The sequence below is a fragment of the Cryptomeria japonica genome, chromosome 10, assembly GCF_030272615.1.
Source record: "Cryptomeria japonica chromosome 10, Sugi_1.0, whole genome shotgun sequence".
Lineage (NCBI taxonomy): Eukaryota > Viridiplantae > Streptophyta > Pinopsida > Cupressales > Cupressaceae > Cryptomeria > Cryptomeria japonica.
The window spans coordinates 768,072,027-768,216,205 of NC_081414.1; the positions used below are offsets into that span (position 1 = coordinate 768,072,027).

Below are 144,179 nucleotides of genomic sequence, written 5' to 3' on the forward strand. Positions count from 1 at the left end.
TTTGGTTCCTCATGATTTAGGGTAGCAAGTTCTTCAGATTAATATTTTTTATATAGTTGATTGGGATAATTAATTGATAGGAATATCGAACTTGTTTAGTGAATCCCATTTTATAGAGGTAGTAGACACTTTTGATGATAGCCACATCAATGTTGTTGTCACCATATTGATATATTTGAATCATGTTCTACTTCAATCTTCACATAAATAATTTAAGTAGCTTTTGATGATCTCATTATTCTTTTGGATCTTGTGCATCACTTATAGACTTACATTCTTCTCAAATAGGAAAATTTTGTGCACCTATCAAAAAAACTATTTCTTCCATGAGGAAGAAATGTTATTTAGCATTCATGGATCATATTTAGCATTCAATGCCAAGCATCTACCAATACTACAAAAGGAATATTGAGGGGAGGTTGCATAGTTTCTCTTCTCATCTCAATTTTGGGAGGGAGTGTTTCTTTGCATGGAGGTTTTTCCTTTTGGGTAAGTGCGTGGAAATAGGGGACCAAAAGGCCGTATTAAGATTTCTATTTTTGAAATTAGATAATACTGATCTTGGATGAGAAATTGAAGATAGTTGTGCTCCAAATTTTAAGCTACAACAAGAACAAGAGTTGCAGTGCTCTAAATCTACTTTCTAAAATACTCTCTCTTTCAATGTGGAGATTAAGGGGTTCAAATAAGGGGCCACACAAAAGATCCTATTTTTATCAAAAAACATAACACAGTGTCTAGTGTGGTCCCCATAAAATGTTAACTTTTTTCCAGTATTTCAAAAACCATTTAATTAAAAAAGTTAACTAACATTGTGTAGTTTATGCCTGATGTTTTTGCTAATTTTTAATGAAATATACAACTTTTTACTAATTTTTAAAGTGGACACATCCTAAATAAACCAAAAATCTGATTGTTCAGACACCTAATTTTTATGGAAACTAATTTAAAATAAATTAAAAACCTATGTATAAAATAGACTCTAGTTTTTAAAAATGCAATTTATTTGAAATATGATGAACGAGTAAAAAATGAAGCCAAAAATACTATATGTAGGTTGTTGAAAAAAATCGAGACACGAATAAATGGCATTAAAGATCAAAACCTTAACATAATCAAAACATGAAAAAATAATGGTTAGAAAGCTAAGAGAGATCTTAATGTGATGCAGGAGCATCCCCAATTCACAACAATCTTGCACCAACCAAAAACATTTTCTTTTCTGTTTTGTTTTTTGTTTGCAGTTTCAGTTTTTCCTTTTTGTGTGTCCCAATTTTGGCTCACCAGATCCTGTGGAGTTGGATTCTACTTGAAGACTTGATCATCTTTCTGGCTTTCAAACCGCATCTCTTTTGGATCACTTTCCGGCAAGATATCGCTACCGGTTTTCATGACAATTTCTTGTTACCGGTTCCTTTGTTACCGGTTGCCTGAGACCTATTCTGGTGATCTATCGAAACCCATTTCGAAGCTTGTGGAGCCTTGAATTTTGATCTCAATGTTTCTTGGCGTGCGTTCGACCTTCTACGTTTCACCCCTTTGGATTTTTCAGAGGAATCTCTTGGTAGAGGCCGACCTTGTTCATTTTGCACGTTAGGTCGTGTTCTTCGGGTTTTGATCCCTTTTGGGTTTTGATCCCTTTTGGGCCGACTAGATCCTTTGGATCAATATATATATATTTGTGATCAATTAGAGAACTAAGAAGTATTAGATAGATAAGTTGTGCCTAGAAGATAGATCTTTCATTTCAAGGTCCCAGTGTGACCTATTCTACTAGGCCTGTGTGTCGGTATGTTGTAACCCGGTTGTTACCGGTTGGATATAATCAAATTTCATGCAATAAAACTATCTGTTCTGCATTGCCTCCATCATATATGTGTGTTTACTCTTGCTGACCAGTTGGGACTGATCTCCTTGAGGTCCCTCCTTGCCAATGACTGCTTCAAGTGGTATCAAAGCGAAGTTTTGTTCCGGAGGTTGCGTGTCCTGAATTTTTGTGTTAGGGTGGCGGATTGCAGATCCGACCTACAACTACAGAGGACTAGCATGGACCAATGGTGCGAAGAGGAATTAGGAATGGTGTAGTGTGTGGGAATGTAGGCCCTATTGTAATGGAGATGTTGTGAGGAATAGCAACTTGGTTAGAAGCCATGGAGACAACCCAGAGAAGAGGTTGACATATCGAGTATGTGGGCGAAGCTGAAGGAGAAGAAGCCCCGACAAAATAAGTGAACCTACCGGCAGTTGATCTGGAGGAGGAAAGGTTTTTAAGGGTTTTGACTAGGGCAAACACTAAACCTCATTTTACCCCACCAGAATATGATGGGAAGTTAGATTCGGATGAATTGATGGATTGGATCTCGAAGATGGAAAAGTATTTTGATTTTGAAAAACACTACAGAAGAGAGGAAGGTGAAATATGTATGTATCTGGTTGAAAGGTCATGCATCTCTTTGGTGGGAGAACTTGCAAGTTGATAGGAAAAGAAGAGGTAAAGAAAAGATTAAGACATGGGATAGGATGATTGCTAAGTTAAAATCAAATTTTATCCCGGTGAATTATCAAGTAGATTTCTTCTGAAAGTTGTAGAATTTGAGACAGAAGGAATCTAGTGTGAAGGAGTACACCAAAGCATTTTACAAGTTGAACGTCACATCTGGACATGTTGATGATGAAGTTGAACAAATCGCAAGATATTTGAACGGATTGTGGATGTCTATACAAGATGAACTTAGTATGATCAAATTGGAGAGTGTTGAAGAGGCTTACCAGTATGCAATAAAGGCTGAAGAGAAATTGAACAAAAGGCATGAGCAGAGACAGAGAGGTAGAGGTGGAAGGTTTATCGGAGGAAGATTTCAAGGAGGAAGAGGATATACTGGAGGAAGAGGAACCAGTACAAATTAGAACAAGGACAAGGAAGTGAGCAAGGAAGGTAATTCATACTGGAAGGATGATAGAAATTTCTACCGGAGGAGAGAACTGGATGGTTACCAGAATTAGAACTTTGGAAGACAAGAAAAAAGGACATTCAGAGCAATCTGCTCTAAATATGGAGGAGAAGGACACCGTGCATTTAAATGTAAGAAGACAGAGGCTACTGGAAGAGCAACAGTGGTGGAAGAAAACCCCATAAAATCAGACAAGAGAATTGTTGATGATGAGAAGAGATTTGTTTTATGCCAAAGGAGATGAAGAACCCTTCCAAAGGAAGAACCTATTCAAGACTAGATGTAAGGCATCCTGTAAGTGTTGTAAAGTTGTTATTGATAGTGGTAGTTCAGATAATCTTGTTTCAGAAGAGATGGTGAATAAGTTGAAATTGGAGAGATTAAACACCCTAAGCCTTATCAAATAGCATGGATTCAAGATGAACATAAGTTGTTAGTAAGTGAACAACGTTTAGTAAATTGAAAATTGGGAATTATCATGATGAAGTTTTGTGTGATATTATGCCTATGGATATTTGTCATCTTTTGTTGGGAAGACCTTGGTAGTTTGATAGATAGGCAATACATGATGGGAGGAAGAATGCATACACTATTGTGGCCAATGGGATGAAGCAAACCTTGTTGCCTTTGGAGGAACCTTTGAAGAATGAAATCTGTACAAATACCATAATTTGTCTAGTAGATGGAAGGAAGTTCATGGATGGACTAAGACATGAGAATGTGTGTTTTGCCTTAATTCCTAAGAAGACTGAGAAACCAGAACCAGAAGGAGAACACTCGACAGAGATAAGAGATTTGTTGACAGAGTATGAGGACATCATTTCAAATAATGTACCTAATGGATTGCCACCTATTAGAAGTATTAGTCATTGCATGGAGCTGGTTCCCATAGCTAGTTTGCCTAACAAAGTTGCACACCGGTTGACACTTGCAGAGAATGAAGAACTAAATAGACAAGTGCGAGAGCTATTGGAGAAAGGTTTGATCAGGGAAAGTCTGAGTCCTTGTGCAATACCAACAGTATTAGCACCTAAGAACAATGGAGAATGGAGGATGTGTACCGATTCAAGAGCAATAAACAAGATCACAATGAAATATTGATTTCCTTTGCCTAGGATGGATGACATAATGTATTGCTTGAGTGGAGAGAAATACTTTACAAAGATAGATTTGAAGATTGGATATCATCATATCAAGATCAGAGAAGGTGATGAGTGGAAGACAACATTTAAGACAAATGAAGGACTATATGAATCGTTGGTTATGCCTTTTGGATTGACTAATTCGTAGAGTACTTTCATGAGGCTGATGAATGAGGTATTGAAGAAATTCTTGGGTAAGTTTGTTATTGTGTATTTGGATGACATTCAGATTTTCAATAGAACAAAAGAGGAGCATTTGTTGCAGTTAAAACAATTTTTACAGAGGTTGAGATAAGAGAAGTTGTTGATCAATATCAAGAAGTGCACTTTCATGAAGGATGAGTTAGTTTATTTGTGTTTTGTGATATCTGAGGATGGTTTGAAGATGGACCCTGAGAAAGTGAAATCCATTGTTGAGTGGCCTACACCAGAAAGCATTGGAGAGGTAAGATCATTTCATGGATTGGCTAGTTTTTACCAAAAATTAATCTGAAATTTCAGTTTAGTTTGTAACCCTATGACTGAGACCATGAGGGGAGATAGGGAGGAATTCAAGTGGACCACCAGAGCAAACAAAAGTTTTAAATTGTTGAAATAGAAAGTGACTGAGCAGCCTGTGTTGGCTTTACGGAATTTCAATAGGGTATTTCAAGTGGATTGTGATGCAAGTGGAACAACAATAGGAGCAATTTTAAGTCAAGAAGGGAGATCAATAACATATTTCAGTGAGAAATTGAATGATGTCCGGAAGAGATATTCAATGTATAATCACGAATTTTATGTCATCGTTCAAGCCTTGAATAAATGGAGACATTACTTGTTTCCTGAGGAGTTTGTGTTGTATACAGATCATCAAGCTTTGTAGTATTTGAACAACCAGAGTAAGTTGAATCAGAGACATATGAGATGGGTAGAGTTCTTGCAAAGTTACACCTTTGTGTTGAAGCATAGAAGTGGGAAATCTAATAAAGTTGTTGATGCATTGAGCACGAGAAGGAATTTGCTAACAAAGATGAGAGTGACAGTATTAGAATTTGAAGATTTGAAGACCTTGTATGATGAAGACCCAAATTTTGCAGAACCTTGGAATTCATGTAGAGAACCGGTTATGGTTGATAGGAGCAAATGGTTGGATGATTTCATTCAGGATGGGATGTTATTCAAGGGAGTTCAGTTATGCATACCTAAGAGTTCCATGAGAAAGAACATAATCAAAGAGAAACATAGTGGAGGTTTAGCTCGACATTTTGGCATTGATAAAATAGTTGCATTGGTAAGTGAGCAGTACTTTTGGCCCCTGGTTCATAAGGATGTTAAGAGACATGTACAGAGTTCTAGAGTTTGTCAAGTTGCCAAAGGTAGTAGTCAGAATGTAGGATTGTATAAACCTTTGACAGTGCCAGTAAGACCTTGGGAGGATATAAGAATGGATTTTGTACTTGGATTACCTAAGACATTGAGAGGGAATGATTCTATATTTGTGGTAGTGGATAGATTTTCAAAGATGGCTCATTTCATACCTTGTAAGAAGACATCAGATGCATTGCATGTAGCAGACCTATTTTTCAAGGAAGTGGTAAGATTGCATGGATTACCTAAGAGCATAGTTTCAAACAAAGACACTAAGTTTGTTGGCTATTTTTTGAGAACACTTTGGAGGAAGATGAAGACAGATTTGAATTTTAGTTCTACTTTTCATCCACAGACTGATGGACAGATAGAAGTAGTTAACCGGAGTTTGGGAAACCTGTTGAGATTTTTAGTGGGAGATAAAACCGGAAGTTGGGATTTGATCCTTGCACAAGCAAATTTTGCCTATAATAATTCAGTGAATAGAAGTACCATAAAAATACCTTATGAGATTGTTCCCGGAGTGCATCCTAGAGGAATAGTAGAATTGAGAGACTTTAGTAATGAAGACCGAAAGATTTCAGAAGTAGAATAATTTGCAGATCACATGGCAACATTGCATATTCAAGTTAGACAATATTTGGAAGACATGAATAGCAAATATAAGGAGAAGGCAGATTAGAAGAGGAGACATAAGGAATTTGAAGTTGGCAATGAAGTGATGGTATATTTAAGAAAAGAGAGATTCTCAGTTGGAACTTATAATAAGTTGAAGATGAAGAAGTTTGGACCCTATAAAATCTTGAGGAAGTTCAGTTCTGGAAATGCATATGAAATAGAGCTACTGGATAATCTAAGTATTACACCTATATTCAACATTACAGATCTTCATGAGTACCACGACCCAAAATTCAATGAGGAAAGTGTTTTAGGCCTTGTGAGACAATTACCTCGAAAGGAAATAGATCAGATTGAAGAGATTTTCGATAGCAGGATTGGGCGTAGTACCCGAAACAGTTAGTACAAAGAATATCTTGTGAAGTAGAAGAGCAGACCAGTTGAAGACTCATCTTGGATTTCTTAGGAAAAGGTAGACCGTCTTGGTTTCCCTCTGACCCCAGTAAAGTGAGAGGCTCACTTTTTCATTAACCCCGAATGTCTGATGCAGGAGCATCCCTGGTTTACAACAATCTTGCATCAACCAAAAACATTTTCTTTTATGTTTTGTTTTATGTTTGCAGTTTCAATTTTTCCTTTCTATGTGTCCCAGTTTTGCCTCACTCGATCCTAGTTGGATTCTACTTGAAGACTTGATCATATTTATGGCTTTCAAACCGCATCTCTTTTGGATCACTTTCCGACAACATATTGCTACCGGTTTTTATGACAGTTTCTTGTTACCGATTGTCTGAGACCTATTCTGGTGATCTATCGGAACTCATTCTGAATCTTGCAGACCCTTGAATTTTGATCTCGATGTTTCTTGACATGTGGCTGACCTTCTACATTTCACCCCTTTGTATTTTTCAGAGGAATCTCTTGGCGGGGGCCAACCTTGTTCATTTTGCACGTTAGGTCTTGTTCTTCAAGTTTTGATCCCTTTTGGGCTGACTGGATCCTTTGGATCGATATATATACTTGTAATCATGCTTTAGAATGTAATCAATCAAAGAACTAAGAAGTATCAGATAGATAGACTATTCCTAGAAGATAGATCTTTTGTTTCAAGGTCCCAGTGTGACCTATTCTACTAGGCTTGTGTGTTGGTATGTTGTAACTCAGTTATTACCGGTTGGATGTAATCAAATTTCATGCAATAAAACTATCTGTTATGCATTGCCTCCATCATATCTGTGTGTTTCTGTTGTGTTTACTCTTGTTGACTAGTTGGGATTGATCTCCTTGAGGTCCCTCCTCGTCGATGACTGCTTCATAATGTTATTGTGGTATTTTTTAATCCACATTAAGTGATGTGCAAGCTTGATGGACAACATGCTCAACATTGTGTCCCTTTTCTAAAATCTATAAAAAATACAAATATGGTCATTGAAATGTTAGTCCAACCATTTGACTTTGATGCCGAAGGAAAATCCAACCTTAAGGTTGGAAATTCCCAAAACAAGGAATAATGTGAGTGCATTATAACACACTCACATTCCTATGGAGAAAAATGTTCAGCCCACACTCCCTTCCTTTCTCTTTATATAAACCTAAGTGCATCATAAATCACTCATGTTTGTGTCAGAGAAAATCTCTCTCTCTCTCTCTCTCTCTCTCTCTCTCTCTCTCTCTCTCTCTCTCTCTCTCTCTCTCTCTCTCTCTCTCTCTCTCTCTCTCTCACACACACACACACACACACACACACACACACACACACACACACACACACACAAAATTGAGGTTTTAGAGACTACATTAAAAAATTTAGGTTTTAATATTATATTATTACAGTCAATTTTTAGGGTTTAGGGTGTAAGACTAAGATTTTTAATTTTAGGGTTTTTTTTACGATTGATGATGGAGGGCTAAGCATTGAGTGTTTATGGATTAAATTTTATTTTTTTGATTTTAGTAATATTATTAATATTTTTTTTTAATTTTATGGTTGATGACATATGGTTGAGCATTGAGGGTTTAGTGATAAATTTTAATTATTCAAACTTTAGTGTTAAATTATTGTGTCAATTTTTAGGGTTTAGTGTATGGGGTTTATGGTTTTTGATTGATAAGAGAGGGTTAAGTGTTGAGGGTTTATGCATTAAATTTAATATTTTAGGTTTTAGTGTTTTTGTTATTACATGCAAACTTGGAATAAAACTTATTCACATCAATCCATATTAAGGAAATAACAAATAGGCTTAACTACAAACCCTTGGAAGAGCTGGGCACAATGGTTGGTTGTTTTCCTATTGAGAATGGATGCAATTGGATAATATAGAATGATTGTTAGAAATTAAGATCTTAGGATACTAATCATTATAAACAAGTTCATAAAATAAATGAAATGAGAATCATACATGCATAAATGTACACATTACACAAGGTATACATGGGGAAAACCCTTTCGGGTAAAAAACCCCATAAAGCATCATTTAATTAAAACACTTACAAATATAGTCTATCATAAAATAGACATGAACCTGGGGACACTCCTCCAATACTTCCATATGGCCAATAATACCTCATATGCATAGTGATACAACTCACCATAAAGCTCAAAATTCTCACACCTCTCAAATGAGAGAGAACCTCCTTAAATATAGGAGGAAGGGTGGCTTCACTAGTCACACCTTTTCAATAACCCCCACTCATAAATAATTAATAATCTAATAATTATTAGATTATAATTATTTCAAATGGGATATGCTTATAAAGCATATAATATATAAGGTTTTATAACCTTATATTAGAACATTATATATAAATGTTATAAGGGTGTGATCCCTAATAACATTATGTTCTAACACTCCCCCTTAATGTTAATACGGGATCACATGTCAATTTCTATAAAAGAAAAAAAAAGGAAGTACCCCAGTAATGTAGGTCTTCTTTGACAGTGATAAATAGGGACACAAATATATGCCAACATGAAGATCATGCATTCCAGACTACATGAAAGTCATCTTGTCATAATTTATAATCCTAGTGTTTTAAAAATGATGCTATGAGGTCTTAAAAAAATTATATTGGAGCAGCAGTCTCCTCAAATTAGCCTCTCCCTAGGTTCATTACATAGTGCCCGTTGGACTTAATACAATGCTTTTACAAGTGGAAGATTTACAAGGAGAAGAACTTACAAATGCCCGTAGGACTTAAAAAATAAAGGATTTAGCCACTAGGTGGTGCCATTGACATGCACACTCCCCCTCAATGGCATCACCTAAGGCCAAGCATTATTTGAATTTGGAGCATATAATACCTAAAGGTCTTATGCCTATTAGGTCTTAAATCTAGGATTTAGCCACTAGGTGGTGTCATGTACACTCCCCCTTAATGGCATCACCTCAAAGCCAATCACTGCATAGAGGATTTCAAAGTGATGGCTAAAATTATAATATATATTATGTGCCCATGATTTTCAAAGTGTCTTTATTATAGAATGATTTCACTTGAGTGAGGTGCCCATGATCTTCAAGGTGCCTTTTATTATAGAATTCTTTCACTTGAGTGAGGTGCCCATGATCTTCAATGTTCATTTTGATCTTTAGAAATGATATTCTCTAGAAAGAGTAAAGTAACTTCAAGTAATATGGTACTTTCATATGTATCCAAATGAAACTCTTCCATAAATCTTCAAGGCCATATTGATTCTTTAAGAGCTACATTCATATTTTGTCCATTTGATTCAAAGACACATAGAAGATAGTCTTCTTATTAAAGTATTGCACCATCCATGTAATAGCACTTGCACCATATGTTTTGAAGGCATAATCTCGCCATAGAAGAAACAATATAGTTAGTAACATAGTAATCAACTTCATTTTTGGTGCAAAGAAAGAACATAATATTATTTTTTTGTCATTTGCCAAAGATCATATAATATTCCTTATAAATATAAAATATAGTCCAATGATTGGTAGAAAGGAGATCAACATATATTTTCATGAGAATAGGAATGAATAATTTGTTGTCTTGTTTAAAATACAAAAATAGACATGCTACTACATATAGTAATGATCCATAAAAAATTAGGCAATGGGTGAGCTATCCTTTCTAGGTTTGCTCCCCAAACACTTTATAACGGTGATAGCCACCCATTATAATGATCAATATAGTGTGTTTTATTTATTATAGTATGATTTAAAAAATGGATCAAATACAAAATAGAATAACAAATCTCTTTGATCTCCAAAAAAGGATGCTAGTGAGAAATTTATCAATTTGAATTTACTTATGCATATTAACTAGCTTGTACATTTCATAAAAAAATATTATAAGACGTCTTTAATAAGGAAATTGTGATGTATCAACACTTATAATGGATGATCTAGGAAAGTACAACTCTACACCACCTCTTATAACATTCTTAAGGAATGTATTACACATCACCCCTTTGAATAATATTGTAAACATTCATTCCAAAAAATGTGTTTGATGACAAAAAATAATCTTACATTAATCATAGACTCTGTGATTTTCTTACATTGACAACTTTTAATGATAAGATTATTTACATATATGTAAAATATACAACTAAAATATATTTGACATTTAAGATATAATGTGACACATAAAATCTTAACATTGTAGTATAACATGGTGGAGAGTAAGAGAACCAAATTTAGTGTGGGATTGGAACCTTACCCAAGTCACCAAAAGTTTCTATATGAACACTTTCTTGGATTTTCATAACATTAGAAATTCAAATATGTGGTTGGAATGTTCAAAATGACACACCCTACCAATGAATGTTTTCCAAAAGATCATAAAAATGTGTTTGCATTGACAAAGGAAGGAAGATTAAGAAACCAGAGGAATGATCCACATGCTCTTATCAATTATTCTATGGTCAAGAGAGTCGCACTTGACATGAAGAAAATACCACTCAAACAAAAGAAGCTATTAAGAACATGTGGAAGTACATGAATTCCTCACTGGTATTGATAAGCATCTCTCTCACATTTTCTGGCAGCGAACTTTGATCACGTGTTCAGCTAAGTATGATATTGGTTTTATTTTCTTTATCGACTATCTCTGTGGTTTCAGGAGCACTAGTTTAAATGATATATTATGGAGGAGCACTGAATCTGATCAGGCATTTCTTAAGATATTGAAATTTACTGTGGTTTGGTATGAGTTCTCTATATATATCTGCACACTATTTATTGATGAGGTATTGTTGTTTACGACTGTTGACATAGCAGTGTGAATATTATTAGTATCTGCTCATTACTGATTAATGATATGCTGTTGATTATGTTTGATTATTGTGTAGAACATATGTATAATACTGGATTCTTAATGTATACTGATCGATTATTAAAGTTAGCTATGGTAGTGGAAATGAGGGGTCACTCACAAGAGGGGTATAGGGACGGGTTACTCTTCGACGTATGCCACCTGACCATAAAAGCCAATGTTCCTTCCTCTCACAGTCTCCATATATAAGTTATTGAATTTCTTTTCACTTTAGCCAACCTTAGAGCCATTACCTAATACTGTGTATAGTTGGCTTTTTTGAAAGCAGAGATTAGATTGTACATATGGGCTATTGGTGTCAACTATGAAGTCTTATATTGCTCATCTTACTTACCTGTTGGAGTGCTTTTTTATGTCACTCAGCATGCAGATTTTGCCACCTTTCAGCATGTTTGAATAATACCCTGTTTTCAAAAATTGCCCTGCCAGCAGTTGCAAGGAACTACACTACAGCGCAGTCCTTGTTTTCTTGTAGCCGAGAATTCTGTTACATTTCCCTGTTACCATTCTGTTTCAGGGTGGCCGTGAGGGATTAATGAAAGTCTATGTTGTCTTGGAGGTATTAAAATTGCTTGCGTTCCTTGTTTATGCTTCTGCAGCTTGCATGTATGTCGACTAGGGTACATTAACCTTTTTATTTTAGTCAAAATGGTCGATATTCCACTCATAACATTGTAGTCAAAATGGTCAATATTCCACTCATTTATAGCTAAAGATAAAACTAATGAAAGCAAATGAGGAAAGGTCATGACTTTAAGATAGTTTACCTTATATTTACAATTGAGCTCTTCGACTTTTATAAGACATCATAAGATGTTTTTGTTGAAGTGTGGGGCTCGGGATCTTCTAATGGTAGACAACGATTAAATCTAGAGACGATGGTAAAAAACATTAAGTCACAAGTCATAGCTATACTGAAGAAAAAAAAACATAGTGAATAGAGTTTGATATTGTGATGAAATAAAATATGTAATCATTGAAAGACAATAATCATATTATTACTTATATATTTATAATAAATATTTTTATATATTTTTAATTAAGTCTTGTGATTGTTTTTACATAAGTTGTTTTGTAATAAGTCTTTTGATGGTCACAAGATTATATTTATTTTATATATCCAAAAAACTAATTATACATGAAAAAAAAGATCAATTTAAGGATAAGGCATATAGATGTTCTATAATATATTTAAATTGGGACAATGATCTATTGATATGGGCATATAATCTATTTTTATCACCTAATAATCAAACAGTTGTAAATCATAATCAAATATTTTAGAGAAAAACAAAAGGTAAATTTTTTATAGGATATCACCAAATATATTGCACAAATGGTATTTTGCAAGAGCGTGGAGTAGTTTCCCTTTAAGTTCAACATATCTTCTAGTATAACCTGTCAAAATAATTAGTATAGCCTAATAGGCTCTGATACCATGTTAGGCTATACTAATTATCTTAGGATACTAATCATTATAAACAAGTTCATAAAATAAGTGAAATGAGAATCATACATGCATAAATGTAGACATTACACAAGGTATACATGGGGAAAACCCTTTCGGGTAAAAAACCCCATAAAGCATCATTTAATTAAAACACTTACAAATATAGTCTATCATAAAATAGACATGAATCTGGGGACACTCTTCCAATACTTCCACATGGCCAATAATACCTCATATGCATAGTGATACAACTCACCATAAAGCTCCAAATTCTCACACCTCTCAAATGAGAGAGAACCTCCTTAAATATAGGAGGAAGGGTGGCTTCACTAGTCACACCTTTTCAATAACTCCCACTCATAAATAATTAATAATCTAATAATTATTAGATTATAATTATTTCAAATGGGATATGCTTATAAAGCATATAATATATAAAGTTTTATAACCTTATGTTACAACATTATATATAAATGTTATAAGGGTGTGATCCCTAATAACATTATGTTCTAACAATGATAAAATGAAAGAAATATGGTTAATGATATAAAATTGAGAGTAACTAGCATAAATAGTAAGCTATAGAAAAAATATGTAGACTCTAAGTACAAATCTAGAAACGGGGATCAGGAAGGAACTTGTGTTCACAATTTGAGCTCAAAAGTATTGGACTATGTCAGTAGGCATCATTGTCTTCTAGGTGTTTGATGTAGATATTAGAAACAAATTTGGGATCAAGACATCGCTCTAAGTATCTCCCTAAAATTTCCTCAGAAAAGTGTCAGATAATGACAACAGTTGTCATTGTCCAAGGTTTTATGATTCTTCAAAATTTGTTTCTCTTTGTCTCACTCCACAATTTCTAAATTTGTAATCCGTCTCTGCTAAATTTGAAACAAGCACACACAAGGGAGGAAAAATGGTATTGGTTTGATGGGGGTTTGTGTAGGTTAAACCTTGGGCTTGGAATTATCCCTATGATGAAGAATTGATAGAAAATATAGCTTACCCTTGAAGGGAAGATGCTATATTTTAAATGGAATGTTGAATTGAAATGTTATACCTTCATTCATGAATCTACCTTGCCTTGAAGTCTTCATGAAAGTTTGATGTTGCTAGGTTGGAACTCGTGCATGTCTTCACATAAATTTGATCATGAATGCCATCTTGAATGATTGAAAATACGAATACTTGACCCCTCCTTCACTAAATTAATGATGCTTGATTGCTTGCTCACTTGAATTGGAAACTTGTAGAGGGAAGTTTCAAATGAGAAGATAAAACTTTATTTTATACTCAACTTCGCAAAACATGTTGAAATTACAAAGAAGGCCGACATCGGGTATCTGTTCCTACTCAACTTTTTTGACCGTTGTAGGGTACAAATTTGGGGCCCTTTTTCCTAGACTATGGTTCCTACCACCCTAGTCTAGGAGGATAGTCCTTTTGGATTGGGAAAAGGTCAAGAAGTAGGGACCATAGATTTGACACTTGTTTGAGTAGAACCAAGCATAATCAAGCAAAGAAGGCAAAAACACTAAAGTGAGACACAAATAAGCATGAAATTGTATGAGGATGCATTTTATGACACTGCAAGTTATATTATTGATGCCATATTTTAGGGTTTTGTTAGGTCCCGGAGACAACTGAGAGGGGAGGGGGGGGGGGGGTGGGGAGCGCGGGCTGAAACAGTTGTCAAATAAATTCAAACCAAAAACAACTTAACCAACCTTAATGCTTAATACCGGTAAATCAAACTTTATGTCAGTACATAGTTTATCAGTTAATTACATTACCGGTAAAGATTAATGCATGAAATAGAAAGACAATAACATCCACAACACATAACACCAATATTTGTATGTGGAAACCTTGTAAGGGGAAAAACCACGGTGGGAAACCTTACCCACAATTAGATGATACTACTACAGATAGTATATGTATACATATGGGGTTTGCACATGCAAAAAGGCCAAGCGCGTAGAGCTCACTGCTCAAACACAAATAGGATTCACACTGACTACAATTGGATGGTTAAATCCAATAATGATGTACTACTCAAAATTGCATCCTCATATGTTGGATTCAGTACCGGTGTAGTTCTAATTGCCTTCACAAAAACCTTGTTTCACCTTCAAATGATGTCTGCGTGTATAGCTCTTCTTATTCTCGTATATACTTTCTTATAATTCTTTTTCCCAATCGCATATCGATCTTACAAATAAGATCTTACATATATACCATAACCTAAGACCAATTTTAGTAGGTCGGCTCTAAAAGATATTACAATAAAATAATTACAAGTAAATCAATAACCGACGCAATATCCGATTCAACATGTCGGCTTAATGCATTTACAATAACAACAAAATCATCTCCAAAGCGTGTCGTGCTGATCTAGAATAGATAAGCTTGTCGGTGCATAACCTGGACCTATTTGCAGATAACAACAAATATGCAAATATGAATATACCAATGAGAAATTCTCCAAGACAAAGTGTCCAAACAATGTCTTTGACATAAGCAGATGTTTTCCATGTCATTCCAAGTGCCGGTGAACATTGTCAATTCTCCAAAGTGTCGGAGTTGATAAGTGTTGATAGGTGTTGACATTAATGACAAAACCATACCAAAATACCAACAGGTTTAGCATATAAGGTTTAGGTTCCAAGGTTTAGGGTTTAATTTAAAGGGTTTCTAGGATTGATCATTGAGTGTTTAGGGGTTAAATTTATTTTTTTAGGTTTTAGTGTCAAATTATTAATGTTGGTTTTCGGGTTTAACACATAGGGTTTAGGGTTGAGCATTGAGGTTTTAAGGATTAAATTGAAATTTATAGGTTTAAAGTGTTACATTATTAATTTTAGATTTTGGTGTTTAATGTATAGGGTTTAGGTATGATGTTTAGGTTTTAAGGTTTATAAATGATGATGGAGGGTTGAGCTTGAAGGTTTAGGGATTAAATTGCAATTTTAGTGATATTGTTAGTGTCATGTTTTAGGGTTTAACATATAGGGTTTAGGGTTTGGGGTTTACAATTGATGATGGTAGATTGAGCATTGACGATTTTGGGATTGAATTTAATTGTTTAGGTTTTAGTGTTATATTTTTTTAGGTTTTAGTGTTATATTAAGAATGTCATTTTTTAGGGTTTAGTAAATAATGTTAGGGCATAGGGTTTAGGGTTTATGATTGATGATGGAGAGTTTAGGGTTTACGATTGATGATCAATTCACCAACCATAGAGATTGGAATATGCTTTTAGTTTTCCCCATAAGTGTAATTGAGTGGATGGAATGTTACCTAGCTTCTTATTGTTCATGATTGAGGTAATAGAAATAAATAATTGGTAATAGATCTCACACTTATCAATAGTGGAAAATACATATTTTAGAAAGGCATGAGGTGTAATTAGTGTCCTCCTCTATTATTATTATGGTATGTCTTTGATACCATAATAATAGTATCAATTCACTAGCTTCTTCTCTTTCAATTCTTGGGATTATTATCTATCTTCTAATAAACAACAAGATAAAAATAGTCACTTATAGCACTAAACTCATGTTTATGCCTATCATGATCAAATTTCTTAAAAATCACATGGACTACAATTTTGGAACTTGGTCTCCAATTTGTGAATAGAAATAAAATATCATGATTAAAATTATAGCATCTATGAGATATTACATGGAAAAATAATACGTTTAGATCACAAGGATCCAACAAAACCCATAATCCATAAATTGATTCATATTACCATTTTATAAAATCTCTCTACATCTATATGCATTCTCTTAATATTTGACTCTAACTCATTTCCCTACACTCCTCTATGAGCAACATGTTAGGATTCCTAAAGATACTGAGAGGGGGGGGGGGGAGTGAATCAGTATCTTGCCAGTTAATGGATTTTCTTGACTTATTAAATGAATTGCATCTCAAAATAGTATATCGGTAAACAAGAATTAATGCAGTAAATAAGAACAACAACCACAACATAGAAAGCACACCATAACACAATATTTTTAATTAGGAAACCCGATGTGGGAAAAACCTCGGTGGGATTTGTGACCCATAATATTCTCTTACTAGCCAATAAGTGAATATTATTGTTACAATAGGGGCCTGCACATGCAGGAAGGCCAACTGCCTAAAGCTCACTGCTTAAATACAAAAGAGAAGTCTCATTGACTAACAAAAGTGGATTATGAAAATCCAATGTCATGTACTGCTTCGGATCAGCATCTGCTATGCTAGGTTCAGTATCGGTTTAAGCTCATACAACTTCCAAAACCTTATTCCAAACTCTGCCTTAATATTCGCATCTTAGTTCTGCAATAATCTAACCATATCCGCATATCCTAAATGATTTACAAGAGCTCATACTTATATGACTCATATTACAACTTGCCTTGCTGGCTTACAAAAAGATTTTACAATTAAATACAAAATACAATAAATAAAATCTTGTCGGCTAGGATGTCGGTGAACATCTTTTCTGTTGTCGGTGCCAGTGTCTGTCGGTGCCATAGGATTGTAAGGTTGCCATCAATGACAATACCTTCAATCACCTACAATTTCTCATTGTAGTGTGCATTTGCCAACAATCTCCCCCTTTGGCATTGATCGCAATACTCATGAGAAAAAGCCAAAATGTGTATCCAAAAATGTCTTACCAAAACTGTCGAAACTGTGTGCTCCCCCTGAGCTGGTGATCTCTCTGGTGATCTCTTCTATCATATCTTTTTTCTCATCCTTATTCCTTTTTCTCATCTACTACTCCCCCTTTGGCATCAATGACAAAGGTTGTCATTAAATGTCAATTGAGTGTAGTCCTTGTCATGATCCTTGTAACCGGTTGGTTACAATCTGATATAACTCTGCTAAAGCAACATTCAGACTGTTGTAGAATCTCTCATTGTCTTTCAGTGCTACTTCAGTCCTCTGAATTGTATCGGTGAGAAAGTGCATTTTCTCTTCTGATGTCTTAAGTCCTGGAACAAGAGCCTCAGAAATCTCTTTTCTCAAAGAGATGAGGATATCCAGTTTAGGACTTAGTATGCACTTCAGTTCTTTTGCCTTAAACCTTAATCTTTCTTTATCTTTTTCAAGTTTTTCTATTTTCTCTTCAAATCCGGTAATTACCTATTCTACTACCGATATTGAATCTAATGAACCTATCAAGTTGTCAGCAATATCATTGATTTCCTTTTGAGCTATGCAGATTTCTTTGTCTATATTCTCTGTCAAAATGTTAGTTTTGCATGTGTCTCTATACAATTTCTTGAAGTCCAAAATTGTCTTGCCTAATACCGATAATAAGGTATCCATATGTTTCTTATTTTTCTTGACTATCTCCTCAAAAAAAATTTCTTTCTCTTTGTTCATTTTCTCTTTGAATGTCTCCTCGTTGATTTGATCAATTGTTAGTAGGTTGTCGGTTATATAATTAGACAATGTGTCTAATTGACTCAACGAGTCTTCATTCTCTATATTGCACTTAGGTGCTATCATCTTCAAAATTGGTAATGTATCATCAATAGCCTTATAAGGTAGTGCATTACACTCTGTTATTTTCTTGATTGAATCTAGCAATACCTCTGTCACATTAGTGGTCTAAATTCAAACATAGAGGTTCTAGATGATTGTCCAACTACCTTTACAATTTGTAATCCGTCGGTGGTAGTAATAGCTTTGTTTTCCTCTTTCTTCGGAGGGTCAGTTTGTGTCTCCATTTCCAGTACCAAAGGTTTAGGTTTTTCTGTTGTAGTCGGTGGCACTGTTCTTGAATGTACCTGTGAATCTTGTTTCTTTGTGTGTGTCTCGGTCGGTTTCTCTGTGCTCTCTACTGATGGTTTCTCTGATTGTGCCTTTGATGATTTTACAGTGGTATCCACTGCCAGTTTTTCTGTTTGCACCTCAAAAACTTCTACAGTCGGTATCTCAACAGATTTTTCATTGCTGTCAGTTGTCGGTTGCTCAGTAGATACTTCAGTATGTGTACCAGTGATATCTACAATTCCTATATCCGGGAAATCATTTGCCTGTTCAGTTTGGTGCTCAGTCCCAATCTCAAGGTTTCCAACTGTATCCTCAATATTTGTGTCAACTGCTGTGTCTTCTACCGGTGGCTCAGTTGCCACATCCCTTTTCTCAGTTGATTCCTTATCAACCACAATGTTCACTTCATGTGTGTCTATATTGATTGTGTACAACACCTCTGAATCAGGATTTGTATCCTCATGTGTTGTCTCCATACTCTCTATTGCTGGTGGAGTATCAGAAGGAGGTGGGGGTAAGTTATCTGCCACCTTTATGCTTGGAGGTCCACCTACCTTACCTTTCTCTTTATCCTTGTCCTTTTCTTTTTGATAGACTTTAAAAGTCTTTGGTCTCTTAACCTTTTCCTGTTTCTCTTTTTCAACAAAGAATATATCCCACTTGTTTGTAGTTTCTTCTGATATTTCATTTACTCTGCCTACCATTAGTGCTACATGTCGGTGACCGGTTGAGAATACTGTCCGATTAGCCTCACTAGTTAGCTCATCAATCTCTTGAGTTGATTTCATTGGGTGAACTACAAGTAATTTTTCTATTTTGATCTTTTTATCTAATTCCACAATTGCTACCCTTCTAGCTTCTAATCTTCTGTATAAGTCATTTGGTATATCATCAACAACTTCCATCAAAAATTTCTTATAAATATCAAGATGTAAAATAACACTATTTTCTATACTTTCCTTTCATCATCTGATAGTGTGTTATACAACTTGTTGATGTTAGCCAATTTCCCATCTTCAATTATTTCACTCAGAAGTTTGTCAAGTGGAGGAACAACTTGTTTTTGTTTCTTATTCTTAGGTGTCAACTTCCTTGTCGGAGGCCTAACCACCTATTGTTTCTATCTTGTTCTTTTTGTTTCTATCTTGTTCTTTTTGGTGTAGGAGCAGGTGCCGATGAAGGTTTTCTTTTCCTGACTACCCTTTTAAACTTTCCTAGTATTTCACTGTCAGAGGAGGTAGCAACCGGTGAAAGATGTGTTTCTTGTTGTAGTTCTTATAAGTCACTCTCCTTGATACCAGTTTTATTTAATACATCCTCTTTAATTGCTTATGCCTGCCTTGTTCCTTTGCTAACTATCTGCTCAATTTTCTTTATTCTCTTCTAGGATTGAATTTTGCTTTCTATTGTTTCAGCACTACCAAATATTTCTTCAGTTGGTTCTTTAGGTGCTTCTAAGAGGGCTTTTGCATAAGTTTCAATTATATTGACATCTGCCTCATATCCAATTTCAGTAACCTAGATAGTCCTTCAGACCACTGCCTCCATCAAGATCTCATCTTTCTTTATTACAAAGCATATCTCCTTTTGATATTTGTCAACAATAGCTTGAGATAGCCTTGACCTAGTTTTCATTCTAGCCTTTAATGCCTGAAAGTATTCATTTATGTTATTTTATCTGTTATCTCCCATGTTGTTTAGAATGTCCAGTAGTTGTTTTCCTACAGGGATGTCAAAGCCAAAATCCTTTCTTCCAATACTAGGAACTTGCTTGGTTATGTACAACATTAAACATACAAGTCGGTTGCCAAATCTGAAAGTTCCTTTCTTGTCTCCTTTGATTTTCTTCAGATTATCTATCAATTCATCCTTCAACCATTCACATATGTCAATAATTACATTGTTATTTACCAAGTCATAGGCACTTTTGATACACAAGCTAGAAACAAAGTTTAATCTATTGGCATTAGTAGCTTTGTATCCAAGTATCATGGTTATGAACCTTACATTGATATCCTTTATGTCATTTACTCTCAAGGATCTCTTATCAAATGTTGCATCGGTTAGGGTCATTACAGTGTCATTAGAAACCTTTTTCCCTTTCTCAGGTCTACTATTGATGGAAGGTAAGCCTGTTACTGCCCTAACTACTTCTTTGGTTATCTTGTGAATTGAATCCAACCAAAAGAACTCTCCATGAACTTTGCTTAATACTATCCTTATAACATCCTTGGGAAAATCAAGGATACTTAGAATTTCCACAAAACCTAGGGTTTCAACTATCTTGTATTTCGGTTTAACATTTCCATTATCATCACATATAATAGTCATAAACATGTTCTTAATTTCATCATCTCCTAGTTCTTCTATATGACAATGTATGTAGATTCTAGGATCCTCAGCATAAGCAACTCCATTGGGTATTTTTGAGAATGCTCCTAGGGTATCATCTTTCTTCTCAATTTCAGGAATAATTTTAAATACTGGCCTAGGGCACTTAACAACTTCAACTACAGTAGGGTTTGCAATGAATTCAGGTGCATAGGAGGAAGCTAGTTATAAATACCTTATTCTGCCTTTAGGTAAGAGTGCTTGAATGATTTGCTTCACTTCTTGCTATGGATGCCTTCATTCGGGATTTTTGCACTCTAAGGAAGTTTGAATGCTCAGTGAATGAAAAGAGAGCCAAAACACTTGCTTTATAATGTCAATTCCTTCAACTACCACATTTAATGCTTGTCGGTTAAGTGAAAACTTAACTCATCTGTCGGTAAAGAAGTATTTCAACTTCTCACCATCAACCGAGGGTAAATAAGCATGTTTTGCATTAGTTGCCATACCCCCAAGGGATTATTTCTCAGTTAGATGAAGAATCTCCTACCGGTGGAGTGATACTTTGTTCTACCGGTGAAGGAATAGCTTCACTAACATTCATATCTGACTTTTTGATCCATTGTTTTGAAAATTCTTGCTTTACTTCTTCAACCTTTTCTTTTCCTTTCAAAATGGGTCCTTTGTTATTTGTCAGTGATATGTCCAATCTTGTTACAAGCATAACAAGTCACATTATTTTTTTGAATAGCATTTCCATATCCTATGCCAGTATGTGTTTTGCATTGATTAGATAAGTGTCCAAATCTTCCACAAGCATAGCATCTTACATTCATTCTGCAATTTTCGGAATTGTGTCCAACTTTGTTGCATTTAGAACATTGACTGGTGGGTGCATTGGTGTTCTGGTAGTTTTTTGATCTACACTGATTTGTTTTGTGACCATACTTGTTACAGTTAAAGCATTTTCCATTAAATTTATAAGCAATAGGTTGTCATACCGGTTTGTTGTGATCATGTTTGTTTGCAATGTCAGAGCTTTCACCAACTTCAAAGCCAAGTCCATTAGTATTTCCATTAGGTTTCTAATTTTTCAACATGTCATCAAGTTCTTCTGAACTTTTCTTGAATTTCTCCTTGTGTTGATTTGCAATAGCCAACTCATTTTCCAAGAAATCCTTCTGTCTCATGAGTTCAGTTTTATTACGTTCCAAGTGAATCATATCTGTTTTTAACATATCATTCTCATGACTGAGTCTTATATTTTCATTTGCAACATCATTGATTCTTCTAGCCAGATCATCTTCATTCTTCTTTCTGTTTTCAATGCCTTTACAAAATCTCATGGTCATGTCTTGCATCTCATTTCTCAAAGACATATTCTCTTGTTTCAGTTTGCTTACCAGATCATTAAGAGTCTCTTTTTCATCATCATCACTCTGTATCTTCTCATGAATTTCTCTTCTTTTGTTCTGAGCAATAGTGAGATTTTCTTGAAGTCCTTGAATGATTTCCTATGCAGCCTTCAGATCATCTTCAAGTTTTATATTCTTCAATTTTTCTGCATCATAATCTGCAAGAGATGTTTCCAATTGCTTTCTCAGATTATCCATCTGTACCGATAGAATCTTCCTCAAGCTGTTAGGCTTTTGAAAATAGTGGATCAGGCTCTGATACCAATTGTTAGGATTCCCAAAGATACTGAGAGGGGGGGCTGAATTAGTATCTTGTCATTTAATGGATTTTCTTGACTTATTAAATGAATTGCATCTCAAAATAGTATACCGATAAACAAGAATTAATGCAGTAAATAAGAACAACAACCACAACATAGAAAGCACACCATAACACAATATTTTTAGCGAGGAAACCCGGTGTGGGAAAAAGCTCGATGGGATTTGTGACCCACAATATTCGCTTACTGGCCAATAAGTGAATATTACTGTTACAATAGGGGTCTGCACATGCAGGAAGGCCAACTGCCTAAAGCTCATTGCTTAAATACAAAAGAGAAGTCTCACTGACTTACAAAAGTGGATTATGGAAATCCAATGTCATGTACTGCTTTGGATCAGCATCTGTTATGCCAGGTTCAGTACCGGTTTAAGCTCATACAACTTCCAAAACCTTATTCCAAACTCTGCCTTAATATTCGCATATTAGTTTTGCAATAATCTAACCATATCCACATATCCTAAATGATTTACAAGAGCTCATACTTATGAGTCATATTACAACTTGTTGTCGGCTTACAAAAAGATTTTACAATTAAATACAAAATACAATAAATAAAATCTTGTCGGCTAGGATGTCGGTGAACATCTTTGTCGTTGTCGGTGTCAGTGTCTGTGCCTGTGTCGATGTCTGTCGGTTCCATAGGATTGTAAGGTTGTCATCAATGACAATACCTTCAATCACCTACAATTTCTCATTGGAGTGTGCATTTGCCAACACAACAACTATCACTCATACATGCCTAGTGTCTCTTGCTATTGTCTCTTATAGTTTGAAGATTAATTGCCTCATCTTCACATGACAATGTTGAAGTCCATCACAACATGCCTTTGACAATACATATCATATACAATATGTGAAAGACAGGTAATTGGAAAACTATAATGATCATTTTTTTATGATACTCCTCTACCTAAAAATAGCAAGTTTATTCATAATTGATGCACAACTTCTTGACCACACACACACATCATTTGACGTATGATAGTACCAATAAACTTATAATAGTCCTAAAAAACCTATGATGGTCCTAAGACACTTATAAAATCCTTAAGAGACTTATGACAATCCTAATAAACTCGTGACAATCATAATATACCTATGACAATTATAAGAGACCTATAGTAGTCCTCTTAAATTCATTTTTCTCATTGCTTGTGCCCTACTAACATCACCTCTCTATGTATTGGGTTGGATCACCTCTCTATGTGTTGGGTTGGAAACCCCTAAGAAACAAAATATCTTTAGTTTTATAATCATTTAGTTACTTTAATCATTGGTTATTATTATTGTCCTAGGGCTATTATAAGTGTTTTGACATGTGACAATCTTAGTATATGTGATTTCAATAATTCTCAAAAAGTGTCAAAAATAGTTTCAAAAACCATAACCATATCTTATTGACATATCTTTAACAAGTATTCCTGGGAAACTTATTAATCATTAGTTTAAAAACATTCTCAATAATATCAATTAAAAGCTTACGCTTTCAACACAAAATAATACTTGTTAGTTATGAAGAACCTTGGCCTAAGAACATTGTATGTTTCAATTGAAAAATCTATTGTTAATAATTTATTCGTCATCTGAATAAGATATCATCATGATAATATCTCTACCATTAAACATCAACATCAACATTACTAGTATCAATGAATACTTTTAAAATATTAATTCTCTCCAATGTATCTTCCATGTATCTAAGTATGAATCCACACATCTCATGCCATAATTCACATATGCACTCCTTAGAAAGACTCCATATTAAGACAACCCACTCACCTAGTCAACTTTACCCACTAAACATGTGTTTTCTTATATAGACTCAAGCTCACACAAATACAATCAAGTGGTAACATAAAAACATGTGTCTTACAAACAATAAGAACACAAAACCATTGACCCTTCAAACTTTTTGATTCAAGCATTGGATACTTTTCCCCAATTAATTATTCTACATGTCCCACAAATAAGAAAAAACTAATCCAATTTTAGATAAAACTTTACAACTAACCCCACATAATTACATAGTGTGCCTAATCACATCTCCTAGATGCATCATAACAAAATGAATATTTAATATACCACACTATGATATTTCATGTTTATGCAAGATGTATAACACCTAATCCCAATATGAATAACATGCATTAACATGTTTTGTAGCTAGGTGATTCACATATAACCACAATATCAAAGATTACATGTACATCTATGTACTTTGTTGTTAGGTGATCTTGATGAAGACAATCAAGACCAAGTATAATATTCTCTTAGGCACACAAACTACTAATGTTAGGAAAGCATGTCAAAAGTGTGTAAATAGAAGATAAGAATATATGACCCACCTTAAAGTAATTGCATAAATAAAATATATGCAAGTAGTTAATGAATATGAAGGGAATATTAACAAAACCAAGGACAATCATACATAAAAGAGTATTGTAAGGTTGATGATTTTACACCCAGAATAGGCAAAACAAAGAGATGTTAATCACCAAAAGGATAGTAAAGCTAAAATCATGTCCATGTAATTACATAAATTAAAGTTCAATATTGTAGGTATAAGCAAGAGTGTGTAGACATTTTTACCAAACTTCTCACAAAGGGCAATTTTGAATGACTAATAAAAAGTTTGTCCATCATGGACACAATAGTAGTATCTTTGGAGCTCTCACAGTCTTCTTCAAAAGACACATATATGATTAACCTCTAGAATGGTCAAGCTCTAGAAGAACTTGTGAAACATGGAAGAGATCTAAACAAATCCAAATGGACAATTTTAGCTCCAAAAGTACAAAATGAGGTTGAAATGAATCAAGATTATTAGAGATGTTGAATTTTATTGTAATAATGAACTACTTGTCATTATTAATATAAAACCCATAAAAAATATTAGGATCTATTATTCCCTCCCTTCTAACACTAGTTGCAAGAACTATTGTTGGTTAGTTGTGATGTAAATAGAATTTAATGTAACCGAGAACTAATGGGAGAGGTCAATAAGGATAGAAAACAAAATTATGTTTTTGTATCTGCAATTGTTTAGGAAAAAAAGAGAGAAATTGCAACATCAAAGAGATTTTCGGGTAGAAAGAACAATGAATTGTAGCAACGTAGTTTGTGAAGAACGAAGAATAAATGAGTGAGAATTGTTGAAAACTACAAAAAGGGGCACGAAATTGAAGGCTCCAAACTATGAACAAAATGAAAAAGCAAAGACTCAAAATTTTGTTTTTAGTCATTTTTGGAAAATTAGGAAGTCATACCCACCTATATGCATCAAATTTTGCATTTATTATATATGATTCTATGTTGAATATGTTGAGTTAAATATGTTATGTTTAGGTTAAAAGAAATCCACCCTTTGATAATTTTCTTAAGAACTAATTAACCAATATGGAGGATTTATTCGTGTATATAATAAGCTTCTAAAATATACTAGAGGAAGGGTACAAGTAGCCCAAATAACTAACTTTGTGCACTCTAAGCTTCTAAATAGTAAATCAAATTTTGACGGTTTCTTGGTTGTCTTCATATGCAACTTAAGTGCTTATAGCTATTGTTTTGACTTTTGGGTAGTTACGACAAATGTTGTGGGATTTCTTATGCACGCAAAGGTAGAAAAATAGCAATTTTGAGTTGACATTCCATACATATTCCCTTTTGCCCCATTTAATGTTCGCTTTAACCACCACAAAATTTGCACAATTGATCCAATACCTATGCACAAATGCCTATGTACTATTGGTATCGATAAAGTTGCAAAATTAGTCTAATTACTAACATTTTTTTAGCTATTGGATATACCAATGGGCGGTTGTTGACCATAGGTTTTTAATTAGTGAAATCCAATGAACAATAATTGGGAACATGGGCAATAATTGGGCCCCTTCCCCTAGTCATTAGGTGAATTTAAACCATTTACTTCTCTTAATTTTCACAAGTAAATAATCATTAAGTTATGCAACAACCAAGCTTGTCTCAAGTGACCAAGAAACTTTTAGCATACTTATTCACCTGTCATGTCTATTTAACTTTATCATGAGCATATCATATATAATGGAAGCATGAGTGGTACATTAGCGTAGTAAGGCAAGTTGCAACCAAGCCTATTATTAAAAGAGAGATGCACATACAATAATGGTGATTTGTAACCATTTGAAACTGTAAGATGAAAATTTTGGTTTTGTTTATTCTACATCAAATTCTTTACCATTATAAATGGTTTTAAAGTCTTTAGAGAACCATCATTTTAAAAATGATCTTACTTACGTAGCATGCATCACAATTAAAAAATGCAAAAAAAATCTTGATCTTGATCTTGTCACCTTCACAAACAATCTTAACAATAATTACAAATAGAGAATGCATACTAGCCATAAAGTCTAAAATAGGATCTAAACCAACCACCAATAGATGATATCTATAAATAAATGACAATTTTTAAAACAAAGCTAAACATCAACGGGAATGCCCTTCAACAATGTTGAATATTATTAACAATAGAGTTCAAATTGCATCTTAGTTACATTTGATAAGACTAGATAATTACTCTTGATCTTCCAAAGATCGCTTTCGAGCTTTTAGATCGAGTTCAAGGTTATCTGGTAATGGATGGCTTCTTCCTCGACGAAAAAAAACAGCCAAAGCCTTCATTTTTTTACATAAATCAAATACCTGCAAAAGAAAACACCATATGAACAATCATAGATTATAATGGGTTTATTAATTAGAGATAATGAACGGGAATGGATTATTTTAATAGTAATTTTTATGGTTGATTATAGTGATATGCCATTTTGATTGCTTTTTATTATAAAATGAATGTATACATATCAATTGTCAATTGAAATAAGCACACTAAAACATTTTGAAGCTCGGAAATATTACTTCTATTATAAGGTTGCTCATCACAATTTGATGCCTAAGGTAGAAAGTAGTACATGAAACTTAATTAAGATATGTTTTTAATAAAAATTAGAAGTCCAAATGTGATTTTAAATCTCTTAACAAAAGCAACTATGGAAGATTACCTTCTTATTAGAATAACAACAATACAATTACATATTTTAGTTGGATGACCCCCAAAACAAGCTCAAAAGAACAAGGAAAAAAAAGGAATTGGAATGAGGAAACAAGAACAATTAGAAACTACAAACCTTGCAACTCTTCATTAGGAGAGCCCAAAGTTACATTAAGGATGTGTTGCAATTGGGCAAGCATACTAGATGCTATGATTTACAAATATTATAATATGCATAGTTTTGAACGTACATAAAATGTGTATAAACAATCATTGTATTCATGTCATATTATATAAAAGCAAATGAGTTTCACATCATAGACCCAACTAAAATTGTCATGGGTGGAGCACCTTGTTGTGGCCATAGGAACACTTAGAGGTGAGGGTTGCACTTATGGCAATGCATCGACCAAATCCAAACCCCATATTCCACCACAGAGGCACCTTCAAATATGGTTGACTATAACTATGTTAAGGAACCAAGCCCATCCTAGTGTCTTCAACGAGCTATACCCCAAATGTACCCTAACATCTTGAACTCTATAATTCTAGGGATAAGGGCTGTAAGCAAGCAACAACACTCGAAGTTTTATAGATGGGAACTTATATAACTCTATAACAAAGACGATCTCGATCAATCCAAACATTTATCCTCAAGTAAAAAGGCAAGCAAAGACCAAAAGCAATCAAGCTAGATAATTTAGTTGCCTTGCAATTGATGTAAACCCAATATCTACTTGGTGTTGTAGGTTCAAGAATCCCCTACCCTAAATCAAGGATGTGCCATTCATCTTCTCACAATATTGAATATTTGTATGTAGGTTCAAATGTTGGACTCAAATGTTGAATATGAGATAATCTCTCTTTCCCAGTATGCAATAATGTGATTTTGAAGGATGAAAAGAATCTTGCGATAGCTAACTTTCTAGCTAATCATAGAATCAATCAAAATCCTTTAACTACTCTCCATAGTCATTTTTCTGCATCTTAGAATGGAATTGAACATCATCTAAGTTTCTATTTTTTTTCTCTATTTTTATCCTGATATCAAGTGAGTGTTATATTTTATCTAAGATAGGTGTGTTAGTATGGTTTTTGTTTGGTTTATTCCCATCTAAAGATGGCATTAGAGTCGGATGTTATGTAAATTGTGAGACTTTTTGGCTACATGAAAGTGAATTCCCAAGCCTCATACAATGTCCCTTTGTACTATAATGCTAAGCTATGCAAATATAAATTTGGAGTACCTAGAGGAGATTTTGTTTTAATATAGCATGTGTAAGCAACTATGAGAGGCCAAGTGAGGCTTTTTTGTATGGAATCAATGTGGAGGCCTTTTGGTAGGGTGGTTGTGCGATTGTGGCAAAATGGGGTTTTAATATGCTTTATGGCACTTTCAGACTGGATGTCACAAGAAATCTTTCTATTTAGAGACTCAATGTGCCATGGTGTGATCTTATATAGACATCTAGAACAATTTATTTTTCCCCTAGTGCTGCTAAGATTTTTTATGTATATTCTTGGTGAGATTGATTTGGATGCTCAAGGGCCTCCTTGGTTGAAGGCAGCGATAAACAAGGATTTCATGTAGAAACTAGCTATTTGTGTTCTTGAGTGATTTAGGGTTTGGTTGCTCTAGTTGGTGCTCCCAAACTTTTACGAGGCCCCTCTCGTATGGGAAAAATTTTCCACGCCTTGTACCATGTCCCATTCTATTAATGCTAAGTTATGCGAATGTAAGTTGGGAGTATGAAAGGAGATTTTGTTTTAATGTGGCATGTGTGAGGCCAAATGAGGCTTGACAGTGGTTTTAACTTTCAAGTTCTTATGTCTTATAGTAGGGTGGTTGTGTAGTTATGGCTACATGCGGTTCTATATGCTTTTTGGCACTTTGTGATTGCACATAACAAGAAAGCTTTGATATTTAAAGACCCAAGGCAATGGCATAGTCTCATTTAGACATCTAGAATAAATATTTGTTAAAGTATCTTCTTGATGAGACTAGTAAGGAATCTCAAGGGCCTCCTAGGTATAAGGAATGGTAAAGAAGGATTTCATGGAGGAGCTAGCTTGTTATGTTCCCAAGGTGTTTGTTAGAGTTTGGTTGCTCTAGTTGGTGCTCCCAAACTCTTATGATGCCCTTCCTCCATCCAAAACAATGCTAATGGTAAAAGGAGATGGTGTAAAGATAGTTGCAAATAGAAGCTATTGGTGTACGGGCTACATGTAGCAACTGAATTTCTAAATATTGCAAAGTGAGTTACAAGTGTTAACAGTGTTAGGAAGACATTGGCAAGGTAAATATTGGGTCTTTAGCATGGGGTATGCCTCTATACCCTAGATACCACAAGCACCCAAGTGATAAAATAGAGGAGACAACAAAATGGGGACAAGTAGACGTCTCTAGAATTGGTTAATGGAGGTGATTTAAATTGCCTATCTATTTGTGCTGCTTTTGCTTATTGTTGTTGGCTATGATGTTTAATCAAGTGTTTGGTTGGTGATGGGTTCCTCTTTGCTTACATTCCATGTGTTCAGCACCCTTAGTCAACACAAGATTAGGTGACTATTTTTTTGTATTTTTTCTCAGTTGCATGCTAATGGTAATAAGGTGCTATACACTATTGCATGGTGATGGCATCTATGGCATCTTTTGTAATATGATTTGACAATAGGCTTTTTGGCCATTATAATAGTGTACTTGCTTATTTTCAAGGTGGGTCCCCCAATAGAATCCCCAACAACTTAATCTAAAAAAATAGAAAAGTTAAGTAGTTAGAAATAAAAGACAATTTTACTTATGTTTTTATTACTTCAGATTGCACAAGGTACAACAGCAGAGGATACACAAGTTAAATCAGCTATCTAGTGTATCATTATGTAAGTAAACCTTTTTTATTAAATTAAACCCTAAACGAACATTTAAAACCCTACAATATCATTTATATTTTTAGAAACCCTGAGAATGACATTTACAAATTTAAATTTTAAATAAATTGAAAATAAAAGTTATATGATTCATTCATTGACATTTTCATTTTGTTTGATTGAATATTACAATGATAAATACATTAGAGTTGAGCTGTTACTTGATGAATGACAACTGACAAAGAAGAACAAAGTGGACTGTTCCTCTTCCTCTAGCTAAAGGCCGAAGCTTAATTGCAAATAGCAAATTGTTAAATGCTGATTGTGATTTCAATTTAGGGCGGACTATCATATTTATATGTTTTTTTTGGGAGGGGGCTACTTACAAATTAGGGTCAGGGTGGCAGCATTAGTTTTCTTATAATTTGTTTAAGTGTTTGGTATGGTCAGGAGGCCCCCAACCTTCCCCTCAAAATGGCCCAGGGATGCCTAGGTGTACCCTAGCCATCTCAGGGATGGCAAGGAGCCCCCTTGCCTCCAATTGTAGGATGGGAAATCCCACGTTGTAGGCAGAATTAAACGGTTGAAGGAGCAACATTTTGTTCCCATCCCCAAAATGACCTTCGCCAAAATATTGCAGTTCCCCAACTAATAGTATACAGTGTTGAACAACGTGTTCTACATTAGATTTCAGCTATTATAGTCGATATCTATTGACTTGAGGATGTTGTATTTTTTAATTCGCCTCCATTGGTCACTAATATATAGGACAACAATTTCTTCTATGGCCTCTTACAGTCATATCGTTTCTCATCTCGTTATGCTCACTATTAGACTATGATCTTATATAATATATAGGGTAATGTGTATTTGAAAAATAGTCTGCTCCACAATCAAGCAGTTTTCGACAAAGAAGATGTCTGCAATTCTTGTAACGTTATATGCTGGTACAATTCTAGTTTTGCTTAATTTAAAAATGTTCCAATAGTTCCAACCAATAGAATGTAATTTTAATTCATGATATTAGGCTTTGGCAGTCATTCTGTAGTGATTGCCTGTTCTCTACTGAAGTCTCTCTTACACACTAATGAACTGCAACCCTAGATGGATATAGGATTCAAGATACTGTACAGCAAATTTCATATGCATTGTACAAGACTAGGACATGCTTCAAGAAGGTACAACTATGCATTTGAAAAGATGATAAGGCGGCATGGGAAAAGGAAAAAAAGCTATAATAGAAATTACAGTCTCTGTGGCATGAAGGCCTTCCACAGATAACAGTAGCAAAACTACTATGGTATCTCTAAGCTGGAAAGAAACAAGAAAGAAAAAAATAGAACTCACATTAATTTGCACATATGACCAAAATAGATTAGTCCCTGCTATGCATTTAATAATAAAGTATGCAAAGGGTTGTAAGTAGTCAGTTTATGGCTACCTTAACTCCTAATTATGTCATATTATCATTATTATATTGTTATTTAGTTATTTAGGTCAGCCTAGGGCCTATATAGTCATATCTAAGTCAGCCTGGGTCATATCCTAAGCATAAGTAGGCTATATATAGGAGGCTGTGAGTCTTATTTCATCACCAGATTGTGAATTGTGTCCTCATTGAAGATATTTGGAGGTTTGCACCCTCAGTGGCTTGTTAGTCTCAGTTTTTATAAAGTATTTGCAGCATATTTCAAATTACCTTCCTCACTTGTGCAAGTTATTTCATAACAAAGAGCATGATCTTGGCACCATGAAGATGAATCATTTTTTACAATTTTGGAGGTTATTTTAAAAATTGCCTATCTTTCAAATTTGGGCAAATTCTTTTCTGGTTTTTGGAGGTATTTTAAGAACATATTGAAGCAACTTCAGTCCGAATTTCAGAGGAATTGGAGCAGAATTGAGTGATTTATTGCACAAATAGGGTTTCTGCCAGAAAAATTTGGAAAGCATATATCTCCAAAGATCTGAGCGAATTTCTTCCTGATTTTTTAACGGTTTTTTGAGAGGTCATTGAAAATTCAACAGTAAAAAAATTAGAGAATTTGGAGCAGAAATAAGTGACTTGTTGCAAAATCAAGGTTTCCAATAATTTCACTCTCAAGACAGCAAATCTGCTAATTTTGTGGACATTTCTCTTAGTGTCATTTTGGTCCTAGCAAGTTACACTAAAAGTTTAAGTCATTTAGATTTCAATTGTGTGTTTTTTGCAAATTTATTATTTTCTAACATGATGGGGCCTTCTACAAGAGGCAAAAGAAAATTTGCCACACCGGGAAAATCTCCTGATAAGGATGAGGAAATAATTGAGGATACTATTCCCAATGAGGAAATCAGCAAGGTTAAGGAAGAAGTTTCATCAGTGAAGACGGAGTTGAAGGGGGGTATTTATCAGCTGCAAGGAGATATATTGGAGATATGGAACATGTTGAGTACTTATATAAATGGATCAAGAAAGGATGTCTCAAGCAACCAAGGTGAATCTTCAAGGTCAGCTAATCTTGATCCAAATTCTAATATTCATTTGGGATCTAGAAACTGGATACCAAAGGTGGATATGCACAAGTTTGATGGCAAGGATCTCCACTAACATGGATACACCAAATGGAGAATATTTTTGATGTACATCAAATACCAAGTGGACAAAATTTGATTGCGGTGTCCCTATATCTAGAGCTAGAGCAATTCATTTGGTATCAATGGCTATGTACTCAACAACAACAAAATGGGTCTCACTGTATCATGGTCAATTTTTATAGAGGAGCTACAATCATAGTATAGCAATAGTGTCATCAACAACTTCTTAAGCCAGTTAGCTAAACTTCAACAAACAAGATTTGTCAAGGATTACATTCGACAATTCCAAAATCTATCTATGAGAGTGGATACAATTACAGAGGAGACTTGAATGACTTATTTTTAGGTGGTCTCAAGGATCACATTCAACATGAGGTATGCATGTGATGAATAATGATGAACAGTAAATACCCAACAGATACTGAGAGGGGGGGTGAATCAGTATGGACAAAAACTTCTTCAACAACTTAAACTGCAAAGACTGCACTAACTGGTAAACAATATCACCAATCTAAATCAAGGCACTACCGGTAAAACACAGTATGACTGTAAAAGATATAAACCGGTAACATCTAGATCTTCTCAAAACCTAATGTCTCATCTCAACTTCACCCATATGCTTAAGCAAGTAATACATCAGAAATACAATGACCATTGGATCAGCTTGCATTACCACTTAACAGAAAACACTAAAACATCACATGAAAAAGCATCACACATAACACACTGATTTTTCACGTGGAAGCCCAACTGGGAAAAACCACGGTGGGGATGAATACCCACAAGTTCTTGAACTCTTCTGAAGTTCGCTCTGTTAGGAGCCTAGTCCGGTTAAAGACTTTACAACTGGTTCTGTTAGGAACCGATCCTGCTAGGGATCACCCAGTTAAGGGATGGCTAAATACCTGGTTAGAGGTTAAAACCTTGTTAAAGGTTACCTTGTAAGAGGATTTGAAGAACTCAATGATTTTGAGTCACCCTGTTAAAGGATTTACAAAAAGCCTGTTAAAGCTACCCGGTAAAGGGATTTTCCATCTGCTGAAATGGTTAGAAGTCATCAGGCAATAAACTAATCTGATAACAGCACTTAATGCCAAGGTAGATCCACTTCAGTTCCTTTACATCTGCAATCACACTCTGCAAATCTCTACTTACTCCTTAGGTCTGGCAAGAATCACCTCACATACATTCATTTGCCAACAACTTCAAAATAAAAATCATCATTGACCTTATAGACAACAATTAGGTCGGTGGCCAAAACCTAAAACCCTAAGCATCTAGGTTAACAATACAGTCGGTCCAATCTTGGCCGTTTAAACACATTACATAGGGTAAAACAATCTTGAACAAATCTCAAGACGCTCTCCATCGTCCGTTCTTCACCTCTTTTGGAAGCTGATAACCCATCACGCACTCTCCGCCGTTTACAAAGATTTTGCACATTCCCGAGGTAGATAGAATCAATCTTCTTCATACAAGATCCTCAAGGAGACCCTTCACACGCACAAGGTTGACGTGGCAATGCGATCTAATCTTCATTTCAATGCTAACTCATCACAGGATGTCGTCGGTCGAATCACACAGACTTGGAATGCATCAATCGGAAACCCTAAAGCTGAGACTACCAACCGGTAGTCATATCAAATGAAACCCCGATACAAACTTTGCATATACCGGTTCACACTCCAACATACCGGTTCACTTTTTGCATATATCGGTTCATACCATCATACCGGTTCACTTTTTGCATATACCAGTTCATACCATCATACCGGTTCACTTGCCGGTTTGCTTACTTCAATATACTGGTTCATACTTCAGCATATTGACATCAATGACAACATACAATCCCATCATGTCATCAAACTCTGCACATATGCCAACAGCATGTTTAATCCTAACCATACAAATGTGTCTTTTATCTTAGCATTCAAGGTAGAGGAAAAATATTTGATTTCTAGAAGGCAAGGGGTTGATAGGATAAGAGAAAAAGGATTTTGAACACCACAACAAATTGAGGAGAAGAGAGCAAAAGGTTTATGTTTTAATTGTGATAGCAAATATAGTCGAGAACATAAATGCAATGAAAATAAGTTCTATATTAAAAATCCAAGTGAGGAAGAAGAGGAACCAATATTAGAAGGTGACAACGCGGTAGATGAGGAATCACAAGATTCTCAACCAATTATTTCTTATCATGTGCTTGCTGGTCTTACCGCCCCACAAACTCTCAAAGTAGTGGGTTTCTTGAAGGAGCGAGTAACAATGTTGATAGACTCAAGTAGTACTCATAACTTCATCAACAAAAAGTAGGCTACACATTTAAATTGTTTTATATATCCAGCTCAAAGTTTCATGTCTTGATTGTTGATGAAGGTAATTTAAACTGTTTAGGGAAATGCCATAACATTAAATTATCCATGGGAGATTATTATCGTGATTGCCCAATGTTTGCTATTTCCATGGGGGCAACAAATATTGTTTTAGGAGTACAGTGGCTTACCACCTTGGGAACAATTGAGATGAACTTCCAAGAACTATTCATGAGATTTCAATCAAAAGGAAGGATAGTGGAGCTAAGAAGGTTGAATGCAAAATCCCCACAGATGGTAAGTGCTCATCAAATGCAAATGTTGCTTAAGAAAGAAGCTAATGGATTTGTGGCCCAATTATTTTCTTTGGAAGCCTATCAATCGAATGCACCTACCCATCCAAATTTACAAGTAATTATAGATTGTCACTCAGCAGTTTTTGGAGAGATCCCTAACAGGAATCATGATCATGCCATACTACTAGTGCAAGGAACCCAAGCACCCAACATCAAGCCTTACATGTACCCATATATACAAAAAAATGAGATTGAAAATATTGTTCAAAAGATGCTAGAAGCACGAATTATCAAGCATAGCCAGAGTGCTTACTACTCACCAATGGTAATGATGTATAAGAAGAATCAAACATGATGCATGTACCTAGACTATAGAGTGCTCAACAAGTACACCATCAAAGATAAGTTTTCTATTCCAATCATTCATGATTTATTAGATGAATTGAATGGAGCTATGTTTTTTACAAAGTTAGATCTTAGATTGGGTTATCACCAAATTTGAATTAAGGAAGAAGATATTACCAAGACAACATTTAGGACTCATGAGAATCATTATGAGTTTTTAGTGATGCCTTTTGGTCTTACTAATGCACCATCTACATTTCAAAGTTTGACTCCATCTTAAAGAAATTTTTGAGGAAGTTTGTATTAGTGTTCTTTGATGATATATTAATTTATAGCAAGACATGGGAGGAATATGTTGCAAGATTGGTCAGAATGAGTTGTTGATGTGTTGTCATTGATGTCAACATGCTTTGGTTGCCATTAGTGACTGGTTGGTATAGTTGATATTGAGTTTCTGTGCAGTTGTGCTGAGAGAATTGCTCTGCATATCTTCTATATTGTATATTTATTCATGCGATTTGGATATGTTGTCAAGCAGTGTTTAGAGATGCTAGATTCGAGATTTGGTGCTTCGGATTGCTATGCTAAGGAAGTTGCGTTCACTAGCGTGTGACAGTGTTTGACAATATTTTTGTGTGAAATGCATGCTCTGTATTTCTCTGCTTTATGGTTTCTGGTGTTGTGGTTTTGGAGATAAGTTGATAATGTCCTTAAGCTTCATTCTATTTAGTTGGCACGAGTTCATGGGCTTCGGAAGCATGGTTTCAAAGTTCAATGGTGTTTACTCTAGGTTTGGCCGACCTCAAACGTTTCCACTTGACATTATTGCTCTGATGATTACGAATCATTGTATAATGTGTTCGATGTTCATTTTGGTCTCTGTTAAGATGTGTCGTGGTCCACTTTACATTCTTTTCCATCGCAGGAATGTTTAGTGCCGACCTAATTTGAATTGTGTTCGGTTAAGATGCTTAGTCGACCTTGGGAGATTTTGCATGTGAGGATGATATAAATAAAGGATAATTTGTTGAGGATGACGTGTGGTGAGAGTGTGGGAATGTGAAAAGGAAGGGAAGTGAGTTGTGGCATATATGCATGCGATGAAGGTGTATGAAAGAGGATCAATCTCCCTGATTGTTTGAGTTGGTGATAAGTATTGTTTGAGATGGTGAAAAGTGTTGTGCAGTGTGGACTTTCATGTGTTAGCTACTGAAAGTAGTGAACCGAAGGTATCTACAGTTCTTACGGTTGCACAGGTATATCAGTGTTGGATTATTTCTCTTTTATTCTTCTTCATCTAGGCAGTGAGCCCTCCGACAGTGAGCCTTTCTTTCTTTCTTTCTTCCAAGCAGTGAGCCCTTTAGCAGTGAGCCTTTCTTTGTAAAAATCACCTTAACCGGTGTCACCCTAACAGGTGTTCATATATTGAGAATAGCATTCACCGTGGTTTTTCCCTTAACAAGGTTTTCTACATAAAATCTAGTGAATCATTGTGTATGATGTGTTCTGCTTTTCATGCACATATTTTTCTATGGATTAAGTGATAAAGTTAAGTTACTATGGATCTGATTTAAGGAAAGGTTTTAGAATTGTTTGTACAACTTATTCACCCTGCCCCCCTCTCAGTTGTCTTGTGCATAAGAACATTCGACAGAACATTTATATCATATCGATATAGCACTAGAAGTTCTTCAAGATCACCAGCTCTATGCTAATCCTTTCAAGTGTGCTTTTGGTCTCAAAGAAGTAGAGTACTTGGGACACATAGTTTCACATGAAGGAGTAAAGGTGGACCCTAACAAAACTGGGGCTCTTGTGGAATGGCCTTTTCCCAAAATTATTAAGAAATTGAGGGGTTCACTAGGGTTGACTAGATGTTATAGAAGATTTGTGAAGAACTCTGGTTGTCTAGTAGCAACACTCATAACTCTATTGAAGAAGGATTATTTTCAAAGGAACGAGTTAGGTAATGTGGCATTTGAGAGATTCAAGGAGGCTATGTGCACTACTCTAGTTCTTGCTACTCTAAACTTCACCAAGGATTTTATTGTGGAATGTGATGCTTCAAGTAATGGTATTGGAGCAATCCTCATGCAAGAAGGTCAACCCATTGCTTTTGAGAGCCATTAATTAAAGGGTAAGAATCAACTCAAACCTATTTATGAGAACAAAATGTTAGCCAATCTTCATGTAGTAAAACAATGGAGGCCATATCTAATGGGAAGGCACTTCAAAATTAAGACAGATCATGATAGCCTAAAATATTTTTTGGAACAGGGATTCTCTTCTAAAGAGCAACAAAAATGGGTCATTAAGATGTGGGGTATGACTTTGAGATTGTATACAAAAAAGGAAAGGAAAACATTGTGGCAGATGCATTACCTAAGAAGGATGAAAACGATGAAGCATTATTGTGTGCCATTTCAATATTGCAAGCAGATTGGGTAGCAGAAGCTAATGCAAAGTGCAAAAATGATGTCGCTACAAGTAATCTCATTCAACAATTACAAAGTGATCTAAGTAGTTCAGATAAGTTTTGTTGGAAGAGAGATGCTTTGTGGTATAAAGAGTGATTATACCTATGCAAGAATTCCACTTTGAAATAAAAGACCCTCACAAAACTTCATGAGTCTTCGATAGGTGGTCATTCACGATTTTTGAAAACATTATCGAGTCAAGCAAGATTTCTTTTGGGAAGGACTAAAAGGGGATGTTATGAAATTTGTGGCTGAATGTTTAGTTTGTCAAAGTAATAAAGGGGAGACAATTAAGACATAGGGTCTCTTGCAGCCCTTAGTTATTCCTAGCCAAGATTTGGTAAGAAGTCTCCATGGATTTTTCTACAGGTCTTTCAAGATCTAAAGGTAAGAATGTCATCATGACTGTGACTAAATATGCCCATTTTATTGCATTATCACATCTTTTACATGAGCATAGTGGAAAAAGCATTTCTAGAGAATATACAAAAGCTGCATGGTACACCTAAGGTTATTGTTAGTGACCATGATCTTATCTTTACTAGTAACTTTTGGACAGATTTATTCTCATATTTGGGAACTCAATTGGCTCATAGTTCTTCATAACATCCTCAATTTAATGGGCAAGTTGTTAATAAGTACTTGGAAGGGTATCTACGTTGTTTCACTTCAAATAAAGCAATCTCGATAGATAGACAAGCTACCACTAGCAAAATGATGGTATAACACTTCCATAGCTCATAAAAAATGTCTCCCTTTATATAGCTCATGAAAAATGTCTCCCTTTATGGCACTATATGGATATCATCCTCCTTCCATTACATCATCATTGAGGGCGTCACCAAGAGTTCAAGCTATGGATGACCAAATGCTTCATCAGCAACAAGTACTTTCAGGACTCAAGGAGAATTTGGCCATGGCACAAAATCAAATGAAGCAACAAGTGGACCAACATTGTAGTGAAAGAAGTTTTGAAGTTGAAGACTGGGTATTCTCGAGATTGCAACCTTATAAGAAAATATTATTGAAGCAACAAACAAAGAATAATAAGTTGCCACCAAAATATTATGGCCCATACCAGATCATGCAAAAAACAGAGGTAGTATTGTCTATAAGCTCGAGTTGCCGCCAACAACCAAGACTGTCATGTCCCCTTTTCAAAATTTTCTAAAAATAGTAACTCAGCAGTCCTGAAATAGCAAATCAGGAGCAATGAACAGTTTTGGAAATATTAATAAATTTGGTGATTTGGTTGATATTAAAATATTATCTAAACACCAAATACATTTAATATTAATTATATTTCAAATGTTGGCTTGGGATTCTCTTTTAGCTTGTATTTGCCATTTAGTGGTTATGATAAGCCAGAACAAGTGGCACAGTGCTTTTGGAGTGAAAGAAATCAGTGGACACTTGGCAACGGGAGTTTCATGCACTACATGCAAGGGAATATCTTCCCTTGGTCGTATTTTAGATTCCAACTTGAAAATTGAAGGGTTTTGCAATAAAACAAGTTTTTGGCTTAATTTTGGAGCATTCACTTTGTTATTTTCAGGAAGCTTTTGCTTTCTCTTCAGAGGCTGATAAACCTGTGAAGACCAGTCTTCAGGGCTGATAACCCATGGAGATTTGAGGCTCAAGGGCAGTGGTTTCGGGGGTCCCCAAGAGAAGTTACATATTGCCAGTGTGCTGAAAGATTTTAGATTTCCTTGTTTTTCCTAATAGTTTGTAGGAAGTTTTCAGCAGTTTGGGTGCTTCCAGTTTCAGTTTTGTTTCAGATTGTTGTAGCTGATAATAACAACATTTTTTGCTGTATGTTGCTGTTGTAAACCATTTCAGACCTGATATTTCATCAATACTTAAGATTTTGTGTGTTGGGTGAAGAATATTGAAAAACAGTGTGGTTCTGCAGTGCCTGTTGGCACCCTGTTTGGAGTTTTCTTGTAATCTGAGTTGCAGGAGTTCACTTTCAGATATGAGGCCGTGGGATTTCTATTAATTTACTTTATTTTTCATTAATGCATACATCAAAATCATATAGGGTAAGTTTGGAAGGGTTTCAATGAGTTTCAACACATTTCAGGCTTATTGGGTGTGATAGATTTGACAATTTTGTATGCAGATTTGTACTGAAAATAAAGAATGATAAATCTATGATTCAAAGCAGATTTTGGCCATACATTTGGGGTTATTTTATGATCATTTACATGCATTTTCAATTTGGTGAAGTTTCAAGTTAATTTACGAACCAGATTGTTGAATCGGGTGCATAGTTTGTAAGATTTCCTAATAAATCTTTGTGGGTATTTCAATTTAATTTGAAAGAATCTTATCAAAGGGTTTTATAATGATGAATTAATTTCATTTTCTGTCCCCTTATGAAATTTGATTAATTTATCAAATGTATTTAACTTGGGACATTACAAAGACACGTCCAATTTTTCACGTTTCCAGTTTGAAGAAAGTAATTGCGCATAACATCCCTAGACAAACAATATTATCAGAGCTTAATGAAGAAGGAATGTAATGTCCACTTTTTAAATGCCCTAGCTTTTGCCCTAAAATCCTACTAGGGTTGGGAACATTAACTCAATCATATGATATCACTAATTCATTGATGGAATTCAACCATACGAGAGTTAGGATAAGGGGCATATTAGGGTGCCTTAAACGATCCTCTACCCTAGGCCCAAGAGCCGATATACCATCCCTCTTGGCCATCATGTGGCCCCTTGCCATCCATATGAGGGGGTGTACCTAGTGAGGAATCCTATAACCGTTCCTCTCTTCTTGTCACCCTTATCCTCCTCTCTATGATTGGAGTTCCTTAATCCAATGGTCAACCATGGTACAGCTTTAGGGAAACTACAATAGAGTCTCCAGAACGTCCTTCCCTTCTAAGCCCAAGGGCAGGGCACTCCTTGCACCCCTTGGCCTCATGGGACTATCCGTCACCACCATTAGGTGGCATGCTTAGAAGAGGACCTCATAACTGTTTCCCCTCCTTGTATCCCTTATTATCCCTACCATGATTGATTGCAGCATTTAAACAAACATATAAATAATTACACATTATTGCCTATATTCTATATATAAGAGATCACATAATAATACCATATTCCTAGATTGCATAAACATTATTCATAAGCAAGTAATTATAAATATAATCAATCATGCTGTCTACCATAAGAATTAATACTTCATACCAAATCACAATTAGAATATTACACCTTTGTATGCCTGAATCTGGCTATCTATGTCATCTGATCCTCTTCAATCTCTTCTAATTTTAGTATATAAAATCAGAGTCTGCTCTTTGACCTGATGCTTAATTTCAGATTAAATGCTTACTCCATTCCATTCATTTTATTGATAAATCTTTATTTCTTGTCCATCCACCAGTAAGCATATGTATAGTATTTATTTATATATTTCTCCTTTGTCCTGATCAGATCGTTATTTTCTGATTTCTTATTTTATTTATTTCAATTCCTGTTTTTTTTGTTTTTTTCCTATTTCCTTCTTATGCACTCAACAAATGACTTGTATCTCCTATTTAAATCTTTATAGGAAAGGGTCACAACCCCTCATCCAAACATTTGCCCTTAATAACTTCAATCGCTAGTATGGAACTAGCGTCACTTTTTTTTCCTTAATTATTATCTCCATAGACTTATATGTTAATGATGCTATCTCAAATGATATCCTTATTTGTTAATTTAGGCAGATTATCATTGTCTAATGCTGGGGAAACAATCTCTGATGCCAGAAGTTTTTCTGACACCAGCAGTCTTTGTCTTTTGTGAAGTGTGATTCATATTCCTTGTGTAAAATATGCAAGTCCCATGGGTGATTGGATTAAGTCCTTAATCTCAAAGAGAGGACATGACAAGGAAGAATCATATTGGAACCAAAGTTCATTCTCCAAACATGTACAAAGAAGCTAAGGACTAGAACACTCAATGAATATCCCATTCAATGGAAGAATCTACCAGTTGAAGATGCCACATGGCAAGATGAAGAGTTCATTCAAAAAAAACCCACACTCGGTTAGCATTGAGGACAATGCTTCTTTGAAGAGGGGGAGTGTTAATGTAATAGTGTCGGTCGTCTCCTTCATAGCCGACATAGTCAACTAAATTGTCTAAGTGGCCTATCGACCTTAGACAATTTAGCTATATCGACTTGCCTTTATTATTAATTATCCCACCATCCTTGATAATAAAATCGGGAAGCATAAGACGTGTTAATATATATATAATAAATCATCACTTATGAAAAGGTATGCCGCTAAAAGGAAAAGCCAACCTTCTTGAGGAGTCGTGATGGTTGGAGGAACCTGTGTTTGGGTATATGTAAGGCATTGATATTATTCATCCAAAAACACACTAAGCATATCGTGTATTCCCTAGCAGATCAAGTTATCTTCTACAGAAGTCCGATTCATTCTTCTGCAGTTCGTATTCATTGAATCTGGCAGGTTAAAGAGCATTCATCCTACAGCAAGAAGAATCAGGTCCAACATACATTCAGCAGATCGAGTTTATAACTGAATTATACAGTTCGATTATTATATTACCTTGTGTGGTATATTGTTGTGTGCATAAAGCTTCAAGCAGTGAAGCCATTCTTTGTAAATCATATTCAGACCTGATTAAATATAACTGAGAATTTTGTGGCTGGGTTTTTCACCTTCATAAGGAAGATTTTCCCAGGGTAACTTGGAGTTGGTGTTCATACTGTTCATTTGTGGTGAATTTGGTTTCTGCTATAATCTGATCACTTAAATTTAACAGGGGGCATGCATGCCCCCTTAGTCCTAGCATATACATAGAGTTATGAGTAGTCAGCTTGTGGCTACCTTAACTCCTAATTAAATCATATTAGGGCCTATAGAGTCATATCTAAGTCGTCTTGGGTGATATCCTAGCATAACTGGAGTATATATAGGAGGTAGTGAGTTTATTTCATCATCAGATTGTGCATCGTGTTCTCATTTGAGATATTTGGAGGTTTTTCCCCTTGACATGGCTTGTTATTCTTAGCTATCATAAAGTATTTGCAACATATTTCATATTATCTTCCTCATTTGTGCAAGTTATTTCGTAACAGTCTGACTCAAACTAAATACCAGTTATACAGCAAATGGGAGAAAAAAGAGGCTCCAAAAAGCAAATGCTTAAAGCTAAAGATAGAACATTCAATATGAGGAGCTAAACCTAAAGCAGTTAAAAGTTAAAACCCTACATGTAGGAGCCAAGAAAAACAAAAAATATCTTTGAGATAAGAGGAACCCTCAATAAAACATGGAATTAAAGACGATCAAATCAGAGCACCCAAGTCAAGGACCAACACTGTCACATGTGTGTAGCAAGGCTTGGACCAGAAGAACCATTAACAATATCATCTATAATCTCAAAAGGGCCAACATAAGATCCAAGAATGCTCGTTAGGGAATGCCCTAGGTTGAGAGAGCTTAATTAGATGATCCAAAGAGAGTCCAACTACTCCCTTTAGAACCTCTCCAAACATTTTGGTTAGTGAACCTGTGGTGGTATAGAAAATAATAGTAAAGAAATTTTCCACAGAGAACCTGTGGTTGTATAGAAAATATTAGTAATGTGCATTTTCCATAGAGAACTAGGTTGTAAACAAGGGGAAGGCCCTTGATGCCTAAGCAGAATAGATCCATTTACCTGGAATGAGATTGAGAGTGTGCTGGAAAGATCATGTAGTAATGAAGAAGCAATCTGTTTCACCTATCTATGCTCATCTTTGTGTGATGCTTAGCCTCTCAAATTCCAATGGTTTGTTGGAACTTGGAAGGAGGCAATCAACTGTCAACCTGATAACTCTAGGGGTTTGTAAGGGTCTAGAATAATTTCACCTGTCATATATGCTAGGCCATAGAACCTAGACATGAGGGAAAAAAAAAAGAGTCATCATCATTAGAGAAAACATAAAAAACCCAATTACTCCCTTTAGAACCTCTCCTAAAATATAGGCCAATGAACTTATGGTGGCATAGAAAACACTACTAATGTGCACTTACCATAGTGACCTAGGTCATGGCAAGACTGTTCATGCCAAAGGAAAGTAGATCCCCTTTGTCTACAATTAGGCTGATGATAGTGGGACGCTTGTAGTGAAGATTTGAATAACCAATCTTGCTCATCTGTGTGCGAATCACTACATGAAACGGGTACTTGCCCTCTCAATTTCCAATCTTGGGCTGGAAGCAAGAGTCAACCTAACAGCTCTAGGCAATCTTTGTAAGGATCTAGAGTAATTTTACAACTTATTTATATCATATATATGCTAGGCCATAGAATAAAGACACGAGGGAGAAAATACAATGCTTTGTGAAAGTCATCATTCTTGGCAAAAACATCTAAGAGGACATCTTCTACACGTGATAGGGTTTATATAATTATTGCTCTTTTAGAAATTTGCAATACATATCCTACATTAGGTAGACAGCACAATAAAAGAAGGTGCACATTAGTGATACCAAATCCAGGTTCAAATCTGGTTTAGTCTGGATTTTTTGGACTGCACAGATTTGTCTGGTTCAGTTCAACCAACTTTTCATTGAAAAAAAAAATTAAAAAATCCAATTTTAGGTAGTAAACCCTAAAAAATCTAATAAAAACCACAAAGGCCAAACAATAATTGTGGACATTGGACGAAGATATTTAAGTCTTCCAGTTGTTAAACTGCTTTTGAAATTTTTCCATCACTGTTTACATCTTTGAGCCGCTGTAGAAGTCAATGTGGTTGTAGCAACTTCTGTAGACATCTTCTGTTGTAGTCACTGTTATTAAAGTTTGAAACTCTGTATCATTTATAAATATCTATATATCTTATTATTTTCAGAAGTTTGCTCATAAATTATTATTATTTTTCATATGCTCTATTACAATAACATTCCAAATCAGATTTTTCCAAACCATTTTGAAGATTCTAGATTTCCAAATTTTATTAACCTGGTAGTTATGGTCACAAAACTTTAGCGCCAAAAATGGATAGATGAAAGAGTTACCAAAAAGGATAGACTTGTCCCTAGGTTGTCGATTGACATGGTTTCTGAGGAAGATAATCCTTTTCTCAGATTAAGGAAAAGGATAGACTTGTCTCTAGGATGTAGGGTTACATAAGATATTTTTTTTCTTGATAAAACCTTTATATAAAAATTGGCACTTAATCACCATTCTTTTGAGCTCTTCTTTTACCGTGAAAAGTGTGAAAAAAATTACCAGTTGGATTTCTTAAGAAAAGGTCATATACCACATGTATTATACTATCAATTCAGAACTTTATAAAAATTACAGTAATTATGTTGGACAACTATTTATTGTACATTGCAGTCAATAGATAATACCTTTGTATTTTTCTACCTTGGATATGATAGTCCATCATGTGATTTTATTGTGATATATGTTATTTGATTATTCTCTGTATTCTAATGAGTACATAATATAGGGCATTACAATTAAGTAATTCAATCTTTTAGATAGAGTTTTCTAAAACAGACTTGGAAGAAATATTTTGCAAATGAAAAGAAAACACACCGATGATGCATCAAGCTGAGCAACACCAGCACAGCCTTGTCCATGGTGACCCTCCAATAAGTTGCAGTACTTTGCTGCATCTTCTTCATCTTCAAATACCTGCCTCCATAGAGCTATATAAGTGAGAAAAAAAAATAAAGCAAATATACTCAAACAACCATTTTGTTCTATCTCATGATACTGAGTTGGGTTTGGACTTATATTTAAAAAAATAAATTATTAAAAGATCATGCATACCAATGACAGAAAGTTTCCTTTCGATGCATATTTAAGAATAAAATTAAAAAATTACATATTTAGAGCTCAGCCATTTGTCCACCAGTTGCAACCATGATCAGGATAAGAAACACAACATAGGAAACTAAATGAAAATATATAAGGGCAGCCAATTCTGAGACTATATGTACACTTCATATCAAAGTCGCCTGAAAGAGAGTACAATGTATGGGTAATCCATTCATGATTAATCTTAGATGTCATTCATAATTAAAAAGTTATGATTTCAACCTAGCGTGGCAAAGATATGCATTCTAAAAAAAGGCCAGATATGTCAATATACATAAATAAGGAAGAAAACAAAAACCTAACTGAAATTCCCATGGCTGCAAGTATGCCATACCCCTGCCTGAGATTAGGCCTACATAAACGCCAATCACAGCATTAAAATAATAAAACCTGAGCAATTGAGTGAGTAATAGGAAGGATGGACTCAAAATAAGAAATAATAAAGAAAATTGTGTGTGCCTGTTAAAGGGCCAACCAGAGCAAAATAGGAAGGGCCAAATCAAAATAAGATTAAATTAAGAAAATTGTATGGCTATTAAAGGGCCAACCAAGAGCAAGAATTTAAAAAATTATCTATTAATTAGTCTCCCAAAACAGTGATCATAAAGGGGCACAATGAAGAGCAGCGTCTAAAAGATAAGGGCAACAATGGTAAACAATGTGTCTTTTCAAAACTAAAGGACATGACCTTTACCACCGTGGAAGATATAAAAAAGAAGGAATACAAATTAAAGCAGACAGATTACAGCAGACAAAAATATATATAACAGACAAAAATATATTATTACAGCAGACATAAATATATTATTACAGCAGACATGAATATATTATTGAGCAGATTTGAAAAAAGAGAATATGCAGATATGAAGGAATTTTGAACAGGAATAGAAGTCAGGTTCTGATCAAATGAAAAGAAGCTTTGATCTTGTTGACGTGTTTTTTATGACAGCGTCCAACACAGAATAAAGTTGCCCAACGGTCACTTCACTCTCTCTTGATCAAAGTACGATTGCATGCTGATATTGCAGGAAGATCAGACAATCGACTTCCTTTATGCTACGGATGTGACTCAGTTGGCTGATGTGATTGCTGGTAATCCAAGGGGGCTTACGTATGTCGAAGAAATTTATGCAAGCTCAAGGATTTTTTCCACGGATGATTTGCAATAAAGCTCCAAGTTTTAGATTTTTCGGATTTTGAAATATGCAGAAAGTAAATAGGAATAGGGCAGAGGGAAACTAAACTAAAGGTAATCTAATCCTAGGAACAAGAAGACGGGATAACTTGTCCAAAATCCAACCATGCTTCGCTTTGCCAGCAAAGCACAACTACACGAAGGCGGTGCAATCTTCAAAGGGTGTGTTAAAGATGTTCAAATCATCAAAAGAAACCATCAAATCGAACAATCTCTTCTGATAATCGAAGTTTAACATACACATATAACGGGGGGCTCAGACTAACTTTGCACAGTATGCAACAATCAGCTGCACACCAAAAGTATGAGCACGAATTTGGCAACAAGCGATCCTATCAAATCCAGTTCGTCTAATAGCATGAAAACAAATCTAATCTATGAAAAGAACGAGACCATGCGAGCTCCAAAACAACACAAGAACACACCAACAATTGAACAATGTATCAAGTGTTTGCTTCAAAAACTCTTAGCAACAATCTCTAACGATAGTCTCTCCCCTTACAAATGAGGGGGTCACCCCTTATATAGGCCTCAAGCCATATGATTACATGCAAAACCCTAATTAGGGTTTGCCCTAAAGATTCCCCACTCAAGGTGCAACAAGGTGGGAATCTGCATTAAATAACCCATTACGCCCATTTACAATAAATTTAAAAGAGCCTAAAATAGCGCCCATTAGCACATTAAATGCACCCCATGATGATGATCATGCCCATAATATAACTGATGTCGTCATAAATGTCTATCACTCTCCAAGCGACGGCGACATGCAAGAAGAATCCGTCATAAAACCATAATGAGAGGACGACATGCAAGAAGATTCCCTATCCTGTGCTGCCATGCGTTGACCGGTCCCACGCCTAGTCAATGTTCCTTCAGCCATAAATACGCCATCACTATTCAGTCAAAAGACTTTCCTCCAAAAATGGACGAACATTATCTCGTTCATTAATGGCGTATGCAATGAACCTACCGACAACGGCCTCTAGTTCTTCAATGGAGACACTTGGCACATTTTCGATGTTGAATTCCATCAAGGCAATCTCCTCTTTCGCTTCTGGAAAAGAAACTTTCCCAATCTACCATGGCTTCCTATGTTTTCTTCATCATACCAGAGAATGAAGAAAGATTTGCAAAGTGTTCCTTAGGAAACGAACCAACGAAGAAGAAATCATGCAACTGGGATTTCAAGGAGTTCACCGTTATTCCTTCGTCGCTGAGTTTCCTTGAAAATAAGGCTTCCATGGCACTGAGGATTTCTTCTTGTATCCCTTTGATAGACTCCTTCAAGGTGACAGAATCAATGCTGAATTTATCAAGGGTGTTCTTTCCTGAACAGATGGTGTAGAACCATCGGGGAAAGTCATAGGCTTCATTCCCTTGGATCACTTTCCCATCCACCAATGTTTGCCTTGGAGTCTTCGTCGGAGCCCTGAGTCGGGAAATGGTTAAGTCTTGGTAGACATCAACATCTTCCCACAGTCCTTCCGCCATTTCCAATCTACTTAGGAGGGCCACGAACCTCGAATGGAGCTGAGCTAGATCTTCTACAAATTTTCCTGCCTCAACATAAACATCTTCTACCCATTCCCGGGAATTTTGTGCCATTGCTGTAATAAGTTTTGCATCATCAACTACTTCCTTGGGAAGGAAGGGAGGGGGAGTGGATGAAAGACCTGCTTCCCTGAGGGGTTTTTTGAAACTCCTGACGTATTCGCATAGAAATCTATTTTCCTCCCTCAGCCGCTTACATTTTGCCTTTGACTTCAGCAATTTCTCCTTCGTGGCTAAGGAGGAATCGTCGAAATCTCCCATTACTTGACCGGTGGAAGCATGGCCAAGATCAACCTGTTTGATGACGTAATCCTCCTGTCTAATCTCACTCCTATCCTTATCCACTGTAGGTTCAACAATGTGCAAGGTCCGGGCTCCAGATTCTTCCCTGACTACCTTGGAAAACTTCCAGGGGGCCTTTCTTTCCGGTGGTCGATCCATCCTCTTCAATAATTCTTCTAATTCCTGAGTAGGATTGGTCCCTCTTTCTGCTTCATTTCCCAATCTGCCTACTAACCAATCTAGCGCGGGGATGGAATGGCTGTAATCTTCTCCATGCTCCCGTTCTTGAGATTCCTCTTCCATTTCACCAAGGATAGTCTCTACGAAACTATCCTGGCGAACTTCTTCCTAGTGCGAGGAACTTTCTTGCCTCTGATTTCTTGGTTGATGACGGCCCTGTGAAGCATTGATGCTAAGTGTATCAGGTGCTGGAACGTTCCCTGGAAGTGGGCCTGCGGGATGTGGGAACATCTCTACTTCTTGCACGCTCGAGGAGCTAACTAGTGAATGCTCCCTTCCTATCCTCGTTCTCTTTTGTGGAGGTCCCTCTTGCTGGGCTTCCTGTTGAACCTCGTGCAGGATTTCCTGTTGGATATCCTTCATCTTTGTTACCCTTGGCCTCTTTGGGGCATTTTTTCCTTTGTCCATCCGGGCCTCTCTTCCTGCCTGACCCTGTGAAGAGCCTTTCGTTGCCTCACTGTGGGAATCCAAATTTCCCATCAGCTGGTATGTCAAATGGACATGGTTTTCCACCAACTTTCTTGTCTGCCTGTCACTCCAGTGCTTAGTGAATTTTAGCACTGGTCTAGCTAAAATGTTCAAATCATCTACCTCAGGCTCTAACCAATCTGGCAATAGGATAGGTTGATCCTTTATCCTCTCAAATTCGGGTTGCATCAAATCTAAGTCTTCCTTCACCTGGTCTGGTACCTAATGAATCTCACTTATTCTGATGGTGTTGAGGGGCAGTCTGGAGTGCATTCTTCTCCGGACCTCAAAGTCATCCTCGACATCTGCCCAGTAATCCTCCAAGTGAAATCTATGTATGAATTTGACACCGGCAACCTTCCTAATCTAGCTGTAAAGATCATATTGGGCCCTTGAAGTGTAAAATGGTAGGCGATAGAACGCCAATTTGCCTGCTGCACTTTCAGCGGCCTCCAAACCTAGGCATATCTCCATGAAATCCCCCAAGACAATTGGAAATTCAATAGATTGCTTCTTCTTCTTCTGCAGCTGATCGTAGGCAGTCAACTGCCTCATGAGCTCGAGCAATATAAGCTTATCTAACGGATATCTGGGCAATTTGTAAGACTGGAAGGAGAAGCCCTGCGTCCTAATGTAGGTGAACTTGGGGAACTGCAGGAACGCAGCGCCATACTTCTGGACCAAAGCACTTGCTTGTGGAGACAACCTCATGTGCAACTTATTTTGCATAGGTTGTGTCAGGTACATAGTGAAGGTGTCATTCGCCAACCTGTAAGAATTCACATTGTGGAGATGCAACTGAGGATAACATTCATGCACCTTCAACTGAGCTGGCCCGCAGCCCATGATTCCTCTTGCTGGCAGCCCATCGAATCCTCCCCTTCGTGCAAGCATATAGAATAGGTAGGAACTCATGAAAAAGGACTGAGACCTTTTCTCCTGCAAGTTCTTCAATTGTTCATGCAAGTAGTGGCTGATCAATCTAACCCAGTTGATCAATATATTTGAATTCATGATCTCGCCTATGTAGAAAAACATCCAAGGCTCGAAGTTCACCGAGTGTGAGCATCCCATTACTCTGCTCAGCATCTTTATCATGTCCACATATTCCTGCTTGAACTCGAAGATTGTGAGAGTTTTGGGCATCTCAAAAGCGTGCACTCTAGGCTTCAGCAACCACTGCTTGTTGATCAAATCAGCACATCTGGCGGGGCCTGCTTCATAGACTGCTTGAGCTCCGCTGCTGGTCCTGTACGTCATGGAATAATGTGAAGGGATTCCGAAGGCTTCACCAATTGCCTCTGGAGTCAATGTTGCCAGTAACTTGCCGTCTGGCGTTGAGATTGTTTTCCGATCCAGATTTTAATGTGCTGCACATTCCAAGACCAGATCTGGGCATTGAATGGCGGGAGGAAATCCAGCTGCTGCAACTATTCCACTTCTCACAATTTTGACAGCTGTCGGGGATAGATTGTGCCCTGCAGTTCCGAACATTCTTATCTTGAATGCAGCCCAGTTGAACGTGCCAAGGTTGGTATCGCTGATTTCTTCCCATCTTGAATTCAACCGAGAATGGGGGAGAAAACCCTTCATCTCTGCTTTGATCAACGCTTGCCTGGAGATAGTAGCTGCCTTGCTAGGTTCTGCCATCTTGGGAATATTTCGAAATGATGAAAATAGAGACTAAGCATGAATATTCTTGGCTTCTTCGCTCCTTTCCTGAATCTTGCACGTGAAAAATGAAATGTCTTTCCCAACTTATATAGAATTCCCAAGAGGCATCAAATTAGTAATTGCATTTATGGCGTGTCATACTTTCCTCAATTACTATGACATGCAAGGCAGTTTCCCATGCGTGTGAGTTCAAATTTAGAATCTTCCTTAAATGCTCCCAGTCGTGTGTCATACTTGGAAGAGTCCTCCTGCCAACTCGTTGATTTCATTCTTTCCAATTTTGGAGGGAGATCGCAAGATCTTTCTCGGGATTTGCTCGATTCCACTCCAACTTGTCATCTCCTGTCGTCGAAGGAACTTTCCTGGCTTTTCTCCATATCCCTATTTTTTTAGGGATCTTCCTAAATTTTAGGAGTTAGGTTCATTGGATGGGGAATTTCGTCCCGATTCTGAATCTATAAAAATTTCTATATTTGGTTGGGATTTGATGTCTAAAAATAGCATAACTGAAAATTCGCCCGAGGGGAATTCTGCTTTTTACTCCTCGACTCCTTGGATTTCGTGCCTTAGGCAAAATTTCAAATTTTTTGCTTGAGTGAAATTTTACTACGCCAAGGAATCATGGATTTTCCTTCTGTGAATGGCTTTCTCAATTCAGTGCCCCAGCCCAGACCTAGGCACATTTTCAACATATCCATGGACACATGGATTTTTCCTCTTGTGAATGCATTCTTCAATTCAGCGCCCCAGCCCAGACTTGGGCGCATTTTGGCCATGTCCATGGACACATGGAATTTTCCTCTTGTGAATGCATTCTTCAATTCAACGCCCCAACCCAGACTTGGGCGCATTTTGGCCATGTCCATGGACACGTGGAATTTTCCTTCTGTAAATGGCTTCATGAATTTAGCGCCCCAGCCCAAACCTGGGCGCATTTTGGCCATGTCCATGGACTAGTGGATTTTCCCACTTGTGAATGGCTTCCACACTTCGAATATTTTGACCTCCTGTGCTTTTGGAGTGTTTTCCTGAGCTTTCCATTTTAGGCATGGATTTCCTTCACTTGACCCATTTCTGGCTACCTTTGTCTACTATCTCACTTTCCGGAATTAGAAATGCCTGTGAATGCCTGATCCTTGTCGCCTTGGCTGACTGACCCTGCCTGTAATAACTTTCCAAAAATAGAAACTTTCCAGGTGTCAGCATTAGATCCCCGAACAGGGTGCAATAATGACTTAGTATAAATAGAAACTTACTAAAAATAGAAAATACTAAAAACAATAAGTTTGATTTTTGGCAAAATGGCGACATTCCGGGACCAGAAAAAATCCCTAAAAAATAGGGACTTTCTAAAAATAGAAAGTTGTTCCATTTAGGCTCAAATTTTGCTGGGAGGTCCCCTGAAGGGTCCCGACTCCAGTCGTATGCTTAGTTTTCCCAAAACCCTAACAGGAACCCCTAAAATCTAGGACAAAAGGCAAAACCCTAGAAAAAGGACAAAACAGGACTTAGACTTCACAAAACTCGCTCGACAGAGAAGCAAACTAACACTAATTGACCCCCGAACACCTGCAACGCGGAGAGATTTGAAGAGATGGCTACCAAACACACACAAAAACCAAGACCAAACGACCGAAAGGGCGTAAAAGCTAGGGGGGGTCCCTATCTGGGATGGGGTGATGTGTGATTAGGTCACAACAGATCTGAACTTGGATATTAAGCCAAACAATAGCAGAATCTGGTTTGGTGAAAGTAGCCTGGAATAAATTAGGTTATGAGTGGGCCTCGAATCAGATCAACATCTGCACTTATAAGACAAAGACAGAAGTCAGCATTCAACAAGGGAATCGCATCTGAAAAGGTCTACTAGATTTACAACAGCAGACTGGAATTAGATAATCTGCAAATAAGCTTGTATTCTACAAGTATTGTGGTATGCAATGGGATAATAGATTTGATACTTAACTCATATATTTGTATATGTGATAATATGAAATGTTATTCTTAATTATTAAATTACTTATAACCCGACAAGCAATCATGTAGAGGCGAAGGACATACAAGAAGGGAGAGCAGATACGAGACCCCTCTTCTAAGTAGGCCACCCAATGATGGATGACTGACGTGTCTGCCACATGTGGGCCAAGGGGGTATAAAGTTCGCTTTTGGGCTTACATAGGAAGATTATTGTGGTTTCCTCTGCAACCTCTAAGATGGTTGATTGTTGAAGTCACAATCATAGGTGGGTGAATAAGGTGACACGAATAGGGACAACAAAGACAAGCACCCACACTAGGTAAGCCATCCCATGGTGGATGACTGACGTGTCTAACACCTATGGGCCAAGGGGGTATTAAGTCTGCTCTTGGGTTTAGTGTGAGGGTTGGGCACCCTATCGTACTCCCTCATTCAACCCCTATTATGGTTGAAAAGTAAAAATGAATATTGATATTACTTGATTTATCTAATGGATTAAGATGATAACTAATATGTGTGTGTGTGTGTGTGTACTTATGTGTTTGATCCCTATCACTTGTAGAAATAATTGGTCTTATGAATTAAACATCCAATGATGTCTAATATGATTGCAGGACCTAAACCAAGATTTATCTTGCTTAAAGCATTTTAATTGGTAAAGTTATAACTCTAACTATTTTACATTCCTTATTTTAATGGAACTTGTGATTTTAGGGCAATATTTAGGGCAATCTCAAAAGGGGACATTATAGAGTATATGCAACGAAAATTATTCTGCACAAACCATACATAAAATGAGCAAATGAATTAACTTATGCAAGCATTGTGGCAGAACAAATGGCATCCAAGGAGCCGAGATTTCGAATTTCTCTATGAGGAACATTTGTGCACCTATAATAAACACTATGGGCAAATGTATAATAATATTTATCCACAATTTCATAGTGAGTCATCAATCTTAGTTTCTCACAATTCTTTCCCACCAAAATGAACTTCATAAACTCTTAGGCATGTCACAAAACAAGCAAAGCATTATTTAAGGGTTGCCAAAAGGAGATGAAGAAGTTGTACAAGAAGAATGGAGAGACTGGCAGGAAAAAGAAAGGAAAAATAAGTTCAGAAAGGTCAATTTTTTTTGGATTTTCAAATTTTCAATTTCACCTTCAATATGATGTTAACCATCCTTCAATTCACTCCAAACAAGTTTAGCATGCTAAGGAAAATGAAAGATGCCAACTGCTGATTGGCACAATCTGATAGATTTGTTTAAATAAAATTCTTTGATACCACTGAAAGATGCCGATTAGGAGATGACTCGATTCTGATTTGTTTGTTTCAGTATTAATCTTTGACTAGTGTATTAATGCTTTGAGGTTTTGAAGGAGTTTTGTGTTTTTGTAGTTTTTTGAGGTATATACTTTGGGATTTGGCAATGCAAAATGAATAAAAATTGCAATAGATAAAATAATTGACTGAAAATGAATCTCAGACTTCTGATTTTATTTATCACCAATGAACAAATGGAAATAAATGATTAGTTTTCAACAATCAAAGCCAATAATGGCCTACCAGGCATCCAAGCGCTAGGATTGAAGGAGAATTATTGGCCTGAATAGGTAGAAAGAATGATAGAAGCCCTTCCAACTGCAACTAATAACTTGTTGTGACCATTTCACACATCGCCCCATTAAAATGGGGACCCCCTCTTTTTGCTCGTTTTGCTCGTCCTTCTCTCTGTTCTTTTTAGGGTTTTGGTTTAGTGTCAGTCGTCTGGACTAGGGTCAAGCCTTAGGGTTTCCGTTTTAGTGTTTTCAGGCCAAAGTCCAGTCCATTTTGAGAGCTATTGAGCATCCTCGCGTAGATGCAATTTTGAAATAAGGTGAATCTGTCAGCGGTCAAGAAAGTTGGTCTAGGTTCAGTCGGAATTTTGAGTGCAAGTCCAAATTTTGCCTAAGTGTTGATGATGGAATTATGGGATTTTGTCTGATTGAATGATTTTGACCAAATTTTGGAAATTTTAATAAATTGATTCCGGGCATTGGAAAAGTCTTATTTTTGCCTTGTCAAGTGGTTAAAGCCTTAAAATCATGATATTTTGGCCTAGGGAAGCAAGTTCGCTCCTGTCCCTCAGCCAGGGACCAGGGCGAAAGTAATATTTTATGCATCCTGGTTATTAATTTGTTTTATTTGTCTTGTGCAGGGTCGCAAGGAGATTGCGGTCGAACGTAAATTGAAAGCTTTGAAGAATTTGAGATTCGAAAATGGCAAATTTTTAGAGTTTGAGGTCAAATCGCTCCTGTCCCTCAGTCAGGGACCAAGGCGAAATATCTTGCCTGGGCCATTTTGACCTCATTTTGATCAAACTAAAGCGTTAAGGACGTGATGGAAGATGGAATAAACGTGATGGAACGCCAGGACTTAGTCATTTGCAACAAAAAGATGAACATTTGCCCTCAAGGACAAAAATCGCTCCTGTCCCTCACTGAAGGACCGGAGCTTGTTTCTCAAAATTTTACTATCCTTGCAGGATCAAGACGATTTTTGGATTGGAAGAGATAAAGGGAGGCATGTTCTTTCCATTGAATATAATTTGAAGAAATTCGCAAACATAGAAATGTGCCAGGAACAAAAATCGCTCCTGTCCCTCACTGAAGGACCGGAGCTTAAAATCCAAAATTGCCTTGTCCTTGAAAGATTTGAATGATTTCGCAATTTGAGAAGAACAAGCGAGGTACATTTTATTAGTTGAATATAACTTGAAAGTGCCATCATAAGGGAAATTGACCATAGAAGCAAAATCGCTCCTGTCCCTCAGCCAGGGACCAGGGCGAATTTTAATGGTAGCTCCCGTCCCTCTCCCAGGGACCAGAGCGATTTTCCTTATAAGACAAATTTTGGGCGAAGATCAAGTGAATGTTAAGATTGAGGCAAGCAAAGGAGGCGTAACGGACCCATTGAAGATAATTTGAAGATTGCAAAACGCCAAGTGAAGCCCATGTTGTCCTAGGCGCTCCTGTCCCCCAGCCAGGGACCAGAGCGATTTCTTCCTAGGGAGAATTTCTAACCAAGTTGAAATGAATTCCATGCCAAAGATGAATGAAAGGGAGCATGACAAGTCTATTGAAGATATTTTTAAACATTGGCAAAGTGTGATTGAGCTTACAAATGAAAGTTCACTCCTGTCCCTCAGCCAGGGACCAGGGCGAAATCAAGGATATCTAATGTTTCCTTCAAGTTTAAGTCACTCCAAGTCAAGGCACAAGGAGGCAATGATGTTTGGAACGCCTCGACGAAGAATGAAGTTGCAAAGACCGCCAAAAGTGATGGAAATGCCCAAATTCGCTCCTGTCCCTCTCCTAGGGACCAGAGCGAAATCTCTAAGTATGCTTAAATTTTGAAGGCCACGTTCATTTCAAGTGTTCAAGAAGGAATAAAGGACGTCATTTTATGCCTTGAAGACAAATTGATATCAATATGATGGAGGATTTGCACTATAGACCAAAATTCGCTCCTATCCTTCAGTCAAGGACCAGGGCGATATTCACTAAATTGGCCATTTCTTTCAAAAAACCATGTCAAGGCAAGGACGCACAAGGTCACACAGGGTCGAAAATGTCTTTGAGAGAATGATAAGCAAGGAAGTTAACGTCAAAAAGTGATCAACTGAGCAAAGAAGCAATATCGCTCCTGTCCTTCAGTCAAGGACCAGGGCGATATTCACAAAATCAATCATTTTCTTCCAAAGATCACATCAAAGCAAAGTTATACAAGGTTGAAAATGTCATTTGAAAGGTGATAAACAAGAAGTGAAGGTTGAAAGATCACAAATTTGAGCTAGAAACCTAAGTTCGCCCCTGTCCCTCAGTCAGGGACCAGAGCGAAAATGATGTAAGGGGCATTCGTCTACAAAATTGAATCGATCAAGCACTAGATTCCTAATGAAATTGCTAGTTTCAACATAAGAGAAGTGGTTTTGAACGTAAAAGGCAAGAAAATCAAGAGCAAAATGTTAAATCGCTCCTGTCCCTCAGTTAAAGACCAGAGCGATATGGTTTGTACCCTTACCTCTCTCATGTTTTGGCGCCAATGAAATTTTGAATTATATTAAATGCTAAAAATCGATAAAATTTGAAATATCCAATTAAAATTAGCATTTAAAAATTGCGTAAAACATTTAATTAATTATTTTTGCCTTTAAAAAAATCGAATTAATTAATTACAAAGGTATTTTTAATTAATTATTAATTTTAAATAAAAAATAAATTTGGGCGCTTGGGTTTTATTTTCTATATTTTAACAAAAGTCGGCCTTAATTTTTATTTAAAATTTTGTTTTTAATTGCCTTATTTTCCAAAGTCGGCCTAGAGGTAATTGTAGAGGTGAGCGCCTATAAAGGAGGGGTGAGTTATTGCATTTTAAAACATCATTCAATCATCCTTTGCATGCGATTTGGAGAAGACAAAGAAGAAGTGCGAATTTCATTGAAGGAAGGTGCGAAATTTCCATTCAAAGGGAGTGCGAGTTTGGTTCAAGTGGAGCGAACTTGCCATCATCACGTTGAAGACCCCTAAGGTTGGCAAAGTTACTAAGGAAGGCGTTCGCTTGAGGAAGATCACGTTGATACTTCAAACTTCAATTTTTGCCTAGGCGAATTGCCTTATTTTGCATTTTTAAAGTTAGCTCTCAAGTAAGGTATGGCGATGATCCTTTGTCTTAATTTTGAGTTTTGATCGTCATAGTCTTGAATTTTGAATTTTGAAATTTTGAAATTTCAGTAGCTCGATCGTATTTAGGAAATGATAACTCAAAGACTTATCATGAAGTTTCCTAAATTTAATTTCTAATCTATAGTTATACATTGCAAAATCTATTACTTATTATGAAATGTTGTGTAGGTGTTACGATGGCGACCTCGAAGGCGGGAGCATCCACCAGTTGTCCAGCTCTTATGAAGGAAGATCAAAAGAACGAAGAATTGGAGACCAAGATCGTGTCTAAGTGGAGCAACATTGGAGATACCAACTTGGGCAACTTCAGTACGAAGAAGTTTCGAGAAGTCCCTTACATTGCCAAGCCATCCCCTGTCGCCAGGAGGATAATTGAAAGTGGCATCATTAAGGTGGCCGGCTTCCCTCCAGCAGTCTAGTGCCATGAGTTGATGATCGAGTGTGCTCGTCATTATGATCCACAATCCAGAACGATCGTGTCCAAGGAGGGAAACACTTTAGCCTATCTTTCAAAGGAGGCTATAAGTGAGGCTTTCCATCTTCCAGAGCACAGAGATATGGTCTATAAAAGCATAGAAGGAGCCAGGTCCATATACGAAGATGATCCTGATGCTTGCCTAAGCATCATCAACAAGAATTGGCTACTTAAGAGTCGTCCTCGCCTGAGCAAGATCCCGAACACACCACATAGGATCGATTTCCAGGAGGAGTACAGAGATTTGATAACAATGCTCAACCGAGTCACAGGAGCTCCTCAAGCCTTCTATTTTGAGAAGTGGATGTTCTACTTCATCCAAGTGATAGTTCAAGGAAAAGTAACAATTCATTGGGCTAGAATGATTAGCCATTGCTTGGACGTACAGTTAAGGAGACTCAAGGCTACCAAGTCCTTCCACATGAGTTCATACGTCATATATACCTTGATCAGGAGCTTTGAGTATGCAGGACTACCTCATAGAGGAGTGATTGGAAGAGGACCCGGCGAGGTCAGAGTTTGTGATTCCTATGTTCACTTGCATCATCCGCCAAGAAGTAACTACAAGTTAGTTAATGATACCTTCACGATGAACATCACAAGGACGTTGCAAGGAGGGATTCACAATAGACTATCTCAGGATGCACAAGAGCTAGTAAAGAGGTACGGTGCTTGGTTTATCCAATTCCCGAAATTTACTTATATTAGAGTTCATGGATGTCCTTCACCTCCATACATGTTGCCGAGATATCCGACAAACAGAATTGTGTTACTTGAGGTAACTAGACAGTTGGCAGCTTATGCGAAGGCATTCAGACACAGACATCGGAATGGAGTTCCTATACCTATCATATTAGGCAATTCAGTTGAGGTATGTCCTAATGCTCTAGCCATGGATGACGCAGAGAAGGAGTTAGCTTTGTATTCATTTTCATTCTTTGCCTTGAGAGAAAGCTTTGATCCATATGGGTATATAGAGGAGACCGTCGGTAGAAGATATAAGCATGAGTTTCAGATAGAAGATTTTATGATGAATCTTTTAGATGATCTTGAAGTGAAACGAAAGATGCATTCTAGATTGCCTTTGGATTTCATCAGGAAATGCAAGATTTACAAAGTGGCCGACCAAGCTCAGGACAGTGGCAGACATCTCCAATCATCCTATGATCGAGAAAGCAAAACAATGAGGTTAGATTGGAATGAGCCCGAGGTTGTGGATCTAGATGCTTTGATGGCTCCAGTTTTGTCTTGTACTCGCAGATGGGTTGATGTACAGCATCAGAAGTTGAGAGAATAGGGCATAGCTATGACTTTCACCTTGGAGGAGAAATCAGCTGAAGGTGGAGCAAGTGTAAGCTAAGGCAATCCTAATCCTAGAAATGCAAGCAAAGGCAACCTTCGAAGCGCAAGTGAAGGCAATCTCCATCCAAGAGGCTCGAAGAGGAAAGAGAGACCTGAGAAAAGAGAATCTTCCAAGAAGAAGTAGGAGGCCAACCGAGATCGTTCATCCGGCACATCTTCTCGACAAGAGAAGAGGACATTTGAGTTAGAGGAGTCTATGGAATCAATGGTACAGAACGATAAAGAAGGACAGGCACCTCGAGGGTCACCAGGTGGATCTCTCCAAGATAATGAGTTGCATGAAGATAGGGAAGATAACGAAGTAACATCTCCTCCCAGAGAAGAAGAAATATTGCCTAAGGAGATACAAGTTAAAGAAACAAGATCTGCCATCCCAAATTGGTTAAAGGAAAGATTAACGAAGGTAATTGTGATCGAGGACGAGGACAATGTGATTGATTTGGAGAGCCTTGTTGGACATTCCCAGGAAGTGACAGAGAAGAGGAAGGCTACTAAGATGTCCAAGATGATTAGAGATGAGACTGGATCCAGGAAATTGCAGATAGCTACACCGGCCGTGGACAAGTATGAAGGTGAGATCCTTGCAGAGGAATATGATGTAGAGACATTTGAGCTTGGTCCACTCACAGCCGAGCAGACACTAGATGATGCCATCGATTCATTTGAGGCATTGAAAGACAAGCTTAGGGAAGAAATGGAGAAAAATAGAAAGCTTGAGAGAGAGGCCGGTGCATGGAGAACGTATTTCAGCCATCTCAATCAGCCTTTGGGACGTCAGGATCCAACAAGATCACCCGTATAGGCACTTCCCCTTCAATCAATTGGTGAGGCAAAGAGAGTCAGGAGTTTGGTCCAGCTTATGAGCTCATGGATCGACAAATCTCATACAGTTGCCATGGAATTTGCAACAAGGATGATGCAGACCATTCATAGGGCTATCCAGGTTCTTGAGATCATCCACAACTTGATGATAACGGTAGCCGCCTTTGCTCATACTAAAGATGTTATCATTCCTGTCTTACAAGTAATCAGACAAACATCAAGGAAGGTCCTAGCATAGGAAAAGATAATGGATGGAGGACCTCATAGTTTGCTTCAGTGGTCAACCTTACTCCAGATGAAGGAAGTTCTCTTCGAGGACATCAATACTAGATGCAGTCATGTTGAGGAGGTTATCCACCCGATCCAGGACAGAGTGTTTGAGGTACTACGTACCATTCTTGGCAGGAGGATCAAGGTTGAGACAGATGTGGATTTGCAGGAATTGGAGGATAGAGTCAAGGTCATCTTTTGCAAGGATGCTAATGTTATCACAGATGAGCAACGGGACCAGATGTTTGCTACCATGCTCCTGATTGAGAAGACTAAAGAACTTGAACCTGGATGGGACGCTGCTCTTTTCAAGGCATTTGATCAGGTCATCCACTTAGAAGAAAGAATGAGGAATCTTCCCGAGATTCCAATTGTTGAGATTGAAGGAATCGTATCAAGATTCATTGCATATGCTAAAAAGGAGCATTGGAAAGGGAATAAGATTCTAGATGAGAGGTTGTTATAGATGACATGGCACCTTAATTGTCATTGGTCTATGTCTCCTAGATTTTTGTGCCAAATTTAATATTTGGCTATGCATTTAATATTGTTCAGTAAAAAGGGGGCTATTTGTAATAAACCCTAATTAGGGTTTAGGTGTCATAATCCTGGCCATTGATCTTCTTTCGATCTGGACCATTCATTGTAATTGAGGATGCTATTTATACCCTCACTTCTTTCATTTTATTATTATTGATGTATTAGAGAATTAGAGAGATTAGAGATTAGCAAGTTAATAGAAGCAAGTTACTTTTGTAGCAAGATTGAATTTGAAGAAGGAATTTCAAACAATTGTTGTACATGATGGCTTTGAGATCAATAAAATATTGAAGTTATGGTGTTTTATTGCAATTCTCGTGGTTATCTTCATGGTTGTTCATTTTCTTGAATCATTCTCAATCAAAGTAGTGTATTAATTTGAAGGACAAAGTGTTGGACTTGATCTTTGGTAGGATTCACTTTCCAAACCACTAGCTTCTTGCTGATTGTAGGAACGCCTTGCGTGGTCAACTGGAGATACTTGAATCATTTAAACCTTCAATCGTTGTTGTATCTTGGATATGTGCCTTCGTGGTAGTGTCCTTGATCTTTGATGTATTGAAAAATCATTTGTTACCTTAGAAGATTGCATCAATTTCAATTGAGTTGTTATTTTATGGCAATATTGAAGTTGGTAGAATCTTGCCGAGTCTCGTTCACATTGAGTCATTCTTAGGGTTAGATTAGACTAGATCTCTTGCAAACCCTACTCTTTTGATATTTTTTGAGAGCTTGTTTAGTTTAGGAAATTCTTCGGAAACGTAAGGCCCCTTGATGACACAGCAATCACAACGACCACTGGTGCTTATCCACACCTAGAGACCCTACTAAAAAGAACATTGGAGTCACCCTAACTGATCCTTCTTGCGATACCTTCAGCAGTTAGAGACTTTACTCAAGAGGGGATAAGATGCCTTTGGGTATTTTATTCTGTGTATGATTGTGTACAAAATACACGTCAACATAACTCCAATGAGCTTTTATTCACCTCCAAGATAATTACCAAAAACAAATTTATGAAGAAATCTCAGGTTCAATGCAATTTCTAGAATCTTGCCAGGCAGGATCTCCAGGAATGACCAGTTTTCTTCACTGTTTTGCTGACATAGCTCCAGAATGATGTAATATCACCAAACAAACCTTTGATATCTTCTTATTAACTGATGAGAATAATTTTTGAACAAATAACCAGCTGCAAACCCCTCTATTTATTTTTATTGAAACCCCATGCAAGCTGAAATGATACAGCTAGCTGGGAACTATATGGCTGGCTGCAAAATGGCACAATTTTTAATGAAATGTCTCTTGTTCCTGCTCAAATCTGAAAATCAGACCCTAATGATGCTGTATTACTCCAATTAGCTCTTGAATTTGGTTCTAATAACCTGATAAGAGCTTCCTTTGCTGAACATTTCATCCTAACACCTTGGAATGGAGGTTTTCATCCCAAAACCTGCTCCAAAACTCTATCAAACTCGTTGCAAACCTGTAGAAGATAATATTCTCTCAAAAAATAAACAACTCAATGCCAAAATGATTGTCAAATTCACTTTTTATTTCAGCTCTAACCCTAATTTCGAATTAGGGTTTCATCTCCCCATTTATTAATAAAATAACTTTATTTTATTTATGCCTCCTTATGAAAAACGAACCACAAGGGGCCTCCATCATTATTTTAATTTGGCCCCCTCATTATTATAATAATATTTGCTAAAATGCCTAGGTAAGAGGGCCAATGAATTATTATAACTTATTTCCCCATAAAGTGATTATAATATCATTTTATTAAATCCAAACTTAAGAAATATTAAAATATAATATTTCCTTATTTATTAATAAAATGAGATCCGGGGCTTAGATTGGAACTCCGATCGAAGTGTTATGATCACTGTTGACGATTGAACCCCTGCAAGCTGACTGGCAGTTCCTCCTAAAAAATAGGAACCTCGCTCAAACTGCTAGAAACAGTCCGAGAGGCTCCTGCTTAGCTCCGTGGTCCCCCGAGTGGTCGACCTATTAACTGCCAATTCTCCCTAAAAAATAGGAGACCTCCCTAAAAAGTAGGAACTGTTGTCTAAGCGTCTGAATCAGCTCACAAAGCCCCCTGCAAGGCTCCATGACTCCTGAATGGGTTCCCTCTTCACTCCACTGGCCTACAGAAACTGGATGATAGGCCAATCCCTGCTCAACTACCTGTCACCTAGGAAGGGGACATTACAAAAAATTTCTCCCTAGGCAATGGATTTGGAGGTATGAAGGAAGGTTGCTTACTTCTACGATCTAACCTGAGGAAATCCACATGCTTGCTTGGCTGCCCATCTGTTGGTGTCTGTTTTATCATCTACCAAACATTAGAATAGGATACCCGAAGGTATTCTATCCTCTCTTGAAAAATCACTATTGATTCCAAGGTCTATATATGCGAACAAGCGACTTCAGTGAAATAGCTTCTTGGGTAGTGTATGCTGAAAATATCAAGGGGGACTTACGTTAACAAGTATCTTTTGAACTGCTGGACTTATAGATGGATTTAGCAACTTTAGGCTCTCTTTTTTTTTTTAGATTTTCCGGGTTTTAGACTTTCAAAAAGGGAAAAAGGGATAGGGTTTAGGAAAGCTAATCTAATCCTATGAACTCCAGAGACAGTATCAATTGGGTGCTCTCGAGAAACCAAACTTTGCTTCACCACACCAAGGACAACTACACAAAGCCGGTGCAATCTTCAATGGGTTGTGTTTATGATCGAGATGTTGGGATGCATAGAGGATGGGCTCAGACTAACTTTGCACAGTGAAATGGAAATCATCCATTCACCAAAAGTATGAGCGGAGATACACCATCAATTAACACTTATCAAATCCTTCATTCAACGCTAATAACATGAAAGCAAATCTAGATTAATTTTAACTAAGTGTTGAGGAAATTGAAACCATGCAAATCATTCAAACAATAGAGATTACAAAGCCTTAAGAGAAAGCGCACATGCAATATATTATTCGAAAATGACCTTCACGCAACAATATGTCAAAAACCTCACACTCTCCAAATGAGAGGAGGTAACCTTATATAGTTTTCAAAAAAAAATGAACGGCCGAGATCAAACAGTGATCAAGGGCCCAGATTGAAAGCTACAAACCCTAATTAGGGTTTCCTGAAACTCTATTAGTTTGAAAGAATGAGAAAGTGACATGTGGCACAATTGCTATTCTCACTGAGGTGAGCGTCTAGTTTCCCCTTTCGTAGATTCGATGTACCTGGAAATGATAAGCTTGACCTCCTACATAGTGACACTTGGCAAGCTGCTAATCTGGAAGTCGATGATGTCCACATCTGTTGGCATTTTGCATATAGATTGCATTAATGATATGTTGTCATTGATGTCAATTGAACCGGTAATGGTATTCATGTTATTGCTGATATTGTTGTTTCTGATATTGGCTAGTAACCGATAAGAAGAGCTTTGTGGAAGATGTTGTAAACCGGTATGTAAAGTTTGTGAGTTGAACCGGTGAACCGATGTAAAGGGTTAAACCTTTCTATGCAATATAACCGGTAAACCCTATCAGTTGTTAAACCCTAACCAATCAAGTTTGTTGGTTTATTATCTGATAAGCGGTAATGATGGAGACACGTGTGATCATTGTATGAGGATAAGTTCAAATTGTTTTGGCGCATTTGTTTATTGTCTAAGGAAGGAGCAAAGTGGATTGCATCTAATGCACAGCGCGTGATGAGTTACAAAGTCCGATGAAGCGGTGATCATGGAGCGGTTGGAATTTTCTTGAAGAATGTGAAGAGATTGTCATGATTTCTAACGGTCAAGATTGTACCGACTTGTTTGTAATCTCGATGATGAGAATTAGGTTTTTGTTGTGTTACCAACCTAATTGATTTGTATTTAAGATCGATGAAGTTGTTTGTAAAGGTTGTTGGCAAGATTGATAGAAACCTGTTGAGTGTGTTGTTGCCTAACCAGTGAATGGAACTGCACTTTGAGTGAAGGCAGATTGAAGCTTAGAAGGATCTGATCAAGCAAATGTAGTGCTACTCAGACAAATCAAGAAAACCTGTTTTTTTCTATTAATTACAGCAGAAGTGAAATCCCTTAACCGGGTAAGCTCTAACAAGCTTGGTTACTCATTAAATCCTCTAACAAGGTGGTCCATTAGCTTGGATTCTTAAATCCTCCAGTGAGGTTACTCCTAACAGGGTATTGTGCTTTTCATCAATGCATATTTGTAAATCCCTTAACCGGGTGATTCCTAACCAGATTTAGTTCTTAATGGGACTTATTGTAAAGCTTTAATAGGCTTGGCTCCTAATAGGGCGAACTTCAGAAGAGTTCAGATAGCTATCCTTGTGAGTCTCATCTCACCATGGTTTTTACCTATTTGGGTTTTCCACGTATAAACATTTGTGTCAAGTGATGAATGCTTTTGTGGTTATGATCTTATTTGTTGATTTGATTAACTCCTGATAAGGCATGATAAGTAGAAGCATTGAAAGATGAATATGTTGAGTTATGAATAAGCATTGTTGATGTTTACAAGATTGAAGTTGTTTACTGTTAAGTTGTCATAACAGTTAAACCGGTTGATGTCAAGTATTCTTATGAATATTGATCTTGACTGAGATATGTTTACTTTGTGTGACTGAGTTTGAGTTTGGGAACTTTGTATCAGTTTTTCAATATACTGATTCACCCCCCCTCTCAGTATTCTACCGGATACTTATTCTTTCATCATACCATCAACTACTTGGGCAAGAAAGTTCTCATCGATGAAGAGAAAATTTGCAATCCTTGAAAGATCGCCCTTGTCAATCATCCCCGAGTCTTTGAAGAAGCTCGACTGAATCCTGGCTCTCAGGTTCTTTGCCTACAAATGCTTCTCCCTTATACTCTCTTTCTTCCAGATCTCTAACGCTACATGAAACAACTTGCTCAAAATTTCCCTGACACTCTCCTCTGTCTCAAAGCACTTAGTCTCGGATTTCTTCAAAACTTCAATCTAGGTGACCAAAGCATAATACCAGGTGTTAAAGTCATACATATCCCCAACCTGTATGACACCTGCATCCACCAAACTTCTCTTCGACAAGCCTCAGATAACCTTCAGATGTGGAAGTATTTCATCTTGAATTTCCTCCACATCTTCCCAATTTGCAGCTAGGTCCTGGATACAGCTGACCAACGAAGAAGCTGACTCATGTGCTGATACTAAATTTTCCACAAGTATATCAGCACGTGCTGAAGCATCTAAAATCCACTCCTTGGCCTGTGTGAATGTGCCCTTCATATCCTCGTAATCCTTCATTGACTCTTGTTGAAGAGGCTATGGAGGGGTGACTGGTACCTCATGGTTGAGTGGCTTGGTAAGATGGAGAACGTACTTCCTCCATTGTTGGTTTTCTTCCTCAACCTTCTTTCTCTTCTCTCTCTCCTGAGCTATACTCGCCTCGAGGGCATTACAAGAGTCGTCAAAGTACTGGACTTCTTGGACCTGGGTGGGCTTACCCAATTCTATAGTCATGATCTTATAATCCTTCGAGTCAATATTGTCCCGAGTTTTTCCTTCCTTTGGCACAACTATCTGAACTGTCATGAATCCTCCACTATCCCTCTGAATCAAAGAGAACTTTCCGACTGGCTTGGGTGGCTTGACTATGACTGGCTCATTCACCTTCTCTAGAAATGTTGTTGTGATCTTTTCAGAATGGGCTTCCTTAGGGACCTTAGCCATTATCCTTTCCCTCAGCCAATCGGGAATGGTCGACTGCTCTACGGTATTCTGATCAAACCCATCATCTATCCCTCTTGGTCTAGTAGCTATACCATCCAAGAAGACTACTGGAGATGCAGGCATTTCATAATCTATAGCTGCATTTAAAATTTGCTCTCTGTCCGGACTTTGGACAACTACTTTCATTATTTCCTCAATTGAAGGAGAAGGCACTCTCACTTCATTATTTACCATATATATGTCCATCTCCTGCTCCTCAACTGCATTCTGATCAGGCACGGCAGATGCGGCACTCAGGATGGAATGACCTTCACGGGACTCCCATCTCTCCCCTACAATTTTCTTTCTTATGGCCTTTCTAGAGCTTCCAACTAACTCCTTCCTCTTCTGGGACCCAACACTCTCTGGATTTCGAGCATTGCCTGTAGAGATACAAGGGTTGGAGGACAGAGAGTCATCTACTCCCATCAAGTCGTAGGTCAGGGCCACACCTTTAGACTTCAATGGTTTCATCCTTTCAGAGGTCTACCATTTAGAATATTCTACCACCGACCTCATGAGGCCTATCAAATCTGATTTTTCTCCCTATGACCAATCTATCAAGGCTAGTGGTCCATTCTTCATCTTTTCAAAGCCTAGCTGTTGAAGCTCAAGGCTGTCTTCTACTTGGTCAACAACTTTAAACACCTCTGTTGCGCTTACCATGCTCACCAAATCTTTTCCTGATCTCGAAACTATCAGCTGCATTAGCCCAATAATCTTCTAAATCAGCTCTGTGCTCAAATGTCATCCCTTCGATCCTTTTTATTTTGTGGAACGGATCAAAATTCTTCCTCGCCTTGTACTGATAAAAGGGGTATCAAACCAGCTCCTTCTCAACAATGGCAGCGGCTTGTGATGACGGACACATTTCCAGTCCATTCCCAATCATGAGAGAGGAGGTTCCTGCCGCCTTCTTCTTATCTCTTTGAATTGCCATATATCCCTCCAATTGCCTCACAACCTCGAGTAGCACAACTCAATTGGTAGGGTAAGTTGGAAGCTTATAGGGAGATCCGGTAAACCCTTGAATTCTAATGTAAGTGAACTTCGGGTATTGGATATACCAATATCCGAATCTACCGATGAAGTCCATAGACTCTTGAGAGAGTCTCTAATGTAGTCCACCTTGCAACGTCTGTGTGATGTGCATGAGAAATGTGTCATTCACCCTCTTGAAATGGAACTTTTCTTCTATGTGAAGCTGGGGATAACAGTAATAAACTGGAAACTGATTTTCTTTGTTTCCCATTTCCCCTCTACAGGTGAGGCCTCTATATCTGTAGGTTCTAGCCAGGGAATAGAACAAGTACGAGCTCATGAAGAAGGTCCTATTTGCTTCTAGATTCTTTAGCTGGCTATCCAAGTTGTCACTTATCATTCAAGCCCAGTCTATCATCTTCACTCCTTTCATTACTTCATTTATAAAATAATACATCCAGGGTTCAAATGGAGCACCTTGAGGATTCCCCATTATCCTATTCAGCAGGATGATCATATCTCCAATATCTTCCTTGAAGTATGCTCTCACCAAGCTCTTCCTTTGTAGTTTGGAGGCACCTTTCCTTGGCTTGTCTAGCCGAGAATGATTGACGATGGCGTCATACTCTTCCAAGTGGTCCTGATGCATGCGATCAGCTTCATCCTTGGTCACGTACACAACATTATGATACTCCGGAATTCTGAAGGCTTCCCTGATGGCCTCATCGCTGATGTTTGCCAATACTCTCCCATCTAGCACGACAATATCCCTATTGGCAGGGTTGTAATGCCTAGCACATTCAGCTACTAACTCGGTGCATTGCATGGTAGGGAGAAAACCAGCAGCATGCACGATGCCACTCTTCATCATCTTTCACGATGTCATGGTAGGCACAAGGTTGTCCAAACCAAACATCCGTTTCTTGAACTCCCTCAGATTGATGTGCCCGAGCTTAGTGTCACTAACATTCTTCCATTTCGAAGTCATCCTTGACTCGGGAGGAGCAGCTTTGTCCACTTGAAATTTCATCGTGCTTAAAATTTGCAAGTAAAAATGAAGCTTGAGTTAGAAATTGGTTCGCGAATTGAAGAAAATAGAGGCTGTGAATGGCTAAGTGTTTGGAGACTTTATTTTATTTTCATACTTAGCCAAAAAAATGGATTTTCACATGTAAACTCTTCAATCCTAGGGATAATTATGATTGCAATCCGACACCAAGTGTTATAACTTCAAAACTCTCCTTTTACTTAGCCAATAAAATGATTTTCCTTTACTAAAAATTCGAATAGATCCACTAAAATCACTTTCAATGGCTTTGGAAAACTCAGAAAATGCAACCAATCTGCATTGTAAATTCAACTTCACCTTCGAATGAGTTGGAATAAGGCTAGAAGTTTCTCAGAAAACTGGGAAAAATTAACAACTCTGCCTTATACCAGCTGATTCCACCTTAAAATCTGCGAATTCTTTGATAAGAAGCTCGCCCAACTGCAAGCAATATCAAGATTTTCTCCAAATAAACTTCAATATGCATGTATACTTCTTAATGTTTCCCTTAGCTTGCTAAGGAAATTCAAACTTCTTGATGTAAGAATGAAGGAACCAAGGATGCATTTGTAATGAAGTTGATTTCATAATTAGAAACACATAAAAACCATCCAACTCATGTTTCTAAATTCAACTTAAATCTTGGGAAAGTTTCTCATCCAATTTTGAGTTGTGTTGTCATCTCTTTTAGTTCGGAAATCTTCTACTTGTGCAAGTTTCTAAATTGTATTTAGTCCATAAATTCGAACTAGGCTTATAAATTAGCATCTTCCAAAAAGTTTCTAATTTGGAACTCAGTCTGAAAATCATCTTGATCTGCAAATATCTTTTCTAATTTCAATTTCGAGTTTCCATTTTGATTTCCCAACTCGTTGATCTTTGAAAATCTCTTTTTCAACTTTCTAAATTGATTAGAAGTTCGAATTTTAGGAAGATTTGATGCCATCACTTAGCTTCTTGTTGACTTTGTTTGACTTCCAAGAGTAGGGCAGAGTTTTAAGTGTTCAACTTCATGCTTGGGCGGACTTTTGGGGGCTCTCTTCATGTTTGCTTGCCTTCAACTTCATGCTTGGGCGGACTTTTGGAGGCTCTCCATCTTCACTATCAAGTTTGGGCGGACTTTGGAGTTCTTTCAAGACATGGCGGAGTTTTAGAAGACCTTTAGAAGACCTCCTCAAGGCGGACTTTAGAGCTCTTAAGACATGGCGGAGTTTGAAGGTATCACCTTGGAGGCGGACTTTTGATGCATCTCCTAGTGTGGACTTTCAAGTGACCTCAACACATGGCGGACTTTTGACTACCTCTACAAGGCAGACTTTAGGCACTCTCCATGATAGGGCGGAGTTTGAGTATATCACCAAGGGGGGCAGAGTTTTCACTACCTTCTCAACGCATAGGGCGGAGTTTTGAAGCCTTCCAAGGCGGACTTTCTCAAGGCATGGCGGACTTTAGGCACTCCCCATGAGGGCGGAGTTTGAAGCTATCACCAAGGGCGGACTTTCTCCACTCCACAACGCATGCCGGACTTTGGAATGACCTTAACACATGGCGGACTTTTGACTAACTCTACAAGGCGGACTTTTGATGCCTTCATCCCATCATGCCGGAGTTTTATGACCTCTCCATTCCATCATGGCAGACTTTTGAGACCTCTCCATTGTTAGCATCTTGGGTGGAGTTTCTATCACCTGCCATAACACTCAACATCATCCATTAGCCAGACTTAGAAAAATTTTGGAATATTTCAAAATTTCACAATTTAACCAAATTTAACCAGATTAACTTGAAATTTGAAATCCATACTCAGGGAAACCATCTAAAGCATCATGACGCCTGAAATGTAGGAAACTAGCTTTTTAGGTCAAAACTTGGAAATTTTGGATCACAGTCGAAGCAGGTCAGTGGTATCAGTGCAAACCCCAGGTCCTCACTCTGAAAAAGCAAAAAGCAGGCATCCCTAAAAAATAGGGAAAACTTTCTAAAAATAGCCATACCCCGACTAAAAATGCCAAAAACGAAACTTACTAAAAAATAGGAAAAAGCAAAAAAAACTTTCTAAAAATAGAAAGTTGTTCAAATTCGTCCAAATCAATTGCGATCTTCGTCCTTTGGCCTTTCTAGGCACTCTGACGATATCCGGACTCTGGTATTACTTGGTTTGCAAAAACTAACTTTCAAACTCTAAGACTTGAACTGTTCAAAACTGAGCAAGGCTTGGCAAAACTGAAGCGGAAGGCCACGGGACACTAACAAAACCCTAGAAAGCAGGAAAAGAGAGAGTCCCCATTTGCAATGGGGCGATGTGTGAAAAAGGTCACAACACCATCACACTTAAGACTCATTTTGTTGTGATCTAAAGGTCGCATTGTGAAGCATCATCCAATGATCACCTTGACCTCAATCTATCACCTGGCATGCACCTATCACTTGAGCACCTAGAGTTGAGAAGAGCTCAAACTAATCTGGAGGAAGACCTGACTGTTGCTACACTACATGACTTGATCACTTCCAGACAGTCAAGGCATTGCATCTCTCACTAGCAAGAGGTTAATAACTAAAGAAACTATTGTCAAGCTATCCGACTAAACTAAGACAACCATGCTACCAAGCAAAAAGTGGGGGTCCACATTTGCAATGGGCGATGTGTGAAAACGTCACAACATTTTCTAGCGCCACCTCGAATAAATGTTCCTGAACATTTCAAAGATATCGAACTAGTCCATACTTAGAACCTTTGGAAAATTCAACCCAATATATCCAGAAACTAGGAAGTATACTAAAAAGGGAACAAGAATTCTTGAACTAGATCAAGGCACTTAGTCTTTGATTACCCATGTGTGTGCAAATGTATTCATTCTGACTCACAAGAACATTGTAATCCTTTGAATCCACTGTGACTAGCTACGTGAATTTTCCAAACTTCATAGGCATCCTAGATATAGCGTTGCTGCTAGCAAGTGTCCATAGCCCAGTTGAGGTTATCGTTGTAGTATCACGGAGATTGCTCTACTTTAGGCAATTTTTCTTTTTATACCTATAGAGATGATTGCACACCCATAGCCAAGTATTTTGATATTTCTTTATTCATTAATTTTTTCTCTTTTCCTTTTGATTTTTCTTTTCTTTCTCATTTTTATTTCTTTCGATACTACCTTTCTTTTCACATATTTTCCACACTTGGCACGTAAGCAATGAAGCTCGTTGGGTTTGAGAATTACAGTGGCGCTGAAGCAGGATTTAAGATTTTTCACTAGTCATGGCTTCACCTAAGAAACCACAATGACTTATAGAGCAAATGATTAAGTGTGTAAAATATAGTAATCGAAAGATGTCAGTATCAAGACGCAATAAGTGATTCCCTTCCGAGTCAAGTACAAACCCTAACCAAATGATGAAGTTGGAGAGGAACAACCTTGGATTCTAAAGCACTTCATAAATAGATATCTAAGAAATGGACAGAACATGAAATCTAAATTGTGTCGATGTATGCCGAATCAATACAAATGCCTTTCCCACAAACAAAGGCTCCCACTTAGGACACCTAATTTAAGAAAACCAACTAACCAAATCAAACTAAGCTAAGAAAGCTATGCTAAAGCAGGCCAACTAAACTACTTGAGCCGCCCAAGAATCTTGAGTCAACTAACTCAAGGCAACCTAACAACCTAGCCCAACAAAACGACTAAACAAAAGGAAAACCTACTCTAGACCATATACAAGACTCTAGAACGAACAAGACTCAAAAAATCGACATATATACATGACCTCGCATGATTTCTCAAAATGTGCAATAGGAGCATCGCGAAAGTGACGATGCAAAGTTTTGCAAATTCATCCTTGAATTCGGAGAGGCGGGCTCTCACAATGTAATTCTCATATCCAATCAGTTTCTCACGCAAGATGATCAATTGTGGCAACTCATTAGGTCCATGTTCAATCCAAATGCAAGTTGCTTTCCCAAAATCTCCATAATCAAATTCATAACAACTTTCAAAGCTAGGATTAAGGAAAGAGACAACCTAACACTGTTCGTGCTCAAATAGAAACTCTTGCTCGCCATCTACCAATAGCTTCAAGAGGTCGCCATTGGTGATGTATCATTCCACTTGCACCTTTGACATTCCAAATCTCACTCACTGGTTCTTAGCGCAACCTCAAATTGCTCTTCACCATCATGCATAAACCATGCATCCTTATGAAACTCCACAAGCATATCTTCGAAAATGAGAGTCTCCTTAAGTGATTGATCTTCAAGAATTTCCTCTGGTGGTTGCTCAAATGCTAACATTGATGGTAGAACCACCTCAAAGTGCCCTTTGCTCTCTAGCTCCCATTAGTTCACCTTCAAGGAAGCTTGATAATTCTTCATTTGACTCTTCTTCTTGTAGTAAGGATGAACACTCACCAAAGATGATTTCCTTTTGAATAGGTGGTAAATGCTTGCTATCCTATTCTTGAGATGGTTAAGCATCGAGTGATAGTGAGTCATGATGACCCTCCAAGTCACTTATGCTTTCTGCTACATTTTCTTTCTCAATCTCTTGATGATCTTCACAAGTGTCCATGGTTTGTAGAACTTCATGTCTTGATGTCTCCACACATTGATTATCCCATGCCACCATCTTGCTAAGTCTAACATCTTCCACTGTTTCCTCAACTTCCTCGAAGACAAGGTTACCCTCAACTATAACGTCTTGATTACTTGGCCCATTCATACTATCTTCTTGCAACTCATTCAGCAATGCTTTAGGAGGTCGAAGTTGATGGTGAATCATGCCTCTTGCAACAATTCACATGTATTGGAACAATGTCTGCAGTGACTCCTCCTAGACTTCCCCCATGAGATCCTTCAGCACTCCTTCGAATAGAATTGTCGTGATGATGTCTTTCAACGCCCCTTCGAATTGTTCTTCATACTTGGGCTCATTTGTGATAACTCGTAGTTCTCCATTCAACATCTCTATATGATGGTCTTCCTCTAGGATGATGCTCGGTACTTCTTGTAATTCATTCTCAAGAATCACCCTTTGTAGCTTGAACGAGTATTCATCAAGGAATTCCTCTTCTTGCAACGAACTTTCCTCCGTGAGAGCTGAATCAACACTTTGATCATCACTTGTCACTATTTCTCTAGATCGAACATTTTCTACCTTACTACATCCTATCTTTGGGGCAAGGTATGCAAATTTGTTCTCCACAATAACAGATTGACTGTCAAGCTTGATTGTACAACCTTTGTTGCCTGATGATGCTGCAAGATATGTGCTCCAAGATTTATCCACAATACACTCGTCCTTGGATAAGATTGGCATTTGGCTTGATTGATAGTTACTTTGCATAATAAGCAAGTGAATTCGGAGGGGGGTGCATTATGAATCCTGCACCACAATGGTAGCAATGTGATTTCTAGGCATATGTCACCTCCAAGACCAAGCTGACTTTCGATCATCCCCATGAAATCTTGAAAAAGGATTTGTTGTGACATTTTCACACATCGCCCCATTTCAAATGTGGACACCCACTTTTTCGCTTTCGAAGTTAGATGTCTTAGCTTAGTCATTGGTAGTTTTAGTCTTTTGCTATTATCCTTTTGCTTGAGGAAGTGCAGTGTCTCAAATTGCCAGTAAATGATCTAGTCATATTTCCTTCTTTGGGTTGAAGTGAAGATAGTGTGGCTCTCAAGGCTTAGGAGATGAGCGATTTGGGATGATCATTTCATTTGATTATAAACGTCACATGCCTCCAAAACCAGACATAAAATTGAGTATAAGCATGGAGGACTGTCAAAGAAAGTTCAAGGATGCTTGAGATGAGGATAGTTACAGCATAGGCAAGCAGGATGAGGGTGTGTTGATGACAAAGGGCCCTAAGATTGATGAAGTGTCTCTATCAGTGAAATTGCATAAGTGAGGTCACAATCAGTGACCCCCTAAAAGTTCGACCTACTTCATCCTCCAATCAATGCCCCCTCAAAAGTCTGAACTCTTCCCGTCAGTACCCCCTCAAAAGTCTGACCTCATTCAGTCAGTGGGGCGTCCAAAGTCTGATCTTTTTCTTGCTCAGTCAGTGACCCCCTGAAAGTCCAATCTAGATGAGGAACCCCTTTTGCTTAGCAAGATAGACATTTCTAAGGGTAATGCTTGATGTTTGATAAAATTGAGGTAATTGAGCAAGCATAGCTAACTCCGACCTGCCACTGTCAATGCACCTCTAAATGTCCGATCTACTTTTGATGATTGTCAATGCTTGGTGAAAAATCCGAACTGTCAGTGTTAGTGCCCCCTTGAAAGCTCGAACTCCTCAAGGAGTCACTTCAAATCCATGCCTTGGGAAGGTAGTGAGTAGTAGCAGGTCCAGACCTGAAACCAACAAAAATTAAGACATGTATCAGACCTAAAGTCAATAAAAATCATACCAAAAAGTGGAGTCTCAGACTGAAAATATGACAAATCGGATTTTAGAACATCAGTGGATCAAACCTTGAAATGTGAAAATCAAAGATTAAACAAAGGGAATTCATTTCTGATTTAAAGATCAAAGTTGTTCTCTTCTATATCTTGATCAAGGTGTGTTTGCTTTTCAGATTTTGGAAGCAAAGAAAAAGAAACTTCATCAGGAGATAGGGACGTGCCAGAGATCACCTCACAACATTAGGGAGATTTAAGTATCCAAGATAAGGTTGCTTCATTACATCAAATTTGCCAGGGTGTGGGGGACTCACACATCAACAACAACATGCTCAAAGCAAAGACAAGGAATGTCGTAACCTTGCTAGAGGGAGGCATCATAACCTCATCCCGTGCATATGCAATGACTAACACGCTCAAGAGTGCTGTTGAATGAAAGGAGGTGTTCCAAGTTCAAGGAAGCACAAGATTCAGCATGAGAGTGCATGTGCTAAAAGAAGAAAATTTTCACAATCTTGAATTTCCTCCAGAAATCCAAGAATCTTTGCTAGTACATCAGGGAGATAGTTCCAGAAGAGTTAATCAAAGTTAGAAAGATCGATCCCCAAGGATAATGCAATTTGGGAGTATCTCCCCATCATCCCATTCTTCATTGCAAGTGCTTGATAATGTTGAGTATCAAGAGATATGCCTCAATCACCTATGACTTGTGATGAGTTACAAGGTGTACAACTAGCCGAGGTGGCACCTAGTCATCACCTATTCAATCATATCATTTCAAGATAAGGCATCTAAGTTCGATGCACCTAACTCATCCATCAATAAGGATAACTACCACATGTGGGCACAGAGTTCGATGCACCTACCCTCACCATCTATTGGTAGAAAATTCAAAGGAGGACATGTGTCCCACTCAATGTAATTTTGTCAATGGTCAAGCATTAAATGCTTTGTAATGGGTGTAACAAACCCTAATTAGGGTTTTTGTCTTTCAATCTCAGCCATTGATGTGGATTTGATCCTGGCCCTTCATTGTAATAAGAGCACTATATAAGGCTCCACTTCTTCATTTGTAAAGGTTAATAGTTCAGAAGTAGTGAATAATCAATTAGTTAGATAGCAGCTAGAGTAGAGTAGGAGAAAAGGAGATTGTTGTCAAGACATTGTTGTAAGAAGCATGTTAATTTCATTGAAGATATGGTGAACTTCATATGTTGATTCAACAATTTGCATGGTATCTACTTCTCATTTATTTTCATGTTGGTTAGATGGATGAAAGATCTTTGCTGAAGATTAATGGTGGAACTCCTATGTTCATACTACTAGTATTTCATTGATTGTGAAGTATCTTGCATAGTCAATTGAACTTATTTATCTAAGCTTAACTTCAATTACTACTTCTTCATTGATATGCATTGCTTTGATGGTATTTATGTCTGTAAACTTTGTGGAGTTGTTGCTTAGCATGAAAAAAAAAGCTTAGTTGAATTTCACCAAACATTGTCCATCGCTCTTACATTCTAGGATTAGATTAGCTTTCTAAACCCTTTATCCCCTTTTATCTTTTTTTAAGTCAAGACAGTTTCCACAGTCCAGCAACATTCAAGCATTCAAGAATCAATGTAAGTCCACCTTGTGATTCCAACAATATCACATTACACAATGAGTCTATCCAAGAGCACCTCAAGACCTGACATTCGAAACCTTGGAGTCATCATTTGATCACACAGTTTAGCACTTGGGAGGATTTTGTTCCAGAAAGGATAGAATACTTAGTATTTTATTTTGTGTTGCATAGTGCATAAAAACACGACAAGATCATTACTCTCTGAGACACTAAAATTGCCTGATTCCACCTTTGGCTTGGGGACATCCCAAAAGAAAATTTTCCCCTGTACTCCCGATTCCATCCTTGACAAGAATGTCAAGCAATGCATTTCATCGTGCTCAGTTGTCTCATGAATCCTGCACTGTCCTGGTACTGCAAATTCTGACAAGTTGTGTGGGTGTAGCTACGCATTTAAAGTCCACCAAAGTTGAAAGATATCAATTTGTTGATCATCATGGCAATGTTGTTGCCCTTCCAATTGAGAAATCTTTTCTTTTGAATTTTCTGGTTTTTTAATTTTTGAGGGTTTTCAAATTTTTCGATTTTTTGGATTTTCAACTTTTTCACTTTTTTGGATTTTTTGGAATAAGAGAGATCTAGCAAATCTCAAATTTGCCTTGAAAGCTCATTTTGGTTCTAGCTGCTCAAGATTTAAACATCGAATGTCTTCTTTCTTTTTCAAGTCCAATTGATAGTCCAACGATTACCTTCCTCTTGTGATAACTCTGTCGAGCGTTGAGGATGACTCTCCATTATCTTCCACTGAATTCACCTATTCAAAAGTTTGCATTCATGCCCTCCTTCTAGCGCAGATTCAGTTGATATGTTTTTTATGCACTTCATACAAAGAATAAAATACCAAGGTACCTTATCCTCTCTTGAACAAAATCCTCTCAAATGCTAAACTTCGTAATCATACGAGGTGACTCCAAGGTTCCAAATGTCAGGTCTTGACGTGTGGATAAGCTCAATGGTTTGATGTGATATTGCTGGAATCACAATGGGGGCTTACATTATAGATGAACTCTTGCTTGAATGCTGCTAGAACGTGGAAATTTACTTGAGTTGAAAAAAAAGATAAAAGGATTGAGGGTTTAGAAAGGTCTAATCTACTCCTAAGATCAATGATAATAATTGATCGTGCCTGGATGGACACATTTCTTCAACGGAGCTTTGCTTCACCATGTTACCAACAACTACACAAGGCCGATACAATCTTCCAAGGGAAAAAAAAGGTTTTCATATCATGAATTATTCATCCAAATACCCAATACACTAACAAAACTTGAATAAACATATCCACAACTGAACTTAGCACATTTTGAGGTTCAAGCTAACTATGCATTGCAATTAAAAATCATCCAACCACAAAATTATCAATGTCCACACATTATTGCATCACAATCAAAGAACTTCATCTAACATGAGAATCCAACAAGAAATCATGCAATTATGTAGAAGAAACAACACACATTCCACCATTTCTTTACTGAAAAAGTCATTTACATAGCTCGGCAACAATTTCTGTCTTCTCCTCCTACTCTACTATACTTGCTATCTGCTTCTGCTTGCTATCTAATGTCTATTGATCAACTACAATGAATGGCCAGGATCAAATCCACATCAATGGCCAAGAATCAAGATTGAAAGATAGAAACCCTAATTAGGGTTTGGTTGATGTGTTTTTCATGCACATGCGAACACAGAATAAAATACCAAGGTATCTTATCCTCTCTTGAACAAAGTTATTCGAATGCTGAAGATTTGCCTAAGGATCAATCGAAATAACTCCAAGGTTCTTGTATGTAGGGTCTCTACGTGTGGATAAGCTCTTGGGGTTTGATGTGATTATGCTGGAATCACAAGGAGACTTACGTTTGTATGCCTGAATGCTTGATTTGCCGGAACTCAAGTCCTATCTACTCATCGGGATAATAAAGAAATAGCAAAAGGTGTAGGGTTTAGAGAATCTAATCTAAGACCTAGAATGTAAGAAGGTAGATGAACGACTAGGTGGAGTCCTACCAGGTTGGGTCTCACCATCAGGTTGAACAATCTGACACCAACTCAGTGCAATCTTCTAAGGGACGCTTCAAATATGTTCAAATCGTTACACCATCAAACACTAATCACCATTCAAGTTAATGCATGAACGATAGACGCATAACAATTCGAGATTAAGCTCATTCAATGTCAGTTGACCACACAAGGCGCACTTACAATCAATAAGAGGCTAGTGGTTTGGACTAGGCGGATTCCACGCGAGTGCATTCAGTAACTTCATTCATTCAATCTAATAATTTACCATCTAAAATGAAGATTCAACAAGAAACCATGCATATTGCAAAGAAACAACACACTTCACCATAACTTCAATGAAATGGAGTTCATTTACAATCAAGGCAACAATTTCTTGCCTTCTCTTCCTACTCTACTCTAATCGCTATTCTATTAACTATTCTAGCTACTAACTCTTGACTAACTATTAACCTTTACAAATGAAGAGCCAGAGCTTTATATAGAGAGCTCTTTACATTTCGATGGCTCTAATTGATTTACAATCAATGGCTAGGATTACAAGATGAAAACCCTAATTAGGGTTTGTTACAACAAACTCCTCTAGCCAATGATAAAATTACATTCAATGCATGAGGAAACCGAGGTAGGTACATCGGAGTTTGTGTCTCCGTGCATAAGTGTGGTTTACTAAATCTGGACCCTCTGATGTGGAGTCTTTTGATTGGAGGAATAGTGATTGGGATGCCACCTTGTCTAGTACTTGCTCTATGATGACCTTGGTCGATCCTCCTTTGTCCTTGATGTGCTTGAGGAACGATGTGGAGTCTTCTGATTGGAGGAATAGTGACTGGGATGCCACCTTGTTTGGTACTTGCTTTGTGATGACCTTGGTTGATCCTCCTTCATCCTTGATGTGCTTGAGGAACGATGTACCTTTCCTTGGCTCTCCTATGTTTGATGAGACTTCTTCTTGATTTTGCATAGTGATGGTAGGAGGTCATAGTCAAGTCACTCCTTCTCTGGTAGCATTTCTCTCTTTGAAGTGTTTGTAGGATCCTTCTTCTGATATCTTGTGATCTCTTAATGTGATAGAATGAAGATCTTGAGGTTTACTTGTTCTATTGCCTGCAATTCCTTGAACACTTGAAGTCCTTCAACTTAGAAGCACTTTGAGTCTTCTTCCATATCCTTGATGATGATGAGGTTTGAAGAGGTCGCCCCTGTCCTTGCCTAATCTCTTTCCAACTTGGTCTTGTAGATCTACAAAACAAACAAAAGATGGTGTCAAGCACATACGATATATTCATCCTAACATGGTATTTCTCACTTCAAACCATCAATAAGAAGGCACTAGGATCAATTTCGCTCTGGACCCTCTAGAAGGACAGGACCTATAATGGAAATTTCTGCTCTGGACCCTTTGGAAGGACAGGACCTATAATGGAAATTTTCGCTCAGGACCCTTTGGAAGGACAGGACCTATAATGAAATTCACTCTGGCCCCTTTGGAAGGACAGGACCTATAATGAAATTCGCTCTGGACCCTTTGAGAGGTACAGGAGCGAACCAAGCAATTTCACTTAATTCCCTAATCATAACTCATTCTTCAAGGCATTAGACTCCATAATTGTGCTCTTTCTAGGTATAGACAAGCCGTTTGCTCCCAAAAATTGCTTAGGAAGGGGGTCGTTCAAGTGCTAAGGCAAGGTAGAAGGTCCATTGAAGAAGTTCGCTTTGGACCCTTTGGAAGGGTCAAGGGCGAATTTCTTCCTTTAGGTTCAATTCTTCCTTCTTCTTACTTCAATTTGCATTGATCTTCACCTTTCAATCCCTCTCTCATGAAGACATCATTTATTTGACCCCCAGGAAGGCCTAGAAGAAATCTCGCTTGGGTATCTTTGGAAGGTACATGTCCTCAAGAGGAATTCGCCCTAGACACTTTGGAAGGGTCAAGAGCGATTTTTTGCATTTTTGCACAAATTCTTCACACTTTGTGACCACAACTCACTCAGATGCATGTCCAAGGATGCCTCTAAGTTCAATCAACCTCAATCAATGCTAGGCTTGATGTAAATTGGGAGCAAAAGGAGGTTTCAAGAGAATTAGCTTTGGACCCTTTGGAAGGGTCAGGAACGAAATTCTTCCTTTGATGCCATTCATCTTCCATTCGTCATTACTTTGCCTTGAATTTAACTTTTCCAACCCTCCTCTTATCATGATTATGTCAACTCGCCTCTATCTTAGCTTAAAACAAGATCTTTTTAGTGCATTAGGTGAAATAGGGAGTCCTTCTAAGGATTTTGCTCTGGACCCTTTGGAAGGGTCAGGAGCTTAGGTGAAATTCGCTCCTGTCCCTTTCGAAATTCATATTTTCACATCATTGCTCATGAATTTTAATAAGTTCAAACCTTTTAAGAGAGCTTAAGCAGAGACTCCTTCAAATTTTTCTTGTAAGATGCATGTCTCACCTTGATTTGCTCCAGACCCTCAGCAAGGTACCCAAGCTAAGAGAAATTCGCTCTGGACCCTTTGAGAGGGTCAGGAGTGAAATTCTCAAGTTTGCATAAATTCTTTGCTTTTTTATCACTCAATTCACTTTGAAGGCGTGGATAGATCAACCTTCCCTCAATCATACCATGGGGACAAGTTTTATGATGCAAATTAGGAGCAAGAAGGGAGATTTAAGGAAATTCGCTCCTGTCTCTTTGAAAGGTACATGAGCGAATTTAGCTCTAGGGCTCAAATTCTTGAATATACCTCAAGTCTCCAAGTTCAAGCTTCATGTCCTTGCTCTTCTATTTTGTTTAGAACAAAATCCTTTCAATGCTTTGGGCGAAAAAAGGGGTCTTTGAAGAATTTCGCTCCTGTACCCCTGGAAGGGTCAGGAGCGAATTTGAGGTTCTAGCTCAAATTCTTCACTCTCTCTCAAATTTTCAAGTCTAAGTGTGTCCCAATTCACTTACAAAAATGAATTCAAGCTAATTTCTTTCCAATTCTTGCCTTAAAGTGAAGGTTTTGTCCAGAATAGGAGTCAAAAGGGAGTCTTGGAAGATTTCGCCCCTGTCCCTTTGGAAGGGTCAGGAGCGAATTTGACAATCTAGCTCAAATTCTCCACCTTTGCTCAAACTTTCAAGTCTAGACTTGATCATTAGGCGTTTTCTAAGTGCAAAATAGGTCAATTTTATACCAATCAATGCCTAGAGTACAAGAACTTCATCATCTATTGACTTGACCAACTCAAACCTTCAAAGGGAAAATCCTTGACAACACTTACTCACATATCTTCATTCACTTCCTTGACTAAATGACATAGGTCTTAAAGGCAAGGCCACCCTTGGATTTTCACTTAAACTCATGGCAAGGTACAAAGATTCCCTTACCATCAATCAAGACTTAACCCCAGAAACAAGTCCCCAAGCCTAACCAAGAGGAAGCTTTCAACAGAGACCCTGACCTAGACCACCTACTGACCCACTTCAATTCAAGCAGACCCTGCTATCCTAATGATCCCTCTGGCAACTCCCTAATGCAAAGATTAATAGCCAAGAACCTAAAAGACTAAGCCAAGAAAACCAACCCTAGAAAGCAAAAAGTAGGGGTCCCCATTTGCAATGGGGCGATGTGTGAATACGTCACAACAAGTTTGTTACACCCATTGCATAACATTTAATTCTTGACCAATGTTAAAATTACATTTTATGGGACACATGTCCTTCCTTGAATGTCAACCAATGAGAGAAGAGGTTAGATACTTCGAACTTTGTGCCCCCACATATGGTAGTTATCCTCCTTGTTGGATGAAACAAGTGCATTGAATCTGGATGCCTTAAATTGGAATGATGTGATTGGGTTGAAAATGACTAGGTGCCACCTCAACTTGCTCCTTGTAACTCATCACAAGTGTTTGTGATGGGGCAATATCTCTTGATACTCAATATTTCCAAGCGTCATGATGATGATCATATTGCTCAAGTCAACCTTCTAACCTTGATTAACTCTTTTGAAACTATCTCCTTGATCACATTTGCATCTTCTTTCTCGTGTGGAAACTCCTTCCTTATGATGTCTAGAACTTGTTCTTGCATTGCTCTCCATTTTGAATCTCCTATCTTAGATTACCTCTCGCTTGACAAGTATTCTTTGATTTCCGAAGGAAATTCAAGATAGTCATATGTTCCTTTCTTGATGTTGATCTCTACACTTGCCTTGTAGTACCTTTCCTTTGATGCCTCCTCCCTGTAATGATTCCTTCATGTTGTGAAATCCCTTGTTGCTCATCATCCATGTGATTGAGTTCTTCTCTCCATCATTCCACGTGCTTGCTTCTTGCATCAGACCTTGATGTTGCTTGTAGCTAGCTGTCATGTCCCCTCCTTGATCGTTATATATATATATCTTAATAAAGTAATTATTATTATTAGTTAAAAGAATAATTACCAGCAAATTATTTATTATTTATTATTTATTTATTTATTTATTAAATTAATAATATTATAAACATAATTTACATATTATGTTTATTACTAATATTATTATTTATTATTTTATTATTATTATTATTTACTATTTACATGAAACATAATTTATTATTTATTTATTAGTAATATTAAATTAATAATATTATCGATCACAATTGAAAGCAATGCTTTGTAAATGACAGAGATTAAGACATTAAATGTATTAAGACAACGATCAACTTCAAGGGAGGTGGAGGAGAATACACGGGGAATGGGTAACTTATCCTTTCATATATTCAGATCGGGCAAGCTCTGCTGAGCGCTTTTGCCTTCAGTCTATTCAGGTTGCTCTGTAGAGGATATTAAGGAGCAGCATAGCTCTCTGTTTTGCAGCCAATACCATCACATAGAAACCGAGTAATCTCAGGACCAACAGTCGATAAGGAACATCGTTTAGCCAACAATGATTAAGAATTATAAACCTATGCATGCCGATTAAAGATTAACTAATCGACTGATTAAGTCGATGTCCTGATTAAATATGAAGTGATTAGAAGATAAAGACTAGGCAAATATAAATTCAACCCAATAAGTTGATTAATCAATGTTCAGCCTCAGCTATTAATAATCGAATGGCAATACTTGTCCCTCCAATTTCACCATCCCAATCGATAAATAGATCAATCGTCATTATACGATATCCAGTCCATAATGGCTAATAAGTATAAACCATGAAGAGACACGATTTTGACTAGGGGATAGTAATTGTAATAATTAAGATACCAATTGTAAGAGGTATAAGGGTAGCGATTAAGTGTGGCCACAGTTGTTATGAAAGATGTCGATCCAGAAGAGATATGACTCATCAATCCCAAAGGTTGCCATCCGTCCAATTTGGGAGATATAAGAGTTAGATCAAAAAAATCATTCAAAGGAGACCTTTTGGGGGATATATATGATGGGACAGACATCGATCAGATCAGAACTATTAAGTTACAGGCAGTAACATCCTTGTTCTTGGGGGTATGCATGGGAACATGCTTAATAGGTAAGCATAATATATAGAGTCTGATAATGTTTTATGCAGAATTTAATGGTAAAATTCATATAAACTACATTATGTATGACAGCCACTCTTAATTCCATCTACAGTGGCAGACCAGATCTGATGCATGTCAGATATGTCTGTCCTTACAGTTATTAAATAACACTGGGTGAACCTTCCTGCTGCAAATCGATCACATCCAAGGCATCTGAGCAAGCATCAAAAATGCTTTCCCAATCCCGCATCAACTTTTGAAAGTTATTGATGTGAATCATGAGAGAAACCAATTCATCTAGTTGATTCTTCCTTATAGATTCCAACTGCTTGAGTAAATAAACTTCCATCTTTTCTTTCAACTCTTCCAAGTTCAAATTGCTGGAAGCGTGGACATATTGTCCCAATAATTCTTCAATAGATGTAAGGATCTTGGATTGTATATCTTGAATGGATTCTTCCATCTCAATGCATTCTTGCTTTGCATGATCATATACTGACTTCCGCATGGCCAAAGAACAATACCAACCATGGAAATCATAACATTGCCTTCCTGAACAACTCTCCTAGATCAATGTGGACATAGGAATTCGCTTCAACACCTTAAGACAAGGAACAGTCTTCTCCTACACTTGTTGGAAATCTTTCAAAACTCCTTCCAAGTACTACATCCTAAATATGAGCATTGTTGTCTTATCAAATGCTTGGACAAACTGAGCTAGGAAATCATCCGCTTGCTTCAAAACATCTTCTATCCATCTTCCAACCTGTTGTGACGTGTTCACACATCGCCCCATTGCAAATGGGGACCCCTGCTTTTTGCTTTCTAGGGTTTGTTTTTCTGAGTTTCTAGGGTTTTGTCTGTTAGCCATTGCTTTTCGAGTGTCGCCAGGGGGATCACTAGGATGGCAGGCTCTGCTTGAGCCGAGGTGAGTCTTTGGGGCCCTAGAATTAGGGTTTCTTTGAAAGTCTTCCTTAGGGCTTGGTTTTGCTCTTGTTGCTAATTGTGTCTTGCTTGGTGAGTGAGTATCATTCTTGAAGGTCTGAGTTAGGTCGAGTTGGTGAGTGATGAAGTCTGGAATGTCATCCTGATCTTCAAATGCCCTGAAATTTGGCTAAGTCTGGAATGTCTTGATCCTGAAATTTGACTAAGTCTGGAAAACTGAAGAATCCTCCAAAAACTAGATTTTGCAATATAACTCTTGGAGGTCCGAAACCACTCTCAAACATCCTGACAGTATATATGGAATATAACTTAAAGTATAATCTTTCTTCTTTCTTATACTTAAATGTTATATTCCATAAAATGATCCTGACAGAGAGACCAAAATGTCAAATTTCGCTCCTGACCCTTCCAAAGGGTCCAGAGTGAAATTCTTGAAAACGCTCATTTTTCTTTTAGCAAGAGTCAAGACCAAGGTGGAGATGCATGAGGAAGGATCTATGTTTGCCTCCCAAAGAGGATGAGAGTTGGAAAAGTCAAGGATCAAACCCAAAAGGTGAATTTCGCTCCTGACCCTTCCAAAGGGTCCAGAGCGAAAATCTTTGTAGCTCTCATTTCCTTTCTAATTTTGACTAAGTGTTGGTCTCTAAGGCACGTTGGAAGATAAATTAGTATGTTTTTGCCTTGAGATGGAGTTGGATGGTTTTGAAGATCAAGATTTTAGCCTAAAAGAGAATTTCGCTCCTGACCCTTCCAAAGGGTCCAGAGCGAAATTCATTATATACTTCATTTTCTCCCTTGTTTTAGCTTGAAACCTTGCTCCTTTGATGAAGAATGATCTATATTTGCCTCCAGGAGAAAATTGAAGTTTGAAAAATGAACAATCAAGCCCAAATTGTGATTTTCGCTCCTGACCCTTCCAAAGGGTCCAAAGCAAAAATCCTCCTAAGGCTCATTTCCTCCCTAGTTTGACCAAATTTTGATTTGCAAGGCATCTTGAAGGGAAGAGTGGACATGTTTGGACTTTGGAAATGTTTGAAAGCCTTGAAAAAATGAAGGATTCTAGCCAAGGGAAATTTCGCTCCTGACCCTTCCAAAGGGTCCAAAGCGAAATTCATCATCAACTTCATTTGCTACCTTGTTTGAGCTTGAAACCTTGTCCCTTAGGTGGAAAATGAACTAAGTTTGCTTCTTGAGATGGTTTGAAGTTGGAGAAGTGAGTGATCAAGCCTAGAATGAGATTTTCGCTCCTGACCCTTCCAAAGGGTTCAGAGCGAAATTCCTTGCAAGCCTATTCTTTTGACCTTGTTTTGGCTTAAGACCTTATCCCTTGGGTGAAGAATGATGTCTAGTTGTCTTCTAGAGTGGATTGGAGTTGAAGAAATGGAGAATCAAGCCTAGAATGAGATTTTTGCTCCTGACCCTTCCAAAGGGTCCAGAGCAAAAATCTTAAAATCACCTTATTTTCCTTACAAAATCAAGTCAACTTTGAGTCTTTATAGTTTGGATGAGTGTGAGGAGAGGTGTTCTTGCCCTGTTGAAGTTGATTGAGGTCAAATGATGAAGGAGATAGCTCAAACCAAGGATTTCGCTCCTGACCCTTCCAAAGGGTCCAAAGCAAAATTCCTAGAAACACCTTTTTTTTTTTTCCATTGGAGGAGGTCAAGTCCTTGATTTTTTATGGCATGGATGGAAGTGGGATAGCATGTCCTTGCCTCTTGAGGTGATTTTGAGTTGGAGAAGTGAAGAATCAAGCCCAAATCATGATTTTTGCTCCTGACCCTTCCAAAGGGTCCAGAGCGAAAATCCTCCTAGACCTCATTTCCTTCCCTATTTGACCAAATTGTGATGTCCAAAGCATGTTGAAAGGGAAAATGGACATGATCTTTCCTTTGAGAGTGTTTGATAGCATTGAGGAATGAGGGTTTTAGCCAAGAAAGGAATTTTCGCTCCTGACCCTTCCAAAGGGTCCAGGGCGAAATTCCTTACAAGCATATATTTTTAACCTTGTTTGAGCTTAAAACCTTGTTCCTAGGTCGAAGAGAGATGAAATTTCACCTTGCAAAGAAGATTGGCATTGAAAGAATGATGATTTTGGGCTAGAAAAGGAAAATCGCTCCTGACCCTTCCAAAGGGTCCAGAGCGAAATTGTGCAAAACCTATCTTTTCCCTCAAATTTATGCCAAGTCTAGTGTGGGTCAAGATTAGAGGTGTCCTTAGGCATGTCCTTGAATGGTCAATAATTATCAAGTTTGAAGGAATTAAGCCAAATGCTGAAAATCGCTCTTGAACCTCCCAAAGGGTCCAGGGCAAAAATTCTTCAACCACCTATTTCCCCTTGCAAAATCATGTCAAACTTGGGTTGGATGTGAGAGGAGAAGTGTTTTCTAGCCTTTTGAGGTGAATTCAACTTGAAATAATGGAGGAATAAGCCTAAATTAAGAAATTCGCTCCTGACCCTTCCAAAGGGTCCAGAGTGAATTTTCTCTAAATCATCTTTTTTCCCAATTTTGTGCCAAGCCAAGTGCTGACTAGGGCGAGTTTTGATGGAAGAGGTCCTCAGGAATGACTTTGACTTAGCAATGATTATCAAATTTGAAGGAATTGAGCCAAAAAGTGATTTTCGCTCCTGACCCTTCCAAAGGGTCCAGAGCGAAAATCTTAAAACCACCTATTTTTCTTGCAAGTCTAGTCAAACGTTAGGTTTTCATGGCTTGGATGGGTGCGAGGAGACATGTTCTTGCCTTTTGAAGTTAATTGGTGTTGAAAAATGATGGAAATTAGCCCAAACCAAGGATTTCGCTCCTGACCCTTCCAAAGGGTCCAGAGCGAAAATCTTAGGATCACCTACTTTCTTTGCAAGACAAGTCAAAATTTTGATTTTTATGGCCTAGTTAGGAGTGAGGCAATGTGTCCTTAGTCTTGGAGGTGAATTCAAGTTAAAATGATGGAGGAATGAGCCTAAAACAAGATTTTTGCTCCTGACCCTTCCAAAGGGTCTAGAGAGAAAATCCTAAAAACCATCATTTTCTCCAAAATTTGTGCCAAGCCAAGCCTAGACCTAGGTAAGATAAGCCCTTAAGATTGCCCTTGAATGGATTTTGGCCACCAAAAATGTAGATTTTGAGCTAAGACGAGGATTTCGCTCCTGACCCTTCCAAAGGGTCCAGAGCGAAATCCTAGAGAGAACCTGTCCCTGGCCATGATTTTGAGCGAATTTTCCCTTTTAGGCCTTCCGGGGATCAAGTAAATGTTGTCAAGTTGAGAGATAGATCCAATTGAGGGATTCAAGGGGAGACAAAGTGAGAAGAAAGGAATTGAGTGAGGGAAGACAAGCTAGGAATGAATTTCGCTCCTGACCCTTCCAAAGGGTCCAAAGCGAAATTCTTCAAATCAACTATTTTTTCCCTTGTATGAGGCCAAGACTTTGATTCTTAGGACGTGGTTGAGGATGGCAAGATGTTATTTAGCCTTGCAAGATAGATTGGAGTGAAGAAGATGAAGGATCAAGCTTAAAACTTGAATTTCGCTCCTGACCCTTCCAAAGGGTCCAGGGCGAAATTCATAAAATGTCCTTTTCCTTCAAGATTGAGCTAAGCCAAGACGGTGATCAAGGCAAATTGGACCTAAAGATGGCCATATGCAAGTGTTTCATTAGGTTTTGAGTCCAAGAGATAAGGATTTTGAGCTAAAGAGTGGATTTCACTCCTGACCCTTCCAAAGGGTCCAGAGCGAAATTCCCAAAATCACCTAGTTTGCCCATGAGGAAGGTCAAGTTGTGGATTCCTAGCCTTTGGTGAGGAGAAGGATAGCGTATGCTTGCCTTGGAAGGCATTTTGGAGTAGAGACATGGTGGAATTTGTTCAAAAATGCAATATTCGCTCTTGACCCTTCTAGAGGGTCCAGGGCGAAATTCTTATAGTGCCTGTCCCTGGAAAGAATCTTGAACTAACTTCATTTTAATATCTTTTGTTGATGATTTAAGGTGTGAAATACTATGTTGAAATGAATTTATTATGTCCTTAATCATCTTTTGATTTGTTTTTGCAGATGAAAGAAGATCAAGCCAAGACAAGGACGACCTTCTCCAGTCCAGCATCAACAAGGACGGCCTTCTCCGGTCCAGCATCATCAGGGAGGACCTCTTCCAGTCCAGCATTTCAAGGAAAGGTACACCATCCATCCTGCACATCAAAGACAAAGGAGGTTAAAGCAAGGGTTCGTTGAAGAGGCAGACAATTTCAGAAGAGTTAATTAAAGTTAGCTTCTCAGCATCATCAAATTGAATATCTACCAAGATGCAAGTGTCAGACAAGGTGGCATCCCAATCATCACTCTTCTAGTCGGATTGGTCCACCTCAACGTGTCCAGATTCAATGTACCTGACTCATCAAAGATGGCACAAATTTCGATGTACCTACCTGTTGACGTGTATTTTCTACACAATCATACACAGAATAAAATACCAATAGGTATCTTATCCTCTCTTGAGAAAATAGTCTCTAACTGCTGAAGATCTGCAAAAAGGATCAGTTAGATGGACTCCAAGGTTCTTTTAGTGGGGTCTCCACGTGTGGACAAGCTTTTTTAGTGGTATGATGTGATTTGCTGTTTCCTCCAAGGCGTCTTACGGATTCCAAAGGCTCGAAGATTTTACTAATCTAAAAGGAACTTTCAAAAAAAAGGCAAAAGGACAGGGTTTAAGGAAGTCTAATCTAGCCTAACCCTATGAATGACTTAGCATGAATGAGATTTGGCAAGACTCAACCAACTTCAATTTTGCCATAAGATAACAACTCAATTGAAATTAGTGCGATCTTCTAAGGTAATAACGGTGTTCAATGCATCAAAGACCAAGGACACTACTATGAAGGTACATATCCTAGATACGAAAATGCTTGAAGGTTAAGGACGCAAAGTGTTTTCCAGTCGACCACGCAAGGCGTTCCTACAATCAGCAAGAAGCTAGTGGTTTGGATTACGAATCCTACCAAATATCAAATCTCACACTTAGTCTTTCAAATTAACAAACTACTTTGATTGAGCGTGATTCAAGTACATCCAACAACCATGAAGATAACTTAAGAAATTTGCAACAAAACACCATAACTTCAATATTTTATTGATTTCCAAGTCATCATATACAACAATTGCTTGAATTTCTCTCTTCAAGACTCAATCCTGCTACAAAATAAAAATTGCTTCTAACTCTAATCTCTCTATTACATCAACTATTATCTCTTACACTATTCACTATTAACTATTTGAAATGAAAAAATGGGGGTATAAATAGCATCCCCAGTTACAATGAAAGGTCCAGATTGAAAATAAATCAATGGACAAGATCATGACACCTAAACCCTAATTAGGGTTTGTTACAAATGACCTCCTTTTTACTGAACAATATTAAATACATAGCCAAATATTAAATTTGGCACAAAAATCTAGGAGGTATCAACCAATGAGAAATAAGATGTCATGTCATCTGTAACAACCTTTCATCTAGAATCTTATTCCCTTTCCAACTCTCTTTCTTAGCATATGCAATGAATTTTGTCACGATTCCTTCGATTTCTGTGTTTGGAATCTCGGGAAGATTCTTGATACTCTCTTCTAAGTGGATAACCTGATCAAATGCATCTAGAAGAGCTGTGTCCCAAGTAGGTTCAAGTTCCTTTGTTCTATCAATCAGGAGCATGGTGGCATACATCTGATCATACTGCTCATCTGTAACATCTGCGTCCTTGCGAAAGATGATCTTGATTCTATCCTCAAATTCTTGTAAATCCACATCTGTCTCGACCTCGATCCTTCTGCCAAGAATGGTACGAAGTACCTCAAATACTCTGTCCTGGATCGGATTGATCACCTCCTCAACTTGACCACATCTAACACTGATGTCCTCGAAGAGAACACTCTTTATATGGAGTAAGGTTGACCACTGAAACAAACTGTGAGAATCACCTTCTAAGATCCTCTCTTGTGCTAAAATTCTTCTGGATGTGTGTCTTATAACTTTCAAGACAGGGATGACAACGTCCTTGGTATGGGCAAACGCAGCTACTGTTGCCATCAATCTGTGGATTATCTCAAGAACTTGGATAGCCTGATGGGTGATCTTCGACATCCTTGTAACAAACTCAATGGCCACCGTGTGAGATCTATCCATCCAACTACATGTACGCTGGACCAGGTTCCTGAATCTTTCTGCTTCATTGATCGATTGAAGGGGCAATGCCTGTAATGGTGATCTAACTGGATCCTGACGTCCCAAAGGTTCATTGATGTGACTGAAATATGTCCTCCATGCACCGACCTCTCTCTCAAGCTTTCTATTCTTTTCTACTTCTTCTCTAAGCTTGTCCTTCAATGCCTCAAATGTGTCGGTGGCATCATCTAAAGTCTGCTCTGCTGTGGATGGTCCTAACTCAATAGTCTGTATATGATAGTCTTCTGCTAGGATCTCACCCTCATATTTGTCTGCTGCTGGTGTAGCTATCTGCAGTTTTCTAGATCCAGTCTCATCTCGAATCATCTTGGACATCTTTGTAGCCTTCTTCTTCTCTGTTGTCATATGTGAACGTCCCACGAGGCTCTCTAAATCAATTGCACTGTCCTCGTCCTCAATTACGATCACCTTGGTTAATCTTTCCTTCAACCAATCTGGGATATTCGATCTTGTCTCTTGAACTTGAATTTCTTTATGTACTATTTCTTCTTGTCTGGGAGGAGATGTTACTTCGTTATCTTCTTCTAAATCATAGTCTTGGAGAGATCCATCGGATGAAACATGCTGTGCCTGTCCTTCCTCCTGTCTATCATTCTGTACCATCGATTCCATGGACTCTTCCACTCGAACTGTTCTATCCTCTGGTCTGGAAGAAGTACCTGGTGTTTGATCTTTGTTGGCACCTTGCTTTTTCTTGGAAGACTCTTTCTTTTCTGATCTTTCCTTTCTCTTCGAACCTCTCGAATGGAGATTGCCCTCACTGGCACATCGAAGGTTACCTTCACCTGAATTCCTAGGATTAGGATTGCCTTCACTAACACTGGCTCCACCTTCGGCTGGTTTCTCTTCCAAAGTAAAAGACATAGCTATGCCCTGTTCTCTCAACTTCTGATGCTGAACGTCTACCCATCTGCGAGTACAAGACAAGACTGGTGCCATCAAATCATCTAAATCCACGGCCTCGGGCTCATTCCAATTCAAACTAATTGTTTTACTTTCTCTATCATATGAAGATTGGATGTGCCTGCCGTTGTCCTGAGCTTGGTCGGCTACTCTGTAAATCTTGCATTTCCTGATGAAATCCAAAGGCAATCTAGAATGTATCTTTCGTTTCACTTCGAGATCATCTAGGAGATTCATCATAAAATCTTCAATTTGGTACTCATGTCTAAATCTTCTACCGACCGTCTCCTCTAAATGTCCAAGTGGATCAAAACTATTCCTCCAAGCAAAAGATGAAAAAGGATACAAGGCTAACTCCTTCTCTGCGTCATCCATGGCTGAGACATTGGGACATACCTCAACTGAATTACCCAAAATGATAGGTACCTGAACTCCATTCTGATGTCTGTGTCTGAATGCCTTCACATATGCTGCCAACTGCCTTGTTACTTCAAGTAACACAATTCTGTCTGTCGGGTACCTCGGCAACATGTATGGAGGTAAAGGACATCCATGCACTCTAATGTAAGTGAACTTGGGAAACTGAATGAACCAAGCACCGTACCTCTTGATGAATTCCTGGGCATCCTTAGATAATCTGTTGTGAATCCCTCCTTGCAACGTCCTTGTGATGTTCATCGTGAAAGTATCATTGACTAACTTGTAGTTCTTCCCTGGTGGATGATGCAAGTAGGTATAGGATTCACAAGCTCTGACCTCGCCGGGTCCTCTTCCAATCACTCCTCTGTGAGGTAGTCCTGCGTACTCAACGCTCCTGATTAAGGCATAGATGACGTATGAACTCATGTGGAAGGACTTAGTAGCCCTGAGTCTTCTCAACTGTACGTCTAAGCAATGGCTAATTATCCTAGCCCAATGTATCGTACCCTTTCCTTGAACAATCACCTGGATGAAGTAAAACATCCATTTCTCAAAATAGAAGGCATGAGGTGCTCCTGTAACTCTGTTGAGCATGGTAATCAAATCTCTGTACTCCTCTTGGAAATCAATCCTGTGTGGTGTGTTCGGTACTTTGCTCAGACGGGGACGACTCTTGAGTAGCCAGTTCTTGTTGATTATGCTTAGGCAAGCATCTGGATCATCATCGTACACTGATCTGGCTCCTTCAATGCTCTTATATATCATGTCCCTGTGCTCTGGAAGATGGAAGGCTTCACTTATGGCTTCCTCTGAAAGGTACGCCAAAGTGTTTCCCTCATTGGACACAATTGTCCTGGACTGTGGATTGTAATGACGGGCACACTCGATCATCAACTCGTGGCACTGAATAGCTGGAGGAAAACCGGCCGCCTTAATGATACCACTCTCTATTATTCTCCGGGCGACAGGTGATGGCTTGCCGATGTAAGGGACCTCCCGGAACTTCTTCGTGCTAAAGTTCCCCAAGTTTGTATCTCCAATGTTGCTCCACTTGGACACGATCTTGGTCTCCACTTCTTCAGTCTTCTGATCTTCTTTCATGAGAGCCGAGCGGCTGGTTGATGCTCCCGCCTTTGGGGTCGCCATACCTACACAACATTTCATTATAAGAAATAGATTTTGCAATAAATAGTGCAAATAAGAGAGACAAATTTTTAGGAAACCTCATGATAAGTCTCTAGAGTTATCATTTCCTAAAAATACAACGATTGAGCCAAGAGATTCAAAATTTCAAAATTTCAAAATCTGAAACATGACGATGAATGAATAAAGCAATAATAATTAAATCGCCATACCTCGATAGAGAGCTAACTCTAGAATGCAAAAACAAAATTAGGCAAAATTGAGGTATAAAGTAATCTTCGATATGATCCCCTCAAAATTGACTTCGCCACCTCTGGAGAGAACGTGATCTTCAATTATTGCCTTGGACGTGGTCTCAAATGGATCTTCAAGTTCGCACTTTGGCGTGGTCTTCAAATTCGCACCACCTTTGGTCTTCAACGCAATTCGCACTCCACACAAGATGATATTAGCGCCACCTTTGGTTTGAAATCGCACCACCTTTTGATAACTAAGCGCGCCACCCTTGGATGAATGAAACTCGCACCACCTTTGAACACACTTCGCACTATATTCGCCTCTTCTCAATTCGCATGAAGAAAGGTAAAATAATGATGTAGAAATGATAGTTTTTACCCCCCTTTATATAGCGCTCACATCACAATTCACCCTCAAGGCCGACTTGATAAAAATAAAACCATTTTTTAAATGATTTGCAATAAAATAACAAGGCCGACTTGCCTAATTGAGCGCTCAAATCGATTTTTATATTAATTAAATAATTAATTATTAATGCCTTGCGTTTTTTAGATAAAAATTTCGATTTTTAATAAAGGCAAAAAATAATTAATAAAAGATAACGCCATATTAAATGCTAAATAAATAAGATTTTCAAATTTTAAATCGATTTAGCATTTAAGGAAAATTTGAATTGTTTAATTTGGCGCCAAAAATATGAAAATAAAGGGACGTACCTCATCGCTCTGGTCCCTTGGAGAGGGACAGGAGCGATCCATAATTTTGGTCTTGATTTTGCATTTTTCACGTTCAACTCCTTCATCTCCATGTTGAAAATCGATCAACTTGATGGTCCTTCCAATTTGATCGCCTTGTGTGCGCATATGGGTGTCTTTTAAGTGCATATCACCCTGGTCCTTGTCCAAAGGACAGGAGCGATCCATCAACTTTGTCATGACTCTTGCAATTTTTACGTCCAAGGTCCTCATCTCCACGTTGATTTTGCGATGTTTGTTGGGTCCTTCAAGCTTGAATTTCTTTCTTGTGCGAACAAGTGCATCTCATGACCATTATCGCCCTGGTCCCTTGGAGAGGGACAGGAGCGATCCTAAGGTTTTTGCTTGAAATTCTCCATTTTGATACGATCCTTTCCTTGTATCATCTTCCAAATGCCATTTAAAACCTTGTGCGTCCTTGTCTTAACGTGATTTTCAAAGAATACCATGTGTTTTGCCCAACATCGCCCTTGTCCCTTGGAGAGGGACAGGAGCGATCTCCATGTCTTCACGTTCATCTTGTATCTTTGACCTTCGAACTTCCATTGTAAGGCGAATAATATCATTGCTTGTCCATTCCACGCACGTCCCACTTGCTTTTGCAAGGTACCTTTGATGTTATAAGGATCATCACCCTTGTCCCTTGGAGAGGGACAGGAGCGATCCATGTTTTCTCTCCATTTTGAGCTCAAGTTGGTAACGTTTAACCTTGGTTCATTGTTTATTGCCTTTGAAATAACGTCCTTTACCTCGTCCATCCTCGCCTTGCCTTGACTTTGAAGGAGTATTAGTGTTTTTGATGAAATCGCTTTGGTCCTTGTCCAAAGGACAGGAGCGATATGGACTCCTTAGCTTGATTGATAATGTTTGGACGTTCAAAACTCTTGCATGTCATCCTCAAAAGACGTCTTGAACCCTTTACAACCTTGTGAAGCCTTGACTCAACGTAATTCTTGCATGAATTGATCAATATACTCAATATCGCTCTAGTCCCTTCCTGAGGGACAGGAGCGAAATTCATCATTGTGAGCTTGTTCTTGTTTATTTCAACTTACAATTATCTTCAACGTGTGTAATGACGTCCTTTCGATCCTTGGGGTCGCTTGATATTTGCTTGTCTCTTGAAATCTATGCCTTAATGGAAATATCGCTCTGGTCCCTTCCCATGGGACAAGAGCGATCCTGGGTCTTAGAGTGCAAATTCCTTCAATGCGACGACCTTGATGCTTGTGTTCGATTGAAAATGCCTTGAAACGTCCCTCGCCACCTTGTCTTGACTTGTGTCGACCTTGAACTTTGGAGGAACGACCTTGAACTTGCGTAGGAAGTATCATCACCATTGTATCGCCCTGGTCCCTTGGAGAGGGACAGGAGCGATCCTCCCCTTGTGGCCTTCATCTCACTTTGCCAGGTTCCAAGTTTATATTCAACGGACTCGTCCTTCTTCACTCTATTCGTTCATGCCTTGACATTGTTTGTAACTTTGCAAAAAAAAAAAAAGCAATTATATCAAAAATCGCTCTGGTCCCTTCCTGAGGGACAGGAGCGAACTAGGCATTTAACACCGTTATGGACGTCCCAAAAATCTCCAATTTATATTCAACGCATTTATCTCATGTTTTCCCTTGTTTTTGAACGTAAACTTGCCTTGACCCTTGTCTGGATTTTGCAAAATGAAGGAAATCGCTCTGGTCCCTGGGAGAGGGACGAGAGCCACAAGGTACCTCGCCCCGGTCCCTTGGAGAGGGACAGGAGCGATTTGGTCAATATAGGTCATTCTCCTTCGTTTTTGCATCTCAAATTATATTCATTTGGCAAAGTATCTTCCTTCGGACCCTTTCAAATTGTTAAATTTTCAAAATCTTGCAAGGACAAGGCGAAATTTGAATTGTAGCTCCGGTCCTTCACTGAGGGACAGGAGCGATTTTCCCCCTGGAGGCATTTCTGTGCTCATAAAAATCTTCAATTTATATTCAATGGAAAGATCTTGCCGTTCTCCATCACTTCCAACTTGAAATTTGTCTGGACTCTGCAGGGATGATGAGATATTTGAAAATGAGCTCCCGTCCTTCACTGAGGGACAGGAGCGATTTTGCTCCTACAGGCCAAAATAACATGATTTTTCACATTTTAACACTTCACGAGGCGAAAACCAATCAATTCCAATGCCCAGGATCAAAAATCAAAAAAGTCAAAATTTGGTCAAAATATTCAATTGGACAAAAATTCACATTGACATCCAACACTTAGACAAATTTAAGCTCTGCATTAACATTCCAATTGAGAATTAGACCATTTTGGCGAATTTATTGCATTCAAAATTTGCATTCTAGAAAAGAAACTCAAAAGCTCTCAAAAACGACTGGATTTTGGCTTGAAAAGGCAAAATTTAAAACCCTAAGGCTTGGCCCTAAATCCAGACAACTAACTAACTAACAAAACCCTAAAAACGAAAGCGAAAACGAGCGAGAAACAAGCAAAAAGAGGGGGTCCCCATTTGCGATGGGGCAATGTGTGAAATGGTCACAACACTACCCCAGTTATCCATTGGTCGAATATACCAAAGAAGACATGTGTCCAAATAATGCAATTATTTCATTGGTCAGAATTGAGTTGGTTGTAACAAACCCTAATTAGGGTTTTCATTGTAAAATCTCGGCCATTGATCTAAAATTGATCTGAGCCATTGAATTGTATTGAGAGCGCTATATAAGCCCTGGCTCCTCATTTGTAAAGGCTAATAGTTAGTCATTAATAGCTAGAAGGTTAATAGTTAGTTCATAGAGGTTAGAATAGCTAATGATTAATAGCAAATAGAATAGCAGTTAGAGTAAAATAGGAAGAGAAGGCAAAGATTGTTGCCAAGATGTTGTTGTAAAAGACTTGTAAACCTCATTGAAGAAATGGTGAAATCTATGGGTCGATTCAACAATTTGCATGGTCTCTATACTTCTCAGATTTGATTTCATGTTATTAGATGAGTGGAAGAAATGTGTTTGATTGATGGTGAAATTTGTATATCCATACTACTAGCAGTTTGTTGATTGCAGACTTGCCTTGTGTAGTCAACTGGAATCATCCAGCTTGAGCTTAACTTCAATTGTCGCTTCTTCGTTGACATGCATCAACCTGATGGTGTCTATGCCTATAGTGATGATCTGAACATCATAAAGCTTTCCTCCGAAGATCGCACTAACCTTGTGGAAATGGTCCTGGGATGTCAAAACAAGACTTAGTTAGAATTTCATCAAAGGTCATTCATTGCTCTTACATTCTTACTGTCAAAATTAGATCCTTTCCTCGCCCTCTTCCTTTTTTCTTTTTTTCAAAATCTAGGCTAGTGAAATCTTGTGTTCCAGCAATATTCAAAGCAAATCAGACATTTAGTCATCAAGTGTAAGTCCCCTTGTGATTCTAGCAAAATCACATCATACCACAAAGAGCTTATCCACGAGTAGAGAACCTACATACAAGAACCTTGGAGTTGCCTCGACTGATCCTTCGGCGAGATCTTCAGCAGTCAGGAAACTTTGCTCAAGAGAGGATAAGGTACCTTTAGGTATTTATTCTGTGTTCGCATGTGCATGAAAAACACATCAACACAACCTCCTGATATGTATTCCCCATTGCCTCATGATCAAAGGGGGATCCATGAGCAATAGCAATGGGTGAGACAAAGGAAGGGTCCTCACACCTTATCCCTTCAATATACTCCTTGAGTCTCCTATTCTCACTCTCAAGCATCTCTTTCTTCTCAATAGTCTTGTCAAAACATGCCTCAATTGCCTTGACCATATCAGCAAGCTCCTGAAATTCTTGTTTCTTCATAGTAGGCCCAAGGTCAATTGTGGTAACTTGATAATCCACAAGAGTGACCACATCTCTAGTCTTGTCACATGTCAGGACAGCCACTTGTGCAATACATGCTCCTATATCATCTCTAGTAATCCTAGCGAACATCTTCGCTTTCTTCTGCTCCTTTCCTTGCCAACCCTGGCTAGGAAGTCATCAATATCTTATGTGGGCTACGCCTCTATCACTTTCTTCTTCTCCATGCTACTCAGCAACCAATCGAGAATGGTAGAAAATTCCATCCCATCTTCGAGGTGTAGATCTTGATCAAGTCCTCTCAAGTCTGAAATAACATCATCATTTCTTTCCTTATCCTTAGTTAAATCCACCACATTGTTGCCCAAATTGACCTCAAGCTAAAATGTGGGAGATCCTGGTTGTTCTTCATCATCTTCATGTGGTGTCGATTGTGCTGTAGCATGTAAATATGGGTCATTCTCCAGTAGGATTTCCGTATCGAAACCCCATTCAAACTCATTGTCTTTCTTTGTCATATCATTCTCCTTCACAGATGAGGAACTCATGGTAGATTGAGGAGTGTTAGACTTATGTTTTTTGTGCCTCGACTCTTGGCTAACAATCTCCTTGCCTTTCACTTGTGATCCTCCAAGCATACCTTTCCTTCTTTTAGGAGCCTGACTCTCCTCATCATTGTGCGTTCTAACATTGCTTATTGTCCTTTCATCATCATGGAGAGAGGACTCCTCATTTCTCATCTTGTCATAGGTAAAGGTGACCTTTAGTTTTCTCAACTCAATAATGTACTTGTCTACCCATTCCCTAGAGTGATCATTCACATCTCTCATCAAAATATTCAAATCTACCAACTCAGGTTGCGACCAACTAGGCAACGTGATAGGCTTGTCTTTCTCATTTGCATACTGTGTATGGATGTGATCCCCATCATCTTGCACCTAATCTGGAATAGAGAAGAAGTTACACTTCCCTATGAAGTTCACTAACATACGAGACCACATCTTCCTTCTAACTGCAAATTCGTCCATGAGATTAGCCCAATCATCTTCGATGTCAATCTTATGTATAAACTTCCCTCCCTTAATTGTCACAATTCTTTGAAATGGATCAAATAGATCCCTGCCTCTATAGATTCCAAGATGATAGAATTCCAATTCCTCATTAATTGTCTCTATTGCGGATGCGATGTGGCATACCTCCTTCATCTTCCCAAGCGAGATAGGAAAAGTTATCCCTATTATGTGCTTCGCCTTTTGGATGAAATTATACTCTAAAAGTTGTCTCACTACCTCAAGTAAAACCATCTTGTTTGTCGGATACCTAGGAAGCTTGTATGGTTCTGAAGTGAATCCTTGAATCCTTAGGTACATGAAGGTAGGAAACTGGATATACCATGACCGGCACTTCTCAATAAGTGTCATTGCCTCTTTAAACAACCGTTTATGTATTCCACCTTACAGCAACCTTGTGATGTACATGGTGAAGACGTTATTCACCTTTTTGTAATGTTCAATTTCATGTAGGTGGAGTTGCGGCTAACACTCAAACTCTGTATTGCCCTGGCCCATTCCCAACTATGCCCTTGCATATCAATCCTTTGTACATAATATGTCTGGCAAGCATGTAGACTAGGTAGGAGGTCATATTGAATGCCCTTGTTTTCTCCAAACCTCTCAACTGGATGTCAAGGTTGTCACTTATAATCTTCACCCAGTTGATCATTGTTCCTCCCTCTATCCCTTCAATAAAATAGTGCATCCATGTCTCAAATAGTACCCCTTGTGGTGCTCCCATGACTCGGTTGAGTAGAAATATCAAATCATTGTACTCCTTGAAGTTAAAATATAGGGATCTCTTGGGTAACCTGGAGTGGTGATACCTCGTCTCAAGAACCCACTCATTGTTGATAACTGTCATACATGACTCTGATCTTCTTTCAAATTTTGCTTGCGTTTCCTCCTTGGTTCTCTCTTGCATGTTTGTACACCTGAAGATTTTGAATACTTCCCCAGTTGACTCCCCAACCAAGTATGCAAGCACTATCCCCTTCGGCGATTTGATCATTCTGGTTTGTGGATCATAATGCTTCGCACACTCAACTACAAGCTCACTACACTAAATGGATGGTGGAAAACCAGCTGCATGGTAGATTCCACTCTTCATGATATCAGCCACCAAAATGGATGGAAGATGATTCTTCATTCCAAACATTCTTCATCTCATCCTCTTCATGTCCAGGTACTCCATGTTGGTATCTCTGAACTTCTTCCATCGGGATGTTGTCTGTGACTCCAGATAGTAGCCTTCTTGTACAACATTCAATTGATTCTTCCTCACCGATATCCCCGCTTTAGACATGGCACCTGATTTTCAGACTTAGAACAAGTCACCGATATCCCCGCTTTAGACATGGCACCTGATTTTCAGACTTAGAACAAGTCTGATCACAACTGCAAATCTGAAGACACCTTGCTATACTCAGAAAATTGGGGTATTTTAATTTCAAAATGTAGTTTTAGCTCTGATTTTCTGAGTACACAGTCTGAAAACACTCTGAAAAATGCAACATTAATGGCTGGAAACACTCTTAACCATGGCGCAACTTCAATGTGCGCTACAATTTTCCCCAATCAGCTGGAAGTGAACACGCCTAGGCATAAATAATGACTGGGAACAGTCAATAGATCAGCGAACAAATGGCTGAGAACAAGTAAATACGAATCAATGGGGATGGAAATGTTGTCTCAGATCTGAAAATGGAGTTTGGACCAGCAATGGCGCCACAAATGATGTCACAATCTCTTCCAATAATGGCGCCACAAGTGACTTAGGCAAAATCACACCCCAATCAGCAATAGCGCACCCCTTCAATGCTCACAAATCCCCTCAATGGTGACGCAATCAGCCCCTAGGGCAAAATCACAGCCTCCACAACAATGGCGCCACTCCAAACTCAGCCCCTTTCAGCCCCCAAACTGTCAAATCAATCATAATATAATAATATATAAGTGCTGGAATGGGTCTTTTATTCATGTTTTCACCTTGTAAATCCACCACATAGCCAATGTGGGATAAAACTTGCCTTTTTACCAACCTGGTGGAAAATCGACTTGCATTGGGATTCAACACTTAGCATTAAATTTCACCTTCTTAGCATTTTGTTTGATCATTAAATATTTGTAGTAAGGTAAAATCGATGCCATTGGGGACACATTTGTCATTAAAATTTCACTTGAATCCAACCTTTAGCCACTTGGGGAAAATCGCACCCCATCTGGACACATAATCTTAACTTAAATTCACCCCCACTTGCAGATTTTGACCTTGAGGGGAAAATCAACCCTCATCTAGACAAATTATTTTCATCATTTAATTCATTTCCATCCCCAAATCCCACTCCAAGGGAAAATCGATGGCCATCTGGACAAACAAATTTGATCATTTTCAAGTAAAAACACTCCATAGTGGAAAAACGTCCTTCATCTGGACTCACAATCTCACTAAAACTTATAAAATTTCATCAAAATACCTTCCACGGTGTTGTGACGTTTTCACACATCACCCCATTGCAAATGGAGAACCCCTACTTTTTAGGCCTTTCTGGTCTTTTGGCTTTGTTCTTGGGTCTTGTCGCAACAGTCTCGTCAGCCTCTCTCTCAATTTGCGAGTGTTTGGGGGTCATATTGGTCAAGTCTGCTTTTCGTTTGGGTGAATTTGATAAAGTCTAGGACTCGTTTTGTTAATTTTAGGGTGTCTACCTTCAATCCTAGATTTTAGGGGTTTCTTTTAGGGTTTTGGAAAAACTAAACTTAGAACTGGAATCAAGACCCTTCAAGAAACCTCCCAGTAAAATTTGAGTGAATCCTGAGCACCTACTATTTTTAGTAAGTTTCACTACCTCCCAGATTGGTCTAATTTTGTCAAAAATCAAACTTACTATTTTTAGTAATTTCTATATTTACTAAGTTTCTATTTTTATTAAGTGCTTTCCTGACCTATTTTGCCCAAACCCTAACATTTTGAAACACTTACTATTTGGGAAAACCTATTTTGGCAGGTTAATCCCTGAAGATGCTGAAGACTGAACGTTCCTGAAGATCATTTCTAAATCCGGAAGAGTCAGAAGGCAGACAAGTTGGATCAAAAAGTGGTTAAGTGCTGAAAGCCCATTCCTGAAATGGAAAGCTCAAGAAATTTGTCTAAGTTTGGGAAATCACCCCAAATTCTTATATGGTGGCCTAATCCGGAAGAAGCTCAAAATCCATCCAACTCTGGAAGAGGCATGACATGGTAAATTCCTTACCTTCAGCAAAATTACTCCCAAACACTCAGCTGGGTGCCAAAATGGAAGTCTCATGGAGGATTCACAATTTAGTGGAATTCCTCCTCCATGGCAAAATACCACCCAAACACTCAGTTGGGCACCAAAATGGAGGGGTCATGGAGGATTCAGCATTCGACAAAATTCCTCCTCCACAGAGAATTCCGCCCAAATCCTCAGTTGGGCACCAAAATAGAGGTCTCATGGAGAATTCACAATTTGATAAATTCCTCCTACAATGCAAAATAGCGCCCAAGGTGAAAGGAAGGCACCAAAACAAGAAGGTGATGGAAGATTAAAAAAAGTGAATTCCTCCTTCATCAAGTTTAGCGCCCAAGCCATGATCAAAGTGCCAAAATCGAGGGGCCATGGAGGATTCAGCATTTGACAAAATTCCTCCTCCACAGCAAAAATCTGCCCAAGACATCTGCATGGTGCCAAAGTAAGGTCAATGTGGAAAATGGACAATATTGTGAATTCCATGACAAGGTCAAAAATCCGCCCAAGAAGGTCATAGGGCGGCAGAATGAGGTGACCTTGGGATTCATTGAAATGCATTGAATCCTTGGCAAGCACAAAATTCTGCCATACTCCTCAGTTGGGCGCCAAAATGGAAGTCTCATGGAGGACTCACAATTCAGTGGAATTCCTCTTCCCCAGCAAAATTCCGCCCTAAGACATTGAAGGGCGCATGGAAAAATGTTGAAGTTAAGAATTCCTTGCCTTAGGGAGAATTGCGCCTAAGGAAGGTACCAGGGCACCAAAACTTGATGGTCATGGAAAGCTTCAAAATCACAAAATTCCTTACCAGTGCGGAATCATTGCCCAAGTCCAAAGGCAGGTGCCTAAGTCCAGGGATCAAGGATGAATGCTTCAAGATGAGATTTACTTCATCAAGGTCAAAATTCCATGCCCAATCAGCAAGTTGAAGAGAAATTTTTTGAGGCATGGAAATAATGAAATTCCTTCACCAAGCTGGATTCCACGTTCAAGTCAAAGAATGAAGAGAAATTGTCCAAGGCATGAAAATCCAAGGGTCAAGGAAGAATGAAAAGCATAAATCCCCTCGAGAAATTTTTCGAAATTTCCAATTTTAGACACCAAATCTTATTAGAATCCCAAATTTTTTGCAGATTTGGACTCGTGGGATAATTCTCTCTCTCTTGGACTCGTGTCCTAAATTTTAGGAAATTTCCTAAAAAATAGGAGATGTGAAAATTGGTTGAAAAGCACCCTGCAAACATGATGAATTCAAAGAGCACAAAAATTCCTTCCTCAAGGAAGAATTGCACCCAAGAAGAAGAAATTCCAGGAAAGGTGAAAATTTGGCTAAGTGTCGGAAATTCCTTCCTTCAGGACAGAATTCTAGGAAAAGTGAAAAATTGACTAAGTAATTGAAATTTCTTCCTTTAGGACATAATTCTTGGAAATCATGAAAATTGGCTGAGGCATGAAGAATTTCCTTCCTCAAGGTAAGGAACAAATTTCTTTTCAAAGGAGAATTCCTTCACAACATGAATTCCATGTAGGGATGAATTGAAGGTGGAAAAACAATTTCTTGGCAAGGAAGGAATCAAGGATGAATTGAACAAGACCCAGGAAAAGTTTTTAAAAATCCATTCTCGAGCATCAAATCACATCCAAATTTCAAAAAAATTATAGATTTGGATTCGTAGGAGAATTTTCTCTCTCCTGGACCGTGAAACCCTAATTTGGAAATTTTCCTAAAAAAAATAGGAGATGGTGAAAAGTGATGGAAAACCTTCTCCGAACAAGGAAAGTTGAAGAGACTTCAAGAAAATTCTTCCTAAATCAAATTTTCTCTCTCCAACAATTCTAGATGTGCAGGAGAGGATATACGACAACGAGGTCCACTTGCATGGCGAGGATCTATTGAACGCATGGCAATATGGTGGCGCATTCACTGCCAGAATATTTGACCAAATGGCGACCCAGTCATTGCATGTTGAATTTATGGCAAATTCTTTTTGCATGCAGCTGCCGCATGTGGAAATGATGGAGCATTTATGACATAATGGGGTGATTTTTGCATTGATGAATATTCAACGCATGTTGGGCGAATTTGAAAGAGGTGGTGCATTTAATACACAATGGATGCTATTTTGGGTACTTTTGAATTAATTGTATATGGGCATGATGGGTTATTAATTGGAGATTCCCACCTTGTTGCATCTTGAGTGGAGAATCTTTTAGGGAAAACCCTAATTAGGGTTTGCATGTAATCATGGCCTGAGGCCTATATAAAGGTGTGACCCCCCTCATTTGTAAAGGGAGGGAGCTTTGTATGAAATTGTTGCAATAAGTTTTGAGCTAATAACAGTGAAACATTGTTCTCTGATGGTGTCCACTTAAGTTATTTTTTTAAAGCTTGCATGGTTTCACCTTCCTCACTTAGAGTAGAAGTAGTATAGTGCTTTGATTTCAATGGAGAATGTAATGGTGTTTGATGAATTTCCATGGTTCATACTTTTTGCATCTTGCTGATTGTAAGTTAGCCTGAACCCCCTAAATTTGTGCTAAGTTCGATTGTAGATGGTCGTTTGGATTGCGTCGTTTTTGGGTATTCAAATGTACTTTCTTGATTTGAAAATCCTCTAGCATCCCCAAACAATTGCACCAATTCTTGCGGAGTTTTAGTTGATCTTGGCAGAGCAGAGCTTGGTTTATTTGGAATTTGTCCACCAAAGCATTAACTGTTGATATCACTACCCTTAGGAGTAAATTGAGATCCTTCTAAAACCTTTTCCCCTTTATTTCCAGTTCATTTCAGTCTGTTTGAAGCAAAAGCATCATAGAATTGCTATATTTGATGATGAAGTTCCACGCCACAACAAAGAAGTGAAAGAACGATGCAAACGTAAGGCCCCTTGGATTACCAGCAATCACATCAGCCAACTAAGTCACATCTGTAGCATAAAGGAACCTTGGAGTCGATTGTTTGAACTTTCTGCAATCTTAGCATGCAATCATACTTTGATCAAGAGAGAGTGAAGTGACCATTGGTAACTGTTATCACAAAAGCTTGCACCCTTGCTGAGCTATCAACTCAGCAACCTTGTGAAACATGGAAACAACCCCGAAGTGTGGGACCTTGCGCAAGGGGGTTGAATCTCCGGAGAAGGTCGGCTTCCTTCTCTGTCTAGGTGCACATGTTGAACCAACTCAACACTTCAAAGCTAATTCCTAAGCCTACCCTAACAACTTGCAGGGGAAAAGAGAAGAGAGAAATTGCTTGAAACAAGGGAGGTGATGCACCAAGAAGAGATAGTTCCTCTCCCTACCTAAATGACACAAGTAATTAACTTAAACACCCTGAAGATGCACAACTTTCAGTTATATGAGTAACCCCAATGCATAGATGAAGGTTAGAATCCACTAAATGCCAAGAGGGGAGAAGGATTCCCACAAGTCACACTCAGAAAACCAGTTAACACAGCATACATGAAGAGAAAGAGCCACAACATGCACCTATGATGAAGGTAAGAAAGCATACACAACATACATAGGTTGAAAGAAGGCAAGAATAGTGTTCTTCAATTAATCATAAGGTCAAACACCAATCTTACAGTTGCAGAAATGCAAGGATTACAAGTCTTCAAGAGAAGAGGAGAGCATGAGAAAACTCCAGGCAGCAAGGAGAGAACCCTTTACAATGAGGCTTAACAGCCTTATATAGAAAAAATGGTTACAAGAGTGATCATGACCCCTAAATGTCAGTCTGGAAGTGCAGGGAAGTGCATGCACTTGACTTGTACATGCAAGCAACCTAGCCATACCCACAAAGGGAAACCTTGAGAAGGTGGATTGACCAACCTTCCAAAGTCAGGCAAGACAGTCATGACACAAGTCACCAAGCATGGCCCCGTACCTCTCTTGATGGAAATTCTGCCAAAAACATTAAATGCACCCCTGTGGCTCCACAAAAAAGGGCATAAGTCACCAAAACTGTCGGAGAATTTAAAGCCTTGAGTGTCGATCACGCCGTCCAGAAGTGTTGTAAGCCAGAAGCAAGTTTGGAAGACTTCGAAGACCGGACTCTCGAAGTGAGGAATACAAGGGAAGGAGCAAGGAACTTCAGAACCTCGAGGTTCCGGAGCTCCGGGATAGGAGAAAGGAGGGCTAGGAAAGGAACTCCGGAACCTCGCGGTTCCGGAGTTCCGAGATAGAGAGGGAAAGCGCTAGGAAAGGAACTTCGGAACCTCAGGGTTCCGGAGTTCCGAGATAGAGAGGGAAAGGGCAAAGAGAGAAGGGGAACTTCGGAGACCTGGGTCACCGTAGTTGGGGAACTTCGAGGACCAGGGTCACTGTAGTTGGACAAGGAACTTGGGAACCTGGGGGTTCTGGAGTTCCGAGGTAGAAGACTAGGGAACTTCGAAACCTGGGGGTTCTGGAGTTTCGGGATTGAGGAACTAGGAGGGGTTCCGGAGTTCCGAGGTTGAAGACTAGGGAACTTCGGAACCTGGGTATTCTGGTGTTCCGAAGTTCCGAAGTTGAAGACTAGGGAACTTCGGAACCTGGGGGTTCCGGGAGTTCCGGGGAGGAGAACAGAAGAAAAGCTAAGGGAAGGAAGGGAACTTCGGGAACTTGGAGTTCCGAAGCAGGAAAGAAAGAGGCTAAGGCAAAGAAACTTGAAACCTCGGGGTTCCGGAGTTCCAGAGAAGAGAAAGAGAGGGCCAAGGAACTTCCGACAAGGCAACACTTCAAACCATGATTTCACTGCTTTTCTCCTTGATCAACTGGGCAACACTGGTCCATGGAACATATCTCTGATCGGTTCTCACTGATGGACCAAGGGTGTCATAAAATGACAACAGTAACTTTATTCTGTGTTAGACACTGTCATAAAAAACACGTCAACACACAGGAAATCCGAACTCCATCTGGACACGTTGTTTTGGTCATTTATCATCATTTTATCCCCAAAGGAAAAATGCACTTCATCGAGACAACATAAATTTGTCCACATTTCACTTCGTCTCACTTATTTTTCTCTCTAGTGGAGATTCGAACCTCATCTAGACACTTAAATTCACTTAGTCATTTTACCTCCTGGTGGAAAAACGTGGGTCATCGAGACACACTTTCCTTGTACATTTTCACTCTTGAAGTCCTGGTGGAAAAACGACCTCCATCGGGACCACCTTAGTGGAGAATCCAAACGCATCAGGATTTTCCCAAAAAAGTTAAAAACACTTGCAAAGTCAATCCATGAGGGGAAAAACGCACCTCATCGGGACTGAGACCATTTTCATCATAAAATCAACTTGTTTTGCTCAAAAATGAGTGGAAAATCATGCTCCACCGGGATAAAGTCCATTTTCACCTTTGTTGCTTAGTGGAAAAACGTATCCCATCGAGACAACTCAATTTTATGCCTTCATTTCATGGGGGAAAAACGTCTTCCATCGAGATGACGATGATTTTCACACTGTAAAGTCCCAAACTTATCAAATTTTGCCATTTCACTCAGTGGAAATTCTATTTCCATCGAGACTTTTAACATTTTAACTAGATTTAAGGGGTGGAAAACTGGGGTCTATCGAGACTTTGTGCATTTATGACATATTTTACATCCTAGAAGTGAAAAAACAACTATAGGAACTCTTGACGCTCTAGCACAATTCACACCAATTTGCAACATTTAAACACATTTTACGCTCACATTTAGAGAAAGTTGCAGCCTCAACAAATTTAGGATCACCTTGACATTTTAACAATTTCTGAACACTTTGATCCTATTGACTTCAAAACTCAAAATTTAAACATTACTTGCACATTGAAGACCTTTGGGCATGATCATATCAAAAATGAGACTCGAGCATTGAAAGCTCGAAATTGCCACCTGGCTGCCAAAAACCCTAAACTAACAAAAGCAGGAAAGCAAGAAAGAGGGGGTCCTCATTTGCAATGGGGCGATGTGTGAAAAGGTCACAACATGCATGAGGTGGAAGTTGTGGAGGGTGGAACTTCTTGCTCAATTTACTTTCAAAATAACTTCATGCTTATTCATCAAGGCAACTTCATCAGCATTACTCATCATTTCCTTTCAAAAACTCTTCAATCTTTTAGCTTCCACAATCGCAAGTGAGGAATCTTTCCACTATGGCCAAGGTTTTTGGTGTGAAGTTGAAGTGGAAGGGAGATGGCCAAGGTTTTGAGGGCCAAGTGGAAGATTCCTAGGACTAACAGGGGATTTGAGGTGGAAGTGGAAGATGCCTAGGACTGGCTGGGGATTTGAGGTGGAAGTGGAAGATGCCATGATGGCTGGGCTTTTGACCAGCAAGTGGAAGTGAAGATGACTTCTCCAGGTTATTGATCTTATTAATCATTTCACCCTTCATCAAACTTATTCCTTTGCTTGATCGTCATTTTCAATGTGAATGAGCAATGCTGCCTTCAAGCACTTAGCTGACCAATTGACTTCACCTTCAATATGATGTTAACCATCCTTCAATTCGCTCCAAACAAATTTAGCATGCCAAGGAAAATTTCCCCCTAGGCCGTGGACTACGAGGTATGAAGGAAGATTGCTTACTTCTAAGTTCTAACCTGAGGAAATCCACATGCTTGCTAACTTCTAAGTTCATTCTGTCCTGACCTAGAGCTCGCGTTGTGAAGCATCACCCAATGATTACCTTGACCTCAATCTATCACCTAGCTTACACCCATCACTTGAGCACCTAGAGCTGAGAAGAGCTCAAACTAGTCTAGAGGAAGACCTGACTACTCCTAGACTGCCTGACTTGATCACTTCCTGACAATCAAAGGCACTGCATCTCTCACTAGCAAGAGGTTAATAACTAAAGAAACTACTGCTAAGCTAGACGACTAAGCTAAGACAACTACACTGCCAAGCAAAAAGTGGGGGTCCCCATTTGCAATGGGCTGATGTGTGAAAAAATCACAACACATGATTTGCATTGGGTACGTAGCCTTCTTCCTTCTGGTGCATGGATTTTATAGTTGGTTTTAGGATGCCAATACAATTGTTATCTATTTTGTAGAGTGTGGGAATAAGTTATAGCAGAAGGTGTTGCTATTTGGTGTGGTTTAAGAGTAACTGACAAGCAGTTCCATTAATATTCAGCTACAGAACTCTTTATGCAAGTAATAACATCAAGAAATTATACGACAGCAATCTTATTGTGTTGTGGGTCATCACCATTTAACTTGCAACACTGTTGATGTATTTCTAAGATTGTAACAGCAAAATTTCCATCAAAGATCAATTTATATATTACTGGAGTTAAAGTCAAAATTGTGTTAATTGTTGTTCTTTACTTGCAAAGTTTTTGATGATTTGTTTATCATGTTTTTCCAAGCATTACTATTTTTTACTTGAGCAAATACTATCTCAAACTACATATTGAATGATCCCAAACTCAAAACACGCTGAAACATATCAAGAAATCAACAAAAGCATAGTGTTTGATGAAATACTTGCATGCTAGAAATCAGTAATCTTTGCGGATGTTGGGAAAAAAATGGTTTCAATTTGGGGTGGACATTACACCCACATCCATAGCCCCAATTGATTCAATGTAGTAAGACATTCATCCTCTTTCAAACACAACTACTTGGGATTCATATTTAGTAGACATATCATCCTTGTTTGTGGAGTCTCATTTTGCAGATTTTGAGGACATTCATCTCCTCTTTCATGACAACCGCATCATCACTTGTAGCCAATCATCATTGTTTTTGAAGCTTGTTCTACATTAATGTTCACAGGATTCTGGATTGACATCACCTAATTCCATCATGCAGACACTGAGCAGTTTTCAGAGACACGCATTTGGATTCAGATTATTTATTCATCTAGCTTGTGAGAATGACTTCTTCAATCACTCCTAAGGGGAGAAATGTTGTTTGCAGACAGTAGATTATGTTATGTCTTCTGGGTTTCATCATTGGCACAAGAGCTTCTTCTTTCGGGGGGTATTCATATTCGCATCTTCTCTCTCTTATTGAACGGACATTTATTGTACTTATGTGACAAAAGCAGTCCTTGTGGGGTCATATCAAGTCCTCCTTTCCTTCTTTCACTAGTACCCATTTATCTAATTTTCTCCCTTTGAAAAGGGATTTTTTTTCTCATGAGCAATTCTCATTTCCTCTGGTTATTAGAGATGTATTTGTTTGTACAAGGCCTTGTAGCCAAAACCCATCCATGCATTCATCATTAGGTTTTTAGCTTCTCCCTAAGTTGTACTTAAGGGGGGTGTTATAGGTAAATAGGAAAATCACCTAATTAATTATTTAATTAGGTACACTTCTTACTTTATAACACAAGCTATAAACTTAGGAATATTGAGACATGGACCAGCTAGGACTCGAACCTAGGACCTTCCATACGCTGTTGGAGTGCTCTACCACTGAGCTACTGGCCCCTCTTGGACCAGTCCATCGTCGGTTCAGGTGTGACTTATTTCCAACACCAACACCCCCCTTAAGCCACACCTCTCGTGTGCTTGGGGCTCCTAGCCTGGACCTGGCTCTAATACCATATTGAGACATGGACCAGCTAGGACTCGAACCTAGGACCTTCCATACGCTGCTGGAGTGCTCTACCACTGAGCTACTGGCCCCTCTTGGACCAGTCCATCGTCGGTCCAGGTGTGGCTTATTTCCAACACCAACAAGGAATGCTTTTCTATTTTTAAGACATGTTCCTTGTTTTAGTCTCATAGCATAGAGCTAGGACACTAGTCATGATCTGATTTAATCATTGACTAAGGTTTCATCTAGAGTTGTTTTTTGCTTTTCCCTTTAATAAGGAATCATTATTCATCATTGTAATCGTCCAACATCCACAATTCAAATGTTTTTTTGGATCAATTCAATTCTCAAGGTTGTATAGCACAATCAATGGCTTTTATCTCTTCATGTGATAGGCAATTTAGTTGCAGATGATTTCTAGAAGCTATGGGGTTCAAGAATCAACCCCAACAATAATGGCATGGCCCAAGTATAAAATATGTGTAGCCAAACTCACACTAGATTCTTTAGCAAATAAAGCTTGTTGCTCTAGAATCCCAAGGATCAAGTCTAGGTGCCTTAGATGATCCTTCCATGATTTTCTACATATAAAACTATCATCAAAAGATATATATAGATTGTCTCATTTGACCACTAAATACATAATTTTTCACTTGGTGTTGTACTTAATCAGCATAGTCATCTTGTTGCATAAAATTAGAAAATATTTAGCAACACCATGCAAAGAAACTCTACCTATGAGAATGAACTCTACACAATTATTTAATCCACAAAGCAATGCAACACTAACCCTTTAATAAGGAGAACATCATTCACTTTTCTCACAAGCTTCTTTAGTTTCTTCATGCACAAAGAAAACTAGACAATGCAAGACACATGAAACAAATTGAATAACTACGGCAATTCCATCCACTAATCAAGCATAAGGGTAAATATAACAAAGAAATTGATTGCTTGGTATTGAACACACTTAGCATGGATATCTTGTTGCATAACAAAGAACCATTAAGCAACACAATGTGAAGGTCATCTACACACTAATTCAAATCATGATACAACACTATCCCTTACACAAGGATCATAATTACAAGACTCACCGAGTACTCAACAAGAACCATTAAGTAACACAATGTGAAGCTCATCTACACACTAATTCAAATCATGAAACAAAACTATCTCTTACACAAGGATCATAGTTACAAGACTAACCGAGTACTCAACAAACTAAGTTCCAAGCTTAGCCCAGCCAAGACAAGCCAAAGAAGGCCTACAAAGTAAGCTGCAGTCTAGGTGAGTCTCCATTGGACTCACTAGGACTTGGAGTCCCATGAGTCAAACTCAGCAACATAAAAGTTATAACCCATCAAATTCAAAAAAAAGTAAAATAAAAATATGACTTTCCAAACCCTGAAAGCCAAAAAAAAATAGTTTGGGCTTAATTACTACTCTATGTTCTCAACGCTCATGTTTTTTAAGCTTTTGGATTATAGATTCTACTACCTTGGTTAAAAGTGATAAAAAGTATGAAAATTACATCTGCCATGAACATTGCTGCCTAATTCAAGCTTGGTGACAAGGGCTCAACACCTTGACACCACTTTTTATTGCAACAAGGGCACTATCCCCAAAAGTTGTGATTGGCATTGTCCTGCCCCCTAACTCAAATCATATCATTTTGGGATGGGCAAGATGAAAAGTGGCATTTTTTCCCTTTATCTAGCTTTGAATAAAAAAAACATCTTTTTATTTCCTGAGTTTTTCTTGTTTAAATCATAAGTAGTTAAATTACAATTTTCTTTTGGTTTGCCAAGTTAATCCCACCCCAAGTAATGCCTACTGTGGCTCAAAACACTTCAAAGATCTATTTGAGATATGAGCACTGGGCCCCCTGACCCCACAACCCTTAGAGCTTATGATGTTGAGCTGAGTGATACAAGGTCCTCTCTGCCATAGTTCATAATTCCATTTGTGATTTATTTTTTTGATATTGAAATCCATGAGTTTTGTAAATCAAAAGACTTAAATATTTTTATTTATTAATCTTGTTTCCTTCAACACAAATCTACTTTTGTACTCGTTTGTAATATATTTGTGTATGTGATAAAAGTAGCTTGTAACTGATTAGCATTTATGTCTTTACAATTGATTTTGAGAAGACTGCATAGAAAACCTTTAATTCCTTAAAAATCATGTATATTTCATGTTTTTAAATTTGTTGAGTCTGGGTGCTGAATCCAAGTCCAAAATCAGTCTACCAAGTCTGTGTTAGGTGATTGTGGCTAGATTAAACTTGTTAGTCTTCTTGCTTTGATATATCGTGCAACTCTGATCTGTGTTAGGTGATTGTGGCTAGATTCAACTTTTTAGTCTTCTTGCTTTGATATATCGTGCAACTCTGGAGAACTCTGGTTACCAAATGCTTCCCATCGGGTCCTTTTAAGGTAGATGTAATTAAGACATAATTGGATGGACTTAATCCATGACATGTATCGGTTTCCCAACATACTGCAGGGCATATATAGCCTTTGTATACCAATAAATGACATTTTTTATAGAAAATAAAGACAATCGATTTAACTCTTTCAAAATATATATATTTGTGTACATATACAGAATTGTGGGCCTAGGGGATGATGGACTTAAACCCACGACATGTCTTAGTTTCCCAATACATTGGAGGCATATATAGCCCCAGTATACCAATAAAAAACACTTCTAGAAAATAAAATCAATCGATGTAACTCTTTCAATCCAATATATACATATATATATGCTCGAATCTTAATGTATGTCCAACTTCCCTTGCAGATTCTATGTACGTGTAATGCATTAAATGTTCCCTCACATTAATGGATTTGACACAGTAAAATGCATGATACATTGCATGCACTGAATTTATTTCACATGTTAAAATTTCCTCAATTTTTTACAATGTATTAACCAGTAAACTTCATAGCAGTTGCCATCTTCACATGGCTGGAAGTTAGAGGAAGAGAATGGATTCACTCCTCTAGGATATAACATGATCACATTTGTATGCTTTCCAAACTGAAAGCTATATCTTGAAATTTTAAAATCATACTTACAAGAACTCCTTCTCTAACATCCTCCACCAGCATGCGGAACCGAGTGTCGCCATCAGACTTTTTCAATTGACTTCCAATTTCAGTTCTCTTATTTCCTTGCTTTGGAAACAAGATACCAAGCTCCCGCTCCACCTCACTACATGCAAAGAATTTGAGCAATTCACTCATTTTCTCCCACAATTTTCAACATAAAATATATTGATAGTGCAAATAAGAAGATCTAGTTCCCCTGAAAAGCCTTTTATGTACCTGCGAGCTCTTCGAGTTCTCATTGTCCACAATTGATTCTCCCCCTGAGCAAGCACATAAACAGGCTTCGAGTCCTCCCTCCATGGATTTGCCTCCAAAACTACATGAAGGTTTTTTTTTTAAAGAACATATTAGAAATGAGCTATTCTTCCATTCTTTACGGCATGTTAATACTTTGAACTTTATACAATAAAATCAAACTATGATTTGTAGCAATAATTTAATCTATTTATAATAAAAGCTGATAGAACTGAGCTGTAACCCTACTAATTAAGGTTGACTCACCCTAAACTTAACATTCTGTTTGGTAAAGTGATAGTTTAGACGACTAACCTGAAAAACTCAATTCTAATGGATAAACTATACAATGAATCTTTTCAAAAACCCCTAAATTATACAAATCTTATTAAGTACTTGGGCAATTTAGTATTACCAAGGAACCTGATTACATTAAGCTACCTCAAGACATGTTCAAAAGTACCATTTTGATAATGAAAAGTATCATCAAAGGCATAACCTTCAATGATCACCCAAGACTTGTATTTATATTCACTTGTTTTGGTATTAAAATATCATTACTCTGCTGCAATTTGTAGCTGTTTATTGCATACATAGCTAAGTTGTGCATAAGGGTATATTGTGCTGTTATATCTGATCATGCGCTTTCCATTTAGGATGTAAATGGACACTTTAGGCCTTGTGCATTTTTGCACAGATGAAACCTGACATGGCAGCAAAGGAAAGTTGGTGTCATTAGTTGCAAACAGCAGTTTTGATTGTCAAGGCAGAAATGATACACCTAAAAATAGGCAAACAACCAAGCAGAAGGTAAGGGGCATGAGAGAATCCATAAGGTTGGGGAAAAAGAACATTCGACTGATATCAATATCAATCAAATTATTGCATTACAAGAAGAAATTGATTCAATATCAACACATATTGGACAATTAAAATATTTCAGGCTAAATTGAGCTTGGGGAGGAATTGACATCACTGCCAATTCCAATGGTTGAAATTCTATGCTGAGGTCAAACTAAGTCAAACTCACCAATAGAGTCTTGAGGTGTAATAGTTGATTTAATCTTCAATTAGACAATTCATATTTAATACTAAATTCATTAGATTTGGAAAGATGAGATGCAATATTAGCCGTAATACTCGCTTTTGGATAGAATGGTGGGAAATTTTCAATGAGGCAAAAAGCGAGCATGGAACAAGAACAAGTACAGATTGTAGATTGAACTTTTGATCAGAAGATCAGTGCTATCGATTTCTGACATCTTGGAATGTCCGAATTTAAAGATCAATAGTTGTTACATTATTTCGCTTATTGACAGCAAAATTATTTAGATATTTAATGCTTTTAAAAATCAACATTATGGATAGAAATAATTGTACAATGAGGATTTATCCTTGGTTGAATAAAGAATTAGCATTTCAGAAAGGTCAAATTAATGCCCTCATTTTTCAGTAACATCAAACAATCAGCACTCTCTAGTTAAGGCTTTTGAGATTCATATTAGTGAGAAAGCACAAACCATTCAATTGGTTTAAGATCACAAATAGGATAGATTTTTGAGCTCAGTCTTCAGAAAAACATCAATTTATAAAGCCACAATTGGATGCCCCTTGACCCTGCAATTGATGTTTGAAATTTCGTGTCCATGAGTCAAGTAAACTGAATTCATACTCTTGGCAACATCAAGTGTAAAACCACTCCTCTTCTAAAAGACCACAATGATCATAAAAGTTGTAAAGCTTTTTTCCATATATCCATGTGAATATTGCCCCCTACTCTTATTTCAAAAACTGTTTGAATGCTATCTCCATCAATAAAACCTTTAGAACATTGCAACATACTAATAAACCATAATAGAACATACCTCAATTATATATATGACTCGAGAACAAATTTTGCCTTTGATTTACCATACTTTTTATGATATCAATTTTTTCTCCAGAACTTAACTTGAAAAATGACCTGTGGGGACAGACCAATCCTTAAAAGGACCATGGACTGAACATTACCAGAATAATTCACACTGAATCTTTCAGAAAAAGACTATGAACAAGAATGAACGCATATGATCTATGCTAATGAAAAGATTTGGTGGGTATTGTCCTAGACTAGTTAATAACAGGCAGCAAGGGAGTCCATCCAATTCAAATCAGTGTGAAACCTCTAAGCATAAGGGCAAAGGAAATCAGAAAGGCAAAAAGAAACCTACCACCATCCACAAGTGTAAGGACTCTAGAATCCCTGCAAGTTGCAATGTAGATGGGAAAACTAGAGAAAATTTCCGGTACCTGTAATGTCCTATTTTAAAATTCCTCATTTTTCCTAAAATAAATAGCCCTAACTCACAATAATGACTGCATAATTAATTATAAATATAAATTTATTCTAAAGATTAAAAAAGTATGGATTTAAAGCTTATAATCTATCTCTAAAAATATAAAACTTATCCTTTAGCCTCTGCTGTAATTCTTCTTTCAAATTTGCAACTGTCTCCCTTTGTATAAAGTCTTTGAAATGTTTCTAGTTTCTGCCCAAGTTAGGGCTTTTCATCCACTAACTTGACAAAAGAAATTAAGGATTTCCGTACTTAAATTTCAATCCTGGAGTGGTTTCCTTCTCAGGCTGTTAGAATATTGATTCATACTCCACAAGGAGTGATAAATAAATATAAAATGTATTCTTCCAGTGATAGCATTTTCATTTGCTTGGTCTTCTTCAAATAACCCTTTTCCCTCAAGAGTCACAACTATTTGCATTTCTCTTACTAATTATAATTCCCCATTATTATTTTACTTAATTCTTCCTTAAAGAAATCGTATGATTAAATTTTTCTATTTAGTATTTTAATTTTTTTTTAATCTTCTTCATATGTCTTTATGTGAATAAGATTTCTTGGGGTTAATCTTATTTTAGTTTCAAGGAGGGGAGATTACAGTACCTTCCCACCAAGCAAAGAAGCTCATAAATGAGAGCAAGAAATTATAAAGCTACTCATGAAGTCTAAGAAAGAAGCTATATCAGAAAGAAACTTCACAAGCAAGTTGCAACAAGAAACAAAATCAAAAAAAGGAATAGCTTATCCAAAAATTAAACTAGGTATTTCAAGAGCAACGAGACTTGCCACCAAGAGGAATCCATTGCCCAACATTTAGTTATATGGCCAATCCGTTTTGGAATCCAATGAGATAAAGATGCAACTCCAAGACTCCCAGAAGAAGGTGTGATCTTCATGCAGTTTGCCAACTGTGGTGGTGCAAAATAAGTATAAAACATGGAGGATATGTATCAACTATAAGAATTTGAACAACATCACTAACCAAAATATGTGTACAATTGTCCAAGGATTGCTGACTTTTTGACCAATTGCAATTTGCCAAGTAGTTCGAAAAGTTGGACTTGAAATCAACTTACCATATAGTTTGTGTAAAGACAAGTGGAAGAACACATTCAAAACAAAATAAGGATTGTATGATTGTTTTTTTTTTCCAGTTGGACTTGCAGTGTGCATTCACAACATTCATGAGTGTGATATGTTATATCTTTCAGCCATTCATGGATTCTTGTGTAATAGCATTTAAGGATGGCATCCTAGTTGTGGCAATACATGGGAAAAGACATCCACCATTATTCATACTATTATGCACGTTAGATTTTTCATGTTTTGAAACAGTTCAGTGTCCATTGATATAGAAGACTACAGAAGAATTCCTATAATAATATGGGCCCACGTTTAAGGACCATTTATCCATCTTCTATCCCTAAAAAAATTCATAAAAGACCCCTCAGCATTCATTGTTAGATCACCTCCAGAATAGAGGTCCATGAACAAAGCTATCTCCTACCAACAGTTATTCCACTGAACTTGCATATAAGGTGTAGGAATTCTCATATAAAATTAAAATATGTTGTACAAATGATCAATTACTAGGTTACACTCAGAATCTGGCAAACATATTCTTCTCGATTTAGTTTGCTTGTGTTAGAAATCACACTCATTTTCCTGTAAAAGGTAGACTTTCCTGGACCAACAGGCCACTAAAGTAGAAAACCGGTTGTCTAGAACATGGTTTCTAAGACAAACTTGTCACATTTCTTTCCAAAAACTTAGGTATAAGTGTTAGTTGACTTATCCGTAATAGGAACAACTTGCCCATGGCTTCCTTTAATGTCTAGTGGGTGTTATAATCTACCTAATAAAAAAATTAAAATGGGAATATATTTATGAGAAACTTGGATGAATATTTCATAAAATTCTCCGAGCAAGTTAATGATACGTTCTTGCACCATTTAAGATCAAACAATTACATTACTTTATTATTAATCTTCCATTCTTAAAATTAGATTTTGGGTATTTTTGTAGGTTGGACGCAAGGAGGCCTGTAGATATTTTTAATTATTTGGCCAATGTGCATAGCATTGACATTATATATGAAAACAATAATAATATTGGTCATAAGCTTATCATGTATGATGAGTTCATGTCGAAAATCATCCAAGTTTTTATACAGAAGAAACCAATTTCTGAATGACAATTAAAACCAGGTTAACTATCACATCCAATTATAGGTGTTGCGAGTGTTTAAACCAAGTAAAACACCGCATCTAGTTATGGGTACGGCATCCACTGAACAAGGACAGAAACAAATCTTGGATAGACAAATATTGTATTTCAATCCAGTTAACTCCCATATCCAATTCTGAATGTAACATAGCCAACACGCAAGGGCAGATATATAGCGTTTTAATTGGCAAACTGCTAAATGCAATTATGGGTATTACATGGAAGCAAGCTGCAAGTCTTGGATTATCAAACATTGAGAGTTTAATGTGAATGAATTGGTAAATCCAGTATAAGGGCAAAATCCAAGATGAATCTGATTGACAAGGTACCCACTAAAATAAATGCTGTAAAGGAATTACCCAATTAAATAAAAAGTCGTACCGTCATAGCTGCTAGACTCTATACTCTGTTTTAACTGCCTGCGTATGTCATATGCTCTAGAAGACACCCTCTTCACAAATTTATCAGAAGTCTCTGGAATTTGGTCGTCCATGTGAATAGCCTCGTCCATAGCATCATCCGAGCCATCCTCTTTGCTATTGCTAGTTCCATTCCCACCAACTTCACACTGCTGCTGCTTCTTTCTTTTATAGGGTTTCAGAACCCATGAGGGCAAATTCCAGTAGGATATTCTGAGAGCATTATTCGCATTAATTATGGTATTACATTGATAAATTGGAATTTTTCTCGTTCCTCCTCCCTGCGATAATATTAATTTTTTGGGACAGAATTGGAAGTTATTATTCGGGATGAATTTGTTGGTCGGTGAATTAAGGAATATTACACCCATTGCCTCACTAGTACTAGTAGCGGAGGCTTTGATTCGGTAGGCATTGGAAGAGGAAATAGTCGAACGAATTACCAAACTCTTAAACCAGTATGTGACTTTTGCTAACGCGAGTGAAAATAGTGGAATTTTATAACCAGTTTTGCCACGTAAACATTAGAAAGCATGTGGTCGTGGGGATTACTAGACTTGCGGAATAATATTTGTTTTTTATTTTTTTAATCACCACTGCCCACCCATCATAACATTGTTGTTGTCAACCAATGGGACATTCTTGTATGATATAGGAAAGTAATGTTTGGGAATTGAGTATATGTATATAATGATAAAAATATGATTTGGTGAAAAAAATAAATAAGGTTGGATTATAAATTTAAAAAAAAATTATAGTTTAAAAAAGAATTATAAAGAAAAGAAGAAAAATAGTTTGAATCGTAATGTAGAACAATCTCAAAGACGTAGCAACAAAAGTTAACAGATTATAGAGTGTAGTCCTCAACATTTGAATAAACTTTGTAGTTGTTTAGAACAACGAATATCTATTTGGTAGAGTTGTATAAACTTTGTAGTTGTGTGGAGCAATGAATATCTCTTTGGTAGAGCTTTAAAAATTATATAAAGTTAGATTTGTTTTGCTATTTTTTTATTTTATTTTTTATACAAATATTTTAATACATTTAGTTTTCTCTATTTATTTACATAGTTTTATACATTTGTCTTATCATACTACTTGTCACACTTATATATGCACCTACTTCTAGTGAATCATTTGTCACTTAGATTTTACTTCTTTTACTTCTATCTTGGACCGTAAACTTCTCCATTTTCAATTTCAAATTTCAAATTTTGACAAATTGGCCCCCCTTCAGCCCTCTATTTTGATTCAACTATCTACATGTTTGGTGTGACTTAATGTTATGTACCAACATCTAGAGACCTTTAACATATTCATTCTAGTTATTATATGTTATAGTATTCATCTCCAAATAAAGCATCATATAGCATTTGAGTAATTAATAGTGACACATATAGTGCCCCTAGCATGTGTCATGCATGCACTTTTGATGTTGATGTTAGTTTTGTATCAGGGATTTTGATAATGTGTTATGGGATATGTGTATTGTGTTTTTTTATACCAAACTTGTTCATGTGGCCTTGCATGCCTCTTTAGGTGTTATGATTATGTACTTTGGATATTTGTGTTATGATTTTATAGATTTTTATCTCTAGATGTGATGTTTTAGATTACCATTGATGTAATTTCTAGTGAGATATTATAACAACATTAAAAAATATCATGTATTATGAGATGTATGCATCATGATTTTATACATTTGGACTAAAATGGTGTTTCAAATCCACCACTCTTTACTATAATATGTAATTATGATAAGTTCTATTGAGCTCAATATTGTGATTGTTATTCTACATCTAAATATCTAAACAATGCAAGTGTTAGAAGATTTTCATAACATTGGTGGATATCTATGTTATGGTTTGGTTACTTTGTATTGGATGAGTATGACTAATATTTCATTATGTAGTGTGGGTTATTCCCTAATGATGATGAAATCATTGGCAATTGGTTTGGGTTAAATATGGTATGATTTATGTGTCTCTCTTTCTCACTCAAAGTGGGCCATGAGATGTATCATATGCAACCATGTAAGCCTTGATCTATATCAAATAATTACAAAGCCTAGAATCACATGTAAACCGATAAATATGTTGAAGTGTTTACCCAATATTTATGTTTTATATCATTTAATTATTTTATGTATAATTTTTGTATTCTTGCTATTTATTTTATTTAACTAATTTTATTAAAATTGTGGGAAAGCTCGTATAGAGCATTAGAAATTGAGGAAAGGGGACTCTTCATTTGTTGTGTTTTAGTTTTGGCTTCTCCTCTTCTTCTTTTTTGTATTTGAAGGCATTTAGGAGCTACATTTTGAAAAAGGTTTTAGGAGGTGGAATCCTTGCATGTTGGAATAAGATTTTGAAGGAACTTCTTGTATGTATTTGTGGAAGGAGCTTCTCTTTGGATAGTAACTTTATTCTTGATTGTGATGCTTTTGGTGGGAGGTAAGGGTTTCAATCTCCATATTGTGTTTAAAATATTCTTGATTTTATGTCAAGCTCACCTAAAGTGATGCATTAGGCATCTTTATAAGAATTGTCACTTAAATAAAGAGTTTCACCTATCACTATGGCTCACCAAGAATGCCATTAATGAGCTTAAATTGAATGCAATAAAATGAAAAGAAATATTTAAATACTTCTTAACACCTATGAGCCCGTGCCAGGTCTACAAGATCTTCATAGGTTAGACAACACCATTATTTGTATTTTTTGGACATCTTATCAATAAATCCTAATTTTTCAAGTTGGGTAGTTGCTTTCACCTATTGAATGTGGATATTCAAGGACAAACCTCCTCTAGCTTCTTATTTCAAAGATTACATTTATGTTAAAGATTAAGTATTGATGCATTTGTATTGTATTCCAATATTTTGTTAAATGTGAAACCGATAGAAATTCACTCGAATATATTGTTGACCTTTCATGTTTTTTGTGTACAAACTCATTTTATGTGTTATGGATGTTTTAGATCGAATACATTTCACATGAATATTGGTCATTGGTTTTATAAATATTAATATTTTATATGAATATTTAGTTAAGGGTCATTACAATATCTCAGCTAGGATTTTATTTTTGTGGCATCTTAGGTCTCGACCTTGGTAGATACTGTAAGAATTGTGTTTTATGTTTAACACCATGGCACAAAATAGACCTTTATGAAAAATATGTGGCTTGTTATTCAAAATGTTACATTTTATGTGGTAGTAGAGACATGATCATTTAAAGTATGTGAAACTAATTTAGGTGGCTAACAAGTAGTTTCACTTAGCAATACATTAATTTTCTCAATTTTTGTGAGATTTTCTTGAAGCATCCCTCAACAAATACAAATTGTCTCCACATTTTTATCTATAAACTTTTGAAGATAGCAAAACCCTAACAATTTTTTCATTAAAAATTATTAAATTTCATATCCATAAATCTTTCTAAAAAATATTATGTTTTAAAAGGTTTTGAAACCAATACATTTGTTTACCACTTTCAAGTAAAGTGATGAATTCATGTAGATTTTTTTTCATTGCAAGCAAAAAATGTAGGATGCTACATAAGATATATATTTCATTTGCATAGAAATATATAAATCATTTTTCGACAAATAAACTTCTCAGTTGACCCCATTCTCATTTTAATAGGCATTATTTTGTGGTATAACCTACAAAAGTTCTTGTGGGACAACCTACAAAAGTTTTTGTAGTTTAAGTCTATTTATAGTTCGAAAAAACTTTTTTGCTCATGTGTGGTGGATTTCAATGTGTACTTTCTACCTAATTATATATGAGCCATACAATTATTCCTACAAATATTTGAAAGCCATTATACATTTATTTTCTTTGTCTAGGTGCTAAAATAATAGTGAGGTTTAACTTGTTCATTTATTGTCATATTTTGTCAATGATATATTATTATGGATGAAATATGTTGAAAACGAATGATTATAAATGGAAAACTTACAAAATATCTTGCATGGATTTTATTTTATAAGAACAAATAAAGGGAAAAAGTTCCAATGGTTATATTATCTAAGGTGGTCAAATGTGGTATGTTTTTGAAAGAATGCAAGAAAGATTACAATAAAATAACAATCAATTAACAATCAAGTAGAGAGCATCCTAACATCACAACATATAACTAATAAATTATTGCCACAATAGAAAACAAGTATGATATCCTGACAAAAACCACAGAACTAACATATTCAGTCAATATAGCACAAGATTAACAACAAAAGACACTTTCAACCATAGCATAGATACTTAATTCTTGCAACCAACCTAGAAAGTTTACAAACATTGTAAAATCTTAGTGTGATGAATATAACAGTTATGACAATGAATATTCTTGAATAACAACAATGGAACAATCATATTCCAAGAATACTCAACTGAAGAAAGAGCAATTAACTTTGTAGTAGCGACCTTAGACCTTGAGAGATACATCAAATCCACTTGATGTTTGGTTTGTTGAATTGAAATTTCATCTTTAGATTCTTCCCTTGTATCACAAAAGGTCATCATATTTTGAATTTTAGCATTTGTTGAAGTTGTTTTGCACATAAAATATCATGTTGGCAAAGCTAAAGCAACTGAAACTTGATCCTATCTAAGTGATTTTTTATCTTAATTTTCCCTTCGGCTCCTCCATACAATTGAGAATGCAAAGACACGGGTTGGAATATGATGTCATAGTAAAATCTTAGCATTTCACTTTCTTGATGAATATCATGGTTTGAAAACATGGCCATACATCTTCTTTTCCAAATATTAATTAAAATAATATGCCTCAAAGAATTAGAAAAAATGTTCCTCTAAAGATTTCAACCCAAAAGAGCCTCTTTCCAACATAAATCCTGATAATGGAGAGTGGGAGAGCGGGAGTGGGAGCGGGAGGGGTTTCCTGCGAAGGAGTTGCTGAAGATGGGGAAGATGGTGTTGCGGATGAGGATGATTTCCTCCCTCTCCTCCTTTCACCTTCCATGTCGTCTAATGGGGCTCTTCGTGGCTCTTCTTTGCTGGATTGGTGGGTGGAGGAGTTTGGTTCAGAGGAAGGAGTGGAGGTTGCGGCAGCGATGGAGGTGTTTTGGCAAGGGTTTTTTGTGGCCTATGTTTTTGGTCATCGGGGGTGTGCGGTGGTTCCTGTCAATGGCCTTTTTTCTGCTCTTTCTTTGGTGGGGGGTGTTCTCCTGCCTGTGTCTGGGATGGTGTTTGGGCAGATCTGGGACCTTAGCGGATCTCTTGTGGAGAGGCTCTTTGTGTTCTCTCATTTCCTTTGTGCTGAGGATTTGTTGTTGTTCAGGCCTTTGGCGCTTTGGTTCTTCGAAGGAGCTTCCTTTTTTGGTTCTTCTTTGTTAGGCTACTCTCCTATGGAGGTGGAGAGTTGTCTTTGGTGTGAACCTTTGAGAGGGGTTTCTTGGCTCTTGCTCTTTTCCCCTCCTTGTCTGTTAGAGGTGACCATATTTCCTATGGAGGTGGACATTTGGTGGAGGGGAAAGGGTTGGTTTCTGCTTGCTACTGGAGAGTGTTGGTTGTTGTCTTTTTGCTTCAATCTTCATCCTATAGAGGTGGAGCTCTTTCCTATTGAGGTGGAGAGATAGAATGTTGGGGATTTTCGAATTTTGGTGCTCCTCTTGCTATTGGTTATGGATGTATGTTTCTTCTCTCATGGGAGTCTCCTTGGGTGGGTTTGGAAGTTCTTTTTTCCAGACTTCCAGCTTGTCTCCTAGACTGGTTCCTTTTTGTTGTTTCTTGGTTTGGCCTCCTTCCTTCTGGTTTTTGGGGTTTTTGTTCCCCCTATTTCTAGTTGTGGGTTCCTGGTTTATCCTATAGGCAGGTCGGTAGCTAATAATTTTAAAGGGCATAGTCTATCTTTCTGTTGTCTTTGTTTTGGGGATAATCCTATGTTTGGAGTTCTGAGCCATCATTTAAGGTTGAGGGTGCCTGGAAAAACCCCTGGTTGTTGGTTTTGGGTTCCATTTTAAAACCCAGTTTGAAGGTTGAGGGAGCCTTTCAAAACCCCTACTGGCCAGATTCAAATCGTATGAATATCTGTTGTAATTTGGTGTTATTATTGAAGGTTAGGGGTACCTTTCAAAACCTCGATAGTTGGCTAAGGGTGCTTGTTATACCCTCGATTATTACTGTTTTGTGTTATAGTTTGGAGCTGTAGCTTTGTTGGGTGTGGCATGTCTATGCTGGTTGTTGCTGGTTTTAGTCATCTTTGCTAGATTTTGGCTGCGGTTTTTCATTGTTTATTTCTTTTAGCAGTCTGCTTTGTTGGGTTCTAGATCCCGGTAAAATCTATTGGGTTTCGGGTCCCTCCAAAACCTGTTGTATGGGGTTTCGGGTCCCCTCAAAACCTGTTTTTCCCCTAATCAAAAACATAAATCCTGATAAAAAATGGCAAAAACATATCTAAAGATAACATTCGACTTTCTTTTGGTCCATGAGTAGTCTCAAAATATTTTAACCCCATCCCTCATATTAATTAATCTGACCACCTTCTTAAATAAATATTTAATATTTATTTTAACCCCATCCCTCCTATTAATTAAACCCTATTTAATTAATTTCTTCATTTTCATCTATTTGATTAAATAAATTATTTAATTTATTTAATTAAATTCACCTAAACCTTTTCTAGCCTTTAATTAAATAAATCACTTTATTTAATTAATTCCCCTTTCTTCCTTTTAATTAAATTTAATCAACCCTTGCATATAAATAAATCTAATTAATGAATAAAAATCCCCCCACTTGTATTTATGCAAGTTGCATCTATTTTGGTTGAAATAAAGATTTTATTTTAATTAAAATCCTAAATCCCCCCACTTGCATTTTCCTACATCTCCCACTTGCCTCCTTAGCCTCTTTTATAGCCTTCTAGATTCTTCTAAACTATCTTAATTAGCTTTAATCCCTCTAAACATGTCCTTTCCCTAAGTTTGAGGAGGTTGTTATCATGCTTAAAAATCATTAATGCAGAAATAGGAAATAAGGACGAATCACCAAATCCTTAACTATCAAAGCAATTTCAAACATAAACCAATAGAAATTAACATAAGATAAGAATAAATTCAAATAAATGAAACTCCCTCATCCATTGTGTGGTTGATGGCTCTCAGGTATTGCACCAATTTCCTGCATACAAGTGTTTTGAAGACTGATTCTTTTTTATTCTCAAAATCTAGATTGAAATGAGAAAATGATGTCGAATTTATAGATTTTCAACACAGAGGAGGTGAGAAATAGAACTCAAGTCTTGATTGATAGTAAACTAAGATTGATTGATCAGTGGACTAGTCATGATTGATTTGTTAACAAAATTGATTGGAGAGTGAACTCAATTGATTGACCAATAGACTGAATAGACTAGCTAGTTGACTAGATTGATTGATTAGAAGACTGGATTGATTGGAGAGATAAGTGGATTGATTGACCAGTAGACTGAATAGATGGATTAGTCAGAAAAAGGTGATTGAGAGTTAAAAAGGATGATTGATGAGTTAACTGGGTTAACTAATTAGACAACTAATTTGATCAATCAGTTTCGATTTTAGCATGTGTTGTATGAATTTAAATTTGGTCATTCAAATGCTGAAATGCACATGAAATTAATTGAAACTCAAATTTGGGGAAAATGTGAATTTGGTGATTTGGAATTAGATGAAATTAATTGAAATTCGAATTTGGGGAAATATGAATTTAAGAGAAATAAAATTAATTGGAATTATAATTTGGGGAATTGGAAGGATAATTAATTAATTTAAATTATTTACATTAAATTATTTAAACTTAGGAGATTGAATTAATTAAATGATAAAGATTATTTAACTAAGGAAAAGATCATAATTAATTAAATAATTGATGTTTAATTAATAATTGAGATATGGTTAACTGATTAAAATGATTTGAGAATGGAAATAGAATAATTAGAAGTATTGAAGGGCGATGATTAGAAGAAATAGTTAGTTTAATCAAATAATTAAAGAATTACTTAATTAAATAGATGAATAATTAGTGTAGAATTAATGAGACATTTTTAGGTGTCTACAGAGGCCACTTCTCAAATTTGGAGGAAAGTCTTCTAAATGCATTTAAGGCTATATTTTTTCAATAAGCTAACTTGTTGAGTTCCCCCAAATTTGGAAGGACTCTTACAAATTTGTCCCCAAAGTCTTCTAAACCATTAATAGTTAACTCAACCTCCCTTCATGGTTAGAGACTTTCTCTCTAACTTAACCCTCATCTAACCCAAGGGTCTTATCAAGCACCCATGGCTTTAACCTTGGTTATCCTATTAACCCTTGCACAAAATTTTACCCCTTGGGTAAAAGCTTTATCCGGTGGATAACTCTAATCTAACCTTAACTTTACCTCCTAAGGTAACCTTCATGTCTCCTCAGGCATTTAATGCCTCTTGCATCTCCTCACAAGCCACCTCTTGTTGACAATTGTCACCATTTTATTGGTGAAAATTATAAACATGGATTGAGTAACTTTCAATCCTAGCCATTGTTAAGATTATTTAATCTTAACCCTCCATTGTTAAGATTATATAATCTTAACCCTCCATTGCCCTATTTTCCTACAAATAGAGCTCTCATTCCTCGTTATCCATGATCCAAGTTTCATGCTTCTACATTATAGTCTAATTTACTAAGCATTTTAGCCTCTCTTTGTTAAAATATCATCATAAACATTTAGAAGCATTTCATTTCATATCATGGAATATTCATGCTAGTATATCATGTTAGGATAGTTTGTTAATCTCTTTCTCATATCACTATCTTCATCTTAACTTAATCATCATAGCTTTTTTAGCATATCACATAGATCTTAGAATGCATTCATGCATATAGATCACAATATCACTCGTTCTTGGAGTTGTCATTCCTAAATCATTTGCTCAATGATCTGAGAGCAAAAAATTGACTTTAGAGATCCTATGAGATAGAGAACAATGGGACACCCCTTGGGAAGTTAAACTAGCTTAAATTAGTTTATACTTGCATTAAGAGTCTCATTGGTATGTAGGTCATTTGATCTTGATTTATTCGTTTTGATCAACCATATTTTCCTGTGTAAAAATGTGAAAACGTTTATAGTTTAAATTAGTTTATACTTGCATAGGAACCATCTCTCAACACGTTTAAACTTCTTTTTAGTGCATAACCTTTTCTGATATCTCAGTGCGTAGGAGTATCAGATTAGCGCTTCCATGCATCAGAGTAGCGCATAGGGTTCATTTTTTAGCACATAGGCACCATTGTTTAGCGTATCAGTCCCATCTGTTAGTGCATAGACCACATAAAGAGCAAAAACTTTATAATAGAAATAGAATTTTGACTTGTGTATCCCACCATCAAAAGTTGGATTTTTGCTAACGCACTGTGTGCAGGTTCTAACAAGTTTTGTGTAGGAACAAAAGGAATTAGTTTACTTTTCTTTGCTTTATTTCAAAGTTAGTAAACAGAACTCGTCTTTTCCTTTTATTACAAAATTTTAAAATGAATCTCACCTTTCCTTTAGGGGTTTAAAATAAACTTCATGCTTTCTTTTTGGTTCTTAAAACAAGACTCAATCTTTTTTTTCTTGCATGGATAAAAAGAACAACAAACCCAAATCTTTTTTATGCAAGTTAGGATAACATTTCTTTGGGCTTTAAAAAGAACAAATACAACTTTCCAATTTTTTCACAAAGTTAAAATTGAACATCACTTTCCTTTGGTGTTTATCAAAATGAACTTCACCTTTGTTTTGGAAGCTTAAAAAGAACCTTCACATTTCGATTTCAAAAGCTTTCAAAATTAAGATTGTTGTTATTTACATTGGCAATTCATTTTGTTGACAAGGGTTTACTTTCAAAAGTGCAAATTTTTACTACCTTCACACATTGCTATATTGGGTTAAAAACAACTGCTTGGCTTTTGGAGCAACATCTCCAAGATAGCTTTTTTAGAAAACAACTGCAATACTGGATAAAAAGAAAGTGTGTATTTTGTGTCTCAAAAGTGGTAGGCATATGCTCTCCCCTTAACTGGGTGATAAAAAAGCCAAATCCACCCTTTGATGCTTTATTTAATTCAAGTATCTTACATCCTTTAGAGGGTTTGTCTTCTTGAAGCCTCGAAAGGGCTAGTGTGAAGGGTACGACCCAAGTGGGAAATGACTTTATCGCCAAGTATTCCAACCCACTATAATCAAATGTGGAGGTTGATGAAAATCCCCTCTAACAGTTTTTCTCAGCGATTAGCCTTCCCCCAGTATCTTTAAGATACATAAAACCTTTATTTTAAAGGTTGGAAAGCCTCCCGAGGGAATTTATCACTAAAGAGTGAATAGAAGCTTGATTAAAAACCATAGAAGTAGAAGCTTTGAGCTGAGTTAGTTACCAAACATTGGCAATATCATAGTGCAAGGGTGGGGAAGAATCCGTCCCCAAGATCACTCACCATATATCTCCCAAGATAACTACCCAATTTATGGACAAAGGCAAAAAAAGGGGCACCCCCTAGGGGGTGACAAGGCTATTTGAGTTGACGAAATATCGAGACTAGTGGGCTATGATATTGTTAATGACCTTTGAATAAAGAGTCTTCTTGATATGTCTTCTTTGTAATCCAAGTCAGTGAAAACATTAAGGATTTGAAAACATCCTCAAAAGAACACACACTATTTGTTAGCATAGGCAAATTGTTATGGCTTTATCTACTATTTTTTCAGGTCATTTTTTCATAAAATCATTCGTCAAAACACAAAAATTATTTCTCAACATCTCAGCAAAACCATTAAAACAAAGTTATTAGGATAATTAGTGCGTAGGAGCAACATCCTAGTGCATATTGACCATCAGATAGCGTTTTTCAACCAAAAGTCAGCGCTTCCACAACTCACATTAGAGCATAAGAAGTATAATATTGCTAAAACTTAGATAGCGCTTGCCAACATCTTTTTGGCTCATAAGAGCATCAACCGAGCACATATGAACCATAGTATAGCGCATTCAAACCAAACATTAGTGCTTAGGCAGGACATATTAGCGCATAACCTTTGTGATAGACAATAAGAAATAGCGCATTTGATGGACATCATAGTGCACCTGGAATATTCTGTAGCGCATGATCAAAATTGGTAAAAAATAGAGAGCAAACTAGTCACCTTGTGAAATTTCATCAATAGTTTCAGATACCCTTTTAGGTCCTCTGATAAATCCAACACAAAAAGGAAAAATTGCAAAGAAGGATCATAAGTGAGAGAAATTTCCAAATCCAACTAAGCACCCTTAGAAAGGGATATCAAATCTTCAACTATCTTGAGATCAAATTTCATCCAACAAGATTAAGGATTATAAAAAATAGTGATCAAAGGTTCCACCATCCAACAAATCCTATCAAAACAAATACCTAGTTAATATCTCAAATTGTCAAATTAAGCTTCTACATCGTGAAACTTGATTCATATCATTTGGCACACTTTGTCGTAAGTGCAAATCAAACTAAACCTTTACTTGACAAGTAGACTTGAGTATCCAAAACAAAGTATCCATCCAATTTCAACAATCAACATTGATCATTTGTCTCTTTTGTTGTTTTGTGTTATCTCCTTTCCTCTGGGCTGAGGAATTTTTGCAGTTCTGGCATTTGGTGCTCTGGTTTTTCGAAAGAGCTTCTTTTTTTGGTTCTTCTTTGTTGGGCTACTCTCTATTGAGGCGGAGAGTTGTCTTTGGTGTGAACCTTTGAGAGGGGTTTCTTGGCTCTTGTTCTTTTCCCCTCCTTGTCTGTTAGAGGTGACCATATTTTTTATGGAGGTGGACATTTGGTGGAGGGGAAAGGACTGGTTTCTGATTGTTGCTAGAGAGTGTTAGTTATTGTCTTTCTGCTTCATTCTTCATCCTGTAGAGGTGTAATTATTTCCTTTTGAGGTGGAGAGATGGGATGTTGGGGATTTTTTACTTTTGGTGCTCCTCTTGCTGCTGGCTTTCGCTGCCAGTTTCTTCTCTCAAAGGTGTCTCCTTGGGTGGGTCTGGAAGTTATTTTTCCTAGACTCCCAGCTTGTCTCTTGGACTGGTTCCTTTTTGTGGTTTCTTGGTTTGGCCTTCTTCCTTCTGGTTTTTGGGGTCTTTGTTTCCCCTTTTTCTACTTGTGGGTTCCTAGTTTATCCCACAGGTAGGTCAGTTGCTAATAGTTTTAAAGGGCCCAGTTTGTCTTTCTGTTGTCTTTGGTTCGGGGAAAATCTTGTGTTTGGTGTTCTGAGCTCTTCATTTAAGGTTGAGGGTGCCTAGAAAAACCCCTGGTTTCTAGTTTTGGGTTCCATTTTAAACCCCAGTTTGAAGGTTGAGGGAGCCTCTCAAAACCCCTACTTGTCAGATTCAAATTGTATGAATATCTTTTATAATCTGGTGTTGTTAATGAAGGTTAGGGGTACCTTTCAAAATCTTGAAAGGTTTCTGAGGGTGCTTGTTATACCCTCAATAATTACTCTCTCGTGCTATAGTTTGGAGTTGTAGCTTTGTTTGGTGTGGCGTGACTATGCTGGATGTTGCTGGTGTTAGTCATCTTTGCTAGATTTTGGCTGCGGTTTTTCATTGTTTAGTTCTTTTAGCAGCCTGCTTTGTTGGGTTCTAGATCTCAGTAAAATCTATTGGGTTTCGGGTCCCTCCAAAACCTGTTGTATGGGGTTTCGAGTCCCCTCAAAACCTGTTTTTCCCCTAATCAAAAACATTGATCATTTGTGTATGACCACTCCCTATATTTTTTTTGAAGAAGTCTTCATCAAAAGACTAAGTTGAAGAAGGGACAACCTAGTTCTAAGGCACTTATCAAGAGGAGTAAACTTCTCTATATCAACCATCAACTCTTTAAATCACATCACGTTTTCTTGAGTCATATGTGGTTGTATATCCAAGGAAAAACCAACGAATATGACAAAGAGCCTTTGAGAAGTAGGGCTTACATTCAGAAAGTAGCATTCAACCAATGCCTTAATAATGGAGGAAGGATTGATCTCGCCTTGTTTCCAAAGTTTCTTGTCACTTAAAATGAAGCTTTACCTAAGCCACCAACTCCACTAAGAACCCCAATAGAAGAAGAAGAATTCACTATTGTAGAGATTTATTGATGCCCGTTGTCACTCGATCTTAGAAAAACAAAAAGAAGGATTCACAACCAGAATCAAGTGTGAGTCGTAGGGAGACCAATCCTTTTGATGATTATGCAAATTTGAAAGAAACAACGATCACCGAAGAGCTTCTCCAAGAATGTAAAGAGAATGTTGTTTTCCAAAAACTCGTAAAAAAACATAGAATCAGATAAGCAAAAATATCTCCCCATGCTAACTAGTAAAGGAGTGAATATTCTTGAGGATTTTGACACATAAAACTTAAGGAATACAGATGAGAGAATTTCATGAACAAGGGCGAGAAACTATACTTACTGTATACACATAAAAATGGCTATGAGCAATTAAATAAATATAATATTTTATATTTATTTAATAATCATTCTTTTATTAAATAGTTAATTTGAAAAGATTAATTTAATTGAAATATTTTATTAATTAATTAATTCATCCTTTTCTTCTAATCAATTAATTAAATATCTAATTAATTAAGACGGGTACTCATGGGGAGGACCCAACATGATTGTCAAGTATCTCGGTATCCCCTTCTCTATTTCCCCCTCTCTTCAGGACATGTGGACTTGGGTTAAGGGGAAAATTGATAAGAAGCTCAACAAGTGGGATAATAAGATCCTCTCCCTAGCAGGTAGGGTTCAAGTATGTCAAAAAATCCTCTCCTCATACAGTATCTACTACTCTTCAGTTTGGATGTTCAACAATTATCAAATTTATGAAATTCAAAAGGCTATCAGACGCTTTCTCTGGTCTGATGGTAAGGGCAAAAGAAAGGCCCATGTATTAAAATGGGCCTGGTGCCACTTAGACAAAAAACTTGGAGGTTTGGGCCTTAAGGATCTTAAGCTGCAAGGAATCTCCCTTGCCGCCAAATGGATATTTCATGCACTAGATGGGCAAGAACCTTGGAAGATTCTTATCAGAAACAACATTCAAAATGGATTCCCCAAAGCTACCAAATCATGGAAACTCCTCCCACTTAGTGATCTACTTGCTGGAAGTTTCTCGGTGTTTGTCCAAGGCACCTGGATCTTTAAGTCCATCTGGAAATCTTGGGAGCATGTGCATAGACTTATCTGCAACTCTAGCATTGACTGTGACAAAACTATACATGGTGAAAGGTTGATATGGTGGAACCTCCACCACAAATCTAAGCCATTGGCCTTAACCCAAGGCTATTCTGCTAGATTCTAGCATAACAAGGGGATCAGGTATCTTATGGATATCCTAGAAAATGACAACCTCATCACCTGGGAGGAACTTAGTAGTAAATTTAATCTCCCTGCTTCGCATAAGCAGACCTACAATATGATGAGGAATGCCTATAACACCCTCAATCTCCCTAAGAACACTCATGTTGACACCCATAGGTACCTCTCATTCCTTTGGAAGGATCGCTCCCCCCTCCCAAAAATGAAATCCAAAGTTATCTACAACCTGCTTAACTAGGACACCTCTGTGATCGACCATGTCAACACCCTATGGAATGTCCACCACAACCCTATCGCTTGGTATAAAACCTTTGAGAACCTTTGGAAAACTCCCATCCCCCCTAAGATCAAGTGTTTCAGATGGCAACTCTTATTGGATAGATTGCCTATTAGGAATAATCTAGGTGCATATGATCTTTGTTCTACCTGCAATAAACCTGAGTCCACTCGGCACATCTTCCTTGACTGCCCTTTTGCTAGGGAGATCTGGTTAATGTTTGGAATATCCATTACTGAGCATGTCTTCACTTATGATATAGTTACTAGTTTCATCCATAATCTTAAAAAGGATGCTAACTTAATTTGGCAAATTTTATCTTCTTTTATCCTTTGGTTTATTTGGAAACTCAGAAATGAGGAGAAGTTCCAAGGTAATGCTAGGGAATTTACTGGTTTTTTTAAAAAAACTCACACATTATAAAATTGATGTACAGGTTTACTTCTTGATGAATGTTGAATGAAACAAACTCCTACGATTCCTCAAAGAAGGCCGAGATGCCATGTTTATATACGAGATGCAAGATGGTTATGGATGGGCAAGGATCGTAGAAAATCAAACTGCCTTCGAGAGTGCAGTTAAGAAACTGATTAAAGAACTCCAAGATACCAGAGCTCCCCCCTTCAATAGGGTTGACATGTGCATACAAATCATGGAAAGGAAGAAGGTGGTCTGGATGGAAGGACCATAGGGGTGGACCACATGGCTAGAAGATCAAGATGAAATCCTCCTCTAGTTCCTTATGGCAACAAGCACAACTTTATTTTGGAGCTTTCTTTTAGTGCATTGTATATGACACTCGTCTAGTTATTTTGGGTTTCACTATTGAGGCCCTACCTCCCCTGAACTCATCTGTATAAACATCTTTTTTGGTCTCTCGATTTGTAATATAAAAAAAAATTATTCCTCTAATAAATTAATTAAATATCTAATATTTAATTATTCCTCTAATCAATCAATTAAATATCTAATATTTAATGGTTATTCTTTTATCCTATAGTATCAAATATTAAATAATTTCTTAATTATTTAATCCCTTTTCCAACTCACCTTCCATCTCCACTTCATCTTTCCTTTGCCAACACGTCCATCACGTGGCTAAATTAATTCAACAAAATTAAAATAAATAAAACATTTATTAGCCACTTATCTCTAACTTCCAAAATAAATGAAATATTGTGTACGTACACATATTTCCTAACCTTCTTCTATATTCTCTCCAACATCCCTATATCTTAGGAAGGACTTGAGTCCACTTGTCCTCTCATGCCTAAATCTTCTCCAACCATCCCTATATTCCCTCAGTCTGCAACCTAGTCAAGGTGAGATGAGTGACACTTGTCTTCTCCTTCCCCATTTCTCTCAACCTTCACCTTTGCCACAACCATCCAAATTTTTAGATCATATCATGACCGTTGATCTCAGACACATCATCTTATCCTCTCAAAAGTCTATAAAAGTAGGAGTTTGAGTTGAGAAAGAGTTAGTCTTCAAGTTAACAATTTGAGTAAACTTATGCATCTGTGAGTTTTTATCTTGAAACAATTTTGTGATTTAGCATAATCATTTAGCTTTAAATCATTTGTATTGCATATCATATCATCAATTAACTATCAGTTATCAACCCATTCTTCATATGGCATCTTGGAAGCTACCAATGCTTGTTTGAGAGAAAATAATCTGTAACCAAGAACAGTGGAGTTAGGACACAATGAGACTTAAATCATGAAGGTAATAATAAAGGTTTTTATTTTAATATTCATTTCATGTAGTTTCATTGGTTGAGTTTGGATTTCTTGTAGTATTTCCTTTGTATTTTGTGAATCTAATATGTTGCATGTAGTATTCTGAAGATGAAATTCAAGTCAACACATTTTGGTGCCCACTGTGGGGCCCAAGCCTCGCATATATCTTTCTAATATCCTATCTAGTTCTCGTAAACATAAGTTTAATGCATTTGTAATCCAGCTTCATGCCCGTGTGAATTTTGACAGCGCATTCATTTAATAGATTAGCATTTTGGTCTCTCAGGTTAGCACATTTGACATTTAGGTTAGCGTTTTTGTCTACAAATCAATGCATTTAATCCTCAGATTAGCACTTTTGTCTCATAGGTTAATGCTTATGTCATTTAGGTTAGCGCCTTTGTCTGTGAATTCACACATTTAGTCTGCAGAGCAACGCTTTCATATCGCAAGTTCACACTTTTGTCACCTAAGTCAGCGCTTTTGAGGTGGAAGACAACACATTTGCTAGGATAGCACTTTTATTCTCAGCTAACAAACTTTTTCTACAGGTCTGAATGTCCAAGAAGTGAAAATTTCAAACTACTAACATATCTGTGTGCGAGATTATTTTAAAGAAAATTTCATGCATTTCCTTGCATAGTTAATTAGGATTTTTATTTTGGAGAGTAACATATCATATCTTGCTCATTTAGCTTAACTAGGGGGACAAATTGACAACATGCAACTTGCATTTTGAGTGACTTTTTTAAAGTAGTTGCACATAGATTGTAGAAGGCTAAAATAAACTTGTGTTTTTTGTACTTGATGAAATAGTAGGTAAGTATGCTCTCACCCTCATACGGTGATCAGAAAACCAGACCTACTCTTTTTTTTATGTGTAACCTTTAGAGGGCCTGCCTTCCCGAATTACCTCAAGGGGGCCAGTGAGAGTGATGGGATGGTGTTTGGGATAGACTAGCCTAGTCTATGCTCTTGGATCCTTTCCTTGGATCACCAAGTGTTCTAACCACACCCTAGGGTCTCTAGGACTTCCCCTGCTTATGGAATCCCCTGACCTTTCCAAATCCACCCACCAACAAGTTGAAAAACTACTCCTAAGGTCTCACCTACTCACAAGATTCAAGAAACCCTTACTTAAGCCAATAAGGGTTAGGCTTGTTCCACACCTTCCTAGGTCTTAGCAAGGATAGGTCAGGTCTAATTCATGGTTTTTCCACCCATTCATGTGCCCCCAAGAGGTTTCAAGCTTTCAACCCCTTACCGATTTCACTATTTTGTGTTTTGCCTACAAAATAGGGCTACAAGGATTAGGACCAATTAGGCCTCCTACCCGGTCCTTTAGGGCTCCCTCTCACAAACTATGCACTTGCTTGTGAAACTTCCTAAAACACCTACTATTCATTTGGCAAGGACTCAAGGATTTTCTAGGTTTTAGGCCTCCAAGTGTCCGTACACTGCCTAAGGTAGTTTTTAAGGTTTTTAAGGGTTTTTAGGCCTGCCAGGGTCATAGTGTAGTTTTAATGCTCTTGCTGCCTTGTCTGGATTGGTGGGAGCTCCTCCTTCACACCAATGGTGCTTCACTCACCCCTCTGCAACTCCTCCAAAGGGTGCCTCCTCCTCTGACCTTCCTTGCTCTCCAAGACCTCTGCAACTTAACCCTTCCTAGCCGGGCACTGACCTGTCTCGCCTAGGAGTGGGTCTTTTGATGGCCTCCCTACATTTTCATGGGCCCTTCTTTCTTTGAAATATAGTACAAGGTCTTCACTCTCATTCCCCATGATTTCATGGTGGTTCCACAATGGGGAATGGAGTTATGCATCCATTTACACAAACCAGTCCAAAACTGGACAGTAAGAAGACTATTTACAAAATATTTACAAACACACCTCACTTACAAATAAAAACCTAATCTAAATGCTCAAGATGAGATTAAATACACCATACAAGACACTCCACATAGTTTTTCACGTAAATCAATCCATTAGCATTCTTCCTTTACTCCATTTGTGTCGACTGGCAACAAAATTGCAGTCACAGTCAGTTAGTTTGCTTTTGGCCGTACAATATCTGACATCCAACCCATTAACTTAGGGTTTGGAATTACTTATAGAACCTTTGCCTTTGTCTATGTGCTCATATTAGGGTTGTCCATGCTACATTATAGATTTTGACCTCATGGTAGAAAAGTTGCTTGACAACTTTTAAAAGTTGTCATGCAACTTTTGAGCAACTTTCCCAATGTTGCTTTTCTTGACTCCTAGACCCACATTGGGCCAACCTAAGGACACCACCATGCTATGAAGGACCCCTAAACACCTCAAATGCACACATACCCTCTATTTTCAAGAAATCCTCAATTTTGACTCATGACCTTAAGACCTCAACTAAGACCCTCACTAGGACCAATGAGCACATGGCTCTTTATTTTATATACAATGGCTTCATAAAGAAGCAAGAACACAAACAAAACAAATGGTGGGAGCCCTTTTAAGGGTGCTCCTGCACCATACCCCCCCTCTACAACAAACTAAGAAATTAGGGGAGTGAGAAGAGCCGGATCAATGCCAAGCTTCTTGAACTTGCTCTCCTCCACCCAAGTATCTTCAGATACTGGTTGATCTGCCCATTTCCCTAAGTGCTCTATGTAGACCTAGTGTCTAGTAGACTTCTTCACTCTTGACTCCAAGATCTCCTCTGCTATATGCTATTTCACTTGAGGTAAGGCATTCACATCCAAGTCTTGGAGTACCTTGGCTTGGTTCTTAGTCTGCCCTGCTATCTCACCCTTGTACATGATCAGATCAGCTACATTGAAGACTGGTGAAATGGCTAAGTCTGAAGGAAGATCAACCTTATAGGCGTTCTCACCATATTTTGCCAGAATTCTACAAGGTCCTGCCCTCTTCATTTGCAGTTTGGTAGGCTTACCACTTTGCATCCTAGCTTTGCTCAAATGGACCATCACAAAGTCACCCACCTTGAACTGAACCTCTCTCATTTTCTCATCCATTTTGGCCTTTAGTTTTTGAGTGGATTCAAGGATGGCCTTCTTAACCTACTCTTGGACTTCCTTGATGGTTTGAGTGAAGTCCTCTGCTTGTTCACTCTTCATCTCCATGGAACCAAGTTCCCTAAGTTCACACACTCCTCTTAGATGTCTACCATAGACAACCTCAAAAGGACTTCTACCAGTGGTCCTATTCACACTATCATTATATGCATACTCTTCCTGAGGAATGATTAGGTCCCATGTCTGCCCATACTCCTTAGTTAAACACCTCAACAAGTTGCCTAACACCCTATTGATGACTTCAGTTTGACCATCTGTTTGTGGATGGTACGCTGAGCTAAATGAGAGATTAGCTCCTAGTCTCCTCCATAATGTTTGCCAAAAATGGCCCATGAACTTGTTGTCCCTATCTGAAACAATGCTTAAAGGGAGTCCATCAATCCTCGCAATCTCCTTAAAGAAGACATGTGCAACATAGCTAGCATCATGTGTGGTTTTACATGGAATAAAGTGGCACATCTTGGAAAATCTATCTACTACCACATAGATGTTCTCCATACCTATCTTTGTCTTGGGAATTCCTACTACAAAGTCCATGCTTATACATTCCCAAGGCCTATTAGAGACCGGCAATGGTTGATAGAGACCAGCATTGCTTGATCCTCCTTTTGCTCTTTGACACACTCCACATTGCTCTACATACCTTTTCACATCTCTTGGCAACTTGGGCCAATGGTAGTACCTCTGTACTAAATCCAAGGTTTTGTTAACTCCAAAGTGTCCACTTAAACTACCATTATGTTTCTCTTGGATGAGGTTTTCCCTCATGGATCCTCTTGGTACACACAATTGTTTGCCTTTGAACAAGAGACCATTTTGGAGAGTGTAGTTTGCATACTCACCATGGAAATGGTTCTCAAACTCCTTGCAAACCTTGTAAGTTGATGAGAAGTCTTCATCTCCTTCATAGAGGTCCTTGAAACCTTCTATTCCTATGCTCTACAACTATAACTCTTGAACTGTCAACAACTTCCTACTTAAGGCATCTGCCACCTTGTTGAGTTGCCCCTTCTTATGCTTGATGGTGAAGGTGAAGGATTGGAGGTACTCCATCCATTTCAAATGTCTATTGCTAAGCTTCTCTTGAGTGTTGATGTAACTCAATGCCTAGTTGTCTGTGAACACCACAAATTCCTTTGGGAGTAGGTAATGCCTCCATTTTTTAAGAGACTGCACTAATGCATACAACTCTAGGTCATAAGCTGAGTACTTCTTCTTTGCTTCATTGAGCTTCTCACTGAAAAATGCCACAGGTCTTCCCTCTTGACTCAATACATGCCCTACTGCAATTCCACTTTCATCACACTCCAATGTGAATAGCTTGTCAAAAGTAGGTAGGAGAAGGATAGGTTTTGTGGCTACTTCTTGCTTCAATAATTGAAATGCTTTGTCAGCCTGCTCAGTCCATTTAAACTTAGTTTCAAGGCCTCCTTTAATGGTGTCAAGGACTACTGCACATATTCCATTGAAGTTCCTCACAAACTTTCTATAGAATTGGGCTAAACCATGGAAACTCCTAACTTCAGTCCCTATTTTAGGTGCAGGCCAATTCAAGATTGCCTCCACTTTGCTTGGATCCATCTTCAAGGTTCCCTTAGACACCACAAATCCTAAGTAGACCAACTCTTGCTTCAAGAAGTCACACTTCTCTAGGTTGATGGATAACTTCTCCTCATGCAACCTCTCTAAGACTAACCTCAAATGCTCAAGGTGCTCCTCTTTGGTTCTGCTATAGATGAGAATGTCATCTAGGTACACCACCACAAATCTGCCTGTGAAGTCTTTCAACACCTCATTCATCAACCTCATAAAGGTGCTTGGAGAATTGGTGAGTCCAAATGGCATCACAAGACATTCATACAATCTCTCTATGGTCTTGAAAGCAGTTTTCCACTCATCACCCTCCTTGATTCTAATCTGGTGATAACCACTTTTAAGGTCTAGCTTGGTAAAATACATAGCACCTCCTAAATAGTCCATCAAATCCTCTATTCTAGGAATAGGAAACCTATACCATATGGTGGTCCTATTCATTGCCCTTGAGTCAGTGCAAAGTCTCCACTTGCCTCTCTTCTTTGATGCTAGCACTACCAGGACTGCACATGGGCTGATGCTCTTCTTGATCAGTCCTTGTTCCAATAACTCCTGCACTTGCCTTGCTACCTCCTTGTTTTGGTCAGGTGTGAGTTTATATGCAACTTTGTTAGGTAGGGATGCTCTGAGAACAAAGTCTATCTAATGGCTTATAGACCTTCTTGGTGGGAGTGTTGTAGGTGCTCCATCACTCACTATGTCCTTATACTCTTGCAACATTTGCTTCACCTCCTTGGGTACTTTTGCCTGCAACTTGTCTTCTTCCTCCTTTGGCTTCACAAAGATGACACACTTCACTATCTCCTCCTCGTGTAGCAAGTTTAGAAACTCTTTACCAGTAGCCAATAAAACACTAGGTGTCTTTGAAGTTCCCTCTTCATTCTTTGTCAAGGACTGAATCTTAAAGGTCTTATTGTCCTTCTTGAAGGAAATGGAGTTCTCCTCTCCATCATAGATCACCTTCCTATCAAATTTCCAAGGTCTACCTAGCAATAGGTGACAAGCATCCATGGGTAACACATCACAAAGGATCTTATCCTTGTATCCTCCAATAGAAAACTCTACCCAAGTCTGTTCATTGACTAGCACACTCTGGTCATGATTCAACCATGTCACCTTATATGGGTTAGTGTGGGGTATCCTTATGAGTTTCAACTTCTTCACTGCCTCCTCTGATATTATATTGTCAGTTGACCTTGAATCAACTATCACCTTGCAGACTTTACCAAGGATCTTGCATCTCACCCTAAACAATGCTCTCCTATGCTTAGGTTCATTCTTGACTGGCTGTCTTATCAAGACCCTATTGAACATCAAATTTTCTCCAATATCTGATTCAATATGGTCCACCTCAGGTGTCTTGCTGCTTGAAGAGTCTTCATGTGAATAAGCAACCCTCTTTCCACTGTTTGATGATGTAGGCTTGTCAGGGCATCTATATGCCGATTGTCCCAATTGACCACAATTGTAACATTTCATAGTTGCAATGTAGGAGTTACCTCTGCCGGTACGTCTACCCCTACTTGGACCACCTTGTGCCCCTGTTCCTCTAGAATGGCCTCCTCTGAGATTGGTTTCACTGCCATGTTCAGTCAACTTGGCTTCTCCTTGGTTCCTTTGTTCATTTGCCTTGCTTTGGTAACCACCTCGGTGATTCATTTGTTCTCTACCTCTACCTTTACCCCTGTTATTGGAGTCTCCTTTCCTTTTGTTCCTCTCTTCTACCTTGATAGCAAGCTGATGACATTTTTGAATAGTAGTAGGAGTCCATAGGCTTATCTCCTCTTGAATGTTCCACTTTAGGCAACTTAGATACCTAGCCACCTTAATAGATTCATCTTCTTGGACTTTGGATCTAAGGCAAAGTTTTTGAAATTCTTTGGTGTAGGAGGTCACATCAAGGTCTTTTTGCTTCAAACCCTATCTTTTCTTATGAATTTGGACTTCATAATCCTCTGGTAAGTAGTTCTCTTTGATCTTACTCACCATGGCCTTCCAATTGGCAATAGGTAGCTTCCCCATGCTAACTCTCTCTTCTTGCAAGTACTTCCACCATGTCAAAGCTGCTCCCCTTAGTCTTGACTTGGCAACTTTAACCTTTTGAGCCTCTGTCACTCCCTCACACTCAAAGTGGTTTTCCATGCCCTCAATCCATTCCATGACAG

The 144,179-nt window shown here is 37.6% G+C and overlaps 1 protein-coding gene across 1 annotated transcript; it reads right to left on the bottom strand.

Moving 5' to 3' along the window:
* Positions 1-27,059: 27,059 nt before the first annotated feature.
* LOC131026978 (uncharacterized) lies at positions 27,060-121,449 on the bottom strand. Its single transcript, XM_057956975.2, has 5 exons — positions 120,937-121,449; positions 115,976-116,075; positions 115,727-115,862; positions 46,131-46,229; positions 27,060-27,338 (listed from the first exon to the last, which is right to left on the bottom strand). The coding sequence occupies exons 1-5, from the start codon at positions 121,343-121,345 to the stop codon at positions 27,210-27,212; spliced, it is 873 nt and encodes a 290-aa protein (XP_057812958.2). The 5' UTR covers positions 121,346-121,449; the 3' UTR covers positions 27,060-27,209.
* Positions 121,450-144,179: the final 22,730 nt, after the last annotated feature.

Coding starts and splice junctions, on each gene's coding strand:
- LOC131026978 (XM_057956975.2), bottom strand. CDS start 121,345: ATGGGTGTAATATTCCTTAATTCACCGACCAACAAATTCATCCCGAAT. Junction 116,076..120,936: donor AGAGTCTAGCAGCTATGACG/GTACGACTTTTT, acceptor ACCTTCATGTAG/TTTTGGAGGCAAATCCATGG. Junction 46,230..115,726: donor ATGTTAGAGAAGGAGTTCTT/GTAAGTATGATT, acceptor CTATGGAGGCAG/GTATTTGAAGATGAAGAAGA.